A 137,023-nucleotide genomic window follows, 5' to 3' on the forward strand; every position below is an offset into this window, starting at 1 on the left:
AACAAAAGTTGATTGTAAATTAACTCTAAATTAAATTCTGATTTCCCAAACATCTAAAACATTTGTTTTAGAACCCTGACGATGACCCTTGATTTAACTATCATTAAAAACAAAACAAAAATTATAAGTTTTTGTCATGGTCTTTTTTATGTTTTAAATCTTCCTCCAGAACTTCTGACAAAAGGATGCAAGGGGACGCAGACCATTTAAACATATATTCCAAAAGTTCATTATATTAAAGAGATACTTTTCAAACTTAGCCTAAATCAATCATTATGACACCAAGAATAGTTTTGCATTTGCAAAGCACTGTTCCAAGTTCACAGACTTCTTACTGTTCAGTACTGACTTTTATGTTTATCTTGAGAATAAATGATAAACAACGTAGAGCTAGAAAAATTTCATAGATTGAAGGGAATATGCTCTAATAAGGGGATTTCATTGAAGTTATTTTATTTTTACTAAGAGTATATTTTTAAGGTTTAGAACTTCTAAAATTAGTGCTTCATAATAACTTTGCTGATCATCTCCTACGAACACGTTATTATCATTAGAGAATGCAAACATTCCTTCACTGGCTGTAGAAGGAAGGGTCAGGGACTAAAGTAAGTCAGAGTGACCATAGCAAGTTGGACATTTCACAGTATTCCACTTGTTTTTTTTTGAGGAAGATTAGCCCTGAGCTAACACCTGCCGCCAATCCTCCTCTTTTTGCTTAGGAAGATCAGCCCTGAGCTAACACCCATGCCCATCTTTCTCTACTTTATATGTGGGACGCCTGCCACAGCATGGCTTGATAAGGGGTGCCATGTCTGCACCCAGGATCCAAACCGGTGGACCCTGGGCTGGCGAAGCAGAATGTGTGCACTTAACTGCTGCACCGTGGGGCTGGCCCTAGAGTTCCACTTCTTAACCGAGACAATATTTAAGGGAACTCAGTGGTACTTATTAGCATGGGCACTCTGCTGCAGGCCTGATCCCTGGCTCAAAGCTTCTGGATAACCAATCCTTTACATAATGTTTGTGTTGCTGGATCCCTCTAGGATACAGACAGACAGAGAAAAACCCAAACATGTACACAAGAATATCCAAAACAGAAAGGTTCCAAATGAACTAGGCAAGGTTATCCTGGTTCAACAAAGGGATAAAAAATACTGCTACTACTACTACTAGTACTAGTACTACTGCTAACAACAATAACAGGAGCAGCAAGAGGTTACATGTAAAACATTTAGTACAGTAAACACTTCATATTAACTCATTTAATCCTCTAACAACCCTATCAACTAGGTACTATTATGATACTATTTGACAAATAAGGAAGCTGAGGCAGCGGTTATGTAACATGTTCAAGGTCACCTAGCTAGGAAGTAGCAGAGGGAGGAGTCAGGATCTAGATGTGGAATCCCGGTTGTTAACCACTACACCATAAACCTCTAGGTTACTCAAAAGGGTATAAATGGAAACAACTGAATACATTATCAGGTAGTATGGGGACTATGAGTAGCGGGGGGGGAGTCACTAAAACGTTGGTAAATTTTTAGTTCTTTAGACAGAGCTACCCAAAGAAACTCAGTGAATGTCAAATACCCTAACAAACTAGGACGTGGACCCACGCACCGCACTTCCAATACCGGATTCCACTCAGTAAAGCCCACAACCCTGCAATTTCCTCCAGCCACACGAAATACCTGACCACTCAATAACATAATGTACTTTCACATAAAAGCAGAACAAAAATATCAGCAGTTAATGCTCTGCATTTAATTGATATGAATAAACTGATTCAAAATTGATTTTATTTTCGTAATTGAGGAATGAACTTCAGGTTTTAAGTAACACCTTCTTTACAAAACTATGAGTCCAAATAGTAATCTTGTGGTAAAGCCTAAGAAAAGGAAATGCCATTTCAACATCAGCTTCATTAATGAAAAGATATAAGTAAACTATAAAAAAATACTTAGCTACATCATTATCTCCTTTTGCTTTTGGAAATTAAAAGAGAAATAAAGGAAATCTTTAAGAGGCAGTGAAAAAACATCTACTTGAGAAAACAAAGCCTTTCCTCTCTTCCAGCCGCCAAATGCTTCTATTCCCCTTCCTGAGGAGTGAGGGAGAAAAGAAGGAGAGAAGGTGTGAAAGGTTTAATTCCTCCTTATATCAGCTATCTGGCTCCTTACAATTGATTCACTCAAAGCCCCTGCTCTGGTTTCACGTAGGAGGGTATGTTTTACTTAACTGTTTCACTCTCTCCTTCATTCTTTGGTGCATGAGGTTTCCTTAGTTAAAGGCTGCCCACGAGGGGGCCAAAACCCGACTGCTCTCCTTCCTTAGAACCGTCTCTTCACACACGTGTGCATAAGATCACGTATTTTCCTTAGTTTGTAGAAACCAAATCAAGACTTACACACAGCCTCAGGTATGAGCAAGAAAACATAAAGATGTCACTCTTTTATCCACAGTATAATTATATGTCGATTGCTTTCTTATTTTATCTGCAAAGAAGGTATAACAGAAGCATAAAAGAAAGACTCAAAAGATACACTTACAGACTCATAAAGTTGTTTACAGGTTTGGCTGGCATCAATTTTCCCTGCAAAGGAAGCTGTTGGAACCGTAGTGTTTAATTCATGTACTATTCTGTCATCAATCGTCCTCATCACCTTGAGTAATTCCTATACATATTAAAAATAAAAGAAGAATAACCTGCATGGAAGGTTAAGTGATAAAAAGGAAGCATTTAAACAAAAAAATAAAGCTCTCGGATATTTTAAACTCTCTAAGTTAGGAATGGGGAAACCACACCAAATATACTACAACCACAGGAAAATCTTTATTACAAGAATGATAGGAGGTTATGTAATAGTAATTCCTACAATGGGCACCAACTCTGATTCCTTTGCTGAAATGTGATTACCTTAAGGACAAAGATTATTTTATTCATTTTTAAACCCTATTTGCAGGCACAGTGCTTAGCAGATAGTGTGCTCTTTCTGTCTCCAGCATACAGCCAATAAAGGGTTCTACTGAACTTGATTACCTCAAATTGGCCAAAACAATCCAGCAAAATTCTTGCTCTATTCCTTTGTCTATCATTCTAAAGTGTGGTGCTAGATAGAAAACTTCTGGAAAGCTATACAAGAAACTATTAATAGTGTTTAACTTGCAGAAATTAATCTATACCCTTTAGGCTTTTTTTTTTAGTTTTTTTCCATAATTGTGTATTATTTTTGTAACAAAAATAAGTAAAACAAAGCACACTGCTAGAAAGGGAATTAAGTCTCTTTGTGGCTTTCTTGGTCAAACAAGTAGACATTGGTTTTACCTTTTTACTTCACATTTCCCAAGGATCTCTTCCCCCTGAAAAAGGCTCCAACTCCCAAAAAACAAACCAAAAGAAAAATAGTACCAAAAGGGTGGGGGACTTAGAAGACTCTGCTGAGTGTACCCACACAGCATAGCCCCTTCTCCCCACATTTTCATTACAATACTTCTTTTCACTTGTCACTAGAGAAATGCTGGGCATCAGCTACGTTCTATCTCCAGATAACATGAATTCTAGAAAAAGTTTCTAACAGTATACCCTTCTCTTTCTTTTTCAATTGTTTCTTAAATTCTCCCTCCCTCACCTGCCCCACAAAACAAAGTATGATCACTGAAAAATCATCAAGAAAATAGAAGTATATAATACTAGGAATATACTTATTGAAAACATACAATAAGTTAACATTCAATATTAATGTGTACTAAAAGCAACTTTGCTTGATCCTCTACCTCCCTCAACATATCAACCTATTTCTTTCCTTTACCAAACTTAAATCCATGACTGAAACCTACTCCTTAATTCTTTCTTAATCCATTTGTTAAAATAAAAACTTTTATTATGATTAAAGTATTACACAATCATTCTAGAAAGATTAGAAAAAAATTTTAAAGAAAATAAAAATCATCCTTGTTAACCATTATTAATACTACAAGATGTCCCTTTAGTTTTTTCTACACATACCTAGGAATATTTTTATAAATTGAGGTACTATATAACATTTTAAAGTCCTGCTTGACGACACTGTACCATGAGCATTTTGTCCTCATTACTAAAACTGCCTTGAAGACATTTTTAATAGTTGCACAAATATTCTACCCTATGGAGGTATCACTACTCATTTGACCTCTTCCCTAATAATGAACATTTAGCTGTTTGCAATTGTAATAACCATTCAGGTCATTCAGTCTAAGCCTGCAGTCTAGATTCTGTTCTGACCAGTCTATTAATCTTTAGTAATTTAATAATTTAGTAATTTAATAGCCCTTTCCAGATCCCAACCTAAAAGTAAAACAGCTTGTTAGAAGGCTCATAATTTAGACTAATACAACACAGGCAAACATCAGGTCTAAAACCAACTTCACTATCTTAGCCTCTCTTCTTGTATCTTTCTATTTTTGTCAATAGTATTATCATTCCCTGTAAACTAGAATTCTTTTTTTTTTTTTTAAAGATTGGCCCTGAGCTAGCATCTGTTGCCAATCTTCCTTTTTTTCCCTTCTTCTTCTTCTCCCCAGTGCATAGTTGTATATTCTAGTTGTAGGTCCTTCTAGTTCTATGTGGGACACTGCCTCAGCATGGCTTGATGAGCGGTACTAGGTCCGTGCCCAGGATCTGAACCAGTGAAATCCTGGGCTGCTGAAGCGGAGGGCACAAACATAACCACTCGGCCCCTAAACTGGAACTCTTAAGGAATAATCTCAACATACTCAGCACTTTAGAGCAACCACCACTATAAATAATCTTTGTAAGTGGTAAATTCCAAATGAATGGTGACAGCACTATTTAGGGAGTCAAAAACTAGGTAAGTAGCAGACAGGAACCTTCCCTGCCAGCTTTCCCTCCTACAACTTGCCTATTAAAAAAAAAAAAACGCTCCTTTAAAATCTCTCTCTTCTTTTCCCATATCTAAATCAAACTGATCTTCTGAGGCCAAGGTTTAAATTATATCTTTTAGATGAAGCTTTCCCTGGCGGTGAGTCCTCAGCAATCTTTCTTCTTTAAACACATGCAGCAGTTATAGAGAGTACCGCAGAGTTAATTCATTTATTAACTCACTCTGTATTCAAAAAATATTTACCGGGGTGGCCCATGGCCAAGTGGTTAAGTTTGCATGCTCCACTTCAGTGGCCCAGGGTTCGCTGGTTCAGATCCTGAGTGCAGACCTACACACCACTCATCAAGCCATGCTGTGGCAGCATCCCACACAGAAGAACTAGAATGACTTATAATTAGGATATACAACTTTGCACTGGGGCTTTGGCAAGGAAAAAAAAAAAAAGAGGAAGACTGGCAACAGATGTTAGCTCAGGGCCAATCTCGAAAAAAAAAATTACCAACGTCTACTATGTGTCAGGCACCATTCTAAACACCAGGGCCACAGTGGTCAATAAAACAGAAAATGTCTGTGCTCTTACAGAGCAAAATTCTCATGGGGAAGGCAGACAATAAACAAGTACCCCAATAAACAAGATAATTTCGGTACTGAAAAGTACTACAAAAAAGAAACCAAACTGAGGTAATGGGATGAAGAGCAAACACCTAGTGGGCTGTGGCCGAGGGGCTAATACTTTAGACAGGGAAATCAAAAAAGGCCTCTCTGAGGACGCAGCATTTGAGCTGAGGCCGAATGATATGGACGAGCCAACTAAAAGAGCATCTGGGGAGATAAGTCAAAAATTATGAGGCAAGAATAAATTTTGGGGTGTTTGGAGAACTAAAAGACAGCAAGTGGGCTGGGAATGAGTAAGGGGAAAAGTGGTAATAGGTGAGGTCAGAGTAGACCACAAAATGGAGAACAGAGACCATGGAAACAATTAAATACTGGGTTTTTGTTCTAAGTTTTTTGCAGGGAAAGATTCACCCTGAGCTAACATCTGTTGCCAATCTTCCTCTTTTTTCCTCCCCAGGGATCCCGAACCTGCAAACCCCAGGCTGCCAAAGCACAGCGCGTGAACTTACCACTACACCACCAGGCCAGCCCCTAGAGCTTGTCTTTTAATATAGTAGACACTAGCCATATGAAATTATTTTAATTAAAATTAAATGCAATTTAAAATTCAGTTCCTCAGTTGCACTAGCCACATTTCAAGTGCTCAAGAGCCACATGTTGCTAGTAGCTACAACACCAGACAGCACAAATTTCCACCATCATGGAAAGTTCTATTGGACAGTGCTCAATTTGAGAAAACATAGTGGCAATCTCAAAGCTGATAATGTACTTGTTTAGGGATTGCTGAGAACTATGAGCTGTTCTTAAATGTCACAGAAAAGATACTAGAAAAGCTAAAGATAAGGGGGAAGGGGGAATGAGATTCAGGAAGGAATTTCTTTCACAATTGCAGAGGAAGAACGAAAAGAACTCTAACTACCTCATTAGGCACACATTTCTTTATAGCACAAAAAGTGCCAGAGCTCTTAAGGCAACTCCCAGAGGGTCTAGCGAAAAGCTTGGGTGACCCTCACAGACGGAAAGAAAGTGAAGGTTAATGTAGGCACAAAAGTGCTGCTGTTAAGTCACAGGCATCATTCATAAGGAATTACTGGCTGCATATCTGATGCCTAGCTCCAACGACATCCCCTCTCCCTCTCACAAATTCACCAAGAAAATATACAGAAGATGCCCCTGAGCAGACATCATACACAAAAACAGCAACACGAGCCCACAGAGATAATACAGAAATACACATAGTTCAGTGGCTGTCTGAACACTACGTCTCTGTATGGGATCTGGAACCCTAATCAGTTTCTGAATGTCAAAGTATAGCAAAAGATAACTCCCCAAATTTTATAGTGTCTCAACTTCTCCTATCTTTCATCCTCCTCAAAACAAGAAGAGATTCTGATATATCATGAATCTCTAATTTTAGCTGACCCCTTAAAATTCTTCAGGTACTTACCTTGGAATTGCATTTTATGTCTTATCTGTAATTGTGGGGTGAAAATCTCATCCTCTTGGAGGGCAATTTCACTTCCGAAGGAGTGCCCATATTTAGTCGTAAGGAAGGGTAGAGAAAACTTTCTGTTGTCCCTACAATTATACTATACTCCATTCCTAAGATTAATCCTTAGGAAAATTCCTTTTATTATTTTGGGCAGCTTTTAGGGTATTTGGGGGAGTGGTAAAAGGTCTATTATATGACAGTAAAATAGAAATGTACTTCGAAGAATGATCCAGAATGTCTTAACCTTTCCTCTCCTCACCCTCTGCCTGAAGGTACCCAGAAGTAGATCTCACTCACATGGTGCTCTTTTCAGACAGACCTGGTTCCTCGAATTCCATTTTTATAGCAATGTTCAAGCTGTGCTCCCCCCAAGCCAGAAATACAGACTTGCCTGAAACTGTCAGAGTCCTCTAACACCCAACAGCTCCAGGCACAGGAACAGAGAGCAGCTGGGCATGTTGCAAAAGGAAACATCATTGACGCTAGAAAATAGTCTATTTAGTCTGTACCTAATTACCATACAACTCAAAATCAATTGTGTATAAATGAAAAAATATTTCTAACAGAAATACCAAAACCCAAACATTCTGGGGAAGAAATACTTAGTTGATTTTGTTCAGGTGAAATATGAACTGGGTCTCAGGATGAGGAAGAAAGGATTTCAAGGGGGCAACACGTGAAAACAAGCACAGAAATGACAAAGAGCACAATGTGTTTAGGGAAAAGTAGGCCTATGTGGCTGGACAGCAGAGTTGAAATGTATGTTGGAGGTGGTGGGGCTGGGAAGAGAGAAACATGTATGAATAAGGACAGAGGTAAGAGATAAAACTAGGGAGAGGCACTTTGGGATTGGATCCTGTATGCCATGTTAAGTAGTTTAGACCTGGTCATATAAGCCTGAAATCAGATGCACGGTTCAGATTCTAAAATTTAGAAGACACCACTATGAAGCCAGAGTATTATGGAGATCAGATTGAAGAGGGGATATATTAGAGAAAGGAATGCTGCAGACAAGGAGGGCTATCGCAAAGCTAGTTGCAAAAACTATAGGGCATGAACAAAGACCACGGCAGTAGTGATGAAGCTTCCTAAAGCATCTCTGATAATTTCACCCCCTCTGCTCAAAAATGACTCCCTAATCTCACACTTGGCATTCAAGGCCTTCCATAATTTGGTTCCAATTTTTTGTATAATCCCAATGTGCCTCTGTGTAAATCCTCAATTCCAGCAATACTGATTTGCTATTTCTCCCAAATACATAAGATTTTCTGCCTATATATAGTTCCTTCTACCTAGAATTCCCTTGGTCCTGTCCACCTAAGGCCCAACTCAATTACTATCTTTTGATTTATTTCTTTCTGAATTATTATTGTATTCAAATTCTCAGTATCTTCAACACGTTTCATATCCCCGCTTACATTAAGTTCCTTGTTTTATATCCCATCCAATGGGTCTCCCCAAGCTCCTGGTACCTGGCAGGTATCTGTTATGAACTAAACTGTGTGCCAAATTCATATGCTGAAGCCCTAACCTCCAACGTGACCGTATTTGGAGATAGGGCCTTTAGGGAGGTAATTAAGGTTAAACAAGGTCATAAGGGTGGAGCCCTAATCCCATAGAACTGGTGTACTTATAAGAGAAAGAGACACCAGAGATCTCTCTCCCTCTGCATGCAGACGCCAAGTGAGGACACCCATGATGAGATGGCAATCTAGCTTTAGGTGTGTAGTAGGCTATACCATCTAGGTTTGTGTAAGTACACTTTGTAGTAGGCTATACCATCAAGGTTTGTGTGAGTACACTCTATGATGTTCATGCAATGACAAAATCGCCTAACAACACATTTCTCAGAACCTATCCTATCCTATGCGTTCAGTGACGCACGACTGTATAACAAATCAGACTGTAGAATCTAGACGGTGGGTATGAGTGTTCACTGTAAAATCTTCTCAACTTTTCTGTAATGTTTGAACATCTCCACAATAAAATTCTAAAAAATGTATCTAAATCTTTACAATAAAAAATACATGATTTCCCATTTCTCTTCCACAATATTCACTGCAGTGCTTTTCACATTTAGGGTACTTACATTAAAATGTAATGGTTTCATAGCTTTAAAAAAATATAAACTTTAATTATTTGTGAGTATGCCAATTAATCACAGTTTATAATTTTATCAAATTCGTCGAAGCCTAAATGTTATACTAAAATTTTACATTTTTACAGTGCCTTCGTTTATGTGCCTCTGAGGCAGCAGGGGCAAATGTTCTTACACTCATTTACAATGAGGTTAAATGATAGGCCAAAGCCAGCCCTGGAAAACGAGATCTTCTGATTTTTAACCCAGGATATTTTCCGTTATAAACCACAGATTTGGAAAAGTCCTAAAGAAACTATCTACAAACTTCCCCCAGGTTTCCTTAATGAGACTCATTTTATGATCTTTTTATTTACATTATCTCTGTGAATGGAATGGTTCTGCAAGACAGTTTAGCTTTTACCCCACTTACAACATCTTACCTGACCTGCCAGAAGGAAAATCAAAGTGTTCTTTAAGTACTGCTGGATGTTTTAACAGCTAAAAGAGATCTTTTGAAATTTGGTTTTAGAGATTCAAAAAATTATGGAGATAGAAGGAGTTTTAAATGTTACTTATTTTACAGATTCAAAAGTTAATTCCTGAAAGGGTTGAGTGATGAACTCAAGGTCTCAAAGCTGTTAACAGCAGAAGCAGTGCTAGAACCCAGAACATCTAACTCCCTAACCAGGGCTCTTTCTGATTAACCTTAAGGCTACCATTGCTCAATTATCTGAGCTCATGAACTCAAGCCACAGTACTAATGTGACAAGACCAAGGCCACAAATGGGCCAGTTAATCTTAAATATTCCATTTACTTTAGATTCCAAGTCTTTCTGCTATTTTAAAGTTTTTATTTGTATTTGCTGAGCACTTTGATCACATCTGAACTCGGCTGCTCTTGTGCTGATCTAATCTGAGGAGCAGCTGAAGTGGTGAAGAGGGTTGCAAGAAATGATGAAAAGACCCCACAGAAACTTCTTTGGCCAAATCTTTGTCAAATAATTCAGTTTGTTGAGGTTATCTTCAAGAATACCACTCCCTACAAAACGGCTCAAAGCAAAAAGCTTACTATAGATAGGCCAACGATATGTGAAGTAATTTTTCAAAATCTTTAGTTAAAAATACATTTGTACGGTCATGATTTCTTAACTCTTTACCTACACTGCAGCACATTTATGCCTACATTGGAGCAGATAACTTTCATAGCAACGTGGTCAAAATTCAGATCCCTGTTCTTTAATTCCTAGGGTTAAAAATTAGCCCTAGACTTCCGGTGACTGAATATATACACGACACAGCCTTTTTCTTAAATGTTACATCTTCTCGAATGATTAGGAAGACAGCAGCACCAGAGCAGGTATTAGAATTAATGACTCTTCCAAGGCTCCCAACGTTCTGTCCCACCAAAATAGTAAAACTTCTACCAAGTGTTTTGTTTTATCAAATAAATAAATTCTCCTTCACCTTCTTCTGTCCTACAAATGCTCAACTTAAAGGAGGGGAATGGCACAGCCTAGGAACTGAGTTCGGGGATGGCTAAAAGGTTGTTACAACCTCTACCCGTTGGGCCCGAGCTCGGCTCTACCACCGCAGAACCACCCAGAGTTTCCCAGTGCGGTTACTCAAGGCCTGGGCAGCGCCGGGAGAACCATGAGTCCCGCGGAGCAGCCTCTCTCCTTAAGGCCAAGCCCGCGCCCCCATGACCTCCAATGGCTCGAAGAAGGAACCTTGAGTTGCCCGCTTCTCCCGCAACTGGTTCGCACTCCCTCCCAGGTCGAAGCAAGAATATGGTGCGGGATCAAAAGGAGGGACGCGTCTGTCACATGAGGAAAACCCCATCACCTGGAACTCGGCGAACTCCTCACAGTTCACACCGCCACTGGGCGCCGCCATATTGGACAAACGCGAGGCCCCTGCCGCAAGCCAATCAGCGCGGAGCAAAGGTGTCCACGACGCCGCCTAACAAAAAATATTCCGGGGGGAATCAGCGAGCACGGGGTTTGTCTTTTCCGTGGTCCTCATCCACATCGAAGGCTGTAGCTTTGCTGTCCTTTTCACTCCTACCTCTTTAACATATTCTCCTAGAACTGGCCCTGATGAACGGATCGAAGAATGTCAGAACTTAAAAGGGATCGTTTTACTCCAATCCCATTTTCTTAGAAAAAGAGAAACAGTTTTCTGGTCGCACCGACCAGGTCGTTCGAGGAAGAAATCTAGAATAGAAGTGAGGTTTTTTTAAGCCTTTCCTCTCCATTATTTACCTCCCATCCCTGGAGCAGAGGAGCCTTTGTTCGTTAAGAATTTGGGACCGCTAAGAACTAATGAAAAGACATTTCTGGCAATGTGGGGTAAGGGTTGAATAAAGTGTTTAGGTATGGAAATAATAAAACGTTTAGTTTTATTTTTTTAAAAAGGCAAATAGCAAACAAAATAGAGACCATACCTGTGAATTTCTCAGGTAGCCTGAGAGGTACTCCCAAAGCCAATAAGAGAGAGGGCCACCGGTCGCCAGGAGCCCAATTATGTGTTTTTGATAAAGGCAAGTATTCATTGAAAACACTAGAAAAAGTGTACTGAAATACGGGTTTTTCTAGGCAGTGTGATTTCGGGGTCTACAGCTCACAAAAGTTCTACAACGAGCACATTATTTCTCTTCTATTTTAAACGGGTACTTCCTTAGATGCAGAGAACTTTGCAAACGCCCCAGATACCTAGACTCCGCAAAAGCATCCTCAAGGATGCGGTCGGGACGCCGCGCATGACAGGACAGGGCGGGGCGCGCCGCCCGCACATTCAGCTCGTCACGCACGTCCTACACGCTCGGCGCAGCGCGCAGGCCCCACCCGCACGCCCCACCCTCAGGCCCCGCAAATCACACGGGCCCCGCCTCCACGCCCCGCGAGACCGGCACGCCCCGCTCGCTCCGCCCACACGTCCCGCACGCCCCGCCCCCCAGCGTCGTGGCGTCCTTCCTACAGCAGTGCTTGATGACATTGAACGCGCTGGCACCGCTGCCATCCCCAGGTGCTGTGCTGGTCGGCGAAGTAGGTGGCCATGGGGAGCCTTCGCGGCCTGCGGCTGGCGGCAGGTGAGACGCGGGCCTGTCTAGGGGAGGGCGGGAAGCCAGCTCGGCCGCTGGGGTGGAGGAATCTTGCAGCCTCCCCGGGGCTGGTAGTTGCTCCGTTGCTTCTCTCACTCCCCTCAGGTGGCTTGGAATCCTACCCCCATGGTAGTAATAATGGGAGAGAGCGATGGCTGAGCGAGAACTGCTAAGCAGACACTGGGGCCTGGCCCAAGTTACCCTTGCACCTGGCAGTCCATCGACGCAGCTCCTGCCAACTTAACGAGCCCTTGCTGCCAGATCCCTCTCCTCCGCCCTCCTCATCCGTAGCCTGCTCTGAGCTCAGTTCTTAATGCGCTTGCCGCCCCTAGAACTCCATTCCTTGTTTTCCACCCTAATCTCTCCCCTCCGTTACTCTACTTGAGTCTTGAGTCTCCCATCCCCCAATCCCCCACCATACCCAGAGTTTATCCTTGCTCTCAAAGAAAACCTCAAGTCTAAGGTTTCTTACCCATTTAGTGTTTGCTTAGGCAAGGGGTTTTTAAGGTCTCACGGAATAATAGTAATTGTTTTCTTAAAATGGGGGGTACATTTCTTTTAACCAATTCTACAGTTAAGTGATTTGAATTTCTTGGATGGAAGTGTTATGTAAATGCGGGATCTGCAGTTTGTTTTCCTAGTAGACATTTGTGTAGTGGGTCTGTAGAGTCAGAGCTTAAGGCCCCTTTTTGGGAGCCAGTAGAGTCTTTGCTTAGTAGGGGCTGAGAAATCAGTGTTTGCTTCTTGGCCCTTTTCTAGGCACCAGGGCAAATCACTCTTTCGGTCACCTTTATGAGCTTTGATAAAGCGTTATGATTGATCTTTTATTCCTTCGTACCAAATTACTAAAAAGTTGTTAATTCAAATTTTAGAGGAAGAATCGCCCCAAACTTGGCTATTGAAATAATGTCACTGTCCATTGTAAATGTAAATAATGTAAAAAAAAAAATTATCCTTTACATGGCTTATTTTGCGTTCCAGTGGAGAACGGACTGGAAAACATGTCTCAAACTGGAGAATATTGTTTAATTTCTTTAAAACACACACCCCTTCCACAAAAAGAGATTGATTTTATTGATTTGTTCAGCTTTGTTGAACTAATTTGCGTAAAATCTATTTTATACGTCCTGTTAACTTTTCAGCAAGGTAAGTGAAAGAATCATTGCTCTGTAAAAAAGCTACAATAGACTGAAAAGGATTTGATGCCGTAGGAACTAAGACTGAGTGTGTCTAAGTAGTTCATCTTCTTCCTTGAGAATATATTTATGTGTTATAAAGATTCCAGAGGCTGTCTGCAGACTTGTGATGTTTAAAACTTCACCATCGGGCACTCACTCGGAACAGAATTCTGTGAGCAATGTAAGAACGATTTATTTTACTCCAGATAGATCCACTAAGGATGTTACATGAGCAGCTCTTCCCAAAGGATCTTCTCTGACTGTCTTGTTTTGTGAGCAACTCCAAGCGAATCTGCTCAAACTTTCACCCACTTTTGTCTATTTTATAGCTAAATACTTTGACGTACATTATCGTATTTGATTGATTATTCATAGCAGCACTCTTATCCTCGCCTTTCCATTTTACAAAGGAATAAACATAAGTCAGGGTTAAATGACTTGTCAAAGATCACTTCCGCTGTAAAATGTTAGAGCAGGAGGTGAGTCAGTGCTCTCATCTTGGAACTTGTGCTTTTTGCTTTGTCCAAGCTGCTTATTCAGGATAGATGTGTATACATATGTGTCATGCTAATTGGGTCTCTGAAGTGAAGTGGAAGAGTCATGAAATGCAGATTTACGTGTGAAATGGGAGCACACATTCATATGCAAATGAATTTTCAGGTGAGGACATTTAGCAGGCAACTTTTTTGTTGTTTTTAAAAGATTGGCACCTGAGCCAGCAACTGTTGCCAATCTTTTTTTCTCTGCTTTTTCTCCCCAAATCCCCCCTGTACATAGTTGTATATTTTAGTTGTGGACATGCCCTTCTAGTTGTGGCATGTGGGATGCCACTTCAGCATGGCCTGATGAGCGGTGCCATGTCCGCGCCCAGGATCCAAATGGTGAAACTGGGCCGCCGAAGCAGAGCGCGCGAACTTAACCACTCTGCCATGGGGCCGGCCCCTACAGGCAACCTTAACCAAAGGAATGATAGATCAAGTAGAAACATAATCTAGGCACACCTCACTCATTCAGAATATCATTTGGAATAAGATACTCTAGGTAAGTGAAATTTTAAATAGCCAAAGCTTAATCCTGTAAATGATAGCCCTTTATTTTTAATTGTTTATGTTGAAAATCTTTACTATACTCCCTTAGCAAACAGAACATAGTCTTTTATGAGCTTGAATTTGTTTATTGTTTTGTAGATGTGGCTGTAGATATAGGTTCGGGTTGTTAACTTGTGGTTCTGGGACCCCTTCACAGATGAGAGATCCTGTGAACCTCTGGAATTATATCCAAATTTTTATGACTATATACCTGTTTGGGGAAGTGAAGGTCCGCAGCTTGCATCCATTACTCAGAACTGTCTGTGCTCTTTAAGTTAAAAAGCACTGATATGATGATTTGGAACTAAATGGCTAATGACCCACACTACGTGGGTTCCACCAGGTGAAGACTGGGTCTGTTTTGTTTTTACTAAATCTGCAGCACTTACCAGTGTCCACCTCATAGTAGACAGGCAATAGATATTTTTTTCGATAATTATTTTCAATAATTATTTTTGAAAATAATTATTTTTAATAATAATTTTATTACTTTCTACAGAATAATTATTAGGTCAGAAATGGAATGGCCTTGCAAGAATGTTTCTTCACACCTTCAGAAAAGTTTAACTGCCCTAAACTCCTTTGACTTATCAGATTTTAAAATGAATTTATTATTATCATTGTTATACCAATGCAGGGGACAATGGGCAGCCTCCTTGTCAGTTTAACTCACATCCCAGAGCGTTCGAATCAGGAGATACCTTACAAGTCTTGTCGTCCAGTCCCGTAATTTTACAGATGAGGAAACCTATGGCCCAAGAAGGGAGTTAACTTGCTAAGGGTCACACAGGTACAAAGCTAGGACGTAACCAGTTATCTCCTGGCTTCCATTCTGCTTTTATTCCCACTACATTCTGCTCCTTCATTGTTTTTGCTAACCAACTCTATGAGTACATGCTCATTTTTACGGCTCCAATCTTTGGCTTTGCTTATCACTTCCTCCGGATCTTGCGAACAGGTTTTTACTGAGCATACCTGTGCGCCCTGTACACTGTGAAAAGTCTAAAATGAGTGGACTGCCACTCTTTGTAGGGCTAGAGTTTATTGCAGTAACCAAATATTGCTATATAATACACCTGGAGAGCTTTTACAAGACAGTATATATTAAGTTCTAGATTGCAGAACGGATTTTAAGTACTGTTGTGAAGTCCTCAAGCAGGTTCCTACTGGCTTCATGCACATCTCTTCCCAATTTCACAGTCATGTGTTACATTGGTGGCTTGAAATCTACCATGGTGAGGGTTATTGGCAAACACTACAAATCAAGGCGTTTCCCTGCCAACCCTCTCGCAAGAGCCAGTATACCACAGTATACCACTGGCTTTAAGAATTCAGAGCAGGGAAAAGTAGCGTAGGTTAGGATTATCTACTGAAGGCTCCATTGGAACCGAAGGGAGAGGAGAGTGGCATGAGGAAAGGCAGGGGCAGTAGTGAGTCTGGAGACGTGGGGGCTGGGAAGGGCAGTAAAGAGAAAAGGTTACCTTGGATTTTGGTGAGGAGCTAATAGGAGATAAGGTGTGGCCTTTTGAGGGTTTTGAACCAGATGAATTTGGACAAAGAGGAAGCCTTCAAGCAGAAGTCATTGAAGAATCATTTTTGGACAATTGACATGACCTCTGAATACAACATGAATAGCTGCTACATGTGAAGATGTTACAGTAATCCATGTGTGAGGTGACGATGGAAATGGCAAAAAAAGAATATATCTGGGAAGTGTTTGAAGAAATTATTAGTATGACTTTGAGACATAGAGTGAGTTAAGGAAGGACTTAAAGATTGAAGTTTTTGAGCATGGAGTACTGAAGGAGTGTTGCCCCACTATAAGAAATAAAGTTGGGAAAGGATACTGGTTTGGCAGAGAGGATGGTGCTTTATTGAGTGGTAGGTGGCATTGAGCTATAGGTGAGGATGGGACCTCTCAGTTGAAGACCTGAGGACAAAGGAGAGGTAAAGTTAGGGAAATATATGGGAGCCACTAGTGTGGAGCTGATTATTAAAACAGAATTGAGTCCTCTCAGGAGTGCGGAAGAGAGGCACTGAACCTTGGAGGCCTGACATAGTGTAGGTAATAGGCCATGGCAAAGAGGACATTAAAGATGGCAGATCGCAGAGGTCAGAGATGAAGGGAGAGAATGTGGTGGTATAATATAGGGAGGGACTCAGACCTTGTGGAAGGATGAGATCAGTAGAGTCATAGCCACAAAGATGGGAAGAGTAGAGTCAAATGAGCAAGTAATGAGGTTCTAAAAACATACTCATGACTAGAAAGAGATCACGAGTGTTGTTAGAAATCTTGTTAAAATGTTGTTAAAAAAATAAAAAAGAATCTTAAAAGGGTTCATAGCTTTTAACCTTCATATCCTTTAGCCTTTCACTACCAGGATTCTATATAAGAAAATAATCAGAAGTGCCATCAAAGATTTATGTAGAAACTGTTCAAACATTATTTGTAATAGTGAAAAATGGGAAACAACTCCAGCCATAGGGAATGTTTCAGTTCAGGTTATATCTGTGTATTGGATGTTATACAGCTATCAAAAGTTGTTTGTTTTTTTTAATTTAAAGATTGGCATCTGAGCTAACATCTGTTGCCAATCTTCTTCTTTTTCTTTTTTCTTTCTTCTTCTTCTACCCAAAGCCTCCCAGTGTATAGTTGTATATTCTAGTTGTAGGTCCTTCTGGTTGTGCTGTGTGGGACGCAGCCTCACCGTGGCTTGACGAGCAGTGCCATGTCCATTCTCAGGACCTGAACCGGCGAAATCCTGAGCCGCCAAAGTGGAGCGCGTGAGCTTAACCACTCAGCCGCAGGGCCGGTCCAAAAATATTTTTCAATGAATATCTTGGAAAAGTGTTTGACATAAGCAAGATATAGTATTATCTGATTTTGAAAAATGTATATGTTGTATATAAGCATAGGAAAAGTCTAGGAAGAAATAATCAGGTTATTATCCCTGGACGGTGTGATTATGGGTGCTTTTATTTTTCTTCATGCTTTTTTTTTAGCTTCGTTTTCTGTAATGAGCAAGTGTTACTTTTATAATTTAATTTTTCTCTTTTTAAGAGTGGGAAGACAACATCTGGCAGGAAAAGGACAGTGGAAAGGCAGGATCTAGAGGTTGTGAGATAAGTTGAGTACTCTGTCCCTCAGTGAGAGGCATCACAGATGGAGTGGTTCGCTAGTCCAGAGTGAAGGAAGGACTAGTGTGCTTCCAAGCCTCCAGGGAAGGATGAGAAAACAGATGGAGAGATAGGGAATCTGTTTCTGTCACAAAACCATTTAGGTCAACGGCTAAGGCCAAGAGAGTTTCAGGTAACCACTGTTGGAAAGTGGGCTGGAATGTTGATGGGAGGGAAAAAGATCACCAAGGAGTGGCTTCATCTCACTGAAGTTTGGCCACCAGATAAATAGAATTGCAAGACTTTTTTCCATACAGTTTCCCCTCAACGTAAAAACTGGCTGGGTTCCAAAGGTTTATTTATAAATTTGTTTTTTGAACTCTAGAAGTTTTTCCCATAGAAACAATGTTAGAAATGGTGATTAGGATTCTCGCCAGCCCACAAAAGCTCATAATGTCAATCTGTCTTGTCCATTTTTCCTCCCTAGTATTTTTCACATCTGTTAGGTCCTCTCCATAGGACCTATAGCTAAGCCTGTTTCCTTTACACAACCCACTTGAACTACAGAGTTGTGATACCACCTAAAAGGAGGTTTCCGTATTCATGTCTTCCTACTCCTGCTCCCTTTACCCCAATTCTCTCCTACCCCTGGCTTGTCCTGCATTCTGCACTCAGATTTATCTTCCAAAATCATCATTGTTAGTGTTATTTTCCTGCTCAAAACTGCTCAGCCTGTTTCCCAAGTCCTTTCTGGGGTGTGGTAGACAAAAGGATTCTCACTGTAGGGGAGCATGGATTGGCACAATACCTAGAGCCAGAGTGAGTTAGAGTGCCAGGATCATCACTTAAATTCAGAGCCCTAGAACATCAGCATGGACCTCATTAACAAGGCGCTGTGACTTGTGAGCATTGGTAGCCTGGCAGGCAGATCCAGAAGTCTGTCACATACAAGAGCATGGTAAATCAGAGTTTGAAGTCAGAAAAAATACGTCCCTTGTCAGAATAGTTGCTGACAGGAGCTATCAAGCTGTTCAGCTCTGGTCATTGAAAAAGCTCAGAGCAAGTTAATATCTCAGGTCCGTTCATTTCTTTTGTTGTGGTAAGCCAGGTTTACTTCTAATGTGCAAACTAAGTCAATGGTTCTCTATTCCCAATGAGCTCTGGGTGGGAATAAGAGCTCCAACTTCCTCAAGCAACATAATTCTCCTAAATTAATCATTCTTCTTTCTACTGGGTCTACTGAGCAGCTACAGACAATTGACATACAATTTCATCATAATTATAAAATATGGTATTGAGTAGATAGTATATGTGTGTGAACTTTGCCATCCTCAGAATAAGCATACATTTAGCTTTTTCCTGCTGAGACTTAAAGTTGACTCAGACTCGCCGTCTCCTATCCAGCAAACATATTAGGACTAGCAGTATTCTATTTCAATTCTAAAAGGATTAAATAGGCATTTGTGGGCTATCGTGAAAACTGCCTCAGTATTTAAGATTAAAAAATCTTTCCATGGGACATGAAAAAGGAATATTGTTGCCCCAGAAACAAGCGTCTTCCCCCAGCTGAGGTCAAGGTAGCTGCTGCTGCTGCTTCTGGAACACTAGGAAAAGAGAACAGTCTGACTCACAGCAGTGCGGTAGGATCAGCTCGGAGAGCTCTGGTCATTCATTGTGAGATAGTCAGACACTGGCTGTTGACCACGGAGGGGCAGCCAGCCAGCGCTGTGGAGGAGGGATGTGAAATAGAGCCTTTTCCATGGGGGATGAGGAGCAAGGCAACCGTGCAACAGTTCACACTGCATGTCATCAGTACGTAGCGTATCAGAGACTGCTTGCTCTGTAAAACCTGAAAGCTGGGCATATTTTAATATACTGCACAGGGATTCCAACTCTCAATGTTAAGAGTTACATATTATTGATATGCAGAAGTGAGAAATAAAGCAGAGCTTCCTTTCAGTAAATTAGCTGTTGAAAAACGGATTTTGAACCCAGCCAGAGACATGGGTATGTCCTGTGTCTGCTCTGCAGGTGTGCCCTGGTCATTCACGTAGCCTGTGCTCAACAGGGACTCTAGCTGGTTATGTAGGAGAGCAGAGATTCGCAAACATGGCGGCACATTAGAATCACTTAGAGAATCTTAAAAAATACTGATGCCAGAGTCCTGCTTCCAGAAGTAGGAATTTAATTGGTCTGGGATGGCCCTGTGCGTTTTTGTTTTTAAGGTAGTCTGGTGATTCCAGTATGCAAAGTTTGAAATCCACTTTTCTAGAGCACTGCTTCTCAAACTTTAGTATGCATAAACATCACTTGGAGGGCTTGTAAAAATGTTTTTCTAGGCTCCGTCCCAGGAGATTCTGAAGGTTTGAGGTGGAGTCTAAAAAATTTTTATTTCTATGAAGCTCCCAGCTGAGGCTGAATAGCACTGTTCTAGACTCTAGGGTATGTGGTTTTGGTTTCCATGTGTCTGGCACACAGTAAGTACTCATCAACTGTTGAATGAAGGTGGGTGTCTATTTGCTTCTCGAAATTTAATGTTCATATAAATCACTTGCATATCTCATTAAAAATTCCATACGTCTAGGGTAGGAGCTGAGAGTGCATTTCTAACAAGTTCCCAGGTGATGTCAACTACACGTGAGAAGAGCAAGGTGTGACAAGATACATACCACCATGTGTAATTTGCTCTTCTCACTTCCACCAGTGTACACTAGTCAGATGACCTTCACCTGCATGTCTTTGGTCTGCCCTATATTGGGCAAATTTCCTGCTGTACTCCATTCATTTCTTTTTCTATCGCATTCCAAAAGCATCATGGAGTGCAAGTGAGTGAGAGTAACATTTTTATAGAGGTAACATCAAATTCTCTCTAATTTTTTAAAATATTAAATATCAAGTAAATATAAAATGTTCATAAACTATGTATAAAGTAAAAACAATAAGATATAAATAATACCCAAGTATCCATGTTTTAAAAAATATTTTTATTTTGGAATAGTTTTAATTTACAGAAAAATTGCAAACATTGTACAGAGTCTGTATACCCCTCACCCAGTTTCCTTTAATGTTTACATCTTACATGACCACAGTACATTTGTCAAAATTAAGAAATTAACATTGGTACATTACTGTCAACTAAAGGACAGACTTTATTCTGTTCTCACCAGTTATTCTACTGATGTGCACTTTCTGTTCCTGCAGCCAATCCAAGATACCACATTGCTTTTAGTTGTCACGTCTTCTTAGTCTCTTCTGGTCTGTGATAGTTTCATATTCTTTAATATTCATGACCTTGACAGTTTTGAAGAATGCTGGTCAGATACTTTGTGGAATGTCTCTCTTTTGGGTTTGTTTGATGCTTTCTCATGATGAGACTAAGGTTATGGGTTTGGGGGAAGAAGAAATAGCACAGAGGCAAAGTTCCCTTCTCATCCCATTATATTAGATGGTACATGATACCCACATGATTTATGACTGGTAATTTTAACCTTGTCCAGTGTGTTTCTTGATGTGAAGTTACTGTTTTTCATTTCCGGTACTTGGTTCTTTGGAGGCAAGTCACTAAGTCCAAGCCACACTCAAGGGGAGAGGAATCCAGGAGAGAAGTGTTTCTACATATATTTGGGATTTTTCTGTAAGGAAGATTGGGACAAATGTCCCTCCCCCCCCATTTATTCATTCATCCAGTTATTATGTCAGTATGGACTCATATTTTGTACCTTAAGTTATCTGTTACTACATTATTTATTTTCTTATTCAAATTCTTCCAGTTTAGGCTCTATCAGATCAGCTCCTGTCTGTTTACATGCCCCCATCCTTTTGTCTTTTGAACATTTCCTTACTTTCTAGCACTACAGGATGTTCTGGACTCATCTTGTATTTTCTCTGCCCCAGCCTAGAACCAGCCATTTTTCTCCAAGGATCCCTGATTCCTTTTATTGAATAATGGTATTTAGAAACCAAGATCTGGGCACTGAGTGTGCTTGTTGCTGGTGAAGTGTCACTGATTCCAGTGGGTGGAGCTGGGAGACACGTCTACTAACCCACGTGTACACACATACTTATAATTTTGGCTATATCCATCTATCTAATATCTCTCATCTCTCTCTATATATAAGTACATACAAATTATATATATATATATATATGTATATATATATATAACATATAAAGCTAAAGGACTGCAGACTGAGTTCTCTGACTCTGATCCAGCACCAGAGAGTTCATTCTAGCCTTCCATCTTTGCTTTTGGAACTTCTTTCTCTGACAGTGAGAAACTGGCTCTCATTATCTACCATTTATTTACTTATTTGTCAACCCTAGTATACTTGTAGTTTCAGAATTGTTAAATCATGCTTCTGTAAGAAACAAATTTGCCAACTGGGGTACAGTGTTTATACATAGTTGTTTTTGTCTTTAGTCTTAACAGTTTCCAGTCAAAAGAACATTTTCCAGAGTTACTTAGGTCAGCTCCTTTTTTCCCCCACCTTGAAGGTTATGAGGCTAGGTTATGTCATACATTTCTAAAACAGTTAGATACATTTGGCACAGTCTGCATTTCATCCTGGGATTCCCTCGATGTCCTGGTTAATTTTAAAATTTGCGTATATTAAAGCTCTTTGTGATGTACAGTTTTATGGGTTCTGACAAATGCCGTGATTTTATTCTTTAAGCAAACCATTGGCAAACTTCATAGCCAGCAACATACTTGCAACACACCTGACACTGATCTTGACACAGGTTAAGAGACACTAAATTAGATAATCTGCTAAAGACCTTTCTTCTCTAGCATTCCTTGAGCCTTCATTTATCATCACTGATTCCCAGAGATTGGTCATGTCCCAGGTCACATCACTAATGGTAATATCCCAGGTCACATCACTAATGGTTATCTCCAGGAGGGTCTTGAAGGATTCTGAGGAAAAAGGCATCCCCACCCCTCCGCACTGTCCGTCACGGGGTTGGAAAGGCTTTTTATGGAAAGGAGAGGACAACAGGGCAGAAGCGGTACTTGAACCAGCCTCGCCTGGGCTGACCCCCTACAGCCTCCAGCTAGCAGTGAGACCTCTAAGGCACTGGTTTTCAAATTGTGAGCTCCCAGACCAACAGTATCAGCATCACCTGGGAAATTGTTAGAAATGCAAATTCTCAGACGCCACCCATGCTGAGTCAGAACCTCTGGAAATGGGTCTAACAATCTTTGTTACAAGTCCTCTGGGTGATTGTGATACACACTGAAGTTTGGGAACCTCTACTCTTAAGATTAACCAGCCATGTGCCAGCCAGAGCCTTGGAGGCAGCTGTGAGTCTTCATTCTGACTTCCTGCTAGGGCCCTGGGGATGCAGAACTGGCCAGCCAGGGGCAGGCTACAAGTGCAGCCAGAGGGTTAAAGGGCTGTTTTTCTTTTGGTTTGTTTTTAATTGTGATCTACCAGAGGATGGAAAATTTCTGGCTTGGATGTCTGGGGCAATATATTCTATCTCTTTGAGACAGAAAAAGAACGTCGTAATAATGATACTAAAACTTTTTTATGCTTTAATTTTTTTTTGTAATTGCAAAATGAAAACCAAAATCACATCAAATGCTTCATGTTTTTTTAAAAGATGTCAGTTCTTTAAATTGTTTTTTACATTGGTCTGTTATTTCTAATGTGTGTAATATGATCATATTGGTTTATGTTCTAATCAGCATTTATACTTTAGGGAGGTAATGATTATTGGCCAGTATGAAATTGTAGTAAGAAAAAGTTGGGAGATTTACGCTAGCCTTGAAAACTTTTAGGGTTGCAATCATAGTAGCTATGAAAACCAGCAGCCTAGCAGGCACTGAAGATGGCAGAATGGATTTGGAGCACTGCAAAACCCCCAGCCCCAGAGAATTGTTACTGTTCAACCTGTCTGGCAGTTGCCTGGAAACCCTTCCTCACAGAGCTTGTCTTTTTTTTTTTTTTTTTTCCACCTGTCTCACAGCTAATTCAGTGCAAACAGCTTCATCACCCGTGCCACCCTCCCCCCCCCGCCCCCCCACAACCCAGGGTGTGCTGCAACACACACACACAGCCTTTCAGCAAAGGCTGGCAAACTTGTTGGTGGGAGGCATTTAAGGAAGTCTCTGTCCAGTTGTTAGCTGACTACTAAGCTAACATAGAAGATAGACTCTTGTGGCAAAACACAACAAAGAGTGCAAGGGAACAAGGGAATATAGATCAGTGGAATAGAATTGAGAGTCCAGAAATCAACCCTCGTATTTATGGTCAATTGATTTTCTATATTGTGCCAAACAATTCAACAGGGGAAAGAATAGTCTTTGCAACAAATGGTGCTGGGACAACTGGATAACCACATGCAAAAGAATGAAATTCGATCCCTTCCACACAAAATATTCCAATATTAACTCAAAATGGAACACAGATCTAAATCTTAAAGCTAAAACTGTAACATTCTTAGAAGATAACATGGGAGTAAACCTTTGTGACCTTGTATATGACAGCAAAAGCTCAAACAAAAGAAAAAATGGGTAAGTTGGACTTCATCAAAATTAAAAATTTCTGTACTTAAAGGACATCATCAAAATAATGAAAAGACAACCCATGAAATGGGAGAAAATATTTGCAAATCATATATCAGATAAAGAACTTGTATACAGAATATATAAAGAACTCTTAAAACTCAATAATAAAAAGACAACCCAGTCAAGAAATGAGCGAAGGAGCTGAATGAACATTTTTCCGGGAAGATATACCAATGGCCAATAAGCACGTGAAAAGATCCTCATCATCTTTACTCAGTAGGAAAATACAAATGAAGACCACAATGAGATACCACGTCATACCCACTAGGATGCCTTTAATAAGAAAAACATAAGTGTGAGCCAAGATGTAGGGAAATTGGAACCTTCACACATTGCTGATGGAAGCCTAAAATGTTGGAGCCAGTGGGAAGCAGTCTTGCAGTTCCTCAGATGATTAAACATAGTGTTATCATATGACCCAGCAATTTCGCCTCTTCATATATATTCAAAAGAAATGAAAGTAAATGTTCACTCAAACACTTGTAAAGAGGGGGCTGGCCTTGTGGTGCAGTGGATGAGTTTGCACGCTCTGCTTCTGCGGCCTGGGGTTGGTGGGTTCGGATCTGGGGCGTGGACCTACATGGCTCATCAAGCTGTGCTGTGGTGGCATCCCATGTACAAAGTAAAGGAAGATTGGCACAGATCTTAGCTCAGGGACGGTTTTCCTCAAGCAAAAAGAGAAAGATTGGCAACAGCTGTTAGCTAAGGGCCAATCTTCCTCACACACATACAGAAAAACTTACACAGAAATGTCCCTATCACCTTTATTCATAATAGCCAAAAAGTGGAAACCACTTAAATGTCCAGCTGACTAATGTGTAAACAAAATCTGGGATAGCCATGCAGTGGAATAAAATTGGTCAATAAAAAAAATCAAGTACTGAAACATGCTACAACGTGGATGAAGCTTGAAAACATGCTAAGTGAAAGAAGCCAGTCATGAAAGGCCGCATATTGTATGATTTCATTTCTATAAAATGTCTAGAATACGCAAATCTATAGAGACAAGGTAGGTTAGTGGTTTCCTAAGGCTGGAGAGAGGAAGAAATGGGGAGTGACTGCTCGTGGATTTCGAGTGTCTTTCTGGGATGATGAAGGTCTTCTGGAATTAGTACTGCTGTGTACACAACTTTGTGAATATAGTAAAAACCACTGAATTGTACACTTTCAAGATTTTATTTTTCCTTTTTCTCCCAAAGCCCCTGGTACATAGTTGTGCATTTTTAGTTGTGGGTCCTTCTAGTTGTGGCATGTGGGATGCTACCTCAGCATGGCTTGATGAGTGGTGCCATGTCCGCGCCCAGGATTCAAACTGGCGAAACCCTGGGCCGCTGAAGCAGAGCGCGCGTGGGGCCGGCCCCGAATTGTACACTTTAAAAGGATGAATTTTTATGATATGGAATTATGTATCAATAAATGTAATTTTAAAAATCTTTAAACAAATATAAACATATGCCCATGAGAAGTCCACAGTAATATCTTTTAAATTGTTATGTTTAGTTTTTTTTTTTTTAACAGCAAGAGAAAAATAAGTGAGGAAATCATATTTCTCACCAGCTTTGGGAGGTCCACCTGTGTAACTGTGTTTTACTCCTATTCCCTCTTTTGCCTCCCCTTAGTGCTCCAAACTCTGAGGCTGTAAAGACGCCCACATAGGAATTTGGAACTTCAAAGATACAGACTATCTGTCCACTCACAAATAGATTTTAAAAACCATGTGAACTCTACTGTGAGCTTTTAACACGGAGCTGTGAGGGCACACTCTAGTTGCATTAAAGGCGGGTCCTGGGCATTCCTTTTTTTGTCACCAGAGCATCATGGTGCACCAGGACCCTAGTCATATTTCTCACTGGTGCCTTTCCAGCTGTCTTTTCTGATCCGTTCTGCCTCACAGTGCTCGCTTTCTTGCCTGTGCTGGGACCCTAGGGCTCTTCTGTGGTCTAACTCTGAATCCTATACCAGCCCTGGTTTATCTTGTACCGTGACCCTCATATTCAGAATTATCCCCTTTCTCCCACATTCATGCAAACTGTTTCTGGCTGTCTCTGCTTTGAATTCTGATCAATTATCGACTTATTAAAAATTTTCATGCTGAAGGTGAAAATTGATAACTGAAACTAAGTTTTTAAGCATACTTTTTTTTAAAGAACGAATGTATTTCCCAGCTTTTGTTCACTGACAGGGCCTGGAAACAATAACATACCCAGTAACAAGGAGCTTCCCTAAGGCATCGCTAAAAACATTTCCCGCTTAAAGGAACCAGAACCCCTGGAGGAATGTGATTCCAAATCAGGGGCAGGAAGCATTCAAAATGAGTCAGGGCATCTTGTCAGAAAGTAAGGAAGCTATCAGTGATCACACACATTGAAAGGACTCAGGAGCCAACTTAGAAGGATTCCCAGTGACTAAAAATGGCAGTATCTGAGCATCAGAAAGCAAAAAAACAATGGACTGGAGTACGTCATGTGTGTTAAAATGCAAGAGTTTCTTATGCTGCTTTTAAACAAAAGGTCACCTGTGGAAGTTGCAAGGAAACCAATTCATTAATTTGAAAACTGGCAAATAAAGGGAAAGAATCAAGCATTTATTCCACATTTCCTGTATGACTTTTACCTTAGGATAACCAAATAGTTAACGTGGAAAAGAATTCTACCATATTGCAACCCCTAATGGAACAATAGATCTAGGCTGCGATCACCAGTGTCTGCTAAAACATTAAATGAAAGGTTGATAAAGAACTTTATAAGGGATGGGTCAGACTGATAGCATCTACCGATCAATCTTAATATCACAAAAAGACAAAACCGATGTATGCCTCTTTATGTGATGCAGTAGGAAGTACACAATACCACGTCTGACATGTTGCTAAAGATTCTAACTTGAATCTGATCAAACCTCACAAAATCTGTTTACAAGAAATAGAGGAGTTAGAAAAATATGTTAACACTATCGGGATGCAATCAGCAAAATCTAAAATAAGGAAAATTCTATAAAACTAATGACCTAGTTTCTTCAATAAATAAATGACAAGAAAAAAGGAAAGGGGGTAGAAGGGACCTACAAGCACCAATCATATTCAATGTGTGCACCTATTTTCAATAAACCAACTGTAAAAAAATTATGTGCCCATTCAAGGAAATTGAGTCATAATATTATTTCATCATAACATGCTGATATCAAGGAAATATTTTTTAGTTGTATTAATGGTATTCTGGGTATGATTTTGAAAAGTTACTATTGTTTTGAGATGTATACTGAAGTATTTATGGATGAACTAACATGATGTTTGGGATTTGCTTTAAAATAATTCAGTAGTGGGGGCCGACCTGGTGATGCAGTGGTTAAGGTCGCACATTTCGCTTCGGTGGCCTGGGGTTTGCCAGTTCGGATCCCCGGTGCAGACCTACGCACTGCTCATCAAGCCATGCTGTAGCAGGTATCCCACATATAAAGTAGAGGAAGATAGGCACGGATGTTAGCTCAGGGCCAGTCTTCCTCAGAAAAAGAGGAGGATTGGCGGCAGATGTTAGCTTGGGGCTAATCTTCCTCAAAAGAAAAAAAAATTCAGTAGGGGTTAAGGGAGTAGGAGGGGCTCAGATGAAAACAATATTTATTGGCCATGTATTAATAACTGTTAAAACTGGGGGGTGAGCACATGGAGATTTGTAATACTACTCTCTGTAGGTGTTTAGAGTTTTGATTTTAAAAATTAACTACCTATGTTCTTATATATAATAATATAGTTTTATACACTTTATATATATATAGTTTCAAAATTACACATAATTCATGACTACATCTAAAGTTGATTTCTAATTGGAGAATTATGGCTTGGAAGGAACAAGGCTTTCTAGCGCCCTTTGCTAGCCACTGGAGCCCCCTCCCCAGAGTTTACCAGAATAGTATTGGTAACTTGGTATCTTGGTTTATTACTTCTGAACGATTGCTGATCTTTACCTAAACAGCTGGGTGCCATAATACATAATGCTTCTATCAACCATATTGTTATAATAAGACACAAGTGAGAGGTACTTTTGTAAAACTTACAGGTGATAAAATGTTTATGTCGTAAATTCCTAATTTCCTAATCAGCAAAATATGTATATTTTAAAACAGCACCAGGCATAGCACCTTACATATATGTATCTCACAGAGAGAGTAGTATATTCGTTTTTTAAATGAGTTAAATTTTATAAATGAAATATATACCTTACAGTCATTTCTCATTTTGAGACAACATAAAGTTTTCTTTCTCTGAAACATGTTTCTCTCTTTTCTAGGAAGTTGTTTTAGGTTATGTGAGAGAGATGCTTCCTCGTCTCTAAGGCTTACCAGAAACTCTGATTTGAAGAGAATAAATGGATTTTGCACCAAACCACAGGAAAGTCCAAAAGCTCCATCCCGTAAGTTTTTGTTAGTTTTTCTAGTTATAGACTAGGAAGCTCCCAAAGAGTTGGACAGCTTGGAATCAAAAGAACCCAAAAGAGAGGTGGGCATGGGTCTTCCCGCGTCATGTGCTATCATGTAGTTCAGGCCTTCCAGTTGTACTTATACTGGCTGGCTGTGCCCACATGTAATGTGTAGCAATGATGTCTTCATTTTCCTCATTTGTCATTTTCCTCTCTTGCCTCAAGGGTTGGACTGGAGCTTTTTGTAGGAAAATAGATGCACCAAAGTAAATAGTAGTCTAGAAAATATCTTTTAAGGAACCCCAAAGATGAAACAAATCAAGAAATTAGGTTTGGGGAAAAATATAACTAGGGCTTGGGCATTAACTTCAGCCACGTTTTGTCCTGTCCCCAACTAAAACTCTGGTTACTGTCACCACCATGGGAAGAAGGAGCATAATGGATATCCTGTAGTGTCCCAGGGACTATTTGCTTGTTGCTTCTTCATGGGAGTATGCTAGGGCAAGGCAGGTCTGGGTGAGTGGAAAGGAACCATCCTCAAAGACTAGCAAGAGCATAAAAATGTTTATCCCCTTCAACCTGGTATTTCACTTCTGGGGATCTAGCCTTATGAATAACCCCTTTATGTGTATAAAAGCTTTGAGTGTAAAGGTGTTCCCATTTTTTGTATATAATGGGAAAATGAGAAATAAATCTAAATGTCAGATAATCTGGGAATGATTAATTATGTAGGTTAGATCCACTTGATGAGATTATGTAGCTCTTGGAAATGGTGCTAATAAATACCATGTACTGGCATGGAAAATGTTTGTTGTAATGTTAATGAACAAAGCAGGATACAGAACTTCATACTTTGTGCAAGCACAAGCGTGATAGACATATGAATTATACATACATACATATGAGGATAAGACTTAGGAAATACACCAAAATTAAAATATAGTGCTTATGCTATGACAAGGGAATTAAGGCTGATTTTTCTCTTTTTCTTTTTTCACATCTATACCTTCTGAATTGTCTTTAATGGGTATATAGTACTTAAAATGAAAACAAAAAAAACTATAAAGAGAATTATGCCAAGTGCTGGAAGTGTTAAAAGGTAAAACTACAGCGTTACTATTTCTCTATTTCCAAACCTCTTTTTTTGCCTTTGGTTCTTTACGGATTTTTTTCCTAGTAACTTTCCCGTTCCTTCTGGTGTCGCCTTCTGATGAAGTGGACAGAACAGCATAAGCAAAGGTGTGGAGGTGGGAATGAGTGTGATGTGGGGGTAGCGGTCAAGGAGATGGTCTGTCTGCAGGAGAGACGTGGGCAGTGTGTGGGAGCTGGATGAAATTACCTCCAGGTGCCCTTCTCACCCTGACATTCTGTGCTTCCTGACTTTTTTTTACTCTTTATCTTCGATGACTTCCCCTTTCTTTGCAGACTCTTTCTCTTACAGTCAATGGTTGTGTACCTTTCTTGTCCATCTGCCTCCTTGGCCGCTCCACTCATTTTCCTCAGCTGCCTCTCTCCTGTCCGCTTTGCTGGGTCATACCCCAAGGCTCAGCCCTTGGCCTTCTGCTCTTCTTTCTCACCCTTACTGGCTCTCCTTTTGCACCAATGGTTGTCTCTACCTCTTGACTTATTAATGAAACCTGCTCAGGTGGCATAAATTTAGACTCAATAGGTCTAAAATGGCATTCCTGCTTTTTCCTTTCCTAACTGGTTCTTTTCACAGTTTCCTCATTTTGGTTAGCAGTACTGCTGTTGTCTCAGTCATCCAAGTTTGAGGTTCTTCATGATTCCTTCTTTGTCTTAATCAGTCTCCAAATTCTTGCAGTGATCCTCAGATTGACATTTTTGTTTCTCTTCCCACTGTTAGATCTCTGGTTCAGACCGCCTCACCTCAGCCTTGGACGACAGCCTCCTCTTTGCACTTGTTGCCCCCTCCATCCTGTCCTTCCTTTCTCTCTTCCGTCCATTGTGCAGAGTAATCTTCCTAAAACATTAACTTCTTCCTTGCTTCAACGTGTACAATGGTTCCCAAATCAGGTCTAAAAACCTTAGCCTGGCATTCAAGGTCTTTTATAATCTGATTTCACCTTACAAACTTTTGCTTAGTCTGCTGAAGTGAAACAAGCTCCTCACTGTTCACATCTGAGTTCATCCTTACCTTCATATCTTTGTTCATGGTGTTCTTTCAGATTCCAATGGCTAGGGCTTATATTGAGAAATAGTGTTTTTATTTTACCTCAGTTCTCAAAGAATTTTGGAATCTCACTTGAGAAATGAGGCATCCTAAGAATTCCATTCAAATTAAGTCTCCAATTATGTTGAGGTTTCTCCATGGTTCTGTTTAGTGAATAGCTAAAAAGCACAAATAGCACTTTTCTGTTGCTAAATTTGACAGTCATAATCTCAAATAAGATTTCGTGTTTTGTTTTTCTCATAGACGCTTACAGCCACAGAGTGCCATTACACAAACCTACGGATTGGGAGAGGAAGATCCTGGTATGGTCAGGTCGTTTCAAAAAGGAAGATGAAATCCCAGAGACTGTCTCGTGAGTGCTGAACTTAGGGTTGTAAGCAGCTTTTATTTCTCACTGATCTATTTTAGAGGGAAAGCACCTCCTCCGAGTCTAACTATTTAAACCCTTTTAATCAAATTTTAAAACAGTTTTCACTTCTCTAAATGTTTCCTCTTTGGCAAGTACATGGAATAAAAACAGTGCTGGAAACTCCATCTCTTATCATTGATGTGTTCTGTAGTGCCCAGTGAAAAGCTGTCAGGTCCCTAGAGTCAACTGATTTGCTTTCCTCTCCCAGCTACAGAAACATAACTGGTCAGTGTTTGAGTTATTAATCTGGATATATCAGTTAGGTACCAGTGACAATAACTTTATTCTATAAAATCCACTCAAGTATTCAACCATTGGCATAGAAGTATTTAAAAGCAACATCTCTTTCTGGGATCCAGGAAAGGGTGCCTCCTGTCATGGGCTTCCTTAAACCCAGCTCTGGCTTGGATCTTGGGATTTTTTCAGAGTCTGGAGATGATGAGTACAGATTCCTCTAAGCTGGGGTTTCTCAACCTCACCACTATTGTCATTTTGGGCCAGATAATTCTTTGTTCTAGGGGGTTGTCCTGTGCATTATAGGATGTTTAGCAGCATCCCTGACCTCTTTACCCCCTAGATGCCAGTAGCACTCAGTTGTGACAATCAAGAATGTCTCCAGACATTGCCAAATGTCCCTTGCGGGGCAGAGTCACCCGTAGTTGGGAACCACTGCTCCAGCCTGATGTTAAAGACCCTGCTTGGTTTACATCTTGGCCGAGAGAGTCTGAGAAATAGATGCCATCTCCCCTGTGGGGCATCATCCTCTTCAGAGACAGGGACTTGGGACAAAGCTCCTGGGCGTTCCCTTCTAGCAAGAACCTAGACCTTCTGGCTTCTGGTTTCAAGTCATGATTGAAAAAGATCTGGGTTCATTCAGGGTATCTTTTTCCAGGAAGTTAAATTTCTGTTTACAACAGCTTTAACAGAGCCCTTCTGCTTCCGCCAGTCAAATTAAATAGCACATTTTGTCCACTAAAATTATTTCAGCAGGAAAGCCCTGGTTCTTCTTAGCTTAAGTGACAGTGTACTCTCCTGGGAAATAAGAGCATGCTGGAAATAACAATGCCATCAGTTCTTGCCTGTACCCTAATTTCTTCCTGAATATCCCAGCAGAAAACAAGCTGGTAAATACCCATGGCCCTACTAGGTGCTGTCTAGACTTTGCTATGGAACACCTTCCTCAGTCTGCCTTGTAGGCGGTTCCAAGATCCCCTCAAACCCGAAGTACTACCTGATGAGTCATCTTAGAAGGCTCTTCTCTGGGCCTGGGCCACCATTTATCCTTGTGCTGGTGGTTCTGAACAAGCACTGCTGAACTTGCCCATTCTGATTGCTCTCTGTGGAATGGAGGGCAAGCTCATGGCCTTATTTAAATGCATTTTACCTTTTTAATGTTCTCTCAAATGTAAAATATTTCACTTTTCATAAGGATCACAACACTTCAGTTGGAAATGCCAATTCCCATAAAATATTGTAAACATGAGGGGTTAGTTTGTGCTTAGCAGGACCTCAGATACTCTTAATAGAGTAATTCACTGTCCTTAGCAGATGTCCCTGGTTCTTCCCCTCCTGCAGGCCCAGCTTCAGTGCCTGGAGAATGCTGACCACACTGCTGCCTCACTGGGTCCAGCTCTTGCATCACAATGTACATGCTTTCAGGGGTCTTCTCCTACCTCCTGCAGCATCCTGGACCCTGTGCCTCCTTCCAAGTATTTTTAAAGTACTTCTCTTCAATCCCCCCAATTTCAAAAGTAGTATGTTAAAAATCTGGGGGAAAAAACACTCCAAATCCCATCATCTGGAGATAATCACTTCCTATTTACACCCCTACTGAGTAGGCCAGTACTCTATCTTGGGCCCATTAGGCCTCCACATGCCCTGCCCTGAGGCTCTACCAGCCACCCAGGTAATAGAACTGCAACCCACTGCCTGTGTGAAGAAGCACCAAGGTGGGGTGGCCGTGTCTTTAGACTTGTCCTTGTTAGACCCCTTAGCTTTCACACAAGAATGATAATCCAACCCTCAACTTTCTTTTCCTTTTTTCTTTCGTTTCTTTTTTCTTTTCTTTCTTTTTTTCCTCAGGAAGATTCACCCTGAGTTAACATCTGTTGCCAGTCTTCCTCTTTGTATGTGAGCCACCACGACAGCATGGCCACTAATAGACAAGAGGTGTAGGTCTGCACCCAGGAACCAAACACAGGCCGCCAAAGCAGAGAGTGCCACACTTAACCACTAGGCCTCCGGGGCTGGCCCCCTCAACTTTCTGTTAAGGCACATGGATTCAGTGGAGAGGTTAGGAAAGGCACAATCTCAAGTTCACTGTCACTCAGTTTTAGCAAAACGTTAAAAGATAAACATTGCTGAAAGGATCTTTCTGCTCTTTCTGATACCCTCAAATCTATTTCTGGTTCAAGGCAAACAGCAAAAAGCTGGGTTTAAAGAGCATATTGTTTAACTCTCTCCCAGTTTAGTTTTCTTCTGAATTCTGCTTTTTGCTGAAACTCATGAAGCTCATTGCAGTATCTGTTGTCAGGATATTGTTCAGATAATCATTATATCACTTATCTTCTTAAGAACCCCAGGGAGAAGGAGCTACTGCTTTCACTTTTAGATTGGCTGAGAATGTGACACTTGAGAGCCAAATGGGGGCCTGCCATAGCAAGTGTGGATTAATATGCCTTTCTTCTGTTTTTTTTTTTTTTTTGCTTTGTTCCTGGCTCCAATTTGTCTTCACTCTTTCTTCTTTTTTTCCTACTTTATTCTTTTTGGTGAGGAAGATTGTCCCTGAGCTAACATCTGTGCCAATCTCCCTCCGCTTTGTATGTGGGACACTGCCACAGCATGGCTTGATGAGCATTGTGTAGGTCCACACCCAGGATCCACACCTGTGAACCCCGGGTCACTGAAGCAGAGTGCATGAACTTAACCACTATGCCACTGGGCCAGCCCCTACTCTTTCTTCTTTTTTTCCTACTTTAAATTTATACTGTCTATTGTATTTTATATACATATATGAAGTTGTGAAAATGCCCCATTCTCCCCAAAGTCATACAAGATCTCCAGGCCCCACTTCCTTTTTTATATTTAAAGGCACCACTCCACTTCTGATTTGTGGTACACAGAGCTTTATACCCTGCTGGCAACTTCAGAAAGAGAAAAGTTAACTTTCTGTCATGATCTCTTTATATTATTAGGTTTGAGATGCTCGATGCTGCAAAGAACAAGATCCGGGTGAAGATCAGCTATTTAATGATTGCCCTGACAGTGGCAGGGTGCATCCTCATGGTTATTGAAGGCAAGAAGGTGAGTGGACTTCCTCACTATCTCTGTTTGTTTTCTGCAAAGGACCTAAAGGAAATCAGAAGTTGACCCTCATGTTTATTCTCTGAGAAAAGAGGCGGCTGCTTTCTACATGAGAAATGATAATAAGACATAGTAGGGACAAACCTGGGATTTCATGCCTTGGATAAATAGCAAATGCTAACTTTGACAAGGTGAAGGACTAAATCAGTTTCATGTAAAGTTAAAAAAAGTGTTTAGGGGCCAGCCCCGTGGCTGAGTAGTTAAGTTTGCACGCTCTGCTTCGGCGGCCCAGGGTTTCACCAGGTTAAAGCACACTCAGTACATGGGCTTATTAATCCTCCCTCTGCCTTAATCCTGGTGAGAATTCTTATCACCATTCTTTACTCGAAGCTCAGCCAAACTGGGCCATATGTCTAAGGACCATAGCTCCTAAGTGGTACCTAGGAATTCAAGTCCATAAATCTTTGTTTTAGATTATTATTTAGATTATTTGGATCATTATTAATAGCTGCCATTAAGTGTGTACTCACTGTCTTCCAAATACTTCGCTGTTATCTCATTTGAACCTCACAACACTGCAAGATTGGTACTATTATTTGGACCACATCTGTAGATGAGGAAGCATAGCTCAGAAAGCTTCAGTAACTTACCCAAGGTCACACATCTCCTTAATGGCAGAACCACAGTTTGACCTTAGACGTGTCTAATTGAGGTGATGGTAAAGTTGCTCCCACTTACCAAGTGCTTATCATATGGCAGGTACTGTTAAACACACGTAATCACCACAATAACCCTAAGAATCTCAGAGGTAGGTTCTGTTGTTATCCATGTTTCATAAAAGAGGAGCCTGAAGCTTAGAGATGTTGAGTAATTTTCCCGAACTCACATAGCTAATAAGTGGCAAGATAATTTAGAGCCAAGTTTGCAAGATACTATAGTATCTTGTGATTAAAATAGTTAATTTTATATGTAGCAGCATTGGTCAAACCCTTATTTTAATACCATGTGTAATTCTGTCTATCACAACTTCCATGTGGAAAGAGATTTCTTGTATTTATTATCAAATATTAAAAAAGGTTCTTCTACAAACCCACTGGCAACTGACTTATCCCCAGTGAGTCCAGAGTAAAATAAAATGAACTTCCGGCTCTTTAGAATCTTGGAATGGAAAATACTGACCATTTAGGACCTCATGGGAGCAGGAAGGGCAAGTTTGCAGACCTGACTGAAGTTCTCTGGACAATTCTGTTCCTGCTCCACTTCAGTTTTTCTTCTGTCTCCCTCTTTGACCTCTCATGCTTAGTTCTCAGACTTGAAACCTGCAGAAGCATGTGGACAGGACATAGGGGATTCTAGAGTTCCGAGAAATCTGCATTGCTTTTGTATACTTGATTATACTAGCTGGGTTTAAATACTTCAGAAACAAATTACTCCCTGGGATTTCTGCTAGCCTCATCTAAGGGTATCCGCTGTGTACTTTAGAGAGTTCCTTTCCTGTTCTATACCATAAAATTGTATTTGTCTTTTATGGAACTATCCATTTCTAAAAAGTTGGTAAGTGCTACTGGAATGGAGAACTTTTGAACTTAATGTGATTTGGAAGAAAGAAATATAGCCATTGTATGTTTTGGCCTCACTATCAACTTTACATTCTCATTCTCTCCCCATGTGTAATTCTTTACATGTGAAATGACACAGGTATAAGAAAATACTGCCTTATAGGGTGCTGGTTTCACTTATTTGGTATACAAATTTTGAAACTGGTCTGTTTATGTAAGCTTCAGAGGATGTGACAGGCACATGGAGGGAAACAAGGGAAGAGGATGGTTGCCTCTCCCCGACTGCTATTTGTTCTCACAGGATGGAGTGGAAGGATAGGTACCGCTGGAAGTCATCAGTGGTAGTAGTTGGTAAAGTCTCAGATCCCCAGAGCTGAATGTGTTTGGTACAAGAGGAGTAAGGAGCTAGAAGGGTATGAAGGTATACCATGAGTTGGGGAAGGAGAAATGGTAGCAACAAAGAAAAGTGAGAGAAGACATTTGATACTAAAGAGAGGAAAAAGAAAAAGATGGGAATAAATTATAAGGGAAGAAGAGGCGCTAGAAGGTTTAAAGAAAGAGGCCAGAAAAGGAGAGAAGGCAGAGGTGTGGTATTTCTGTGCTTGAGTGGATGGGCTATGTCTGTGAAGCACGAGAGAAGCAGAAGGCACATGGAGGGGACTGCTGCACCCCGTGTGCAGGCAGCAGACCGTCCTGTGCCTGTACTGCTCTAGTTACCTGCTGACATCAGTGCACAGTAATGTCGTCCTCCCCAAGCCGGCTTAAATAATCACCTATTCAAATTTGTTTCACTTTAGGCTGTCAAAAGAAATGAGTCTTTAACAAGCCTGAACTTAGAAAAGAAAGCTCGTCTGAGAGAGGAAGCAGCTATGAAGGCCAAAACAGAGTAGCAGAGGTATCCATGTTGGCGGGATTTTGAAAATCCAGGAATAATGTTGCAGCAACAAGCCTGTATTAAAAAGAATGTGGTATGAGGATCCATTTCATAAAAGTATGATTTGCACAAGCTTATACCATGTCCCTATTTCTGCTCTAAGTACAAATAAAATTTCCTAAAGAAATGAATTGTCTATATTTTATGGCTTTGATTCAGATAAAGGGCAGCCTCTCAGCTTTTTGGAGAAAATGAAGAATGAAAAATGAGACAATTTATTTCAACTTAAACTCTCCTTTAGAGAGTTAGGTACCATTTCCTACTTTAATTCTCGTTACCAAAGTGATTTCTCCACAGAAGCCAAAGTGGCCTCTAGTTTTGCGTCTCTCTCTCTTCTGTATACTCATTTCTGGAGAGAGAAAGGCGGCCAGCTGAGTACACTGTCCAGGTGCATCTTGGAGAGCTAACCTCCCCAGATGCCATGGTGCTTCTCAGAGCCTTGGGAGGCAGCCAGACACGCTCTGCATCTTCGGGCATGCTGGCAGACAGAGGCTTTTAGGAGGGCAGACTTTGAAACAAAGTCCTGGCAAGGGGATGGGAGTGGTCTAGCCATGAGTTTCAGAGGACTTTGAAACCCTGGCATCGTGGAGTAGCTTGTGGCCAGCACAGTCACCTCCTCTGCTCCACGGCTTAGAATTCCCAACTGGTCCTTTTCCTTCTGCCTTTACACTAAATTTCTCAGTTATGAAAATCTGTCAAATGCATTTTCTTATTAAATGAGTGTTGAAAGATAAGCATTTGCACCTGGCACGTATCTCATTTACACTTTGGTGTGGATGCTGGTTTCTGTTTTAAGTATTTCATTTATTCTCACATGCTGCATGAGTGTTAATGGATGACAAGTCCTCATAGCCATCCCAACCTGCTAGTTCTCCCAGAGGGTTGTAACAGATTAAAAAGTAATATATGCAGCTGTTTGGGAACTTGGTTTAATACAATACCCAGGAAACTGTAAAGCACCAATCCACCTGTAGCTTCATAAACTAGCTGATGATGTTAATGATGTCTGTATACTTTAGACTAATTTGACCTTAGCTTCTTTTTAGATATCAAGTTCTTTGATTTTTATCACTTGCAAACTCATCATCAAAAAGCATTATTTCTTATACATTTCAACAGATTGGTTTTTCTTATTTTGGAACACTTGTTAAATCTTACCTAAACTAATGTTTTAAATATGGGTAAATTTTAATGTAGTCCTCTTAAAAAGAAGGAATCTTTCTGCATAGAACATTACCAATTTTAACTGCTAAAGAAGCATTTTAAAGTGTTGTATCTTGGAGATTTATTGTAATAAAAATGTTTCATTAAACCAAAGCTCACAAATGTTACCATGGAGCAAGAATTTACACAATCATTTCTCATTTTTGTCATTCTCCTACTCAGTAACTTATGGTGACTAACTCTTTATGGGTTAAATATAAATGTCTTGGCCAGAATTTCAGACCTGCCCCTCTCTAACACCACTTCTCCCAGTACCCTCACATACTAACTTCTTAGCAGTCATACCCTACTACTAATTACTCTAATATCTTACATTCCTCAGAACTTATCAAGCAAATCAGATTTAACGAGCACTACTATAAGGTACTATAAAATACAAAAGAAAGACAACACTTTTGTCCTTGTTGCTTTCAATTAAATTATTCTTGTACTGTTTTTTGCTTAATTTCTAGACTTTTTTCATGTTTATTATGTCTCTATAGGTAATGTGGGCAGAAACCATTTTCCACTTTATATTTCCTATAAGCCCTATTTGAATAAAGTTAATACGTGAAGCTATAGTTGGATACTTCTAATTTTAATCAACAAAAATAATAGTATGAGGAATTAATTCCAAAAATTTACTGAAAGCAGGCAACGAATGAATGAAGGTGTGGTGGTGGTATAATTCATTGTCATTCATAAACATTACTTGAGTCTCTTCTATATATAAAAACTGAGAATACAAAGATGCATAAAACATACTTCTTGACTCCACAGAGCACATAATTTACTGGAAACATGGCCCATGAAACCATTACAATACAAATTAGTAAATGACATTCTAGTTGTATAACAGGAGCTATAGAAAGAAGCAAGAAAACCTAACAGCTGTGATGGCTCCACAGTGGTGACTTCTGAACTGAACTTGAAGCATGGGCAGGAATTAGTAGGTCAGACACATAAGGGAAGGGAGCAGCCTCACCGTTCACACATTTAGCTTGCCTGAACATCAGGAGAGGGCACAATCTGACAAGGTAGTGAGAGGTCCTTCAGTAAAATGTCGTTCATAATGTTTTGGTTTGTTTCTGGTTGTAATCTTGATAAAACCTTAAAAATTTCAGACTCTCAGAAGAAACCTAACTGTGGCTTATTTTTCCCAATTTACAGACTTGATTACACAGACCATTTCATATCCCATCATGTAAGCTATCAAAGTGTGTGAGAGGCATCTTCTGTCTCCAGTCCACCACCGTCCCAGGCAGGCTTATGCTCTTAGTCCTCTGATCTCCCAAACCAAAAACCTAGGAGTTATTCCAAACTCCCTAGCTACCCACATTTAATCAGTCGTCTTGTTTTCTGAACCTTCTAAATATTTCTCAAATGTACTGATCCTCTAGAACAGTCATTGAGAGAAACAGAATGGGAATCTGTTCAGGGACAGACATGAGATTAATAACAGACCTCAAGATTAAAAGTCAGAAGCCCTAGGTTCTAGACTTGCTTTTCCAACTGTCTTGCTTTGTAAATTTAGGTTATAGGTATTAAAATCTTAAAACCAAGGCAATATTAAAAAGAAATACAAAACCGTGCCAAAATTAAGGGAAACCATCTTTTGAATACCTAACTTTTTTTGCCAACTTGGCTCTACTACTAGATTTCTAAAGGGTTTAGTAGTTACTCGTCCACAGTTTAATTGTTCTGTCATTTCCTAATGCTGCTGATGCAATGATGTTTTCTGTAGGATGACAAGCTGCTGAGATTACGACATCTGTATGACCTTGTAATGTCTGTACAATCTCTTTAGTCTGGAGGTTCCAAATGTAAACCAGGTTATCCTCTGAACCAGACACAATCCACTTTCCACCAGTAACTGAAAAATTGGCAAATATGCAGTATTTCTCATTCTTATGACCCGTGTATGTCTTCAGGCATCTGCCTCTGCTATAATCCCATAGTTTGAGAGTATTGTCCAAAGTTGCAATGAGAAGATATTTACCATTCGGAGAAAATTTTACAAAAGAGACTGGAGGATTATCATCATCAACAAGCATTTTTAAACACTGACCTGATGCAGCATCCCAGATTCTACAGACACCATCATAGCTACCTGACACTATCAAGGACCCGCTACAATTAAAATGAACAGCAGAAACTGGGTCAGAATGAGCAGACAAAGTCTTGAGGCACTTTCCTGTTTTCACCTCCCATATTTTCACGCTCTCATCAAAAGATCCTGAAATGATGAGGTTGGATGGTGGATTGAAATTACAGCAAAAAACATAATTACTGTGCCCCTTCAGCGTTTTCAAACATTTTCCAGATCTCACATCCCAAATCTTTAGAGTTTTATCATCTGAGGCAGAAACAAGACGACTGGAATCTGATGACCACGCAACGTCTGATATTTCCAGACTGTGACCATAAAGTGTTTTCTCATATTTTCCATCATAGGCTCCCCAAATAATAATTACTTTATCAGCCGAAGAACTTGCTAGCCATTCTCCACTAGGACTAAACTTAACTGATGATACGGCTTCCGTGTGTCCCACGAGAGTACACTTGAGGGCATAGTTTGGTTTTTCAGAGGCTTGCTGGCTCGGATTGGCTGATGGGCAGAGGGCCGACTCCGCTCCGGCATCGCCCGACTCCTTCGCCGCCATGGCTCTGAAGCTCCGAGTCAGTAGGTTGGCTAGGCGAGCGGCCCTGGACTCGGCAGCCCAGTATTTTGGATATCTGCCCAGCAAAGTGAAGATAAAAACATCGGACTCAAAAAAACTGGTCATTTAATGATTCTAACTTCCGGGTGGTCTCTAAACTACGATATACACTGACTCGGCAGCACAGGTTGGACCTCTGTCCTCGCTTCCTCCTTCGTCAACAAATACCTGAAAAATACTATTAAAAGTCTTCTGTGCGCTGTCGCAAGTCAGGCACCACTGCTGGGTATTTCGCCAACGTACAGAACTGTCCGCAGCCGCGATACAGAAAGTAGTTTTCGCCGCCCTTCCACCCACCTCGGAAATGTTTGAGAACACCGAACGGCCCTACCAGTCCGACACACTTCAGGTACTTCAGTGAATCACCGCCCTAAACAGAAGACTTCGAAAGCTAAGAGAAAACCTGCGTACCCGCCGATACTTGAGGTCCAGGCCACCGACTACTGTTGTCAGAGACCAGCAGTACCGCACAACCTCGACACCCACCAAGACAGCGGGCTGAACCGCCGAACGCATGCGCAGAGGGAGCCCCGCCCACCACCACCACTTCCGAGCCGAGGTAGCCGATGGGAGAGGCCTGTCTGCGCTTGCGCAGAAGGAGGCGCCAGGCTTTGTGTCCGGTCCTCTACACCTCTCTTCTCCACAGGCAGAGGCTGGGCGGCCTTCCTCGGCGGCTGGGTAGGTGGACAGCGCTTCTCCTAGACCTGACTGGCTAGCGTGCGAAGCAATGAGCATTTCAAAGAACATTTCCTTCTCTTTGGAAACCATGTCACGAGAAAGGACTGAATTTTTCGATGCCCCTTCTACAGGGTTAAGCCCGCTTTTGGCCCCTGAGCTGCCCAGACGGTGCGCATTTCGGAGATGGAGCTAAACAACCGTCGGTCCACGCAGCCGGCGGCGAGCCATGCCCGCTCTGCTTCGCGGGTGCCTTTGGTTTTGCTCGCTGCTACTTGTGGTGCAGAGCCTGGTGGCGTGTACGTAAGGCTGCAAATAGGCAAGGGGAGCGTGAGTCTTGTGGTGTAAGTTTTCCCTGAATGTTCCGGGAAGGATAAAGAATATGTGTTAGGGACCCTTCAAGGTCAGTGCTCGGATAGCAGGACGGGGTAGTGCCGGGGAAACGAGCAAACGTTTGTTTTAGCGCGTCCTTATAGTTTAAACTTCCAGAGAAAAATTAAGAAAGGTGTTCAGGTCTTCCTAGGCGCTTGAGACAAAAAAGGACAAAGAAGTTGGTGGAATTGAGTGAGAAATATGTAAGGTTACTCCGATTAGGCTTTAGAGAGCTTTCCCTAGTTTTAAGAATTAACCGCTGTGAAAGTATTATGTAAATGATACATGCTTTTCAGATGTAAATTACTGTAGTTAGACGATAGGTTTACTAAAAAATTGGAAGCCCCTAGTTTCTCCAATCCTGTGCTCAATAAAGACTGCCCAAGAGAGGGAGTAAGTGTTCTGTTTAAAAGGCTTTCCCGGTAGCCGGGTTGAAGTCAAGAAGCAAGTCTCTCTCATGATGTCTTCTGTCAGTCAAGACTTAAAGCGTTTGGAAACAAAAGGTTTTCTATTGTATACTTATTAGGGGTAATTGAAAGTCTTGCCTTTATAAGGCAGAACAGAATAGGTCACCTATAATAATCGACTATAGTAAAAACCTCGTTACTTTAAGACCCTACTACTATAGTTTAGAATTTAGACAGGAATTGGACAAATGCTTGTCTTAGCTAGTGCAAATTAACCGTGTAAACACAGCGAGGAGGGGTGGGAATGGGAAGGGCGTCTTTAAGAGGGTTTGGAGCATCCATTTATATACATTAAATTATGACTTCTTAGCTATTAAGGCAAGGCCACCAAGGACCCCACCCCTAACATTTTAAGAGAAAACTTTTTTCCCTCTGTAAGATGTCGTAATAGTTCAATTCTGATTAAATTGCCTCCTCCCCCTTCTTTCCTCCTCCCATTAGCCTGGATTAGTGATTTTACTGGGAAGCTTAGAAACACTGTTCTGCATCAATTGAAACTATTTCCATTTTTATTGTCATTAAAAAATAAACTTAAAAGCACTTCAGAGAACCAAGTGTAGGCTTTATTTCAAAGAATTTAAGAAAATCTGTGTTTTCCCAATAACTTTTATGCACTAAGAGAGGAAAGAAAGAAGAAACTGGAGAAGGTAAACACATGACCTAAGAGCTAGGTTGGGGTGTTGGTGCTGGAGTATATTTAGCCCACTAGAAATAGCACAAGCAATGAGGGCACACAATGAAGATGTCTTGATAGGAATATCTAGACATGATTTACCTTCAGATTTTCCCAGAGTTTGACTGAAGAAATTTCCAATATTAAAATCCATGTCTTTTTTTTTTTTTTTTTTGAGGAAGATTAGCCTTGAGCTAACTACTGCCAATGCTCCTCTTTTTTGCTGATGAAGCCTGGCCCTGAGCTACCATCCATGCCCATCTTCCTCTACTTTCTACGTGGGGCGCCTACCACAGCATGGCATGCCACGCGGTGCCATGTCCGCACCTGGGATCCAAGTTGGCAAACCCCAGGCTGCCGAGAAGCAGAACGTGTGCACTTAACCGCTGCGCCACTGGGCCAGTCCCTAAAATCCATGTCTTGATGTCTGGAATTTTTTGTTTACAAATGGCATCAGGAAATCGTGTAAAGAAAATTAAAGCTATGAACATAACTAGTTAAATCTTTATTCATTAGCCATGTTCAAATAGTAACATGTAGTCCTTATGAATTAGGACTAAGAATGTCATAGTTTACTCCTTCGGGAGGAGGGGAGCATCAGCAATTGAGGAGTGTGTAGGAGCAGGGAATCCTGATACAGGTAAAACCAAAGTGGCAGAAACTATAATTAGAGATTTGCATTTGGGGCTCTCATGCAAAGTTCCTTACAGGGTTCTGTTTTTACCAGTTTCTAATTTTGCTGAACTTAATCTTTACCAGATAGGTGATTTGGAAGTTTCCCTCCCTGTCGACATCAACTCGTTTTAAATTTCCCATAAAAGTTTTAGAACTGAGTCTCATCTATAGTTGAAAGGTTTATCCCTCTTGTCCTTCAATAGTTTGCAAATATTCTAAATAGAAAGGCTGCCACAGATGGGTCATGTGTTTCTTTTTTAATTAAAAACACTGTGTGTGACAGACCTAACCATGGCCTGGCAGTGATTCCTACATTAAGGAACGTCTTGACTGACTTCATAGCAACTTGTTACCAAATCCAGTACTCAAAAATCAAGCATAATCAAACCACATACATATCCAGTTGCTTAAGACCACTAGCAGTTTAAATATATGAGAATCTAGTTGTGCTAAATATGGTCTGGCCATATAATTTATCTAAACTGAGACATTTTTTAAAGTGAAAGGGGGTCACTAAAATAATTTAATTAATCTACACTGGAACTGCCCCAACGAGCCAGTACAGTCACTGCTGACTTCCCAAGGGGACTCCCCTCATAATCACAACTTAATTTTGGAAAATTCTACTCTTTACATGGTAGTTTACACCCCAGCCTGCCCGTATCTCTGTCAAATCCTATACTATTCTCTCCCCACCACTGTGATCTTCTGGGTTCCTATTTTCTCTGTACTCATCACTCTAAATAATGGTGGGCCCAGGTGTTTTAGATAAGGCAGTGATATATATTGGGGACACCCACCAGACTCCATTTGCTTCCTCAGGTTAAGTGGGTACATAAAGGAATTGAGTAATTTTATTCTTTGCAAAAAACATTCAAGATCATAGAAATGACCATATACTGATTTTAAAATTAGAAAAAACATAAGACTTTTTCAAACTGGCAAATGAAATAGGGGCAACAATCATCTAAGCTAGCTTTAATAAACCTGTAAACCCAACAGTTTTTGTACTATAGATGACAGTGTTAGTCTACAGGAACTAAGGCTATGTTTTGCTTTAAGAATTTGTTTTGTTCTCAGAAAGAATACCTGATCAGTGGACTCTCAAAAATGATAGAGAAGCAATCATGGAGTGAAGAAATACACCATCTTTCTATTTCTACAGATCTGTCACTTAAATTCAAGGAATGGATAAAGAAAATGTTCTCATGCAGCAATACATACAATACATAAAAATGAAAAATCCTTATCTAACAGCCTATGGCAACCACCAGCTTCTACATCACTTGGATGTAATTGGCCCCCAAAAGTTTTTTTCTTAACTTTAGAATATGTTAAAAGAGATCAATGAGCTATTCTTGGTATATATAAACACATGGGGTTGATTATAAGTTATCCTGTAAAATATACCCATTAACTTTTCTCAGACGGCATAGGTTTTTTTCGGCTTTTATGTAACAAACCTCTGCTATGACAATGTTTACTTTTGTAAACTTCGGGTCAAATTATGTCTCCTGAAAGGTAACTACATATAAAACACTTACATGCTAAGAAACTAGCTCTAAGAGTTGTTAATCCTGGTTTCAAACAGCAGCATAAAGGAAGTCCTTTGAACTTTCTTTTGAAACCGAGTACCCTTTACTAATGTCACATAGATGCATATTCCTTCAGTCATTTAGTAAGTATTTATTCAGTGTCTACTCTGTGCAAGGCACTCACTCAGGGCCTGACAGACCGCATTCAAGTACAAAGAATCATTAAAACCATTCCAAATCAAAGTGTAAGAACACTTTGAAAAATGATAGAGTGGTCAGAATGACGAGGTGAACAGAACATAACAACATACATTAAAAGGTGATCTTTTAAACTTCGGACACTCCTTGGGCCAGTACTCCTAAAGGAGGAAGTCAGCTGTGTTAAAGTCACATCCAGGGATGGCACTGCTAAGGCGGTATTCATTCCAAACCCTTTCCTTCTGTCTCAAGACCTTCTACATTTTTGTTGAATGGAAACATGCTTCTGAGTTTAGCCATTATGCTACTAAACTCAAAATCAATCACTTGCATTTTCTTTTTAACTTCTGTTGTTTTGTCAGGTCACAAAGAATTTTAGTGCCACAGAAGGGCAAAGATGTTTGGGCTGAGAGGATCTACACACCAGAATACGTAACTTCAAAGTAACGTATACCTGAGTTAGTCATTTTAAGGGTGCTGATGATGAGAGGAACAGTCAGAAAGAATGGTCCAGCAAAAAGAGAGCTGGCCCAGCTCTGGCTGCTCTAATTCTGGGGGTTGCTGGGACAGAACACCTCCACCGTGACTGCTGCTTTGTTCAAGACACACAACCTGCAGGGCTCTTGCCCACCTTTGGACAGAGAGTCTAAGAGTTGTGACCTTGGGGCAAAGTAAATTCTCAGAAGTCTTGATTTTGTGACCGATAACATAGTGACAGTTAACCACCTCAAAGGGCAGTTGGACTAAATGAGAAAAAGTGAAAGCCCTTAGTCAGGCACCTGGCACACAAGTCTCAAATAAAGACTGGTTGCCTTCATCTACCCTTTCTATCTTTTCTTCTTACCCCAAATTTCCAGATGCATTTTATATCCAGAGCAATTTGATATTTGTAAAATTAGCATATAATGATCTTAGCTTTACTTTATCACACATTCTTCTGATGCCCTGATACCCACTATTAACCTTTTTCTGACAATAATGCACGTTATAGAATATTTTCCATATTATAGCAGATTTACTGTACTAGTGCCACATCTGGCCTTCAGTTACTTTAGTAACTTGTTTTAATATATTACTTTAGAGGAGGACTGGCAGTAGTTAGCTCAGGGCTAATCTCCCTCAAAAAATAAATAAATAAATAAATAAATATCTAACTTCAGCTTTTGATGACAGAAAAAGGTAGCCAAAAACATTTCCCAACTGGGCAGATGTTTACTCTGCTTACAGAAGAAAATGGCTTTGTTAATTTCAGATGGCAAAAAATTCAGATTTGAGACTTCCATATATAGGTATACCTATCTGTGCAAATCAGCAAATTTGAATGTAGGAGGTAGAATATAATATACAAGTATGAAAAGCAAAGAATGCCCATTTCTAAAAGTGGATCCCTTTTCTTTCCTGAACGTCATACTTAGACATCACAATTTCCTATATAAAAAGTCCCAAGCCCTAAAACAGCTATAATGACTTGCCTATTAATATAAAAATGTTCACAAAACTAATCAGCAAGAAAGAAAAGAAATCCTTCAACCTGAGGATGCAATCCCAAATTGGGGGATTCAATAACTGAAATGTTTATTTAGCACTAGAGAAGTAAATTCCTAGTTGCCTGTGGGTGGCCATGTACAAGAGGATTTAGTTGACAAAGTTTGGTTTATAAAATAGACTACGTATTTCTTCTTAGGCAAAATCAGCAACAATCTGGAATAATTCAGATTTATTATGGGATAATTGTCAATGTTTATATCTGTGACAATAATGACGAAAACGACCCAGAGCCCATTCAGCTTTATCTGGCAGATGGAAGAAACAATCCTAGGGCAATAGAGTTTTCAAAAACAGTACAGCTGACAAAGGTAAGTTTAAAGCATCCTAATTACTTAGTGATAAGAACGTAACTGAAAGTGTTCCATGGAGAACTCTGTCTCCTAAATCTCACCATTCTTCCTATCGTCTTTACCTTTCCTGGTGTTTCTCAATCAAACCATATCTACCTGTTGGTCCTTCAGATACAAGGTGCTTTTATATCCCAAATGCTCTCAATGCTTTCCATCCCCCAACCAAAGTTCTCATTTCAAAGAAGGTACTCTGAAAGTTTGAAGGAGGGGAAAAAAAAGGGAAAGAAATCAAGCCACTCTCCCCCGATCAATATATAAAACTGCAGAAGAGTTTCTGTGTGTTGAAATTAACATGCTAGTGTAATGAGTAACATCTTAGTGATGGGGTATTGAATAAATTGAAAGTAAATTAGTAGAATCTACCAGGCAGAGAACTAAAAATAGGATTTACAGTTACCTCCTAAAATGTAATTTCAGTTACCAAAAGGCTGCTTTATCAGTTCCAACAGTTATGCTGGAATTTTTTAGTTTAATTCCAATTTTTATATTAAAAAAAATTTTATTGCAAAAAAAAATTTAGCTCCTATCTCATGGCTCATCAACTTGTGGGCCAAGAGCAAGATAAACTCCTCTGATTTAGACAGAAAATGGATCCCATTAGATAAATAGACTTTCCTTGTTTTAATTCATTCATTGAAACACCTGCAAATGCTAGTAAACATTCCCAATGTATGTTATGTACTAATTTGGGGAAACTACTGTGCTTTATATTTTTTCCATTCAAACTGGTTTATCAAAATGAACTGAAATTTTTTAAAATTATCCAATAGAAGGTACATAATTTAAAACATCCTAGAGAAATAACGTTACCAGTAATTTACAATTTAAAAAAACTCAGCCACAAAAAGTCAAAGCTAAAAACAAGATTTTTACTATGAATCAGTGCTTCTATTACCCTTCTGAAAGAAGTTATATTTTAATGTGATGTAAAGGCAACATTGAAAGTTTTTCTTTAAATTAACCACCTAATTTGTCCCTAAAATTACAAAGAATCAAAGTCTTTTACAGGTCAAGTGCAGTAAACTAAAATGTTCTTTCAGCACAAAGCAGCACTAGAAAAAGTAACAATTATAGATGGGAGTTGCCTAGTTTTGCAGGGACTGCTCCATCAGTAACAGACAGACATCAGACGGTACCCATCCAGAGCACAGACACAACTACAGATTAGATGTGAAGAATGCGTCACACGCTTGGCTGATAAATGTCCTTTGTCTTTGTATCTTTCTACTTTGAATGAAGTGGATTTTTTAAAGTTTAAATCAGGTCACATAAGTTGGCTGCTTAAATAACATGATGAGGTATGAAAGCTCTGAATATCCCTATCATTCAGCAGGATTTACCAGAGATGTATAATAGCTCGTCAGGGGAACTTCCAAATAGTTACACTTTGGGGTTATAATAAATTCTAGAAGAGGACAAGATTAAAGAGGTTAAAAGGGTATTCTCTGAAACAGAAGTGAGCAACTTTTCCTTCAGAATTCATTTTGAACAGCACATCAACAAAAAATCTTCTCTGATACTGTGTCCCAACATTGAGTCAAGATGGCCAACTAGCACCAAGAAGTCGTATTGAACTCAGTTGCAGTTCTCTTGGCAATTAAGCTTATTCTTTCATCCCAGTCCAAGCACAAATGTGGATCACTGAAGACAGTTCTGGAAGCGCCATTTGCAGGTACAGATTGCAGTCATCATTAAATGAGGCAGAAGGTAGAAACTGCTTTTATTTATGGGAGGGAGTTGACTGGGCAGTACTAATAGGAGATGAAATGAAATGATTAGGGAACAATGAGGTTATAAGGAAAGATCACTGCCCTTATTTGGGTTAAACAAGTCATGTTGAAAAGATGGTTATTTGTTTAAGATAAGGATGCTACATTAAAGGGATCATATATGCAGCATGACTACATTAGAATCAAGCTGCACTGGACGAAGAAAATAATTCCCTAAGTAACCTTTAAAAGTACGTGTGATCTGCCAGTCAGGGGAAAAGCACCTAGGGTGAACTTTCAATTTAATGAGGACCTTGATCAGGACCACAAAGCCTGAAACATTGTTTTAATGCAGAAACACAGCCTCTAGTCACACTGGTTGAGTTTGTGAAAATTGGAGGAGTTTTTTTTGCTGTTTTTCACTTTTTTATTGAATTAAAAGATATGGTTTCAATTACTAAGGATTCTAAATCTTCATACCAGCATTAGAGTTGAACCACTTCCAAATCCTAAGACACGTAAGACCAAAGAGAAGCAGTAGCCATACAAATTAATATGTGCCCCTCTCCTTTCTGCTCTAAGAGAATCTTCAAACCAGTATCACATTTAAGAGTCAGTGTTAATTCTTCAGCATTCCTGACAACTAGAAAGCACATTCATTGAAGGCTGAAGGTGAGGGAGCAGATGGTTTAACTTTAGTATCTGTGAAGAATGGCGCCAATAAAAGAGAGAGAACCTCCAATCTCAGTAAGGATTAATGCAAATTTGGCTAGAAAAAGCCACCAGGTAATCCAAGGGTTCACTGTGGAAGAACTCATGAAAAGTACTCTGAAGTATACACAACAAGTCTAAACATCTCCCTTGTTGCAAGAGTTGTGTGAAATTCAAGATAAAGGTTTAGTCTCATCTTTTAATGTCAGTGTTTTTCCCCACTTTAAAGGGAATAAGGAGGAGTCCTCTTTCTTCCCCCACAAAAAAAGGGAGCCACATTAATATGTGTATATTCCCATGACTCTTATAATATATAAGTGCAGATCTCCAAAAGCCTAGGGATTTTCCATAAGAGAGTGGGCCGTTCTGGTTACCCTTTTATTAGAAGGGTATTCCACCACAGAGAGCCAGAGGTTTTCCAGAGGTGTATAAGAGAGCAGGTGCGCAAGGCAAGCAAATGAGCGCAAACAGTATTATGGAAAACATTTGAGAAGTTAGCTCCATGAGGACTGTGGGCTCCACAAGAGGACTTGACTGGGTAGCCTTGTCTGACACAGGAACATGAAAGCAGAGTATTGCTTCAAAGCTGGAAACCTTCCATAGGAGCCTCACACTGCTGGAAGATGTACTGCTGCTGGCTAAGGTCAACCTGGGGTGCGATGCTGCTGTCCTCATCCTCGGTCCCGAAGTAATGCTCAATAAGATCAAAGGCCTTCTGGTAGATCTCCTGGTTTTCATGACTCTGTAAGAATTCAATTTTATCCAGACCTAGAATGAAGAATAAAGGAAAATCTGTTATATATCTGTTGGGAGTTCCAGTGAAACTATATTTTGCCATGTCTCTTTCCTTGATGTAAAGGAAGATTGCTCTTCTCTAACTTATATCTTGTAAGTATTTTGTAATAGCAAAGAAAGTACTGCTGGGATTACTTCTGAATATTAGCATTACAAACTGACACCTTAAACACATAGGCAAGCAACAACCAGTCCCCAGAAGCAGCAATTTCTGTTAACAGTCACCACATCATCCAGTGCCTAAGGTCAGTAGCTCCCATTGGACAGTATCTATGGCCTAATTAATTCTTGGCTCTGGTTCTATCTACCTAGGTTCTGAGCTATCCAATATCATTTCAACAAATGTGTAATATCCTTAAATCAGCCAGAATCAATTTCTATTGTTGAAGAAGTTTGACTAGAACAATTTAGCCAACACATCCCTTTTATTAAGTTTAAGCTTATCTGAGCTAGGCTTTCTTTTACTTGCAGCCATACGCACTCTAACTGATACAGCAATAGCAAAAATAAGTGTTAACATGCTCAAAAGAGAAAAAACCACATATTCCTCTATATATCCATATTAAAATATACATACATCAAATAGTTAACAACAGTTATCTCTGTGGAGAAAGAACTCTGGGTAGAGGAACATTTTTCTTTTTTATACATTTCAAAATTTCTTACTAAGCAGGTATAGCTTTTGTCATCAGGTTTTCTCATCAGGTTTTAAAAAAATGTTAAAAACATTTTTGAAAACAATTCTGCATTATCTGATAAATTTGAAGATGAACATATATTTTGATACCTGATTCCAATCTTAGGAATAAACAAACCCCAGAGCAGTAGTTTTCACCCTTGGCTATGCATTAAAATCACTTAAGGACCTTAAACAGTAAAAGTACACTGATAAACCAATGATTAAAATTAAAGTTAAGACTGAGATTGGAAGAATGAGGAAACCAAAAGGCAGACAGTGACTCCTCAAGATGAAACTCTTAAAAACCTTTAGAGTCAGGAACATAGGAATTGGGGGATGCAATTAAAAATAAAAATTCTGACTCTTGCAAGGGAAAAGCAGTAGAGTCAAACATCGTCTAAAGTAGACATGGATGTTCTTGAGGCTCAGGTGGACTAGTAAGAATACAAGACTATCCACAAGGGCAAGCAGAGTCAGAGGACTGGGAAGATCCTAAGAGCCCAGTGTAAAAATGGCTAAATTGAAGGGTACTCGCTTCTCTTCACACCTACAATGCATAATCTTTTCCAATTCTGCATACTAAACATTATTATTCATAAGAGAACAAGTTTTTCATATGAGTTTGCTAATGACAGATGTGGACAGGCCAGAAAAGCAAGGAGAAAAAGAAAAAAATAATTTCAGGACAGCTATTAAATACTCTATCTTACCATAAGCTTCTTCAATCAAAGCACAGTAAGGGTTAATGCCAGTGCCGTTCCTTTTGGCTTCTTGTTCTCCAAGCCTCAGGATATTTTCCAAGCCATTTAGGGCAACCTGTACAATCTTAGAGTCCATGACTGTGAGGAGATCACAGAGTGGCTTGATACAGCCTAGTTCTACGAGGTACCTAAATTAATACAAAGAACAATTTAGTCAAACAAAGCTTTTGAGTTCATAAAACTCATGAAATTGGTGGAAGGGTCTGTGGAGATAAAAATAGGCACTCATCCAACCATACAAGCTGTACCTTACTACAAAAAAAAAATTTAAAAAGGCTACAAATAAATTAAACAAAACCAGTTCTCTGGAACCACCTTCATTCTGACCTCCCTCCATAATCAGTGGACTCCAAGAAACTGGAATACTTTCTTACTTTAATATGAGCAACTCATTGAAACGTTATACTTTTGATTGGTTAATTTCATCTTTGTTTCTATAGATAACCAAACCTCAGAAACAGGCCACACGTGGTGCTAAACCCAGCACAGGCCCAAAAGATCAATCCTATTTTGTACAGAGAACTCTTAAAACTCAAGGTAAGAAAACAAACAACTCAATTTAAAAATGGACAAAAGATCTGAACATATACCTCACCAAAGACATAGCACATGAAAAGATGCTCAACATCATAACATTATGTCATTAGGGGACTGCAAATTAAAACAACAATGATGCCACTACATACCTATTAAAATGGCTAAAATCCAAAACACTGACAATACCAAATGCTGGCAAGGATGTGCAGCAAAAGGAACCCTCACCTTTTGCAGGCAGGAATGCAAAATAGGACAACCACTTTGAAAAACAACCTGATGATTTTTTAAAAAGCTTTCTATATGATCCAGCAATCACACTGGTAGACATTTACCCAATTTAGATGAAAACTTATGTCCACACAAAAACTTGTACATGAATACTTACAGCAGCTTTATTCATAACTGCCAAAATCTGGAAGCAACGAAGATGTTCCTCAACAGAAGAATGGATAAATAAACTATAGTACAGGCTAAATAGGTCAAGATTGTGGCACAGGCAGATCCTGAACTTATCTCCTCCCTGGACACAACAAATATACAGCTAAATATGGAACAAATCCCTCTGAAAGGAACCTGAGAACTAGCTGAAGAACTGACCCCTAATCAAGGATACAGGGTTACATCCAGATGGGCAGGAGAGGCAGAGACAGGCTCTTGCTAAAAACTCCACCACTGGTGCAGCGACCCACAATGGGAAGGGATCCCAATCAATCAATCAGTCAGTAAACAAACAAACAAAGCATCTCCCTGAGGCACAAAGGATTTGTACCGCCACACCAAGTACCCCAACCCTTGAATCCTGCACCAAAAAGAGGAGCCCCCAAAACATCTGGCTTTGAAAATCAACAGGGCTTACATTCAAGAGAAAACTGGGCAATAGGGAACAAAAATTCTGCTCTTAAAGGGCTTGTGCACAGAACCACTCACCCCAGGACCCAGCACAAAAAGCAGCTATTTGAAAAGAGCCTAGACCACATGTGAAGGAGATTCACTTGCTAATCTTAAAGCACCTGCCAGAAGGGCAGAAATCTGCTGGGACTCTCCCCGAGGAAGGAACGCTAGAGGACGCCATTTTTACAGGCTTCCTCTACCTTACTGGTGTTGGCACTGGCAGACATCATTTTTGCACTCTCACTCAAACCTGCTACAGATGTTCACCAATCTCGGGAAAAGAATGGATGAATACAGTGACATCTTGAATACAGAGAAAGAAAATATAAGAAATTTTCAAACAGAAGTTATAGAGCTGAAGAATATAATAACCAAAATGAAAAATACACTAGAGGGGTTCAATAGCAGACTGATTGAAGCTGACAAGTGAGTCAGCGAGCTGGAAGACAAAGCAACAAAACTCACCCAGACAAAACAGGAAAAAGAAAAAGGAATTTAAAAAATAATAATAACTTGAGGGACCTTTGGGACAACATCAAGCAGAATAACATTCACATTATAGGAGTCCCAGAAGAAGAGAGAGAGAAAAAGGGCCACTCAGAAATAATGGCTGAAGGGGCTGGCCCTGTTGCCAAGTGGTTAAGTTCGCGCGCTCTGCTGCAGGCAGCCCAGTGCTTCGTTGGTTCAAATCCTGGGCGCGGACATGGCAGTGCTCATCAAACCATACTGAGGCAGCGTCCCACATGCCACAACTAGAAGGACCCACAACGAAGAATATACAACTATGTACCGGGGGGCTTTGGGGTGAAAAAGGAAAAAATAAAATCTTTAAAAAAAAAAAAAAAGAAATAATGGCTGAAAACCTCCCTAATCCAGGGAAGGAAACAGAGATATAAGTCCAGGAAGCCCAGAGAGTTCCAAGTAAGATAAACCTAAAGAGATCTACACCAAGACACATTATAATTAAAATGGTAAAAATTCAAGAGAAACAGAGAATCTTGGGGCTGGCCTCATGGCGTAGTGGTTAAGTCTGGCATGCTCCACTTCAGTGGTTTGGGTTCACAGGTTTGGATCCCAGGTGCAGACCTATACCACTTATCGAGCCATGCTGTGTCAGCGACTCACATACAAAACAGCAGAAGACTGGCACAGATGTTAGCTCAGAGCTGATCTTCCTCAAGCAAAAACAGAAGATTAGCAATAGGTATCAACTCGGAGCAAATCGTCTTCACAAAAGAGAAAAAAAAAAAAAAGAAAAAGATAAAGAGAACCTTAAAAACAGCAAGAGAAAAACAACTTATTACTTACAAGGGAAATTCCATAGGCTAGCAGCAGACTTTTCAGCAGAAACTTTGAAAGCCAGAAGAGAGTGACTTATTCAAACTGCTAAAAGGAAAAAACTTCCAACCAAGAATTCTCTACCCAGCGAGGTTATCATTCAGAATTGAAGAGAGATTAGGAGTTTTCCAGATTAGTTTTTCCCAGCAAAAGCTAAAGGAGTTCATCACTACAAAACTGGCCTTACAAAAAATGTTAAAGGAATTTCTCTAAACTGAAAAGAAATGGCACTAATTAACAGCAAGAAAATATACGGAAGTAAAAATCTCAGTGGAAAAGGTAAATATGTAGTAAAGGTAGTGGATCAATCACTTATAAAGCAAGTATGAAGGTTAAAAGATAGAAATAGTAAAATTAAAACTACAATAATTAGTTTAGGGATACATAAAACAAAAAGAAGTAAAATATGATATCAAAACTGTAACACGGGCCAGCACCAGCAGTCTAGTGGTTAAGTTTGGCATGTTCCATTTCAGTGGCCCAGGTTTATTTCCTGGGCACAGACCTACACCACTCATCTGTCAGTGGCCATGCTGTGGTGGCAGCCTTCATACAAAAAGAGGAAGATTAGCAGCAGATGTTAGCTCAGGGAAATCTTCCTCAGCAAAAAAAAAAAAAAAAATTAAAAATTTAAAAAAATAAATAAAATATGGGGGAGGGGAGAAAAATGTACAGATTTGGACTTTGTTAAAATCTAAGTTTCTATCAACTTAAAACGGATTGGTATATACATAGGAAGTCATATATGAACCTCACAGTAACCAAAAACCAAAAACTTACAATAAATACACAAAAGAAAATGAAAAAGGAATCTAAACATAACACTAAAGAAAGCCATCAAACCACAAGGGAAGAGACAAAGACAAGAAAGGAACAGAGAGGAACTACAACAACCAGAGAACAATAAACAAAATGGCAACAATCCCATACCTATCAATAATTACCTTAAATGTAAATGAACTAAACTCTCCATTCAAAAGACATAGAATGGCTGAATGGATAAAAAAGAAAGCCCATCTATATGCTGCCTACAAAAGACTCATTTCAGAAGTAAGGACACATACAGACTGAAAGTGAAGGGATGTAGAAAGATATTCTATGCTAACGAAAATGAAAAGAAAGCTAGTGCAGCTATACTCATAATAGACAAAATAGAGTTTACCACAAAGAAGGGTATTACGTAATGATAAAGGGGTCAATACAGCAAGAAGACATAATATTTATAAATATATGTGCACTCAACATAGAAGCACCAAGATATATAAAGGAAATATTAATGGACCTAAAAGGAGAAATTGACATCAGTACGTTAATAGGAGGGGACCTTTAAAACCCCACTTACATCAATGGACAGATCATCCAGAGAGAAAATTAATAAAGAAACACTGGCCTTAAAGCACATTAGACCAGATGGACTTAACAGATTATACAGAACATTCTATCCCAAAGCTAGAGAATACACATTCTTCTCAAGTGCACATGGAACATTCTCCAGGAGAGATCACGTTAGGCCACAAAATAAGCCTCAGTAAATTCAAAGAAGACTGAAATCCTATCAAGCATCTTATCCAACCACAATGCTATGAAACCACAAAAATGTGAAGATTAAACAAGATGCTACTGAACAACCAATAGGTCACAGAAGAAATCAAAAAATACCAAGAGACAAACAAAAACAGAAATACAACATACTAAAATCTTTGGGATGCAGCAAAAGCAGTTCCTAAGAGACAAGTTCACAGCAATACAGGCCTACTTCAAGAAACAAGAAAAATCTCAAATAAACAATCTAGCTTTACACCTCAAGGAGCTAGAAAAAGAAGAACAAATGAAGCTCAAAGTCAGCAGAAGGAAGGAAATAATAAAGATCAGAGTGGAAATGAACAAAATAGGGACTAAAAAGACATAGAAAAGATCAAAATGACAAGAAATAACAAGTGGTGGTGAGGATGTGGAGAAAAAGGAACTCTCAGACACCACTGATGGGAATGTAAAATGGTGCGGCCACTATGGAAAATAGTATGAAGATTCCTGGAAAAACTAAGAATAGAACTACCATATGATCTAGCTATTCTGCTTTTGGATATTTAACTGAAGAACACAAAACACTAATTCAAAAAGACAGATGCACCCCTAAGTTCACTGCAGCATTATTTACAGTAGCCAAGAAGTGGAAACAACCTAAGTGTCCATCAATGGATGAATACATAAAGAAGATGTGGGGTTTGTGTGTGTGCATGTATATATACACAATGGAATACTACTTAGCCATAAAAAGGAATGAAATTTTGCCATTTGAGACAACATGGATGGACCTTGAGAGTACTGTGCTAAGTGAAATAAGTCAAAGACAATTACTGCATGATTTCACTTATGTGGACTCTAAAAACACAAAACAAACAAAACAAAAATAAAACTAACTCATAAATACAGAGAACAGATTGTGAATTAAATAGGTGACTTACACGTCTGCACGTAAACTTCACTGGCCTATACAGGCGAGACTATTGAATACTAACTGGTATTTCAGTGACTTGTTGAGAATCTCAAAATTGTCCTCAAACTTGATCCTGGTCCGCTCTTGATGTGATCTTTTCTCCCCACTAGAAATCTTGGCTCAGTGACCTCTGATCCTTACATTGCTTTTAAAAAATTCATTTAGTTTTCTAATACTGCCTAGTTGCAGAATCTTGCATTATGAAAAGCAGCGTACTGAAAACTTGACTGAGGATTAAAAACAAATTTTAAGGTGACTAGAAAGCTTCTAGAACTTTTATATAATTGGTTAAATGAATAAACACAAACTATACAATTACTGACTAAAACTGTCTTATAAAAAAACTCTACCCAAAAATGTGCTAATAAGTAAATCTGGAGCTTTGAAGATGTGAGTATTTTGGCACAATTCATTTAATGAGTTCTGCATTCCCAATTCTAGCCCTTTAAACTATTTTAATATAGATTACTATAACTGACAAGCAAACGACCACTTTCTTTCCAAGAACATACAGCATTAAAAGCTCTGCTTTCAGGTCAATGGTGCCATGAGTGAGACAGCAGATACTATTATTCCTTAAATACCTTACAAGATCAGAGGAATCGAGGGTGATATTTTCTCATACAACCACTCATCTTTGGAATGGTATTTCACTACTGATGCAAGTTTCTCCAAAGACAACAATTAGTACCTAAAAGCAAAACAAAGGACTAGGGGACCTGAGCTATGCAAGAGCTAGGAAGCTATAATAGTCTGAGACAAGCATTACAATGAAGGAATATTTCCCTGGGAGAAGTTTGAAGACGTGAAAAGATGACTGGAAAACAAGCATGACGGTATTGTTTAAAGTCTAGGAGTGGCTCCTATGGGTGGTATATTTCGAACATCTGGATACAATGATCACTGGTCATCAATGCTAGCTGACTCTTATGGCAAAAAATGCCTCTATTAAGAAAATTTTCTGGGTAAGGAAATTTATTCCACAAGAATACATTATCTGGAACAGTGAATTATATTTCTGAAATTATATTAATGTCTCAAACCTGAAACAGCTGATTTGAGCTGAGAGAGCTGATATGATTGGTAATTTTACATTCAAGAGTTCCTTTAAGAAGGAGAAATTTGGGGCCGGCCCCATGGCCGAGTGGTTAAGTTCACACGCTCTGCTGCGGTGGCCCAGGGTTTTGCCGGTTTGGATCCTGGGCACAGACATGGCACTGCTTATCGGGCCATGCTGAGGCAGCATCCCACATGCCACAATTAGAAGGACCCAGAACTAAAAAACAATATACAACTAAGTACCAGGGGGCTTTGGGAAGAAAAAGGAAAAATAAAATCTTTAGGAAAAATAAAAAGGACAAATTTGAGGAAGAAATCCAGACACTCTAAAACAGAGGAAAGTGACTTTTGAGAATGAAGTGACAGTCAGATTTTCTTTAAATGAGCAACAAAATCACTGTGTCTAAAACCATCTCCCTCAAACAGGAGGTTGCTTCCTCTGTGTCCTAATTTTTATCAACAGCACCACCATTTTCCCCAGTCATCTTTGACTCTTCCCTTTCCTTTACTACCTACAGCCTGCCACCAAACCCTACAAATCCTTCTTTCCAATATCCAGACCTATACCTCATGCTACAACAATTATCTTAATCCTGGCCATCACTATACTAAATTACCACAATAGCATCTTAATTGTTCTCTTTCCTCTCCTCAAAACACTATCTTCTTCATATCACTCACTCTCAAGGTTAAAGATACTCCAGGTCTTCCCAATATCCAAGACTAAGACCTTTATCCCAGTTTTCAAAGTCCATCAATTACTTAATTCTTCATCCTTGCAAAGGAAGAACCTATAGCAAGATTGATTTGCCTGTTCCAATAACATTACTGTGTACATTCCCTCACACTCCTCCTGATGCTATTCTCTCCTCCACAATTGCCAAATCTCTATCCACATGGCAAGTTTCATCTCTTTCATGAAACCTTCTCTAATTCCAGGCAACATTCTTGATCTCACATTCTTAAGAACCAGTGCATGTATGAGCATTTGTTTATATTTAACCTAAAATTATGAGTATTTCCTAAGTAATTCTAACTTGTTCTTGCATCTAAATCTTGTCTCCTCAACAAGAATATGCAGAAGCCACAGAGATGTCTTTTATCAGTGATAAAGTCAGTTTATTTTCTGTTATTTGGACTGCAATATCTTTGTAATTATCTTTCAAGATAATTTTTCATCTGGTTAAAAAGAAACTGCTAAGGGGTTGAAAATTAACTTCATTATTATAAATAGCTACGCTGAATTTTAAAAGGAGATAGTAGTCATTCTACTCTTCTATAGCAGAGCAAAATACCCCTAAATACTTTCTGATGAAAGATACCACAGTATTTTAGAAATGTTTATAAAATATGTATGTGTACAGCTTTTAAATTAAGATAATATACTTGGTATACAATGTAGAGCCAAGTAATAATTATAAATCTGAGTTTGAAAATAAAACTTGACTATTAACTGTTCAAATAACTTCTATATTACTGCCATCTGGTGGCTGGATAAATTAGAATCACAGTACCCGAGAACCAGAATCTTGGAGGTTGAAAATGACCTAATCTATGCTTCTAAAGATCACTTGAAGTCTTCCTTGAATAACCTGCCCTTGAATAACCAGTAGCAAAATAGCTACTGTATACGTTAATCTATTTAAATTGTATTATTTCAGGTACATATTTCTTATCCTCTGTACCTGATCAATTTCTGAAATGTTCGGACGGACTATTTCACCTTTTCATTTTTAAATTCCCAACAGAGCACTAAAAATTAGCATCGGTTGAGCGCCTACATTTAACCTGCAAAGCAACAATATGAGAAGTAGCTATGTTTTCCAGATATTACATATGAAGAAGAGGTTAACGTTTTAACACTCATTCGTAACTACCTTCTCATCTGAATTCCCCATAAAAAAGTTATGGCAGAGTCTAGGTTTCCTTTTTCTCTTCAACAGCACTCCTTTTTTTCTATCTGAAATACTGGATGTCCATAATTTAGCATTTAATTATATGATGTTCCTTTGAGGAATTGATTCCTATCCACATTTATGCCTTTTCTAGCCACTAAGATTATAAGCTGCTATCCAAGGGTCCATTTAAGTCTCAAGCTAATACAGATCTCTCCCTTTACCGAATATCAAGTACTTTAGGAGACCCTTGTCTCTACTGAACTTGGCACTTTATTCCAAGCTATACCTCTCTTTAAAGTCTGGCCCAATTCTACCATTAAAACATCTAAACTAGAACTAGCAAGGGTTAGCTATTAAATCTGGACTCTAAGGATTCTACAAATAACCTTCTAGACTATCCAAGATGTTCTGACCAGGCAGCTCCAGAGTAGGCTGAAGTCACTTCTATAAATAGTTCTATTGCCTCAAAACTCAATTCTGCCTTACTACATCCCAGAATTATTTTCAGTAAGAAGGAATGGGAGAGGTATGAGGAATTAAATATATATTTGAGTCTAATTATGAAACTGAGTAGAATCTTCCAAGAGGCTAGAATTGAGCATTCTTAATTGTAGACGGAGTAATTTTCCCTTTAATTTATAAGATACTACACCTGGCTAGTACTTACTTAATCTGTTCAGCTGATCCTCCAGAAGTTGCATTTGTGATGGCCCAAGCTGCTTCCTTCCTTGTCCGAAACTCAGCAGTTTGTAATATACTAATGAGGGCTGGAAAAATGTTGGCATCTATCACAGTCTGAAATTAAAGGAAAAATTACATGGGAAGGGAAATTACAAGACTTGTAAAAATGTTCATGATACTAATTCTAACTTTTCAGCTAGCTTCACCCCTGCCCCTATTAAAAATAAACCGAAAGGTTAAAAATAGAAATACCTTATGACCCAGCCATCCCACTACTGGGTATCTATCCTAAGAACCTGAAATCAGCAATTCCAAAAGTCCCATGCACCCCTATGTTCATCACAGCATTATTCACAATAGCCAAGACATGGAACCAACCTAAGTGCCCAGCAACTGATGACTGGATAAAGAAGATATGGTGTATATATACAATGGAATACTACTCAGCCATAAAAAAGGACCAAGTCATCCCATTCACAACAACATGGATGGACCTTGAGGGTATTGAGTGAAATAAGCCAGACAGAGAAAGACCAACTCTGTATGACTCCACTCATAGGTGGTAGTTAACATATAGACAAAGAGAACTGATCGGTGGTTACTAGGGGAAGGGGGGGTGGGAGGAGGGCACCAGGGGTGAAGTGGTGTACCTACAACATGAGTAATAATAATGTACAACTGTAGTTTCACAAGGTTGTTAATTTTCATAATCTTAATTTAAAAAAAAAAAAAACCAAAAGGAGGTAAGTCTTCATTATCCCTAACTTTCTGGCTATACTTGGTCTCACTGATAACACCTTCCCTGGAGTCTGTGACTTTATAATCTCCTAGTTTTCTCCCTGAGTTGTTTGCTCTTCTATTGTCTTCTCTGGCTCCACCCATAATAACAAATTGTAAAAGTTCAATTCTCTGTTCCTCTGCTGTTTCTTCTCTCATAGCATCCACTCTGACATGAGTGTAGTTAACTCTGCAGTCCTCATTTCTCACTGGAGCCTTAGCCCAAGGTAGCCCACAGCTTACTTTAGATCTCTACTCACCTCCAACATATCACCTGCCCTCTCTACCAGGTCTCCTTTTCAAGTCCCTCTAGTTCACAAAGGCTCTTTTTGTATTTATTTATTTATTCTAAATTCAGTCACCAAGTCTCCTTTACATTCTCAATTTAAAACACCCTGAGTCCATCTCTTCTTTTCCTTTAGCACTATCGCCATCCTATTCTAAGCCACTACCTACCACCCAGATTACCAGCAGAGCCATTAGTTGGACAGAGTACTTTTACTCACTCCTTCTCATACACTAACTAAAGTGGTCTTCCTCAAATTACTTTCTTCACGTTTCTCCTTAGCTCAAAAACCTAAAAAGGGTTCATATCAAGAAAATGAGAGGTTCTACGTGATAGCCTGGTGGTAGTGGGCAATCGACTGCAGCTGAAGTCACCTCGTATGCATGCTGTAAACTGCAATAGCTATCAATCTCAGTCCCTGACAGCACTCTTGGGATGACTAACCATGGCTTCCTGGTCAAAAACTTTTCTATTGCACCAATGAAGGAAGTCAGCAAAGTTTAGCAGAAAGACACTTCATCTTGGTCCTGTCATTTAATAGAGATGCCCTTGAGCAAATTATCTTATTTCTTTGAGCCTCAATTTCATCTTTAAAGGAGAATGTTGGTTTAGACGACCTCTATGATTCCATCAGCTCAAAGCCTCATAAGCCTGTGTTATATCTTCTCCAATCTGTTGTCCCAGCCTTTCTCAAGGCCTATGTGGAACCATGTGGCTCAATGCTAGTCATCCACCTTGAGTTACCCTCCCACTGAAAGGCAGATAACCAGTTGTAGAAAAATGCGTCCCCAAAAGGTTCATGAAAAATTGAAGCAATCCAATACTTGAGTCCACTAGAAAATAAATATTTTGCTTGGTAAGAGTAAAACTAATCTGTTTAGCATAAAGTCCATCAAAACATTTCAAAAATATTAAGACGCTACTTTTCAGATCTTGGCAAATGATCAAATATTAAAGGTGAAGTGAAAAACCAAGGCCTAAGTACAAGTTTCGAAAGACTTAACTTCTATAAAGTAGGATAAAAAAAAAAGTGAGAAGTAGACTAAAAAAGACAACATTGGAAGTTACTGGTCTCTAAGGCAATAATGAAAAATATATATATTTTAAAGGCTGACTGAAAAAACCTTATCAATAAAAATATAGGAAAAAAGACAGGTGCTATGAGATTACCTGGATCTGTGCCCTATTTCCAGCTGTGATATTAGATATTGTCCAACATGCTTCCTTTTTGATAGATTCCTTTGGACTACTCAGCAAATGCAATAAACTCTGCAGAGCTGAGCAATTCAAAATTACCTAAAAAGGAAAAGTTTGAAAATTTTACTTATTATACTGATCCAAATCTTTAACTAAAAGACTTTATTTTAGGCAAAAATAAAGGCCAAGAAATAACTTAATGTCGCCCCTTGAAATTTTAGAAGTAACTGTATATATGTAAGAAAGTATTCACTACTAAAAATTAGTTTCTAAGATTATCAAAGCAGTTTCATTGTAGACATTCATAACTGTTAAAACTGTACTTAATAAGAAACACTAATGTATTAATTATTCATCTTCCTATCCTTACAGCATATTAAAATGTCTTCTGATGGGTAAATATACCAAGTGGTCAGAAGTTCAGAAGTGGTCTCAGATTTTTAAGTCCTCTGATAACTCTCTACCTGATAGTCAGTGAACCAATACATACTTAATGAAGTACAACAGGTGCTTTATAGGATACAAAGATAAGAAGGATATGCCCCTAGCTACCAAACAACTTATAAAGATGAGGGAGATCATACAAATACACATGAAGAAGGTGATCTACTCTAAGAGAAACTAAACCATAAAGTTATAATGATTAAAATAGTATGTGGCAGGCTCAAGATTCAGTCACTGAACAATAGAATAGGCATCTAGCCCAGAAGCAAATGCAGGTATTTATGAAGAATTTACTTGGGAAGGAGTAGTCAGACTTCACAGAGGGTAGCAGAATGCCTTGAAACACAGGATTTCATAAGAAAAGAAAAAGGAGGATACTGCAGAGAGAGAGGCTCAAAATTAGAAAACGATGAGACAGGCTACCACAAAGTAGCAAACGAAGACAAGAAGAGACCAGCGAGGCTATTAAGGAAGGGTTCTGTACCCAAAAAATTAACAGTAAACTAGAAAGAAGAATGAGACTAAAATCTTGAAGTACAAATTCCATAGAGTCTTTGGAGGTTCTATCTCCTAGGCATTAAAGAAGCTCACTGTTTCTAAGTGAAAAATAAATAATGTGAACAAGGGTGCTTTAGGGAAGAGTAAGGTGTTATTGGGGAGAATAAACTGAGAGGGGTAAACACTTGGGAGAGTAGGAAGATAAATTAGGTCTGTACAGCAGCAACTCTTGTGTGTGAGAAAACAGGGGCCAAAATAAGAAAATTAGACACGAATCTGGTAACAACAGGAATCAAGAAGACCCGGTGACTTGCTATAGAGACACCAGATATGATAGCAAAGTTTCAAGTGTGGGTGAATAGTGGTATCATTAATTGCAATGGGAAAAATCAAGACTTACAACTTGCTTCGTGGGGGAAGAAGATAAACTGAGAGAGAGAGAAATGTGAGTTACACAAGCAGAAGTATCTAACAAGCTAGTGGAGACATGGGAGAGAAGTCAGAATTAGATATACATATTCAGAACTTACTCCATTCAATAAATATTTTTTGAGTCCCTATACACTGTGCCAGGAACTATGAGACTACAGAGGCACAAAAATGAAGAAGATTGGCACAGTTCCCCCTCTAGAAGTTTACAATCTAGTAATTAAGACAGTTACAATACAGTGTGATAAGTGCTAAGACAGATGAAACAAAAGAAGGAACATCTAACATAAGAGCCTGGGAGCAAATAAGGCTTCTCAGAGAAAATAATGTTAATACCAAGACCTAAAGAATGAGAAGACAGTGGAAGAGTGTGAGGTAGTGGTCAGAGCAGAGGTGGGGGTAGGGGCATACGTTCCATGCATGTGTCAAAGCTCAGAGTTTAGTGTGGTCATAGCTAATTCAAGGAATAAGCCTGGCAAGAGCAGAGAGTATGGTATGGAAAGGGGGAGATAGCAACTTTCTTTGAATAGCAAATACACTGATACAGTTTAAAAATTCAGAAAGTATAAAGGACTATACAGTTAAAAGCCTCCTTTCCACTCCTGTACCCCAGCCACCCAGTTCTCCAGAGACAAACAATGATATTAGTTTCCTCTGTATCCTTCCAGAGAAGTTTTATGCAAATATAATCAAACATACATATTGTTTTCTTTTCCTCTCCTTCCCACTCTCCTTTTTACACACTATTCTGCCCCTTGTTTTTCCTTTAAAAAAATATAACCTAGAAATCTTTCCATATGAGTGCCTAAGAGCTTCTTCATTCTGTTGCATGGCATTCCATTATATAGATGCCGAACTTTTCTTAAACACCATCCAGGGACAAGAGACGGCCATAAAAAGATTATAAGTAGGACAATGACATATTCAAATTTACATCTTACAAGGATCCTTTTGGTGATATGGCAATGGTACAGGAAATGTCTCAACTAAGCGCTACAAGAGATGAGATGGAATAGCAGGACTTAGTGACTGATGAGAGAGGTGGAGGAGAGAAGACGCAAACTGATGTCCAGGTTTTTGGCTTGGGCAACTGTTGGTGCCATTCACTGAGATAGGAAACATAAATAAGCAAAGGCCCAATATACAAAGGAAAACAATGAGTTCCCTTGTGGACAGAATAAATTTAAATATTAGAGTTGGAAGACATCTCAGAAAACAAACCCAATCTCCTTAATTTTAGAAATTAAGAAAGTGAAGACATTAAGTGTCTTGCTGAAAAGTCACAGCTGGTTAAGAAAGAGCTAAGGCTAAAACCTAATTCTAAATCCAGGTGCACAAAGGTGAAAGCTGAAGTTATAAATAAGATCAATGAATGAGGCTAAACAATTATCTCCTGGAGGATGCCCACAAACAGGAAAAACAGGAAAAGGAGCTTGCTAAGTAGAAATATATGGTCACTGAGGCAGGAGACCCAAAATATGTCAATACCACAGAAGCCTAAGAAAAATTTAAAGACAACACCAATGCATCTGAGAGATCAAGAAGAAAAATGACTAGAACAATCCACTGTGAGTGATATATCTTGATATAGAAGTTGAATGGAGTAGGGAGTGACATTAGGAACTAGGAGGGAAGAATCCTCACACAGGCGACTTACCATGTACAAAAAGGAGGAAGCTATCAGAGAAGATGAGATGAAGATGACAGAGATAGAGAAAGAATGCTACTGAGAGCTTCTGATGCTCACAAGAACCATTTCAAGTAGAAGGAATAATGGGAAATAAACTCGCCTGATCAAAGGATAAGTTTTATCACAGGGGAATCCAAAATTGCTACAAGCAACAGGTCAAGACAGAAATAGTGAAGGTATTGAAAGTACAGTCATAGCCCACATAACAGTGTTTCAGTCAATGACAGATTGTATATACAACAGTGGTCCCATAAGATCAGTACCATTTAGCCTAGGTATGTAGTAGGCTAGGTTTGTAAGTACACTCTATGATGTTCTCATAATGACGAAATTGTCTCATGACACATTTCTCAGAACATATCGCTGTCGTTAAGTGATGCATGACTGTAGTTGCCTAAGCCAATATTTTTAACAAACGTTAATGAAACAGTGTCAATTCTCCCCAATAATATGGAATTAAATACTATAATAGAAACATAATCATGGGGTTCAATGTACTGTTTTTGAAAGAAAAAACAGTTACTACTTATTCATACCTGTGTCTGAATATCATCCCCTGTGACAATGTTTCCCACAGCCCGCAGAGCAGGAGAAACCACTTTATAATCATTATGCCTGCAACCATAAAAAGAAATGTTACATCCAACAGTGCTTTCCTTAGTTACTCTTCCTTAGGGCTTAAATCAAAACCTAATAATGTAACAGGATCTTAGAGTAGGAAGGTACCTATAGTGGTATTAAGGGACCCCTATTGCGATGATGGAATGTTTGGTGTCCCCTAGAAGGGTTGTCTTTCCCTTTATTAGTATTTTTGGAAAAAAACTACAAATCTTTCCTAATAATCTTTCTCAGGTATTCCATCTCCTGGATTGCAAGTTTTCCCTCTCATTCTTTAATACAGGTTTCATTTCCTCTTCACTTGATCTCTATGGTTACTGAGATAATGGAGAGCAAGAGTTAACATTTATACAGTACTTTTAACTTTCATAAACTGTGTAATTTTCAGAGATGAAAATAAGTCAACAGTTGAAATAACCTGAAAATGAAAGACAGGCTTCACACTTCATACAGTGAATTCTTTCTACTAAACCTCAGCTGACTTACTAGTCAAAGAAAAACCCTCCACAAACTCTTTATATATTTGAAGACAGATATTAAGTCTTGATTTCAAGCAAAATAAGTTAATATACTTTAACTTTCCTTAAAAATCCTATTTTCTCCCCCGTTTAATAAGATTGATCACTCTTCCCAAAACTGTGCCAATTCCTTCACATTTATTTTGAGATCTGAGAACTAAGAAGAAATGGGTAAAATATATAGTAATCTAGTGACTAAAGAGTACAAAAGATTACTTCCCACATTTCGAATACTGTTAATTCTGACTCCTGCAGCATGTTATTGCTTTTAATTCACAATAGCATTATGCTGCTCATCTGCATGCAATCTGTGGCTAGCTATAACCCTGGAGTTTCGTGTTCTGTACAGTATACTTATCTAATCATCCATTCCACGTGTCACATTTGGGGCAATGTCTCATTGTATCTACTTTGTACCTACTTTAAATTTTCTGTGGCTTGTAGTTGCACCATTTCTCCATTAGGTTATCACTCTAATTTTTTTCTTCTAAAGTACTATCTAAAAACTTGATTAACACAGTCTCAAATTATTTATGCCATCAGTAAATCTTCCACTCCATAAATCAAAGATCACATAGAGATAGAGGAAAATAAAATTCAAGTCTGATACCAGTCTAGTCTACCTCTAAAAGAGACAGAAAGACAAGGAATGACTATTTTTAGTGGCAATATGCTTTTTGCTATCCAGTGATTGGTCTCAAGTCATTAAGTATAAGCTAGAATAACATGGATCAGTTTTCCAAATGTTTCCATTCAAGGACTGCTAACAGCAGAAGGGTGAGAGGTTCTTTATAAGCCGCAAAACAAAGAGATTTGACATCAACGTAAAAAAGTAACAAAAGACAGCAACCCAAAGCACAATAAATCAGTATAATGTATTAACTCATATTTGAGTATCAGCAACTAGAAAACTAATATAGAGACAAAACAGCAAACACATTTTCTTAAAGATAACTTACATCAGCAGCTCCACAAGTCTCCTACACACTCCTGCATCAATGACTGCTTGAATTTTATCATTAGGTCCATCAGACAGATATGAGAGAGCCCAGCAGGCATCAGCAAGTACATCAGTGTCACTGACAAACAGCAACCAGGAAAGCACATTCAGACAGGGGGAAACCTGTAAAGACAAGATGATATGATTATGAGACACAATAGAATAAAAGTCAGAAGTGAGGTAGGAAACTCCAGAAAGCAACCAGGCACAGCCTAGGTGACTTTTGGGGGGATTAACACTTCTAGAGATGAAGTAGCAAGTGGCCAAGGGGCATTGCCATCTTTGGGAATGCTATCAGCGGCCTTGCAGTTTACTTTAATGAGGCAGTCATAGCCTGAGGAAAATAATTTGAGAGAGTGAAGTCTAATATATACCAATTCTCAGAGTGAGATTCCTTGTCAAAACACACTTTGTAGATTAAAGAGGTAAAGGAACTTTCACAAGTGCTAAAGCTACAAAATTCTGTATTTTAGATATTTTCTTATGAACAAAAAATGCTAGGTTTTAAGATTAATTCAGAGCTCTTTATAGGCAGTGAAAATTTATCCCAAATTAAAAGAAAACCAAACAACGAAAAGTCCTATTTCTCTGAAAACAGATAAAATTCTAACACATTTTAAATTTTATCAAAAATTATCATCTCTCTTTTCACATTAATTTGGTGGCTACACTCTTTTAATTCTTCCTTTTCTGCCAATTTCCCACAAGCATAATCTTTACCTTTGCAAATTCTGGAGGTGGACTTTTCCCTCTACAGAGATTAGACAAAGCCCATACTGCATTCCGAGTCATGGTCAGGCGGTTCTGCTTTGAAAATAACCTACAAGCATGAGGATACAACGGTAAACCACAGAATAAACATTAATTCTCTGATGGCATAAGAAAAACATTAAACCATTTAATGCTATTGATAAACAGAGGTCTTCAGATAGCTTTTCTCCAGAACAATAAAGTTTATTAATTCAAACACAACTAATTCAGAATTTTGGCACTGGAATAAGGATGCATGAAGAAACGATCTGAACAAGTTACCAAGAAAGTATCTATAATGAAAAATAACACTAGGAAATCCAAAATGATTTCCAAAAATGCACTGCTTTCTAAGGAACTTCCCATATTTTCTTAATAAAAAAAAACAAAACAGAAACTTACTGCAAAAGAGGGGGAAGAATGTTGCAGTCTAAGACATAGTCCCTGCACATGGTACTATCTCCAGCAATGTTGCCAAGAGCCCAGACTGCCTGTGAAAGAATTATTCATTAATGACAGGTTGTATAGTTTAACTCTCTCATAACTCTTTCAAAAAAGATGCCAACATATCACAACTCTTTATAAAATTATACAGTAGTTAATCAACATACTATACACGGACATTAACTACTATTAACACTCCTAAGTTGACTCATCAGAAAGTCAAATGAAATAGTTGTGGGATTAGGGGAAGAGGATCAGTAATATTATGAAGATCAATAATATTATAAAGTGTACTGTAAACAATAATGGCAGTAAGCTTATTAAAGGGAGGAATCAGTTCTTATACATATTCTTTACCTAAGGGGACCCCATCCCTAAGTAATATTCCATACAGCCCTTGGTACAGAGCAGAGATTCAAACGGCTTACTCAGCTGATTAAAAATGTATTTTAAGCTTGCTTACAAAAGAAAACAGTGAACAAAGAATTTAAGAGCCATCAAAATGCAGATAATTCTATTAAACTTTTGCGGGTGATAGATATATTAATTATCTTGACTGTGATGATGTTTTCATGAGTATATGCATATGTCAAAACTCTCAAATTGTACACTTTAAATATATGCAATTTATTATAAGTCAACCATACCTCAAAGTTGTAGAAGATCATACTCACTCGGCAGTAATTTATATTTACACATTTGTGTTTGCAGTAATAAAAAATTCATGTTTTCTAAGTCTTTTACTGCAAAAAAGTGGCAAAGACCTGCTACTTCAATAACACTAGAGATCCATACAAGAAAAAGCAGAGCAACTGCTTATGTGGTCTAAAAAGTACATCTATAGGAGTTAAGGAATTTCAGAGTTGGAAGGGAAAAATGGTTTTATGTTTCTAGGACAAATTATGCCTATATTCATTATGAAATATTCTGTTTTGGTTAAGGATTGTCATGGCCAAGTGGTGAAACTGAGGTCCTAAATCTAGGACCACAGAGAAAAATTGTATTCTTTCATCTGCTTCTCTTTATCTGTTTCATTTTTTACCTGCTCCTGGACATCTTCAAACTCTGAGCTGAGCAACTCTATGAAGATAGGCACAGCTCCCGCCTGAATCACAATCCGGGTCTGAAGAGAATTTCCTGAAGCAATATTTGTCAGTACCCAAGCTGATTCAAACTATAAAGATAAAAATAATTTCATTATCTTATTAGAATTTAAAAGCTTGTTTACTTTTAACTATAAGGTTTTCTGTACATGAAGAAAAGAATCTGAGATCATTATTTGCATATAATCTAATACATTAATTTTAAAAGAAGGATTCCCAGAAGAAATACCTCAGCCTAAAGGAATAGTCAGGGTGCCTAAAATTTCAGATCAAAGTAGAGTTAACATGAGACCAAAGCAATGACAGCGCTTCATATGCTGATATGGAATGATCTCCTAAGAAATGAAGGGAAAAAAAAGCAAAACAGTGTATATTAATATGGTATCAATACCATATTTTCTAAAAGAGTTAAGAAGGACTACATGCATTAATTTACTTATTGCACAGAATATCTCACAAGAAACTATACATATCTGTTACCCACATGGAGAAGTCAGGGAACAAGAATGGAAAGGAAAGACACTTTCATTGTAAAGCTTATGTACATTTTGGCCTTAAACCACGTATATTATCTAATAAAAAATTAAATAATTTCTATAGGATTGGCAAAAGTAAAATGAGGAGTGCATGTTAGTATAAAATGTACAAAATATAAGCAGAGTGAAAAAGGCAAAAGATATTTTAAATGATAAATAGGCTAAAGAGAGTTAACAGGCATACAATTATTAACAGAAACGGCAACTTCTGAGCATAAGAGCTTCCAATAAATGAGAACACTCCAAATCAAGGCACAAAGGTAAGTCTTTCTTTTTCTTTTTTCATGAGGAAGATTCGCCCTGAGCTAACACCCACTGCCAATCCTTTTTCATTTGAGTAAGATTAGCCCTGAGCTAACATCTGTGCAATCTTCCTCTACGTTGCATGTGGGATGCCTCCAGAGCATGGCTGATGAGTGCAGTAGATCCACACGCAACCAGGATCCAAACCCGTGAACCCAGGCACCAAAGCGGACCGCACAGAACTTTAACCACTCAGACACGGGGCTGGCTCCAAGGTAAGACTTTTTTAAAAAGAGCATTCTTAAAGGTTGATAAATTGATCAACAGAAAGTATGAAGGAAATTATGGTCAACAAAAATACAGCATATTACTAATTTTACTATCTCTACAATAACTTGACTCTCTAGCCTAATACAGAGAAATCTAAGCATGAACTCTTACAATTCTATTTAGTTAACAGTTCTTAAACTTTAGTTTTGTTTCCTTCTCCCATTCTGTCTTCTATTTATCGTTTAATGAAGCACATAAGCAGAAAACAAAATTCAGTGGTATGCTCCTTAAATGAGAGACCAATAAAAAGTGATCAAAAGATGGAGCTGTGACTCTTCTAAGCTTTTCAGTCAAGAGAAAGGCAGCTGTCAAAAGGAAAACTAAATCATCATTCATTGGGGGTGGGGGAAATGGAAAAAAATGGGAAGATAATCTGATTAGCACAGTTCAAAGCCATATGAACGACAGCAAATTCATAGCAGAAGACACCTAAAGAAGCCAATGTTCAAAAAAACCTATAAATGTGACATACACAAGTGAGACAAAATGGTTTGGTAGCCTAGCTGGACGGTGATACCAGGCAGCATGGAGGCCCAGACTAGGAACACCACAGTTAAAGGAAACATATTTTCTGACTGGTAACTTTTTGTTGTAAGAGAAGTACAAGAGACTTTTAAACAGTGAATATCACATATCACCTCTGTAATTAAATCACTACTAAAACCAATGCTCAAACCTTTCAGTCAGTCTGAATTGAAACTTTACACTTGTACAGTAATTTATATTTTCAAAGCATTTTTCACATATTCTCAGGTGTTCCTCACAACAACCCAGAAGTCTGGCTTTTTTAGTTTATGAATGAGGAAACTATAAGAAAAAGATTCAAAAATCTGACCAATGAGTTCCATCACAGGACTAGATTATGGCCTCCTAATCTAGCAGGCTAATCCCAGCCAGTTTCCTCTCCGAAACATACCTGGTAACATTGACAAAAATCTTTCAATTGCTTGCAGTTTTGCTAACTACGGCGAGAAATTTCAAATAATGATATGCCAGATTATTTAGTGACTGCTAAAAAGAAAACACACTTCAGCTAAAATGTAGTTTCTTTTGCTTACTAGAAAAACTAATTAGTAAAACAAAGGCATATGATATGAGTACAAAAGCAAACTTTCCTACCAGAAGGCAGGCTCAAAATTCAACAGAGTAACCAGATACAGTAGAGACCAAGTCAAAGAAATGAAAACTATGAGGAAAAGTAATGTGTAAAGGATGAGTACGATCAGCATACACACTAATCCATATCAAGGAGAAAACAGATTGCAGTGAAATTTTGATGCAAAAGACACGGTAATAATAACCTCAGTATAGGTTATATTAAAGACTTATCTTTAATGAGACAGAAGAAGAAATTATAATATTAATTGCTGCCAGAGTTCGAAGTGCTATCTGTCTGATAAGGTTTAGCACTAAACATCTCACAAGAAATGCAAGGGAATTCCAGATGCTACCGAAGTAAATAAAATAGAAAGATGGAGAATAAGTGAACAATAGCCTGAACATGGATGGAAGAAAATTGGAAATCAGAACATCTCAGCAAAAGAAGAATGTACCAGACTTAGTTTATTTACTAAGAAGTACACAGTGAGGATAACCCCTGAAAGCAAAGAAGATTCAAGGTCTCTCTTGGTTAAGAATAGAAATCAGAAAGTAGTTTTGCCATTACTGGGGACAGAAACAGATGAATAACTATAACCAGGAGGCCACTGAAAACTCAATCATATTCATGCATTAATAAGGCATTAAAACACATACACACACACTCTCGTGTGGTGATTACTTTGATGTTTACCTTGTAAAAAACTTACCACACTATATCTATGCAATGTTCTATAATACCATGTGTGTATGTGTGTGATATGTATGTATGTATGAGAGAGGAGGAGGAAGGAGAGAGGGAGAGGAAATTCCTCCCATGAGTATAGGCCTCTGTTAAAGTGTTGGGAGAAACAACTTTCAAATGTGTTTAATATGTAAGTATATTTTTTAAAAGCTGGTTGTACTTTGAACTACGAAACTTCTCTTTCACTGGGTCTTTTTTTTTTAATGTTTGGGCCTTGGGTCCCAGATTAGAATTTAACACAAAAGAGAGTTGTGAAACAGGAAAGGCCAGAATTGATAGCAAAAACAACTGCATAAAGTTATGACAGAGATGGCCAGAAAAAGTAATTTAAGTAAGTAACCATGCGACTCAATAAAAAAATCAGTAAGTTGAAAAAATCTAAGAAATAGTATTACCTAAAGTAATAAATAGTAGCCAATGTAACTATAATCTCTGCTTCCTCTTTGTTGTTTTAAACTACTATATTCTTAGTGTTCCAAGATGGCATCATGCAAGGATACAAGCTGTCAAGCAGCTGTGAATGCTTATAAACTGTAATGCCACTAATATTTTTCACTGTCCAGGACTTGCTAAATAAGCCTACAACTGAAATCTGAAGGGCACACTGAAGTTTTCCGATTTCTCTCTTCCCTTTCTCAGTCTCTACCTTCTGGTGCTCAGTTCCTAAAATAAGGAAAATGAGAATTCAAAGCTGAAGTACTTCTGACCTCCTATCAAGTTTCCCACTCCAGGTTGAGGTACGCCTGGTTCCCTTTCTCCATTTGGATCAGGACTCTGATGCTGGCCACTTTGCCGGGTCCACTCTGGTTCCTAGCAAATGCCAGGCTCACCTGGAGAGCAAGTGAAAAGAGAGGCTCACATCAGAAAAATAAACCCAGATATCAAACTCTGCAGAGAATGGTGCCTGAGTCATCTAAGCAACCTTTCAAGAAAGGGAGAGGGATCAACGAGGATGGGAAAAGACGGAGGAGGAGGAAGCCTTACTGCAGTTTATCGACACATTAAGCTCTAGAGGGGCCAAGAAAGGAGGAATGGGGAAACTAAACAAATTTAATTCAAATTTACAACTTTAAGAGAAGGATCTGTCTAATGATTGGAACTAAAAGGCAATTTACTTATTTCTAGCTATTTTTATAAGCTTCTATAAGAAGTTTTGGGAATGCAACATCTCAGTACTACATAAGACAGTAAAGGATGCTGGGCCTGGACTCAAAAAACCAAATAAAGTGGGGACAGGAACTATACCATAAGGCAGACCAAGCTAACGTCAAGACATCAAGTATGTCTGAGGCCTACATGTCACTGAGCTTGAGAATGCTCTTAGCTAAATTGCATTGTTCACTTCTAAAATCCTAGATTCCACCCATGTTCCTCTCATTTGAGGGGAAGCGAGTATGTGGGTAGCACTCACCAAAGTAGGCATTTTTATGTCCCTGGTTTGAGATACCTCACTGATCTGGGGATAAGGAAAGCCAAAAAAGAAGTGAAGAGACCGTTCCCTAGGATTCACAGTTCTTTACAGAATGAAGGGATTAAGATTGTCCACAGGATTTATTAGTGAGTTTAACTATTATGACCATATATTACTCTCTTTCTGGAAGAGAAATGGCAAAAGCCCCATTCCAAAGATACACTTCAAATTTCTAGTAAGCAGGTAGGAGTATCAGGGACAACTTGCATCCTAGTGCTCTCCAAGAAGACAAAGGAAGGAGTACCCTCCAAGCTTCCCAGAGCATGTCTAATCATTTGAGCATGAAGCCTCGTGGCTCTAAGGTCTCCCTCAATATACTTGCTTCTCCTGCTTCTGGGCTGGTCAAGGTTACCTGTTAATCACTAGAGAAAAAAAACACTACATTGTGCTTAAATGTACATAGAAGAAAAGCTGGGGAAGATGCCCTTTAGATAATAAACAGATTGGTTATTTTTCAGTCTTTGGACAGCTAAGGTGAAAAGCATGAGGTGCTCACTTCCAGAGGAATCACTTCTCAATCATTCAGCCTAATTATTAGTTTGCATGAGGGTGGAATCTGAGAATTTACATAGAAAGAAATTAGAGATTTCTGAAGGCTTTCATCTTCATGTGTGTTAAGATACAGGTTCTAAGATTACAGAATCAAAAATGATGTAGAATTTACATGTGTGAGCCAGGAGAGGACACTGTCTGAGAGAATATACTGTTCTCTTTAGGGAGTACTAAAGAATGCAGAGATGCGGAAAGACTATTTCTCTGATTTTTTTCATTTTAGGCCTAGGAGGTTATATCATCTTTCTTTAATGCATTAAGTAAGACTGGACCTCTGCAACTACCTATTAAAAACTGCTAGATCTATGAGTAAATTCAGTGTCTCTGAACTACTCTCATGTCAGAGACAGGAGAGAAACATTTTTACATGAACAAAACAATAATTTTCCCTACCTCCCTTGTCCTATAAAGCTTTTCAAATGATAAACTGCAGTAAGGCTCTTCATTTGGTCCCTCTGGTTCTCTTGGCAGGTTGCTTTGGGGCTCAGGCTCTGTTCTCTGCAGTGTTGGTTGTCTGGATTTCCTTTTTTCGGAAAAAAGGCTCTCTTTCCTTGTTCTCTAGGTGTACCTGATTATTTTTCAGGTGTCTGGTGATCCTGGCCTTAGATGGGGACCAGAATTACAATCCAGGAGGCAGCTAGCAAAACAGAATCTTAATTCAAATGAACTTGGGAATTAGTAAATGTCAAACTGGAGAAGAGAAACTGATGGGACATTGAAGTACTCTACCTTTTCTGGATTTCTTGTTTTTCCTCTGGAAGGAACTCATCACCGCAACAAAGAGAGTAAAAGGAGGAGAAAGATGGGGTGGGAGGAAAGGAGAGAAAATATCAAGACAAAGCATCAAGTCTTATGAATTATTTACAATGCTCTGGACAGTAAGGAACCTGGGGACAGGGGCTGTCATTTACCAACACACCCCAATCCCTACAGCCTTACACCAAAGCAAAAGCAAATGAGGGGGTGAGAATGATCTTTATGATTCCCTTGCTATTTGCAAATACTGACTTGGAATGATCACCCCATTTTGTGATCTACTTGGCACCTAACCCATTTTTATGGTTGCAGAGTCTCTCTAAAGGGCCTGAGCCCTTTAGATTAGATCCTACAAGTGAGAATTTAGGTATCACAGGTATCTGTAACAGAATAATATAGAAATTGATTCAGTTGATTACTCCAAGGAAGTCTAGTTACTGAAAAATTACCAGTTTACTAAAAATCCAACTTTATTCAGGAAAACAACAGTATTTTAAAATTCTGAAAATTATCCAATCCAGAATTTCTTATTGGAAATTTTAGAATTTCTTCTTGGAACCCCTATATAATACAGTATTGATAGACAATATTAACATAGCAGAAAGCATACAGATTCCTGACAAAGCTCTCACCTTGTCAGCTCTTCTGGAGACAGGGGAGGATTAATAGGAGCAGGTTTGGGGATTCCTGAGTCTCTGATCTAGCCCATGTTACACAGCCCTGAGAAAGCCAACAAGTATAATCTAAAAAATCCTTCAAAACCAAATTTTGCGTAGCCCACGCTTGGGTCCTATCTATAACGGCTCCTCTACGGCAAACAATTCCCTATTAGATAAGTATTAACCACAATCATCATAAAATAATCTTTTACGTAACTAAAAATGACAAAAATTCTAAAAAGTAAAACCAAGGGCTTGGATGTTAACAAAGCTATCAAAGCAGCTTGCAATGTGGTTCTCAGGAACACCATTATAAAATTAACCCTTCACACAGATTAAAATAAGTAACAAATCTATGTACAACATGTAAGTTTCAAAGGGAATTAAGATACGAGGCAAGAAATGAAAACAGTTCATACCTGGAGTGTACAATTCTCTTTTCGTTTGAGGAACTCCACAAACCTGGCCACTACTCCTGGTGTGCTGATGACTTCATCAATAGGAGGATTAGGTTCTGTCTCCCCATAAAATAAAAGAAGAAAAACAATCCTTTGATTTCAATGCAAGCACTTTACAGCTCAAAAGTACTTCATACTATCCCTCCCTCCATTTTAGCATCTCTTTCACGTTGGAAATCTTAAAAAGAAAGAAAATGTAAAATTGAGTTCAGTCTCACTCAGACTAGGGTAGTTTGAAAAGTTTCCCAGTAAGGTAAGTTTTAACATGGAAATAATGGACAAAATTCTTAAAAATTAAGATTACTGCCTCTACTATTTTACAAAATTTAGGAAGTAGGGGAAAAAACATCCAAAGACAAGCATTGTTATTATTTTTGTATACTTCCTTCTAGCCCATTTTCTCTGTAGGCATTTTGAGTCTGTCTGTTTTGTTTAACATAAACTGCCTTAAGAAACTGGATTAGGAGATTCTGAGTGTGCTTGTAAGATTTAATTTTACAGCTGTAGTGATAAGCAGAAGCCAGTAAGAATTCACTAACGATGACTTACCAAATTAATCTCATTATCTTTTATGACAAGAGTATCTTATAAATGAAGTCATTCAATGGAAACTTGTTGGGTGAATAGATAAGAAACATCCTAAACAATCAGCATGGCAATTTCAGCAAGAGATCTGACAAAGTTTTTGATGACAATCATGAAACAACGGAAGAAAAATGGCAGTCGGATTACAGTACTACTAGGAATTCTTAGCCAAGTCAATGGCCTTACTGAAAGAGCTGACTAACGGTCCAATGTTAATTTGGAGAGCTCTAGTGACATTACTTTCTCTGATTCAACATTTTAATCAACCATTCAGACAAAACACAGCAAATTAATATGATGATTACAATAAAGATGAAGTATGGTACATTATGGAAACAACATACGGAAAGAACAATAAGCCAAAGTTAGCAATAAAACAACAGGGATAAAGCAAAATTCATCAACTGAACTACTACTATAGGGTTTTAAGTATTTACTATTGACGTTTTAATATGGTTCAGGGTTCCAAAGTTTTTTTTTTTTGGAGGAAGATTAGTCCTGAGCTAACATCTGCTGCCAATCCTCCTCTTTTTGCTGAGGAAGACTGGCCCCGAGCTAACATCCGTGCCCATCTTCCTCTACTTTATGTGTGGGACGCCTACCCACAGCATGGCTTGCCAAGCGGTGCCATGTCTGCACCCGGGATCCAAGCCAGCGAACCCCAGGCTGCTGAAGCGGAACGTGCGCACTTAACTGCTGTGCCACCGGGCCGGCCCCCAGAGTTCTTTTTACTTGCCCAGGATGACAAGAAGCACCATTCTACCCTAGTTATACAAAAAAGTAAGGTGACACTGCTCACCAAGAAACTCATACTTAAATTTCAGTCATAAACTGCTAACATTAAAATCAATAATCATTGCTCTTTCAAGTGATATTTTAAAAGTTTTTCTTAAAAAAGAGTGGAGCTTCTTAATTTGAATTAACATGAAATACTGACTACTGTTCTTATCACTTTAAGGTCTTTTATAAGACATCTCAGAAACGAAAATTATGCTGCTCTCTGGTCCTGGTAAGACTGCATAAATAAGGAAATTCAAAAGTTAGCCATGGCTCATAATTATATATATGTCTCTATGTGTCCTTTTATTCTATTTATAGATATACTCCAAAGCAAGTTATATGTGGTGTGGGAAAAACAAAAGATTATGGGAAAGTAACATTTTGAAAATAAATGAAAAGATATACCTAACATATTCAGAACTCACCTTTTGAAAGCAGTTTTCTGAATTTCTGTGTTGCTGAAAGCTGTTGCTCTGGGATATTGGAAAATATCATTTCAATCATGTCAGAAGTAATAACACCACCCTGGGATCATAAATAAAAAGCAAAAATAATAAAATTTTAACTTTTATTCAAAGGAAAACAAAAACAGTATAAATTGTGGCCAAGTCATTAAGTTAATCATATTAATCTAGAAGAGTTACACAAAGGTAGGACAATCTTTACATGTAGAAATGTATGAGACGATTAATAACGTGATGAAGCCAACTTCTTTGCCTATCATTAAAAAGCTCACAACAGTGAGAAAGCAATCTTAGCAGTAAATACTAAGACAAGGTGTTTATTATTCTTCCTCTCCTTGCTCACCACATGGCTCACTGTTCCTTGTCATTCAGATTAAATTTTAAATTCTAAGAGAAGGATTTCATGACTTCAAAATCTTAAGCAGCCACTCTATCTCTATCATATCACTCTATTTAAATCCTGTGCCCAGTCCTTTTCACTATCAGATATTTTTCTTGGTTATTTCCTTACTGCCCACGTTCCCCCAGTATACTGTAAGCTACTTGAAAGTCAAAGACTGTCTATCTCACCACTCTATCACTGATGGCTGGCATACAGTTCATGCTCAACAAATACCTACTGAATGAGTACAGAATAGTCTTGTACAAATCACAGATTCTAGCCGTCACCAAATTCAACAGCTGACTCAAATTTATTTAAAATTCCTATTTTCTTGCCTTATTAAAACTTTTAAGTTTCCCACTATTTTCTGGCTTTATTAGAACTTTTCTATTTCCTACTACAACCCATCTACAGTATTAGTTGTTAACTTTCTTCTCAGGATCATTTGTCATAATGAAAAAAAGTTCTTATTTCATGAAGGGTTACAGTCAACAAGATGAACTGAGAAGAAAGCTGCACTGAGTTGTAAACACTAGATGGTTAGTAAGTAATATGCAACATTTAAGAACATTCATGGGGAGAATGAAGCATTCTGCTATTAAGAGTCAGAAAAGTAACCTCTTTGAAACTTACAAGACTGATTCCTGAATAAACAAAGGTACCTATATGATTCTGTTATGAATATGTTTGCAAATATTTATATACTTCTGTTTTCTTCCCTCTTTTATCTCCTTATGACATAACATTAAGATGTACTGACTTTACAGTCATAGTACTGAAGTATTGTTAACCTTACATCATAGTATTTAATTTACAAGATATCAAGGAGAGGAACCAACATTACCCAAGGACTTTGCATCCTCTTCTGGGGAAAAGGTTAGTGCATTTTCAGTTGCATGCAGGACAGTTATACCATGTTACATGGATGTATGACTTTACTGTCTTTATTTGAAACTCAGTATGGTTTAACGGTTGTGTATGGATGCCAACTTGACAAGGAGTGAACTAGGATGATAAATTTTATGTCAACTTGCTTAGGTGTACAGTACCCAGTTGTTTAGACAAACATCAGTCTAGATGTCACTATGAAAGTACTTTTTTTATATCTGATTAAGATTTAAATCAGGACACTTGAGTAAAGAAGACTACCCTCCAAAATGTGAGTGGGCCTCATTTAATCAGTTGAGCAAAGACTGAGATTTCCTGAAGAAGAAATTCAGCCTCAAAACTGCAACATTAATTCTTACCTGAATTTCCAGGCTCCTGGCTTGCTCTATGGACTTTGGACCTACCAGCTCAACAACTGCATGAGCCAATTCCTTCAAATCAATCAATCAATATCTCTCTCTCTCTTGTTGGTTCTGTTTCCTCTGTAGAACCCTGACTAATACAGTCCACAAAATGCTTCATATTCATTTAACATCCACTTGAAAAAAAAATGGACAGCTCAACTTTGTGAAGGGCCTAGAAGAAATCACCCCAAATGGTAATATTGGCTACAATGTCTACATAGATTCCAAAGGAATTTAAACAGCTCTCCTAATTCCAAAAGAAAACTAGTCCATAAAAACTGGAGATCTATGAAGTGAAAAAAGAAACATCTATAAAATCCTGTGCACAATATGCCACTATTTGCCCAAAAAAAGTGTGGGGCGTGAAGGGTTGGGGGAGAGGGGAATTTTTCTCAAAAAGAGTAAATAAGAATCTAGTAACAGTGGTTGCCACTGGAAAGAAACTGGGTGAGTGAGATAGAAGAAAGACATATTTCTTTTTTTTGAAAACCATGTATATATATATGATCTAGTAACACATTACATAATTGATTACAATAAACTGGAAATCTAGACAGGTGTGATCCATATAAAGCGTATTAAATAAGTAATTTTTACCTGTTTATCCAACCTCAAGAAAGGTACAATATAGGTTATAATAGAAAGATTTTAAATCATATAAACATGTCCAATTTTATAACTGAAATGAATAACAAATTAGGATTTCCTTTAATGTACCCTTTGTTACTCAACTTTTAAAGAATCCATTTATTTTATAATTATCCTTGTCTAAGTTTTAATCGCTGAATTAATCTTCAAAATTTAGTTAATTCTGTTTAACTGCATGTTATTAAAAATATAATAAACATGTAATGAACCATTAGATTAAGTATATGGCTTCTTTTGAAAAATGAAATGCCAAGTACTTTTTGTAACCATCTAACCTCTATTTTAAACCCAAAAAAAAACAGATCTAAACCTCAGATCTTCAGCAGAAAAACACTAAAAAGAGTTTCTTCCATTATCTTACTCACTGGTGCCATCTCCATGTTATTAATCTGAGCCTCATGGAAACCTCCATCTGACATAACTTCTTCTTCTGTTTCTTCTTCTGCTGTAGCAACATTTCTTCGTTTGAATAACTGAAAAATAAAAGACTATTACTAAAGTAATGCTAACACAAGGGAGTTCAATATCCAAACACTAAGCACTCCACTTAAAAGGCAATAAGAATGGAGCTTTCTAAAAATCATTTTAAAAATTCTAAACTTTTTCAATTTTACGCTGACTTCGATCTTTCCTGACGAGGACCTATTTCAGAATTCTTCAGTCTTATAATCTGATGCAGTTAACTATCAAAACATGCTATTACCAACACTTGATACAAGGTAAAACTTACTAAGAGAGGCCTGACACTGCACAATATATCAAAAAGGTAAGGTTGGAAAAACGAGCTGGGGCATGTTTGGCCATTTCCCTTTTCCCTCTATGCCAAGTAAGTGATAGGACAGTATTACCAATACATCAGGGGGAATGAATATAAAAATGACTTCACGATGACTTAATACTCCCTCCTAACCATCAAGGGTAGTGAATTCAAGCTTCTTGACCTTCCCAACCTGTCCAGCAACCAGTGACGACAAATGACTACTGTTTGAACACTACCTTTAAAGCATCCATTAATTTGTGCATGCAAAGGAGAATAGTTCTCTCCAAAGGCAGCAACTAAGGTGGCTTGCATTATATCCTTAAGAGTCCTGGGCAGTACGCTTATTCATCAAGCCATGATAGAGTAAAAGTTACTTATCCTCTCAGCCTGTGCAACTAAAAAACCAGACAAAATCCATGAAATAACGGGTTTCAGCCATCAGACAAGCAGTTGCACGGACAGTGACCCTTCAGAAAAGAAAAGAAACAAGATTAGCCCTATGATTGATTCAGATTATTGTCTGGACAGAGTTTCCAGGCTGCAGTACAAGGAAGATGAACCCAAACAGGGCCTTCAGGCTCCCTCAGCTAAGGAGACAGAATTCAGAACTGAGGAGGCCAAGACACGTAGAATCCAGAAGGAAGAGTACTGAAGAGGAGAGATCAACACATAAAGAACGCCACAAATCTGCAGAAGATTCCCCTTGAGTCTTTAGCTAGTACTGATCATGACTGCCGTGTGAGGAAAAGATCCAAAGCTGGGAAAGGAACCACCTTCAAAGAGCATGCAGAACAATTCTGGAGGTCACACAGGTCAAGGGATAGTTCATGTTTCAACCAGTGGGAACAGAAAAGACTTCCTAATCTATGTGACACTGAGTAGAATACTCATGGGTATTGACTCAATAATGAGGCTAAATTAGCCCTAGATTAGAAGCTGTTCTGGTCCAGCCCTATGAAACATAAAAGCAAACTGGTTCCACTTAACTACATCCATTGACAAAGTCAGGATTATACATATTAAAAGAATATGAAATTATATTTATTAAAAGAATATGAAAAACTCCAACACCAAATGAGGTAAAATTCACAATGCCTGGCATTCAATCGATAACTACCAAGCATACAAAAGAAGTAGGAAAAGACTATCCATGAGGAAGAAAAAAACTATCATATTAATCAAAACCACCTGAAAATGACAAAGATGGCAAACTGGACAAGGACATTAAAATAGCTGTTATAAATATATTCCACATATTCGAAAAGCAGAAGAAAGTATAACCATGAGAAGGACAGATAGGAAGATATGACCAAAAAAAGCAAATCAAAGACCTAGAAATGAAACATACAATTTTTCAAATGAAAAGTACACTGGATGGAATTAACAGCAGATTAGATATTGTAGATTAGTGAATTTAAGGACATACACAGCAACAGAAACACTCCAAAATAAGACAGAGAAAAAAGGCTGAAAAAATATGTACGAAACATAAGTCAGCTATGGGACATCAAGTGGCCTAATATACACACATTGAAGCCCCAAGGTTGGGGTGGGGGAACATATCTGGAAAATTAATGGCCGAAAATTTTCCAAACTTGTGAAAAATACAAACCCACAAATCCAAAATTTCAAAGAATCTCAAGAAGAGATATGAAGAAAACATGAAAGCACATCATAATCAAACTGCTTAAAATCAAGAATGAAAAGATAATCTTAAAGCAGCCTGAGGAAAAAAGACTTTTTCAATGCAGGAAAACAAAAGATAAGAACGACGGCAGACTTGCTGCTGAAAACAATGAAAGACAGAAGAATATGGATCAAACATATTTAAAGTATCAAAAGAAAAAGACTGGGGGCAGGCCCCATGGCAGAGTGGTTAAGTTCCCATGCTCTGCTTCAGCGGCTCAGGGTTTTGCCAGTTCGGATCCTGGGCACGGACACGGCACCGCTCATCAGGCCATGTTGAGGTGGCATCCCACATGCCACAACTAGAAGGACCCACAACTAAAATATACAACTATGTACAGGGGGGATTTGGGGAGAAAAAGCAATTAAAAAAAAAGAAGATTGGCAACAGTTGTTAGCTCAGGTGCCAATCTTAAAAAAAAGAAAAAGACTGCTAACAACAAAGGTGAAACAGACTTTTTTCAAACATATGCAAGCTGAAAGAATTCATTACCAGCAGATCAGCTCTGTAAGAAAATGTTAAATGACATTATTCAGACATAAGGAAAATGACACCAGATGAAATATAAGAGCTACAGAAAAGAATGACGAGCACCAGAAATGGTAAAAATGTGGTGGAATCAGGGCCGGCTCCATGCCTGCTGTGGCGGTCCAGGGTTCGGATCCTGGGCGCGGACATGGCACCGCTTGTCAGGCCACATTGAGGCCCCGTCCCACATCCCACAACTGGAGGGACCTGCGACTAAGATATACAACTATATACAGGGGGGATTTGGGGAGATAAAGCGGGGGGGGGGGGGGGGGGGGAAGGAAAAAAAAAGATTGGCAACAGTTGTTAGCCCAGGTGCCAATCTTAAAAAAAAAAAAAAAACGTGGTGGAATCTTTCTAAAACTTTCTCATTAAAAAAAGAATGTCTTTAAAAGACAGTTGACCACTTAACACCCATAGCATGGCTATAATCAAAAAGACAGATAATAAAAAGTGTTGGCATGGATGTGGAGAAATTGAAACCCTCATACATTGCTGGTGGGAATATAAAATGGTGAAGCCTTCTTAGAAAACAGCTTGGCAGTTTCTCAAAATATTAAACAGAGTTACTATATAATCCAGCAAATTCCACTCCTAATATATTTTTAGGGGGTATATACTCAAGAGAAATGAAAACATATGTCCATACAAAATTTGTACATGAATCTTCATAGCAGCTTTATTCACAGTAGTCAAAAAGTGAAACAATCCAAATGTCCATCAACTGAATGAATAAACAAAAAGTGGTATACCCACACAACGGAATACTACTTAATAAAAGGGTTCAATGAAGCACAGGCATACCTTGCTTTATTGCACTTCACAGATATTGCATTTTTTTCTTCTACAGATACTGCTCCACCAGCAAAAGCATTGTCTTGCTGAAGGCTTAGATGATAATTTGCATTAATTAGCATTAAAGTATTTTCTAATTAATTTATATACATTATCTTTTTAGACATAATACTGCACACTTAATAGACTACAATACAGTGTAAACATAACTTTTATATGCACTGGGAAACCAGAAAATTTGTGTGATTCACTTTATTGCAGTGGTCTAGAACTAAATCCACAATATCTCCAAAGTATGCCTATACCATGTTACAACATGGATGAACTATGACAACATTCTGCTGTGCAGAAGCCAATCACAAAAGACCATATATTGTACGATTCTAATTATATGAAATGTCCAGGAATAGGCAAATCTAGAGAGACAGAAAGTAGCTTAGGGATGGCAGGTGGGGAGAGACAAGAAATGGAGTGTGACAGCTAATGGGCAGTGATGAAAACAATCATAAATTGATTGTGGTGAAGGTTGTACAACTCTGAGAATATACTAAAATCCTTTGAACTGTAAACTTTGCATAGGTGACTGTATGGTATGTCAACTATATCTCAATAAAGTTGTTAAAAAAAGATAACTGACAATTTAAAACAAAAGTAGTAAGAATAGATTGGGGGTTTAATAATGCACATGCAGAAGTAAAAACCATGAATCATGAAGTGGTATAATATCAGTTGAAGGTAGACTATAAGTTAAAGATATAAACCCTAAAGGAAACACTAAACATATATATACACCTCTAATAAAATATATGCTGCCTGTGTAAAACACAATTTAAACATAAAAACACAAATATGTTAAAAGGAAAAAGGAAAAAGATTGCTAATTAACAATGCAAGTTAACAGAAAGCTGGAACAGTGATACTAATGTCAGACAAAGTTGATTTCAGAGAAATAATATTATGAGAAATGAAGGTAATTTCATAATGATAAAGAGATCAATTAGCCAAGAAGACATGAATTCTAAACAGTTATGCACCTATTTAACTGGGAACAGAAGGGAACTTCCTTGAACTCATAAAGGAAATATATGAAAAATCTACAATCAACATCATAATTAATAAAAGATTGATTACTTTTTGCCTAAAATTAGGAGTAAGATAGCTATGTGCAATTTCACCATTTCTATTCAACATTGCATGGTAAGGTGCTAGTCAGTGCAATCAGGCAAGTAAAAGAAAGAAAAGGCATCCAGATTGGAAAGGAAAAAGTAAAAATGTCTTTACCTATAGTCAACATGATTATCTATGTAGAAAGCCCAATGGAATCTACAAAAAAGCTACTAGAAGTAATAAATGAGTTTAGCAAGCTTTAAGATGAGCTACAAAATAAAATTTTATACAAAAACAAACTATGTCTAAATACTAACAATGAACAATTGAAAACTGAAATTTAAAAGATACCATTTACAACAGCATCAAAACCTATGAAATACTTAGGGGGAAATCTGACCAAAAAAAATGTGCAAGACCTATACACCAAAAACTACAAATCACTGAGAGAAATTAAAGACCTAAATAAATGGAGAGAATACAACCATGCTTATGAGTCACAAGACTCATTATTGTTAAGATATCAATTCTCCCCAAGCTGATCTACCAATCTAATACAATCAATTTCCCAGCAGGCTTTCATGTACAAATTGACAAGCTGATTCTAAAGTTCATATAAAAATGAAAAGGACCTATAAGAGCCAAAACAATTTTGTAAAGGAAGAACAACGTTAGAGGGCTAACACTACCTAATTTCAAGACTCATTATAAAACTGTAGTAGTCAAAGACAGTGTGGTATATAAGATGGACAAACAGACCAATGGAATAGAGTAGAGCTCAGAAGCCAACTCACACAGATATGGTGAAGTGATTGTAAAAGGTTCCAAAGCAATTCAATGAGGGAAACCAACCTTTTCACTAAATGGCATCTGAACAACTGGATAGCCATACGCAAAAAAAGCCCTCTTTTCCCCCTTACTTCACACTATATACAAAAATTAAATGCAAATGATCACAGACCTAAATTTAAGCCAGAACAATAAAACTTCCTAGAGAAAATCTTAAGTGATCTTGGATTTGGCAAAGATCTTAAATTTGACACACAAAAACACAAGCCACAAAAAAAAAAAAAGAAAAAAATTGACACATGGAACTCCAAAATAAAAAACTTTTGCTCTTCAAAAATCACTCCTGAAAATGAAAAGGCTAGCCACTGACTGGGAGAAAATATTTACATAACATATGTATCCAGCAGACAAACAACTCAATCAAAAAACAAGGAACACATAGCAGACTTCACTAAAGTAGATATACAGATGGCAAATAAGCATATGAAAAGATGCTCTGAACTTTAGTCAAGAGGGAAATGCAAATTAAAACCACAGTAGCATCCTACTACATCTTAGAATAGGTAAAATGAAAAAGACCGACCATACCGAATGTTGATAAGGATGCGGAGCAACTAAAACTCTCATATAGTGCTGATGGGAGGATAAAATAGTACAACTCACTTTGGCAAACAGTTGACAGCTTCTTAAGTATATAGCTTCTTTACCTACTATAGCATCTTTTACCTACTGTAGCTTCTTTACCTACTATACAACCCTATAGATATATCCCAGAGAAAAGGAAATACATGTCCATACAAAGATCTGTCCATGAATGTTCATAGCAGCTATATTTGCAATCATCAAAAACTAGAAACAATCCAAACTGCCATCAACAGGTGAATGGACAAACCAATTGTGGTTTATCCATACAACAGAATACTACTCAACAACAAAAGAGAATGAACTACTGATACATACAACATAAATGAATCTCAAAATGATTTAAGTTGATTAAAAGAAGTCAGACAAAAAAGAATACACATTGTATGATTCCATCTATGCAAACTAACTAGTGGTCACAGAAAACATCAGAAGTTGCTTGGAGGCAGGGGGATAGGAATGGGGAAAAGGTATTAACCAAGGTGTACGAGGAAAGTTTTGGGAAAGATAAATATGTTCATTATCTTAATTACGGTAATGGTTTCATAGATATACACATATGTCAAAACATCAAATTTTACACTTAATTGTACGTACACTAGACAGTCATAAAGTTTTTTAAAAAAGACTCAGAAAAGAGTAACAGCTGAAATAAACTGAAATACATCTACTATGTTAATCATTATGAGTTCCTAATAATATTAAAACATACAAGTGAGCCAACCCTGATGGCCTAATGTTTAAACTTCGGTGCACTCTGCTTTGGCGGCCCAGGTTCAGTTTCCGGGCACAGAACCACACCACTCGTCTGTCAGTAGCCATGCTCTGGTGGCGGCTCAGTTCTCTAGTTCTAGAAGAACTAGAAGGCCTTATAACTAGAATATATAACTGTGTGCTGGGGGTTTGGGGAGGAAAATGGGGGGCAAAAAAAAAAAAGAAGAATGGCAACAGATGTTAGCTCAGGCAGAATCCTTCCCAGCAAAAAAAAAATAAAACATACACTTTACTGTTCCCTTTTGAGGATGTTAAGGAACAAACTCATATTTTGAAAATAAATAAAGGGAGAGAATCAAGTATTTCTCTTTCCTATATGATTAGTAGTTTAGGAAAACCAAAAGTTTGTTGAAGAAAAGCTCTTCTTTAGAGCTAATAAAAAGCAGAAGGAATGATAGAATGATCACTGCAACTCCTAGTAAAGTAATGGATCTAGGCAACGACCATCAGAGGCTGCTAAACCTTGAGGTGAAAAACTGATGGATGCTGACTAGATGCTTGATATTAAGCAACTGTTAACTTTTTTCAAGTACAACACTACTACTCTGGTTTAAGCTTTATGTTTTAGAGATACACACTGAAGGATTTATAAATAATTTGACGTCTGGGATTTGCTTCAAAGTAATCCAGGGCATTATTTTACTTTTGTCTAAAGGACATCCTTAACATTCCTTTAGAGCACGTCTGGTGGCAATGAACGCTTTCAGTTTTTGTATCCCTGAACACATCTTTATTTCACCATTGCTTCTGAAAAATATTTTTGCCAGGTACAGATTCCAAAGTTGACAGTTTCTTTCTTTGAGTACTTTAAAGATGTTTTCCACTGTCCTCTGGTTTGTATTATACACTGCCAACGAGAAACTTGACATCACCTTTCTCTTTGCTCCTCTGCAAGTAACATGTCTGTTTTCTCTGTGTGTTTCTAAGACTTTCTCTTTACAGTAGGTTTTAGGTAGTTTGGTTGTAACGTGCCACAGTGTACTTTTCTTCATGTTTTTTATGGCTGGGATTCACTGAGTGTCTTGGACAAGCAGGTTTATAGTTTTTGATACTTAAGAAAAGTTTTTAGCCAATATTTCTTTAAATATTTTTTTCTCTTCCATCCTCTCTCCTCTCCTTCAGGGACCGAAACTGTCGATGTATTAGGTTTCTTATAAGTTGTCCCATAGTTCACTGATGTCTTCTCTTGTGTGTGTGTGTGTGTGCGCGTGTGTGTGTATTCTTTTACCTCTTTTTCATTTTCGATAGTTTCTATTTCTATCCCTTGAAGTTCATTAATCTTTTCTCCTGCAGTTTCTAATTTGCCACTGATCCACGTATTTTTCTTCTCAGACATCATTGTTTTCATCTCTAGAAGTTCAATTTGAGTCTTTTTTATGTCCTCCATGATGCAGGGTCAGTGAGCCGAGGAGTCGAAAGAAAAGATTTCTTGGACTCTCAAGATCTGGAAGTAGTGCTCTTTTATTTAGAGACTAGTGTGGAATAGCACGGGGACAGGACCCATGGGCAGTCAGAGCTGCTGCTGCCGGCATGGGGACAGGACCCATGGGCAGTCAGGCTGCTGCGTGGGGACAGGACCCACGGGCAGAAGGAGCTGCTGCTGCCCCCGCTACTGCTGCAAACATGGGTGGAGAGTAAAGCTAAATTTAAGGCATAGGTATGTGAGCCATCTCTTTACAAGACAAAGGAAAGAACATGTAAAAAAGTTAAAATGGTATCAGTGCAGGTGGGGTCTGGCCATTAGATGGTCCCACAACTTTTAGATAAGAATCAAATCGGATTAAGTAAAGGCCAGAAGCCACCACCCTAAATCAGTTACATGAGGTTGCCAGACAGTAACCAACTTAAGTTCTTGCCTTCCCCATTAAGAGTTTCCAGAGATAAGGCCATCCCCCCTTCCTCCTGGCACAGAGAGGGAGGCATCTTTACAGACGGAGGTTTCCCTTACAAACGTAAATGTTTCCCAACAAAGGGCAAGCAAACTCCAGTCCTCGGAGCCTGCTTCTCATCTGCGGTTTTAAAATTAACCAGCCTAAAAATCCTCATCACTCCATGTCTCTACTTAACTTTTTGAACATATGGGACCTAATTACAATACTGTTTTAATCTGATTCTCTGCTAATTCGAGTATCTTGGTCAGTTTCGATTGACTATTCTCCTTATTAATGATCATGTTCTCCCACTTCTTTGTATACCCAGTAATCTTTGTTTGGATGCCAGACTGTCAATTTGACTCTCCTGGGTACTGGATATTCTTGTATTCCCATAAATTTTCTTGGGTGGTGATCTAGTATGCAGCTAAATTACATGGAAACAGTTTGATCCTCTTGGATCTTGCTTTTATGATTTGTTAGGTACGTCTGGAAGAGTACTAAGTCTACGGCTAATTAATCTCCACTACTGAGACAAGATGCTCCTGAACACTCTACCTAAAGCCCCATTAATTATGAGTTTTTCCAGCCTGGCTAGGGGAACAGGCACTATTTTCAGCTCTGTGTAAGTGCCAGGCACTGTTTCCTCTAATCCTTTTAGATGATATTTAGAGAACCTCTAGCCTTGTGTAGCTTCCTCAAACACATGTGCTGATCAGTACTCTGCTGAAAATCCAAAGAAACCCTCTGAAGATCTCCAGGGTTCTCTCTATATTATATACTCAGGTCTCTCCTTTCTGGTATTCCATCCTATGAACTCTATTTGCTTTGGTCTCCCTGGATTCTAAGCTCTGTCTTAAATCAGGGAAGTTGTGGGCTCTACCTTAGTTCCCTCTCCCTGTGCTGCAACTTGGAAACTCTCTCAGGTAGTAAGCTGAGGCAATCATGGGGTTCGCTTCATTTGTTTCCCATCTCTAGAGATCAGTGTCCTTCACTGCTTAATGTCCAGCTTCTTCAACTGTTGTTTCATTTATTTTGTCTGTTTATTCTTGGTTGTTTGAGGAAGGAGGGTAAATCTCAGCTCTCCCACTCCACTTTGGCTGGAAGCAGAAGTCCTCAAAGTACCCTTTCTGATACCCAAAGTATCCCACTTTTGGCTAACGGGAGATTATTCAAACCATCATCTCCTGAGTCTTTTCAACACAATTTCAGTGGTCTTAGACAACTCCCTTGCTTTATGTTATAAAACAAAAATTATGTGTTCATCTTTTTTTCCTTTTTTTCTCTTTTTTTTCCTCAATATTTCCTTTCTTTTCTTTTCTTTTTTTTAGTGAGGAAGATGGGCCCTGAGCTAACATCTGCTGCCAGTCTTCCTCTTTTTTCTTTCTTTCTCCCCAAAGCCCCAATACATAGTTGTATATCCTAGCTGTAAGTCATTCTAGTTCTTCTATGTGGGATGCCACCACAGCATGGCCTCATGAGAGTGGTACTATATCCACTCCCAGGATCCAAACCAGCAAACACCAGGCTGCAGAAGTGGAGCACACAAACTTAACCATGCGGCCACGGGGCCGGCCCCTATGTGTTCAAGCTGAATATTCCCTATCTTTAACTGAGAATCAGTTATTTTTCCCAGGAGCATTGTTTTTTCAAGAGAAAAATTCTAATGACCGCAATCTCAGAGTGCCAGGAGTACTGACTGCTACAAGGTATTTCACTATTTCTAGGCCTTTTTAGGACAGAGCTGGGTGTGTATGCATGTGTGTATATATGTGTGTGTTTAAAGAAAATACATCATGAATCCCTAGTGATATTAACAATTCAAATTTATGTAATTCTTTGATTTCATATTTCTCTATTTCCTTAAGCTAAAAGATCCAGGTTCCTAATACTAACATAAACACTTATTTGCTGTATTCATATACAAATACATACAGTTTCAGAATATCTATCAATCCTATATGACTACTAAAAGGAGCTGAAGATTTGTTTACACTTTTTTGTCCTTAAGATATATCCCAAAAGGGATTATTAACCATATTGCCATATTTTAAATGGTATTAAAATAATTCCTCTCTGTGTGGTTTAGCCACAAGCATGACACAAAGTCAGGGCCATTTAATTCCTTTTGTTTATTTTTAAAAATTTCTTCCCTCGTTCTGATTTAATTTTGTTTTACAATTATTTAAAACATTACATGACTCCAAAATAAAACCTAATCACTAAAATTATACCTGTTGCTAATGCAAAATTTATATCCACAGGCAGTGTCTTTAATGTGGTATGGCAGGATGCTGTTAGTGATCTTTAATTACTATAGATGATGAAAAATACAATTACTGATGAACAAGTAGAATTTGAAATTAAAAAAACAATACCATTTACATCACAAGGATCAGGACAAGAAGAGAGGAGAAATTCCCAGCAAAAGGAAGTCCGAACAACTACAGCTAAAAAGCCCGTCCGCTGGATAAATAATACCAACAGGAGAAAGAGGACAAAAAACGTAGGGTGGAAGTCTCCAGAGGGAAAAAAATGGAACTGATAAATTATCTGAGAAGTTTAACCAATTAGAAAATCAGACAAAATAATTTAGAAGAGCTATAGGAGAGAAGAAGACAGCCAGGAATTCAAAGAAAGCCAAATAGGTAAAAAATAAGACAATTAGCTCCAGGGAAAACAAAGTATAAGAAAGGAAACGTAACCACAGTATACTATTCAGCTCCAGCAATGAATAATATTTACACATTACAATATAACTACACTATGAGGATGGATATAAGGGAAAGAGTGGTATAAGAGCTTAAATCTTCCCCTACACTGCTGGTTTGGTTTCAAGTATTTCAGCACTACAGTTATGCATCACTTTAACAACCGAAAAAGTTCTGAAAAATGTCATTAGGCGATTTTGTCATTGCGCAAACATGACAGAGTGTACTGAAGGGAAACAAAATTTGTCACCCCAAAATGTGTGTCTTTAAGTTGAGGATAATTCTAGGCTGATTATTTTTAAGAAACAAAGACTCAGAAAGTTTTTCCTGCTACCTCCTCCTAACTGCCTAAAAGAATTCAGATAAAAGATCTGTCTCAGGAAGCAAGCTATCACCTTAGCATTATATGAAGTAGGTGGTAGACAAGGAGGAACGCAGAAAAGCCTGTTTGTTGGGCTCCCCTCTGTGTTCTTCTGTTTCTGTGTGGCCAAACACTTGCTTTCCCAATGTTTGCTCCTTTTCGCCTACCTGTGAACTGCCTTCCTTTCCTTTGAAGTCCCTGACTCTCCCCACCCTCTGGTGGGTATTTAGCTGAGGATAATATTTAATGTGAGAGCTTCAGCCATTTTGGCAAGTTACTCAGTTTTCCTGGGTTTCTCCCATGTATACATGTAATTAAACTTTTGTTTTTCTCCTGTTAATCTGTCTCATTTCAATTTAATTCTTAGACCAGCCAGAAGAACCTAGAAGGGTAGAGGAAAATTTCTTCCTCCTCTACTATACTTACACAAACCTAGATGGCATAGCCTACTACAAACCTAGGCTATATGGTACTGATCTTATGGGACCACCATTGCATATGCAGTTCATCACTGACCAAAACGTCGTTAGGTGTCACAACACTGTATTTAACTTTTTCAACTATGTGCATATATCACTCAAGAGGAAAAACCAGGTTTCAAAAAAGAAAAAAACTGCCAAAACAATCATGATTTATGTACCTTATTTATAGACTACATGTTGCCTGAACTTGCTAACAAAGTAAATCAATGGGAAAAGTTGGCTGTCCACAACATTATCAACTTGCTCACTTCACAAGCTATTTCTTGTAACTAAAAACATCAAGCAAGCCTCCATTCTTCATCACTATGGTTTTTACAAACTTTTTGGCAGCACTATGTTACCTGCTCACATGTTTAGCAAGGTTCTGCTTAAGAGTAAACATAAAATGTTCATCTTCTAGTACAGGCTCAATCAGAATGAGATCAACTAGGAAAATTTTTTGCCAAAAACAAATTTTAATTTGGTCTGTGGGTGCCAAATGGACAGAGGTCATTTATACAGTGCTGCCTAGATAAGAGACATTAAGTGCTAGTCTGCTAAAAGGATAGCCCTAAAAGATGCAGTTATCTTTTGTGTACTTGGCAGCATCAACTCCTGTACTACCCTCAAATCTAGCTGTTCAGCTGGCCTAAGCCTGTGACTTTTCCAGATAGATGACAAAGCAACTGTGGTAAAATAAACAAGACCTAAACAAATCTATATTTCACTGATGTTTACTATTTTACCAAGTAGGCATGAAACAAGTACTGCTGTGATATTAAGAAGCTTGATTACTTTTACCAGTTTTCACTATGTAAAATGGCACATATGAACTGACAAAATTAAGATTTTAAATAGAGCAATATTCCAAAAACTTATCACAGCAACTTATTAAAAGCCCAAGCACAACTTCCGATCTCATACAATGAAGATGATAGAATTTCAACTCCAAACGTATCAGATATGTGGGGCCATACTTGCCACTTGATATATGAAGGATATAGAGCATTTGCCTTCAAGCAAGTAAATGAATATAAAAAATTTATATAAATTTTACCATGGAGTCTAATTACATGAAATCACCCATTGACAAAAAGAAGCAGAGTAAAATGAACACTGTTAATGGCCAAGTGCCATCGCTACATCTTCAAAAGGCTTTATGCCAAATATGATGTGTAGGTTGGTAGTTAGATTCAGACCCATACCTGTGCTCTTGCGGGTATACACACATATTCATATTTACATATGTGAATATAACTACATAACAATGCTGTTGTGATTTCTGAAATTTACCCCCAAAATAGAAGCTAATGTATTAAAAGCTCATCCAAAGAAAAGGTTCCACTTCAAATAAGACACAGGGATGAATAAAGCAGCAACAAGACACCAAGAGAAACTCATCCTTTTATGAATAAGTGGTCACTTTCAAAGATGATAAAGTAGAATGTCAAGAACTCATAACTTAATTTGCTGCATTTAATATAAACTCTATTACAACAGTACAAACTCTATTTGCCAAAAAATATCATAACAGTAACAATAAGTGTTTGATTCAAACATCTACAGTCATTTTAACAAATAAAACACTGAGGTTGTACTCTTGGACTTCAACTAACTGGATTATTGTGCAGTGCTACTCAAATGAACAGGGTATGCTGAGAAGAGTTCACTACAACTCCAAAATATTTATGACAGATTACCTTATTTCTCAGGTATGAAGGATTCTGATTCATTCATTTGCCTTTTATGGAGCTTTTGTAGTGTGGGGGTCAAATGGTCCCTGCAAGTTCAAAAGTCACTCCTTTGCAAAAAAAAGTCACCTAAACGTTACGTCTTTAAATTCTTTGTCAAAAGTGATGGACCATTTGCCCTAAGTAGTTTTAGAGGAAGATAAAGTGAGGGTGAGTCCCAGATTCTTCTTCAGACGTTCTCAGGTTAAAGATGATCAAAAATCAATGTCATTAATATCCTTATGAATAATACATAATTAAATTAGGGGTGAAAAGACATATTCCTTGAGATTTTGCTTTAAAATACTACATAATAAAGAAACGTAAAGCTAGACAGACATATATGAAGTATGGCAAATTATTGATGACTACTGAATTAAAAAGAAGGGTTTATGAGGTTCACCATCTATTCTTTATTCTTGTACATGTTTACAAATTTTCAAATTAAAGTTAAAAGCAATGTTTTGTTGGTCACTTGAGAATTTATTAACAAACATGCAGATAAAATCTCAAAGATGTTACAACTTTAGAAAAATAAAATACACTAAAAACAAACAGGCCAACATACTAAACAGTGGTTATATTTGGAACGTGGGAACCTGAGAGATTTCTTCACTCTTGTATTCCACTTTTCATTACCCCATCTCCCTCACTCCCAAAAGTTGATTTTATATTGGTGGGGGGAGAACACACATATATATATTATATATATTAAACATTGTTAACATTAAAATAAAAGAAGGTGATTTCAGGATTAAAATGGAACATTAAGTCCTTTAAAAGAAATGCTAAGGGTAAAGGACTCACCTGCTCTTCTCTTTTCTGCTTGCGTAACTGCAGTCCTTCTTCCTCTCTCCTTCTGCGCATCTCATCAGGATTCAAGGACTTATTTTTGTAACTTTTCAGGCGAAAGTTCTCTTTTCCTGGGGTACTCATGATTTCTACAAAAATAAAAGGTGGGGAGGTAACAGATAAGCCTAGCTTACTGTAAAGGGCTCTGTTATTCTAATAGCTCAGCCTTTTAAATATGTATATGCCCAGACCTACCCCACAGGGACACCAGAAATGGCGACTTTTTTTAATACCTTTATTAAAGTGTTCAAAAAAAACAATTCAATGGTTTTTAGCATATTTGCCGCTATGTGCAACCATCAGCACAGTCAATTTTTTAACATTTTCATCACCTTGTCAAAAAGAAACCCTGTGCCATTTAGCTATCACTCCAATTCTGGATATTTCATATGAATAGAATCATTATGTGTGATCTTTTGTGCCTAGCTTCTTCCACTTGGTGTAATACAGGTTTCCCTCGCTATCCAAAAGTTCGCTTTACACCACTTAGCTTTTACGAAAACTTAAAAGTAGTACCTGTTTTCGCTAACCGCGAGAAAGCCAAAAAGGATTTTCGCTTTTACGAAACAATGAGAAAAGCAAAAATAGCATTCAGTGTTTATTCTGCAGTGAGCCGTTACACAGAGTCAAGCGTACTGTCATATTTGAAGCCTTCCACATCAGCCACAGCAGATGATGAACCTCAACCTTTGACATTGAAGCAGGCAACACAGAAGGTGTAGCTGTTAGGGACATGCCTGCCCTGATGGGTTCAGACGACAATGAGATCTTAATAGATGACCCTCCTCCTTTCTCTCCTACACCCCAGTCTCCTATATCTCCCACAACTCGGCCTAACACACCATCATCACCACCACCACCTCAGCCCAGTGTGCTGTCTTCCTGATCCCGGTAAGTGAAACTACACTGTACATAAACCATTTCTACTTCACATAGGCTGTGTATTTATCATATCATTCCTCCTTTTACTATATGCTAGTGTTATTTTAGGTTTTATGTGTTATTTGGTATAGTTAAGGTTATTTTTTGGGTATAGAAACACTCAAAAGTTTTTCCCAGATGTCAGCATCCTGGCGCAGTGAGTTCTGTTTGTTTCTCTTCTCTAAGTTAAAACTAAACGGACATCCATTAAGCAACAGAGGATTCCCTACCCAACACAACAGGATGCCTGAGAGATCCACTCAGCTATACATCTGAAGGTGGGTCGAGCGGATCCCCAGGAAGCAGTGGAACCAAATGAGTGGACCCCTACCCCTCACCGTCCCTGGCGGCAGTGATCCAGACCAAGGATCCTCACAAAGTGGCCAACACAACTGTGAGTAGAGGCAAGGGCAGGCAGACCTGCACACCAACACTTTCAGAGTGGTAGCCCAGCCCACAGGAGCATCCAGCTACTGAGGTGGCCCCACCTACACAAACACTCCCCACTGAGTGGTGGCGGCTCAGGGGCACATATGTATGGTGACAGATTAACTAGACTACAAGGGGTGAGCATGATGCAGTCTATACAGAAAGTGATATATAATAATGCACACCCAAAATTATACAATGTTACAAACCAATATGACCTCAATAAAATAATTAAATTTAAAAAAGATTTTTCCCATAGAAATTAATGGTAACTGCTTTTTTGCTTTATATCATTTCGGCTTATTAAAAGTTTCATACGGGGCCAGCCCAGTAGCACAGCAGTTAAGGTCACACATTCTCCTTTGGCAGCCCAGAGTTCACCGGTTTGGATCCCAGGTGTGGACCTATGCACCGCTTGTCAAGTCATGCTGTGGCATGTATCCCAAATAAAATGGAGGAAGATGGGCACAAATGTTAGCTCAGGGCCAGTCTTCCTCAGCAAAAAGAGGACGCTTGGCAGCAGTTAGCTCAGGGCTAATCTTCCTCAAAAGAAAAAAAGTTTCACAGGACTCCTCTACTTTCAGATAGCAAGAGAAACCTGTATCCATGTTGCAGCATATATCAGTACTTTATCCCTTTTTATGGCTGAATAATATTCCCTGGTACAGATATACCTCATATTTATCCACTCATCAGCAGATGGACCTTTGGGTTCTTTCCACTTTTTTGGCTATTATAAATAATGCTTCTATAAACATTTGTGAACAAGTTTTTGTGCAGACATACGTTTTCATCTCTTTTGGGTGTAGATCTAGGAGTGGGTCACATGGTAACTCTGTTTAATCATTTGAGAAACTGCCAAACTATTTTTCTAAAGTGGCTGCATCATTTTACATTCCCACCAGCAGTGTAAAAGGGTTGCCAATTCCTCCACATCCTTGCCAACACCCGACATCACAACTTTTCTGTTCTAGTCCTCCTAGTGTGCTAGATGTCTTTTCACCTATTTATTTGCCAACTGTTTATCCTCCGTAAAAAAATGTCTATTCAAATTCTTTGCCCATTTTTAAATTGCGTTGTCTTTTTAAGATTGAGTTGTAAGACTTCTTTATACATTCTAAACAGAAGTCCTTATCAGATATATGATTTGTTAATATTTTCTTCCATTCTAAAGGTTGTCTTTTCATTTCCTTGATCGTGTCCTTTGAAGTACAAAGTTTTTAATTTTAATGAAGTCCAGATTAATCTATTTTTTCTTTTGTTGCTCATGCTTTTAGTGTCGTACTTTTAGGGATTCTTAACCCTAAGTTTCCTTCTAAGAGTTTTAAAGTTTTAACTCTTACATTTAAGTCTGTCACCCATTTTGAGTTAATTTTTGTATACAGTATGAGGTAAGGGTCCAACTTCATTCCTTAGCATCTAGCTATCCATCCATATGGTGAAAAAACTATTCTTTCTCCATTGAATGGTCTTGAAACCCTTGATGAAAATCAGTTGACCATATATAATTTTATTTCCTGCTTATCAATTCTATTCCATTGATCTGTATGTGTATCCTTGTGCCAATTTCACACAATCTTACTTTTTTTTTTTTTTAAAGATTTTCTATTTCCTTTTTCTCCCAAAGCCCCCTGGTACACAGTTGTGGATCTTTAGTTGTGGGTCCTTCTAGTTGTGGCATGTGGGATGCCGCCCCAGCATGGCTTGACGAGCAGTGCCATGTCCGCGCCCAGGATTCCAAGTGGTGAAATCCTGGGCCGCTGAAGCAGAGTACGCAACATTAACCACTCGGCCATGGGGCCGGCCCCTTGATTACCATTTTTGTAGTAAGTTTTGAAATCAGGAAGTGTGAGTACTCCCATTTTATTCTTTTTTCAAGATTGTTTTAGCTCTTCTGGATACTTTGCAATTCCATATGCATTTTAGAATCAGTTTGTGAATTTCTACAAAGTAGTCAGCTGGGATTCTGATATGGACTGCATTGAATCTGTAGATCAATTTGGGGAGTAATGCCATCTTAACAATGTTAAATCTTCTAATCCATGAAGACAGGAGGCTTTTCTATTTACTTACACGTTCTTTAATTTCTTTCAACAGTGTTTAGTAGTTTTCAGAGTGCCTTACACTTCTTTTGTTAAATTTATTCCTAAGTATTTTAATCTTTTTGATGTTATTATAAACGGAATTTTCTTAATTTCACTTTCAGACTGTTCATGACAAGTCTATAGAAATACGACATTTTTATATACTGATTTTGCGTCCTGCAACTTTGCTGATCTTGCTTATTAGTGCTAATTTTTTTTAGTGGATTCTTCAGGATTTTCTATATACAAGATCATGTCACCTGTCAGAGATAGTTTTTGCCTCTTTCTTTCCAATCTTGATGCCTTTTCTTTTTCTTGCATAATTTCCATGCCTACAACCTCCAATACAATGTCAAATAGAAGTGGAGAGAGCAGATAGTATTGCCTTATTCTTGATCGTAGGGGAAAGCGTGCAGTCTTTCACCAGTAAGTAGAATGTTACCTTTGGATTTTTCATAGATGTCCTTTATCATGTTAAGAAGTTCCTTTCTACTCCTAGTTTTTTTAGTGTTTTTATCACTAAACGGTGTTGGATTTTGTCAAATGTTTTTTCTGCATCTATTGCAAGGACAATGTGACTTTTGTTTTTTATTTTACTGATTATTACATTAATTGGTTTGTGAACTTTACACCACCCTTGCATTTCTGAAATAAATGACACTTAGTGTATAAATCTTTATATATGCTGTTGAAGTTGCTCTGCTAGTACTTTGTTGAGGATTCTTGTGTTCATATTCACAAGAGATATTGGTCTGTAGTCTTCTTGTGGTATCTTTGGCATCAGGGTAATACTTGCTTCATAAAATAAGTTGGGAAGTGTTGCTCCTCTCAAGTTTTTTGAGGAGTTTGTGAAGAATTAGTATTAATTCTTCTTTAAATGCTTGGTAGAATTTAGCAGTGAAGCCATATGCGCCTCAGCTTTTCCTCCTGGGTAGTTTTATGATTAACTCAATCGCTTCACTTGTTAGAGGTCTATTCAGATTGTCTGTTTCTTCTTAAGTCAGTTTCAGTAGTTCCAGTCTTTTCTAAAAACCGGTCCATTTTTTCTAAGCTATGTAATTTACTGGCATACAGTTGTTTACAGTATTTCTTTATAGTCCTTTTAATTTTTGTAAGGTCAGTAATACTCTTCCCTCTTTCATTTCTGATTCTAGTAATTTGAGTCTTCTTTCTTCCTAAGTCAATCTAGCTAAAGATTTACCAGTTTTGTTGATCTTTTCAAAGAACCAGTTTTTGGTTTCCTTAATTTTCTCATATTGTTTTTCTATTCTCTAGTTCATCAATTTCTAAACTAATCTTTATTTCCTTCCTTCTTGCTCTAGGTTCACTTCGCTCTTTTTTATCCAGTGACTTAAGGCAGAAGGTTAGGTTACTGATTTGAGATCTTTCTTCTTTCTTAACAAAGGCATTTATTGCTAGAAGTTTCCTTCTAAGTACTGCTTTACTTATATCCCATAAATTTTCTGAGGTGGTAACTTCGTTTTCGTTTATCTCAAAGTATTTTCTGATTTCCCTTTTAATTTCTTCTTTGACCCACCAGTTATTTATGAGTATGTTCTTTAATTTCCACATATTTGTGAGTTCCCCAAATTTCTTTCCATTGTTGATTTCTAATTTTTTTCCTTGGTGGTCAGGGAATATCCTTTGTATTATTTCAATACTTTTACATGTATTAAGGCTTGTTTTGTGGCCTAGCATATAGTCTATACTGGAAAATGTGCCATGTGCACTTGACTGAGAAAAATATATATTCTGCTGTTGCTGGGTAGTAGTGTGTTCTATAAATGTCTGCTGGGTATAGATGGTTTACAGTGTTGTTTCCTTGCTGACCTCATGTCTACTTGTTCTGTCCGCTACTGAAAGTGGGATATTGAAGTCTCCCAACCATTACTATTGAATCCTCTATTTCTCCCCTCATTTCTGTCAGTTTTTGCTTCATGTATTTTGACGCTATTAGATACATGTATAACTGTTTTGTCTTTCTATTGGATTGACCCTTTCATCATTATAAAATGTCCCTCTTTATCTCTAGTAATATTTTTTGTTTTAAAATCTATTTTTTCTGATATTAGTAGTCATTCCAGCTTTCCTGTGGTTGTTGTTTGCATGATATACATTTTCCCATCCTTACACTTTCAATGTATTTGTATCTTTAAACTTAAAAGTCTGTCTCTTGTAGAGAGCATATAGTTGGATCCAGTCTGATAATCTCTGCCTTCTTCATTAGATTGTTTAATCAATTCATATTTAATGTTATTATTGATAAAGTTGGATTTATGACTGCCTTTTCATTTTTTGTTTTCTGTGTGTCAAGTCTTTTTCATTCCTTTATTACTCTTATACTGCTTTCTTTTGCATTAAGTGAATATTTTCTAATGAAGCACTTAAATTTCTTTAGTGACTTTTCCCCCTTAGTGGTTGCTAGGGATTACCATATACACTTTAACATCCTAATCTGATTCAGACTTATACTAGCTTAATTCTAGGAAGACATAAAAATGTTATGCTATATAATTCTATTCTCTTTTCTTCCATTTTATGATATTGTTATACATATTACATTTATTAATGTTACAAACCCAACAACACACTTTTATAATTATTATTTTATCATCTATAATCATTTCCTTAGCTTAACACAGCTTTGTTCCCACTTACCTCTTTTGTGCTGTTATTGGAAGATACACGACAAATATATTACATTTCTATAATATAGGCCCAAGAATACATTATATATGTATTATTTTACACAGTTGCTTTTAAAATCAGTTTTGAGAAAAAAATAGGTGGTTATACTCTTCTAAAACTACATAATTACCTTTACTGGTGCTCTTTGTTCATGAAGAGTCTAATTACCATCTGAGGCCCCTTGCTTTCAGCCTAAAGAACTTCCTTTAGCATTCTTGCAAGGTAGGTCTACTAGTAACAAATTCTCTCAGCTTTGGTTTATCTGGGAAAGTGTTTATTTCACCTTCATTTTTAAGAGATAGCTTTGCTGGATATATAGGATTCTTGGGTGACAATACTTGTCTTTGAGTACTTTGCATATATTATTCCACTGCCTTCTGGCCTCTGTTTCTGCTAAGTCAGCTGTTATTGTTATCAGGGTTCCCTTTTAAGTAACTCCTTGTTTTTCTCAGTGCTCTGAAAATTTTCTCCTTGTCTTTGACTTTCAGTATTTTTACAATGTTGTGCTCATTTGTGGATTTTCTTGCATTAATCCTTTCTGAAGTTCTTTGGACTCCCTGGATGTACAGGTCAGTGTTTTTCAATAAATTTGAGATGCTTTCAGCCACTATTTCCTCAAGTGATTTTTCTGCTCCTTTTTCTCTTCCCTCTTCTTCTGGTACTCTCATTATGTGTACTGTGGTACACTTCACACTGCCTTACATTTCTCTGAGGCTCTTCAATTTTCTTCATTTTTTTCTCACCCTTCCTTGAATTTCTATCGATCTATTGGCAAGTTCACTAATTTTTTCTGCTACCAGTCCAACTCTACTATTGAGCTGCTCTAATTAATTTTTCATCAGTTGTTAACTTTTCAATTCCAGAATTTCCATTCGGCTTTTCTTTAGAATTTCTGTCTCTGTACTGATAGTCTCTATTTGATGTGAGTTGTTATCACACCTTCCTCTACTTCTTTAATCAAGGTTTCCTTTGATTCCCTGAACTACATATTTATAATGGCTACTTCAAAGTCTATTTCTGTTAAATCCAACATCTGGTTACTCTCACAGGCAGTTTCTGTTGTCTGCTTTTTCGAGTATATTAGCCACACTTTCCTGGGTTTTGTTTTGGCTTTTTGTGGGTTTTTTCATGTCTCATAGCTTTTTATTGGAAACTCAATATTTTATATAATAGTTTGTGGCAACTCTGGATACTGGTTCGCACCCCCTGCCTCCCAACCCCAGGTTTTCTACTCCTACTTGCTTATTCGTTTAGAAATGTGCTGCATTATTTTAAAGAAGTCTATCCTGCCCCTCCCCCCAGCAGTGTTAAGCCTCTGATGTTGGTCCTCAGGTGGGCAGAGCCTGGATATGCCCACAGTCACCCTGCCATGACACTAGTTTGGCAGGGCTTTCTTTCCCGGACTAATCCTATCTGTTAATCTCCACTAATTGCCAGCTGATTGCTCTACTGTTTTCAACAACAGCCTCAGGCATAAACTGCTCCACAGCAGAATTCAATCAAATTCAGGTTCCTCTGAAGGAGTAGTTCCAGAGTCAATGTTTGACACTCCCTCTGACCCCAGGAAGGCTCCTTCCAGCTATCTCGTATCCCAATTCTCTCCTGCAAACTAGCTAGCCTGCAGTTTAGCCTATACCTTTTCGAATCTATAAATCTCCTCCCAACTGCCTTTCACTACAGCTTGTCTCCACTGCTTTTGAGAGTATCCTTAGGTTTGAACTTCTCCAGCTCCTCGGCAAAGTCAGTTCCCTCAAGGAAGAGATTAGTAGCTATCTGTTTTATGACCTGTTTCTCCCCAATACACCCAAGGAAAATCTCTGAACCAGGGCTCTCAAGCTGGGCGTGTGGACACCAGCACAATTCTCTGAGTGACACTCCCTTTCATCACTCAGTCCCTGACAGAGTATTTGGTTGGGAGTGGGCAGTAGCCTGAGGACTTCTCAGCTTGTCTCTCCTAATGTGGAACCACCAACTTATAAGTCAGGGAAACGGTGATCTGTTCCCTAGGACTCTCAGCAGCTCTGCGACCAAGATAGAGCCTCTGTTCCACAAGTGGGAACTGGATAGGTGGTAGTTCCCTACTCTCCACCACATTCACCCAGAACTTAGCCTCAGCAGCAGGCAGCTAGGGGAAGGATGAGAAATCCTGATGTCTTGCTCCTCCCAGAAAGAAAAGTTTCCCTCCGACTAGAAGCTCTTCATTTATTGTATGCCCTAGGACCATTTCCAGAGACTTTAAATAGCTGTTTGTTAATAATTTTCCCCAGTTTTACTAGGGAACAAGTCTTCAGAGCTCCTTATACTGTCACGTGGGAAGTCACAGGAATAGTCATTTTTAAGATGATTTTAATGCAAGCCTGGACTGAGAATCACTGATTTATAATGTGCTGTGTCACATCACCTATTTTACCTGGATCTCTTAACAAACCTATAGCACAAGCATTATTCTGATCCTTTACGAGTAAGGATTCAGTAGGCTCACAGAGATTAAGTGACTTGGCCAGGGTTACACACTTAATACCAGATAGACCAAGGATATGAACCTAGGTCTCCTGATTATAAACCTATTGGTCTATCATTACAGACTGAATTGTACGCCCCCCCCCACCCCTGCCCCGCATTCATGTACTGAAGCCCTAACCCCCAATGTGACTGTACTTGGGTATAGGACTTTTAAGGAGGTAATTAAGGTTAAATGAGGTCATAAAGGTGAGGCACTAATCCAACAGGAAGAGATAAAAGAGATGGCTCACTCTCTCTCTGCATGTGCAGAGAAAAGGCCATGTGAGGACAGAGTGAGAAGGTGGTTGCCCACAAGTCAGAAAGAGGCCTCACCAGAAACCAACCCTGCTGGCACCTTGATTTTGGACTACTAGTCTCCAGAACAACAAGAAAATGAATTTCTGTTGTTTAAGCCACCCACTCTGTGGTACCATTTTATGGCAGCCCAAGCAGACTAATACATATACCCAGTGGTATTTTTTCAGATTGGGCTTTATTAGACTGAAAGGTGGGTGCAATGCAGATGAGAATTTGCAAATAATTCTGCATAATATTTAATGGTGCTGAGAAATGATACAGAGAAAAGAGCTGGATTACTGAAGCAGGTATTTTGGCTCTGAAATATAACAATATAGCATAATAACAGCAGTATTGCAATGAAGATCCAAATTCAAGAATCAAAAGTTTTAGGCTGAAAAAGGAAAGACTACAGTAACAGGGCAAGACCTGGATAAAGTTTAACAAGACCATAAACCAATTAGACTTAAGTAACTGGAAGCCTATATTCAACATGGAACTGGAAGAGCAAGCAACTAAGGAAAGGCAATGTTGGGAACACACATACACATATACACAGAAAGAGAATAAATCAGAAAGCAAATGAAGTAAAAGGTAAACTGAAAAACTGGGGAATGTGGATGAAGGGTAAACAGGTGGTCTTTAAACACTTCTTAAAACTTCTGTAAGCATAAAATTATTTCAAAAGTAAAAGAAATATATATGAGAAAATCTAAAAGGGAAGAAATGTTCACACAAAAATTAACTATTCACTTGCCTCTTTTTATTAAAGTGACATAAGAAGCAAGTCCAGAGAAGATGTCTGGCCTTGAAACACTGTTTTCAAATTTACTTCTTAAAAAAATGATGTAGTGATGACACTAAACTTTTGTGAGTCTTGTTTTCCTTATTTGCACAATGGAGATAATACCTTATAAGGTGACGAGAAGTAACATACGAAGGCATACTTCCACTGTCCAGCCCGTATATAGCTCACATCTGATATTTGTGTAATGAAGAAATGGCTATAAATAGCTCTAAAGGTTCAAAAAAAGATCTCTTCTGACTAAAGTGATCGGGGATGGCTTCACAGAGAAGATGGTGTTTCAGCTAGGTTGTCAGGGATAGACAGGATTTTAGCAGTTGAGGTTGAAAGAGAAAGACCCACAAAACAGAGAGAAGAGTACAAAATAAAGGCATAGACATTAGAAAGCACAACTGATGAGGACCAGCAGCAAGTCCTGTTTAATCAGAGCAACTCTTCTTCAAAAGGAGTAGGTAGACGAGAGAAATGCCAGTCTCTTGGTTTTCTTGTTCTTTCTTGCTTTTTTTGTTAAATTGTGGTATCCAAGAACTCACAAATGACTCTAACACCCAAACTAACAATTTCTACCATTCATACAATGTACCTGTGCCTTTGAAATATTCTTCCCGTTTAAATTACAAAAAGGCTCACAATTTCAAAAAGGACCCAAACAATATGAAAAGGTACAAACAAAAAAATGAAAGTGTACCTAAAGGTCACAAACAATGCTGTAACCAAAATCCTCTTTCATGTTTTTGCACATATTTTGCCATTATATCCATGAATTAATTCTAAACAGTAGAACCTCAAGGTCAGAAGCATGTATATTTAAAAATCTGATGTTGTCCAAGTGCCCTCTAAAATACTGCACCAATGTACCAGCGAATACGACTGTGCCAGTTCCCCACCACCACCATCACTAACCCAGCACTGATTCAAACTTTTCCATAGTTGACAATATGATACATAAAAAAAAGGTTCTCATGAAAACTACTTTCACAATACTACTAAGAAGTTCTATGTTTTTTTCACTTTCATAAGTCTTTCAGAAGCTTCGTGACCTGATGGCATCATCATTCTGATGCCTAATGGAATGTGTGCTGTGTATGCCTGTGTTTTAAAATTTGTTTTAATTTCTAATACAGTAAATATTAACAGATACAAAACAATAACATAAACAAAAGTTATTTGGGGTCCTCAATAAGTTAAGAGTTTAAAGAAGTTCTGAGACCAAAAAATTGGAGAACCCTTGATCCAGATATTCTTTTCTATCTTGATAAGGGAAAAAAATCCCTTTGATATTCAGACAGCATTCAATTCAAAAATTAAGGAAACTCAACATCTTTACAACACTGTGTCTTCTTGGTCAAGAATTAAATATGTATTTCTATTTATCTTTTTTGTTATAATGATAAGTGTAAAGTTTCCTTCCATTATATTCTAATTGGCTACTGTCCATATAGAGGAAAATTACTCATTACTATATATTAATTTTTTTAAGCCAGCCACTGAACTAAATCAGCTACTGAATTATGTTCTGATACTTTCAGTTGATACTCTTGATCTTTGATATCCATAAAAAATTATCATTTGGGGGGACTTCATCAGACTAAAAAGCTTCTGCAAGGCAAAGGAAACCAGGAACAAAAAACAGACAACCCACCAACTGGGAGAAAATATTTGCAGATCATATACCCAAGAAGGGGCTAATCTCCAAAATATATAAAGAACTCACAAAACTCAACAAAAATACAAACCCAAACAAAAAATGGGCAGAGGATATAAAGACATTTTTCCAAATTAGACACAGATGGCCAACAGGCACATGAAAAGATGTTCACTATCACTAATTATTAGGGAAATGCAAATCAAAACTGCACTGAGATATCACCTTACACCCATTAGAATGGTTATAATTACCAAGACAAAAAATAACAAATGTGGGAGAGGATGTGGAGAAAAGGGAACCCTCATACACTGCTGGTGGGAACGCAAACTAGTACAGCCACTATGGAAAACAGTATGGATATTTCTCAAAAATTAAAAATAGAAATACCATATGACCCATAAATATGACTACTGGGTATTTATCCAAAGAACCTGAAATCAACAATTCAAAGAGACTTATGCACCCATATGTTCACTGCAGCATTATTCACAAAAGCCAAGTTGTGGAAGCCACCCAAGTGCCCATCGACTAATGAATGAACGGGTAAAGAAGCTGTGGTATATATACAATGACTACAACTCAGCCACAAAAAAAGACAAAATAGTTCCATTTGCAAAAACATGGATGGACCTTGAGGGTATTGTGCTAAGCAAAATAAGCCACACAGAGAAAGACAAATACCTCATCACTTCTCTCATGTGTGGAAGATAAACAAACACGTGGACAAAAAGAACAGATTAGTTGTACCAGAGGGGAAGGAGGTTGGGCAGTGGGCATAAGGGATAAAGGTGCACGTATATATGGTGACTGATAAATAATAATGTACAACCGAAATTTCACAATATTATAAAATATGACCTCAATAAAATAATTTTTTTAAATTATCATTTTTGTCTTCTCCATTCTAATGTTTGTATCCCATTTCACTTCCCTTCTTAAAATATTAACTACTACTTCTGCAACAACGTTAAGCAAGAAAGGTTAGAGTTGGCATTTTTATCTCATTTCTGATTTTGATTTATGTCTAGAGTTGTGCCAGTAAACATGACACTGGGATTTTTTTTTTAAAGGTCAGGTTTATTGAGGTATAACTTACCATTTAAGTAAACACCACCACCAATTAAAATAGAGAACATTTTCTTCACTATAAAAAGTTCTGTCAAGTCCCTTTCTAGTAAATCCACTCCCTGCAATCCCAGGCAACTGATTTATCTTCTGTCCCCACAGTTTTTCATTTCCCAGAATGTCAAATAAGTGAAACTATACAGTATGTACCCTTTGGAGTATGGCTTCTTTCACTATTAACTAATCTGAGATTCGTCCATGTTGTGGTATCTATAAATAAATCATTCCTTTTACTGCTGCATTGTATTCCACCGTATTCCGCCATTTATCTATTCACCAGTTGATAGACACTTGGGTTGTCTGCAGTTTTGGGTGATTATAAATAAGCCACTATAAACATTCACATATGGTTTTTGTGTGGACAAGCATTTTCATTTTTCTTGGGTAATAATCTAGGAGTAAGACTGCTGGATCATATGATAAGTATATATTTAACTTTATAAGAAATTGTCAAACTGTTTTCCAAAATGGCTGTAAAATCATGCATTCCTATCAGCAATGCATGAGAGTTCCAGTTGAGTTGCAGTATTGTTTTGAGATACTTTTTTAAAAAATCACATCTAAGTACCACCCATCCATACCTATTTTACTGTAGTTTTTAAAACCTGAAATGTATGTTGAATTACATCAAATGCCCTTTTGGCAGTTATTAAAATAGCCACTGTTTATCTCCCTTGACCTATTAAATATGGTGAGATACTAACAGATTTCTTAATATTGAATGATTCTTGATTCTCTGAATAAACTTGGTCATGGTGTATCATCCTTTTTAATTCTATCTGTTAATATTTTCTCAAAAATTTCTATACTGGTATCCATAAATGAGATTAATTATTTAATATAATACCCTCCTACCCTCCCTCTTTAGGGGGAGACAGGTCAATTTGTCACATTGAGAGCTTTCTGAAAAACACATGGCTATGATTCCAATTACACGACATTCTAGGAGATAGAAAACCATGGAGATAGTTAAAAGATCAGTGGTTGCAAGGGGTTTGAGGGATAGGAGGGATGAATAGCAGAGCACAGGATTTTTAGGGCAGTGAAACTATTCTGTAAGATACCATAATGGTTGATACATGACATTATACATTTGTCAAAACACAGAGAATGTACAACAGGAAGAATGAACCCTAATGTAAACTATGGACTTTGGGTGATAATGATGTGGTGGTTCATTTATAACAAACGTACCACTCTGATGCAAATGCTGATGGTGGGGGGTATTGTGCATGTGGGGGTAGGGGTACAGAGGAACTCTGTCTTACCATCCAATTTTGCTGTGAACCTAATACTGCTCTAAAAAGTAAAGTCTGTATTTAAAAAAATCTTAAAGATTTCTTCACCAGTATTCATAAATGAGACTGGCTGGTTTCCTCTCTTTCGGGGAGGAACAGGGGATTATATTTGTCATGTGGGAGAGCTCAACTGTCCTTCAAAGAGTTTGATGAATAGGTCTGAGGGGCACACCAGGTCTCTAGTGTTTTGCTTTTTCTTTTAAAGATTCCCAAGTGAATTCTGATATGCATCTGCAATTGAAAATCACTATAGTGAAGCAAAAGTTTTACTGGAAAATAATGCAAAATACAGCTGAAATGTAGGCTTAAGTTGAAGAGAGCTTTCATAACAAAGAAATGAAGTAAAATCTATAGAGGTTTATGAAAAGAGGAATAACAAAATAACAGTATGAGAAAATTATATTATTCTAAGCCGATATTTTTAAGCTATTATTACCTCAGCGATTAATTAAACAATTTAAGTTATTGTCAATAACTTTTCAAAGTGCCCTCTCAGGAACCAGAGGCCTTTAAAATTAAAGCCATCATGTGAAATTTTCCTCTTGTGTTCTAGGGAAATAAAGCCAAAAAAAGCAATAAAGTTAAAAACAAGACACAAAACTGGTGGTAAAACAGAAATGCACTCTACTCTTCCAAAATGAGAGCTCCCACTTTCTCCTTCATGTTCATTTAATTAACAAATTTTGCTCATTATTCCATCCAAAGTGTTCGATTTTATCTGTTTCTGTCTCTTCTCACTGCCACCAGTCTGGTCCAGGTCCTTGTCATCCTACAGCTAGATAACTGCAACAGCTCTAAACCACCCTTCCTTAACCTCAGACTCTGCTCTTCAATTCATCCCTCACATGGCTCTCAGATTAATCTCAACACCTTTTTCACTGAATTACTTCAATGCCTAAGGACCATGAGTCTTTATCACTTCTTAGATCAAATTTGAACTTTTCTGTCCTACAAGATCCCTCGGCATTGATTCATTCAACACTCTCTTGATTCTCCATCAACCTATACCAAAGCACACTGAGTACAGATCTTTTCATATTTTTATTATATTCAGAATAGTATATATTCACTGTGCTGAGTCAATCCACCCTGTCAGTAAATCCCAAACACCTTAAAATTCTGAACATTTAATATTCACCATACTCTTTGTGGAACACCTAAAATGCTACAATACTTAATTCCATCATATAAATTGAACCTAATTTTATTAGAAAACATGCACTTAATATTAAAAAACCAAAACTATGATGGGGCCAGCCTGGTGGTGCAGTGGTTAAGTTCGCATGTTCCGCGTCATCAGCCCAGCATTCACCAGTTCAGATTTGAGGTGCAGACCTATCCACCACTTGTCAAGCCATGCTGTGGCAGGCATCCTACATATAAAGCAGAGGAAGACAGGCACAGAAGTTAGCTCAGGGCCAGTCTTCCTCAGCAAAAAAGAGGACGATTGGCAGATGTCAGCTCAGGGCTAATCTTCCTCAAAAAAAAAAAAAAAAAATCATGAGAAAGTACAAATACAAAATAAGTTACGGATTTATAAATTTAAGCATAAATGAATTTAAGTATAAAAAACTTTTCAGTTCATTTGTGAATATTAATTATTCATCTGTTATCAACTTCTAGTCAAATGACAGCAGGTCCTTTTAAAAGGTTTTAATAAAAATCAGGGAAGAAAAATAAAACTGATAACATCCCACTCATTTTTTTCCTGTAAGATAATTAAAGAGTACCTTTATTTTAGTGACAACATTCTAGATTCAACGAGGGCAAAGTTTGAAAAACCCTGCAATAAGCCTCTCCCCTGAGAAGTCAGTGCTGCAGACATGATTCACAGGTGCTCATCTCTGGTTACACCTTGTAGCTCTAACCCCATTAATCTAATAGAAATTTCTATTTTCTTTCATGTCCCAGTTTTAGACCTTCTTCTACTGAGAAGTTTTCTCTAACCTTTGATCCTAAATTCTGACCTCACTTTCCAGTATCTATGGGTTGCCAACCTGCAAGGTTCCCCAAAGACATTCTCAATATCCAAACATTTAAAGGAAAATATTTACCAAATAGGAATTCACACCCTAGGGTTGAGTAATTTCACTTCTGGAATGTACCCAAAGTAAATAAAATGAGCAGTATGTATAAGAATGTTCACTGCAGTGCAACTGTTACAGTGAAAAATTATAAACATAAAAAATCCCAAATGAGGGCTTGGTTATGGGAAACGATCATAATATACTGAGAAGTGAGGAACACAGAACACTAATATATGCAAAATCTGTGTTCTAGAAACAAAAACCCAACTTATTCTCTACACTTTTAAAAATATTTCATAACTTAAATTAGAATACAAAAAGTAGAGTCGAGGGGCCAGCCAGTGGCAGGGTGGTTAAGTTCAGTGCATTCCCCCTCAGTGGTCTGGGTTTGCAGGTTCAGATTCCGGGCCTCGACCTATACTCCTCATCAGCTATGCTGTGGCAGCAACCTACATATAAAGTAGAGGAAGACTGGTAACAGCTGTTAGCTCAGAGCCAATCTTCCTCAGGGAAAAAAAAATTAAGAGTTGAAAGCATATATTTACCACAATGAAGCTTCCCAGACTATCCAAATATCTAAAACATTGAATTATTTACTTTTGGCTAGACTTTTACCAACTCAACATGTTGTTTCATCAAAGTTCTGACTGAATACTATAGGTCTTTATGAAACAGACAAATTACTTCTTCCCTGATAGTTGGATGGTTTTTAGATAAATCTTTCCCAAAAATGGCAGAAAGGGTTCCTTCATGGTAAAAAATAAATAAAATTGCACATTTGCCTGTATCTGATTCATATTCATTACTGAATTTAACAAGTTCTGTAATATATCTATTACATGTACACTTAAAGGGGTTTCACATTTCAAATTAAGAATTAGGACATACAAAATGAACTTTTCTACCCAAAACGTACTAACAACTCAAAGCTCAGAAATTTTAATCTTCAATACTAAGCACAGTACTGAGTATACAGCAGTCACTCAAATGCTGTGGAAGGAATGAACAGACCAGAAAATAGTTTATGTAAAGAAATAAAATGGCAGATTTGGTAATTAATCCATACTAAAACTATAACTTTTTTTTAAAAAAAGAATGAACCACAAGAAAAGAAAGAACAGGAAAGAAGAGAATCACAGATGATAAATGACATGTCAAAACCTTTTTAGAAGCTGTAAAACAGATGGTCCAAAGGTATTTTACTAGTAAAGTGGAGAACTCTGAAGCCTAAGCATCTGCAAAGAAGCTGATGCACAATGCCCACAAGGAGGCTTCACAGACAGGAGGCCCACGGCATCCCCAAAGGTAGAATGGGACTAAAAACCACCAGCTTAGTTGAAAGTCTACATGAGAGCTAGCACACCTTGATTTCCTCCCCGACTGTGCACAGCCAGGCAACCATCCCTCCCTAGTGCCTCCAGATGCTGAGAGGATTACTCTGAACTAACTAGGGGACTCCACTAAAGGTGAGGATAGGGGTGAAGTGCTATACAGAAAACAGGATTACATCAACACAATTAACAGTGAGAACTCCAGCTCCTTTCTCAAAAGGTAGCAGCCAAGTGTATATCCTCCAGGGAAGAGACTGGAGGCTCTTTCTCAAGGAAACTGACCAGCCCAAGAGAAAAGACCTGTAAGTGCCCCCTTCCCCTATAACTGACCACTGGCTATCCTACCCACCCTGCAACATGTCACATCTTAGACCTTCCAATTCAGTTTTTTACACTTCACTCTTAAATATAAATGGACAGTCATAAGATTACCATACATATGGAAAAGCCCCTATACAGAAAGAGTGCAAGGAAAACAAAGGAACCTAGAAGAAACAGAGCAATGAGGGGAACAAGAGAAAACTTAAAAAAAAACCTATCATTACTATCCTCAGAAGGATTATCATCTATGAAACAAGAGAAAGATACTGTAACATAAAAATGAGCTCTAAGAAATTTAAAATATAGATAGAAATTAAAAATTCAATAGAAAAGGGGGCCACCACCCATGGCCAAGTGTTGGTGCTCTGCTTCAGTGGCCCAGGGTTTCGCCAGTTGGGATCCTGGGTGCAGACCTACCACCGTTCATCAAGCTATGCTGAGGCAGTGTCCTACATGCTGCAACTAGAAGGACCCACAACTAAAATATACAACTATGTACTGAGGGGCTTTGGAGAGAAGAAGGAAAAATAATTTTTTTTTTTTTAAATGAGAAATATCTTTTTAAAAAATTCAGTAGAAAGGTTGTAACATAACACTGAGGAAATCTCTCAGGAAACAGAACAAAAAGACTAAGCAATGGAAAATAGAGAAAAGAAGAAAATTAAAAGAACAACCTAAGAGTTCCAATACCCCAATAACACAAATTCCAAAGAGAGAAAAAAATTGATGAGGAAAAGATCATCAAAGAAACAATGCATCAAATTTAGAACATCCATTCAATGAAAGACAACATGGACAAAATTAACAGAAAGATGACAGGCTTAGAGAAAATATTTTCCAAGCCTAAAATCAACAGACCATTCAAATCTAACCTCCACAAGGAACTTCTGCAAACCAAAAAAAGATAGGAAACCCAAAGGAAAGAGAGACAAGGACAAAATAGACAATTATCAAAAGGGGAAACATGAATGGATCCAAGAGATGCTCAAACTCATCAGTAATCAGAGAATGTAAACTGAAACAATGAGATACCACTTCATACCCATCAGAGTGGCAAAAATTAGAAAGTTGGATAAAACCAAGTACTGGTAAAGATGTGGGCAAACAAGAACCCTCCTGCATTGCTAGCCCTAAAAACTAGTTCTCCTATTCAACGACCCAAGAATCCCACTCCTGGGTATATATCCCAGACAACTTCTCACACAGGTCCATAAGGATGTACAAGCAAGACTATATTTACCACAGTGTACTTGTGATGCCAGAAAGGCAACCCAGGTGTCAATCAGGGAATGAAAAGTAAAATGTGGCAGATACACATTATGGAATTCTACATCATATACAACTATATGTACACACAACAAAACAGAAAGGTCTCCAAAACAATGCTGAGTAAAAAAAGGGAAGAAACAGGACAAGGTCTATAACACAATACATTAAACACATACACACCCCACTACACAGTTCACAATGATTCATATATAATCAAGGAATCTATCAACCACAATGGAGTGAGTGCCTGCTGGAAAGGCTAATGGAAGGAGGGCTCAGAAATAAAAAAGAAAAATTTAAAGGACCTTGTCAGATATGGTGTGATGATAGTGTGTCAAGAACTGAGAAGCATAATTAACTCTAAAACTCTTTTTACTTGAAGTCCAAAAAATAATAATAAATTCCCAGAACTAAAGGACATGAATTCCAGCTTGGAAGGGTACATGGAACACCCTTAAATGAAAAAAGACCTACATCTAGGTACATCATTATGGAATTTCAGGAGTTAAAAATAATATCCTAAAAGCTTCTAGGGATTGGAATAAAGATGGGGAAGGCCACACACAAATAAAGAATCAGAATGGGTTTGGATTTCAAACGCAACATTGAAATGCAGAAAAAAAAATAGAGCTGTGACTTCCAAACTTTTTAAGCCTACAATTTTATACCCAGCCAAATTACTGATGAAATGTTAAGATAGAATAAAGATTTGTTTTAATCACGCAAGATCTCAGAAAGTTTTCACTTCGTAGGTACCCTTTCTCAGGAAGCTAAGAAAACATGGAAAACAGGAGATCCAATACAGGAGAAAGGCAAAGAGAATTTTAAGGGTGACATAAAGTCCCAGGATAACAGCTGTGAAATAGGCCTAGAAAGTAACCAGTCCAGACTGCATTAAAAGAACAAAGTTCCAGGACAGCTATCTCAGGAAATGAAGGAGGAAAAAGGGATTAACTCCTGGAAAAACAAAAACTGGTTAAGAAATGATGTCATACTACACTACATGGTTCAGCTGTGAATATTTACACAGTTATAATATTGTAAACACACTGAATATTGACTTAATAAACGTGTGATAAGGGAGGAAGGGAGAGGCAGTATGCATATGTAGAGTCAATAGATAATGCCTAAAATTGCTGTTATCAGGAAACAGCAATAGAAGCAAGTTATTTATAAATATGAAAGAGGAAACAGCTAAAAGAGAGAAAATGGTAGCCTCTAAAGTGCAGAGGCTGGGACAGGAGACAGTTATTTTTCAGATATTATTCTAATTTAAAAATTGTACTTTTTAATGGCAATAAAGCAAGAAACTTCAACAGCCAGCCTTTCAGCTTTTAGTAAATTAGTTTCACAGTATCATTTCATGATGCTAAACGAACTACCTTTGTTCTGCTGGAGAGACTGAACTGCAAACAGACAAAATCAAGCTTGAATGATGTGAACATAGTACAAACAGCCCTGTGTTTGAATCCCAGCTCCTCCACATACTCTGTGAAGTAGGGCAAATTACCTAACCACCCCGCACTTGTAACCACCTCCTCAAAGTGGTTTTGCAAGGATAATTAAGTGAAAGCACCTGATGTATTGCTTGACCCATCAATAAATCTAAGTACCTTCTGCTTGTCTTTCTGTTTCCTAGCTACAAACCCCCCTTCTGACCCCAAGCTGCCTTGTTGGTCAGAGTACAGAGACTCATGGACAACTCAGCACATATCCCTCCTCATGCTGGAAAATCAATGATGATGAGCAAGCAGACTTATTTTGCATATGAAGGGCAGCATTATTCTTGTTATGTGAAGGAGATTATCCACATTCTGGATTATTGCCTGCTTTCAAGAACTGTCCCAGTTAGTCTACTATAGTAGGTCAAAACCATTTTATCACTTAGGTCTGCTTTGTAGGGTCATAACATCTTAAACAAAAACACACAAACAAAACTACGTTTCCATCAGTCTTCATCCCTGCCGTCTCACTGCAGAACCTCAAAATATTCTAATGGAGGCCCTATCTTTCCCCTACCCCCCATTGGCCTGGGGCCACCTCCTGCTTACTGCAGCAAGAATAGAGTGAAATCAGCCCCAATCAGCTAATTGAATTGTTTACCCGTTTCCAACGTTTTCTTCCATTATGGCTGAATTCATAATACTCTGCAAAGTACAGAGATCTCAAAACAAAGAGGAGCAATAGGGAATTCTCTTTATCACTAGATCAGTCATCTTTATTTGCATAACCAAAAGTCTTAATTGATTTTATACAATGTATTCATACATACTTCTAAAAACAACCTGACAAACTTAAACACACATCATAAATCAAGACTATATCAATAATTCAGCACAATGCCAAAACACTGGAGATAAAATAAGATATAATCTCTACTCCCAAATGAAAGGGAAAAGGTAAAACCAAAATCAAGAGCAACAGAGAACAAAGAAAATAGTCCAGGAAACAAGTGACAGCAATTCCAGACACTCTGGTATAATTTATAACATAGTTGAGGCTAAGGAAAATTACAAAAGTTGGACACAGCTCTGAGCCTCCTGACAGCCAAAGTGTAAAGAGAAACAGGATGGCTTACAGAACGCAAATGATCTAATAAAAGCAGTCATTCATTTTTCGTTTTTAAAGATCGGCACCTGAGCTAACAACTGTTGCCAATTTTTTTTCCTGCTTTTTCTCCCCAAATTCCCCCAGTACATAGTTGTATATTTAAGTTGTGGGTCCTTCTAGTTGTGGCATGTGGGATGCCGCCTCAGCATGGCCTGATGAGCGGTGCCACGTCCGCACCCAGGACCTGAACCAGCGAAACCCTGGGCCACTGAAGCGGAGCGCGTGAACTTAACCACTCAGCCATGGGGCCGGCCCCTGTTTTTCTTTTTCAAAAAAAAGCAAAGAAAGAAAAGAAAAAGGCCATCACTAGGGTCTTAAAAAGAATCTGTCTCTAAAGTTTCTACTCTATAAAGGTCAATAAATCTTTAAGAAATAGTGTCTTGGATAGCAATGAAGACTTTTTTCATGTGCCTTTTCTTAAGTACCAAATCTAGATAAAAGTTAAGGTGCATAATATTAAATCATAGTTCTGTGAAGAAACTTCTATGAGGATCTAAACTAACATAATGCAGTATACTAACTTCAGGTGAGGCATTTATTTCTGTCATTTAGTTTATTCTGGGTTCTTATAAAAGTACGTTGTTTCTCTACTAGATTGTAAACTCCTCAAGGCTTATGCTGTCTGATTCCATTTGAACTTCCTTTGCTATTTAGTAGAGTACTTTACAATATCTGCTCAATTATGACTGATAAAATGTCATGCAGTCAGTGTTTATATTTATCAGTCTTCCCCACTACGCTATAAATTCCACGAGGACAGAAACAGTGTCTTGACAGTGTCCGCATCCCCAGTCTCAGGGCACAAGATCACTCCATAAGTATTCACTGAACGGGCGCAGTAAAGAAAGAAACGAGTCAAGAGGTATGAAAGGAGAGGAGAAATCACTCTCAAAATGGCAGTGACTTTGGGTTCTCAGGCTTGTTCCAACAAGGGCTGAAGACCTTACTAAGTTACTTAACTTCTCTGACCTTCAAAGTTTTCAACTGTAGAACAGAAAAAACTACCATCTACTTCAGAGTTACTGTATTAAATATTTTAAGATACGTAAAGTATTTAGCACAATATCTTGAACGGAGCTCAATAAATGGGAATTCCTTTACTTTCTCTCATGTCCTCCATCTTAAAATCACATATTACTTATAAAACAGTGCCTTTCAAGAATAAATTACTTCAGTAAAAATATAGATTTCACAGTCACTTTCATTTCTTCAATCTAAAATGAAGGGGGACTAACTTGCGGATTACTTTCAAAATATTACAAATACAAGAACAAGTTAAGGAAAAATAATGTCCAGAATGAGCCTTGAAGCAACAAGAGGGGGGTAAAAAACCACTGACTCATCTACTGCTAAGAAATAGCAGTTTTCAAGAAACCGTCTATTAAAAGAAAAAAAAGGATTGAAAAACTTAGTAATATTATTTAATAATGCTTTAGAAAAAACACTTCGAAATCGTTTATTCTGAATTTAAACCTTAAAAGTCAATTATTTTGAAATCTTTCACTTAAAAGTGGAACATTAAATACTCCCATTCAACCTAAAACATTCATGCCGCCTTCCCCGACTCCAGTCATCCTCCAGTTTTCTCCTCCCATTTCGAGCTTCATCTAATACTTCGCTGCTCCCTCGCATCGCCACTTACACACGCTGGGAGCAGACGAAGTTCTGTCATTCCTATAATTACCACACCCGTCAGCCGCTTCGGGCCCGGGTTGTTATGACATCTGTAAACTGCAGTCGTCCGTCTCCACCCCACCCCCCAGCCACCGGCTCCGACTCCGGCCGTAACTTGTGAATTCCCGAGGTGGTCCCTTCCCGCCTCGGTCAGGATTCGTCCAGGCCTCCCGCCCCCCTACCCCGCCCCGCTCTGCCCGGCCCCGATCACGGCGCTCCGTGCTGCCCACCCCCGCCCGCCCGCCCGCCCGCTCGCTCGGTCGCGCCGGGCCGCGGCGCAGGCTCCGCGCTCGCCGCCTCTCCGCCCCGCTGCCTCGGCGCCCCGCAGTCCCCGGCGCCGCTTCCAACCCCGCCGCCGCCCCGCCCCGCCGCCACCGGCGCTCCCGATGGCCCTTGCACAAGCGCTCCCCGCCCCCACCCTCCCGTCCGCGGGCCGCGCGGCCGTTAGGACAGCCGGGCCCGTGACGCACGGACGCGCCGTGGGCGCCCCGGCCCAGGTACCCGAGCTCAAACGCCGCCGGCGCCCGCCCTCGCCCCGGGGCCTCTCCCGGGTCCCGCCGAGGACTGCCGGAGCCGCCGGAGGGAGGGGGAGGGGCCGGGCCGCGGGGCCCCCGCACTCACCCGACTCAAGGCAACCGATCCCGGTGCCACTGCTGGAGGCAGCCGCTGGCTCGCTCGCCTGCCCGCCGTAGCCCTCCCGCGCGCAGCCTCGAAGAGCGGCCCCGCGCCTCAGCGGTGCTCAGCAGGCCTCGCTCTCCGCCGCCGCGCACCCAGCAGTGAGACCCAGCTCAGCCGGCGTTCGCAGGGCGCCTGCGCGCGGGGGCCGGCCCGAGCGCCTGCGCGCGCCCTCCGCCGTCCTGCTGCAGAGGCTGCCGGGAAGCGTAGTCTTCCAATCGTGTTTCTCTGGAAGCCTTGCGGTTAGCCTGATTCAGTGAAGAGTTGGGGGTCAGAGAGAAGGTTTCGCCGAGAAGGAGGTTTGCAGTCAAAGGCAAAGGTCGGAGAATCATGGTGGAGTGACACTGAAACGGTACTTCTTAGGTTAAATTGCAAAGTTATATCTACAAACCTGTCTTCGAAGCTTTTCCAGGGCCGACGGGTGCTCGCTCACCTCCGTCTGTAGCGAGCCTCTGTCGTGGTTGGTACCTCAGCCACGTTTGCTGAATGAATGATGAAATGAATGAAGGCTGAGGGAGCGTTGCGAAAGTGTTAAAAGTCACCGCCTCACGTCTAAGGCATTCACATGCGGCGCGTTTGAGGAAGCTTCTGGGAATTCCTTTTTTTAGTTTTCTCCCATCCCGTTTGCCTGATAATGTATGAAGAGTATCAAAAATCACTAAGAAGTTAAATGAAACGCAAATACTTGCTTTACTCTCACTAAATACTCTCCAACGAAAACTTGGGGCAAAATAATTGTTACTGCTAAATTTTATGGAATTCTCTTTGGGGAATTGTTATTGAGCAGTGACTTCAAAAGAAGCTTGAAGCCAGCCACGCAGAGGCCTCAGAATAGACAGTCTCACAAGTGACATGGTCTGTCAAATCGATGTAAAACAGCGGCCGGGAAGCAAGGCGAAAGAGATGAGTTAGAATAAAACATTTAAAAATGTGGGAGAAAGGACCACACTGCCTGAATCCTAGGCTATGCAGTGTTTGTTTGTCCTGGATCTCTCTCTGCTCCATCAGTATTCTCCACTGATGGGATGTTTACTAGGATCAGAGTCGAGTTTGAGCAAAGCGGCTGGAAAAAGGGAAGGTGTGCTAAGGGAGAGACTTAGGGGCAAGTATGCCTGACCACAACTAAACTGAGAACAGACCACTTTATTCCAATCAGGAACTGAAATTATTCAGAGTTGGACTCTGTTTATTCGCAGTATAGTCTTTGTGGAAGCTAGTTTATTTCCTGTTTACCCTTAGTCCTAGCTAGGGTGTCCCTTGAGAGTCCCAACCAAAAGTCTGGGGTATTTACTGGGGCCTCTCCCCCTTGGCCCGGCCTCCTCAGCATCATGAGACAACCAAAAGCTCTGCTCGGTTTTTCAGCCACTGCTTTGGGAATTACCAATCACCTCAGGTGGAAAAGTGATGGCACTCGTCAGGCTCGCCTCTCATGGCTTCCCTTTTCTTCCAGATCTTGGATCCACGAATTCTCATTGCTGTGGTACCTCCCTAACGCCTTGATGTTTTTTATATTTTGTCCAGTTGTTCTCAGTGGTGGTAGGAACAGTAGGTCATTGCTGAAGAATTCCTGTATATATATGTTACTTTTACAAAAATGTTATTATACCGCACATGGTGTTTTATTAGCTAATATCTGACTAGATCTTTTTGCATTTTGAGAAATTTAAAAATTACAGAACGATAGTTTTCCTATTACAAACAATGCTGCTATGAACATCCTTGTACATATCTTCACGTGTGTAGGGGAACTGCTAGATCCTAGGACATTGCATCTTTAATTTTACTAGATGTGGTAGGCAGATTTCTGAGACGGCCCCCATGATCTTTGCCCCCTGGTGTTGCCCTGTATAATCCCTACCCCTCGAGTCAGTAGAATATGGCAAAGATGATGGTATGTCACTCTTTTTGCTACATTTCAATGTATGTCTCTATCTTAGCAGCCCAGAGCTAGACACTCTGCTGCTGGCCTTGAAGAAGCGAGCTGTCACTTTGTGAACTGTCTACGGAGAGGGCCACATGGCAGGGAACTTCAGATGGCTTCAAGGACCTGAGTGCAGCGTCCATCTGACAGCCAGGAGGCCCCTCAGCCCTACAACCACAAGGAAATGAATTCTGCCAACAATGTGAGAGAGCTTGGAAGCAGACCAGGTGAGAAGACAGCCTGACTTTTCCTTGATTGCAGCTTTATGAGACCCTGAGCAGAGAAACCAGCTAAGCTGTGCCTGGACTCCTGACCCACAGAAACTGTGAGATAATAAATGTGTTTTAAGCTGCTAGGTTTCTGGTAATTTGTTACATAGCAATAGAAAACTAATATATTAGATATTGCTGAATTATTTCACAAAGTGGTTGTACCAGTTTATACTCCACAAGCAATGTATAAGTCTCTTTGCTAAACATCCTTGCTAACATTTGGAAATGTCTGACTTTTTTATTTTTGCCAATACAATGGGTATGAAAATAAATAATAATATATAATAATTATACATATATATTCTGTTGTATTTCTTTTCTGTTGCATAAATGCTGTTACTTAAAATAGCAATAGGACTAGTTAAAAGCAGGAACAAGTGGGGCCGGCCTGGTGACATAGTGGTTAAGTTTACGCACTCCGCTTCAGAAGCCCGGGGTTCACAGGTTCACATCCTGGGCAAGGATGTACACACCACTCATCAAGCCATGCTGAGGCAGTGTCCCACATACAAAATAGAGGGAAATTGGCACTGATATTAACTCAGGAACAATCTTCCTCAAGCAAGAGGAGAAAGATTGGCAACAGATGTTAGCTCAGGGCAATCTTCCTCAGCAAAAAAAAAAAAAAAAAGTGGCAACTAGTAGTAGTTAATAGAAGGATTATTAATTATCATTAATTAAGCAAATAATAGCTGTGAGAAAAATGTAACTATTTTTATAACAGAATATTTTTATGTTTCTTTCTGTCTCTGGTACAGCAATTTAACTTTTTTTAACTTTATTGCATATTTAAATTTTGTAGACTATATTATTCTATATTCTTAAGATATATAAATGTAAGAATTTGTTAAAGGAGAATGTAAATACAATAGAAGTAATTAAATAGATATTACCTATATTAAATAAAAAATAACAATGATATGTTTCTTTCTGTCCTATGATACAGTGGGATATTTTTACTCTTTCCGTTTCCTTTTCCATTAATACTTCTCTGAACTTCCTGGAACCTTTAGGACATCTGTCTTGTCTTTTACATAACAGTAAAACTGAATATAGTCAAATATAAAATTAATGTTGACTTGCAGCTCTGTTCTTCTGCCTGCGTTGCATTGATTGCTGCTGTTGAGGTAAATGACACCAAGCTAAATATTCTCTCCACAAAAGCGTTTGAGCATAGAAAACTTAGGATTTTATTTGCTAGCACAGCACGTTTCTAAACTTGTAGGAATTCATTTCCAGCTCTCCAAATGTCTACCCTCTTTATTTCTACAGTCTTGTTTTGGTAAACCAGCTATTTGTCAGTCACGTCCTTTGCATCTATAAATTAACCGTATAGGCTCTCCATATCTAAAATGCCCATTCTTTTCAAAACACTCTGAAGCACATTGTACGTCATCTTAAGTTGGAACTCTCTTCACCAAGGAAAATGGTTTTAAATCACAGAGGTAATTTGAACTTGTGAAATTGAGGTTAGATTCCAAATAAGTTTACAGTTTTAGTAAAGAAATTCAGAAAGTTCTGTTTAACTTGCTTGGCTTTTTCTAGGGACTTTTTTTTAAAGTTCTGAAACAGTCTTATTTCAAAAAATTAGTCTTTTTTTTTTTTTTTTTGTCTCTTGGAGTTTTTGTACACAACCTAAGTATAACATTGAATAACTCAGGTGCAGTTGGTGCATCCTTTTCTAGACTCCTATGGTCTCTTCAAGGATTATCAGACGGTTTTGGAGAACCAGCATGTTTGTTTCTTTCACTGTAATCCTCACCATTCTCGTCCTCGACATATTTCCAAATTGGAGCAGGACATTCTTCTTGTTCTACGCTTTGAAAATATGATTTTATGGCAGGCCAACATTTTAACATCTTTTCTCTGCCTGGCAATGATAGCCATCTTATTGGCACATGTTTTAGGAAGCTACCTTCTTCCATTTCTGTAAAGTCAAAAACTTCATTAAATGCTTCTGCACATTTTGAGGAAACTGAAATGACCAAATACTTTCATTATGAAAACCTCCATATTCACAAGTAAGCAAACCACACCCCTCTTTTAGCTTGGGCATAAGGTGCTGTGTATAAGGTGTTTAGCAGATGAGATAGTTTCATTTTCTTTGGTAAGAAGTTTAGAGACTAAATAGAATTTGTTAAAATTAGCATTTGCACAGAAAGCAAATAAATGAGCCAAGTCTGCTTTGTCTTTGGACAAGATACAACACCATTTGTTTTATGTGTTTGTGGTTTCATTAAAATCTTGATACACATCATGAAGACTTTTTGAAACTCCATTTTTCAAGTCAAATTACCTTAAGAGCTAGGAGAAACATTTTTTTGAATCAGGAAATGTAACTTTACTCAGTTCAATAGAGCAATCAAAGGCACAATACAATAATGCACGTCGGTTCATGTGATATGCCCAAGGTAATTCAGCAGCCACTATTTTCAACTGAGTGTTGGGTCTTTTGGGGAAACTAAAAAACTTTTGATTGATTTTGAAATACTTGTCTATCTCATCCCAAACATATAAGATACAGTCTCCATATGTGCTTTCACATCCTCTTCTCCACGATACCCAATCCCAAATTCTCTGCATATTGTGCAATATGCTCTGTTTTTCTTATTTACCTTTCTAATCCAGTTATATTGTCCTTCTATCTGTCATTAACATTACAGTCATTTAGCTTTCTTTTGCAGTGATGTCTGGGTCATGCTGCTGTTGGTATTATAATCATTCTCATTTTCATTATCTCCACTCATATAATCCACAGGCAAAGCCAAAGATGGACTGCCAATGCTTATGATTACAACACTTCTTAAATTGCACACTTAAGTCATATTCCTCAGAATCACATAACAATGGATGATCATTATTGCGAACTGCAATTCATGGCTACCAATATCAGTGGGCAGGGGAGAAAACAATGATAGTGACTATAGAAGTCAAATAATCTATACTATATCCATTTGACACTAAAAGCAGTGTTGCTTTCAGCCTCCACTTTTATTTATTTATTTGTTTATTTTTTATTACGGTAACATCAGTTTATAACATTATATAAATTTCGGGTGCACATCATTATATTTCGATTTCTGCATAGATTACATCATGTTCACCAACCAAAGACTAATTATAATCCATCACCACACACATGTGCCTTCCTCCCTCCCTCCTTCCCCTCTGGTAACCACAAATCCAATCTTTGTCTCTATGTGATTGTTCGTTGATTTTATCTTCTACTTATGAGTGAGATCATACAGTATTTGACTTTCTTCCTCTGTTTTATGTCACTTAGCATAATACCCTCAAGGTCCATCCATGTTGTCACAAATGGCTGGATTTCGTCGTTTCTTATGGCTGCGTAGTAGTCCATCGTGTATAAATACCACATCTTCTCTATCCATTCGTCCCTTGATGGGCACCTAGGTTGCTTCCAAGTCTTTGCTATTGTGAATAATGCTGCAATGAACATAGGGGTGCATGTATCTTTACGCATTCATGTTTTCATTTTCTTTGAATAAATACCCAGCAGTGGAATAGCTGGATCATATGGTAGGTCTCTTCTTAATTTTCTGAGGAAACTCCATACTGCTTTCCATAGTGGGTACACCAGCAGTGTATGAGGGTTCCCTTCTCTCCATATCCTCTCCAATACTTGTTGTTTCCTGTCTTGTCAATTATAGCCATTCTGACAGGAATGAGGTGATATCTCATTGTAGTTTTGGTTTGCATTTCCCTGATAGTTGATGATGTTGAACATCTTTTCATGAGCCTGTTGGCCATCTGTATATCTTCTTTGGAGAAATGTCTGTTCAGATCTTTTGCTCAGTTTTAATTGGGTTGTTAGGTTTTTTTGGTTGAGATCTATGAGTTTTTATATATTTGGTTATTAACCCCTTATCAGATACATAGTTTGCAAATATCTTCTCCCAATTGTTAGGTTGTCTTTTCCTTTTGTTGATGGTTTCCTTTGCTGTACTTTCCTTTTTAGTTTGATGTAGTCCCATTTGTTCATTTTTTTCTGTTGTTTCCCTTGCCCGGTCAGACATGGTATTTGAAAATATGCTGCTAAGATCAGTGTCAAAGAGTGTACTGCCTATGCTTTCTTCTAGATGTTTCATGGTTTCAGGTCTTACATTCAAGTCTTCAATCCATTTTGAGTTAATTTTTGTGTATGGTGTAAGATAATGGTCTACTTTCATTCTTTTGCATGTGGCTGTCCAGTTTTCCCAACACCATTTATTGAAGAGACTCTCCTTTCTCCATCGTATACTCTTTGCTCCCTTGTCGAAAATTAGCTGTCCATAGATGTTTTGGTTTATTTCTGGGCTCTCAATTCTGTTCCATTGATCTGTGTGTCTGTTTTTGTGCCAGTACCATGCTGTTTTGGTTACTATAGCTTTGTAGTATATTTTAAAATCAGGGAGTGTGATACCCCCAGCTTCATTCTTATCACTCAGGGTTCCTCTGGCTATTCAAGGTCTTTTGTTGTTCCATATAAATTTTAGGATTCTTTGTTCTATTTCTGTGACAAATGTTGTTGGAACTTTGATAGGGATTGCATTGTATCTGTAGCTTGCTTTAGGAAGTATGGACATTTGAACTATGTTAATTCTTCCAATCCAAGAGCACAGACTATCTTTCCATTTCTTTGTGTCTTCTTCTATTTCTTTCAATAATATTTTATAGTTTTCAGTGTACAGATCTTTCACCTCTTTGGTTAAGTGTTCTCCTAGGTATTTTATTCTTTTTGTTGCAATTGTAAATGGGATTGTATTGTTAATTTCTCTTCCTGCTACTTTGTTGTAATTGGCAACAAAGGCAATTGATTTTTGTATGTTGATTTTGTATCCTGCAACATTACCGTGTTCATTTATTATGTCTAAAAGTTCTTTGGTGGATACTTTAGAGTTTTCTATGTATAAAATCATGTCATCTGCAAATAGTGACAATTTCAGTTCTTCCATTCCAATTTGGATCCCTTTTATTTCTTTTTCTTGCCTGACTGTTCTGGCTTGGACTTCCAATACTACGTTAAATAAGAGTGGTGAAAGTGGGCATCCTTGTCTGGTTCCTGTTCTTAGAGGCATAACTTTCAGTTTTTCTCTGTTGAGTATGATAGTAGCTGTGGGTTTGTCATATATGGGCTTTATTATGTTGAGGTACTTTCCTTCTATACCCATTTTATTCAGAGCTTTTATCATAAGTGGATGTTTTATCTTGTCAAATGCTTTCTCTGCATCTATTGAGATGACCATGTGATTTTTATTCTTCATTTGGTTGATGTGGTATATCACATTGATTGATTGTGGATCTTCAACCATCCTTGCATCCCTGGAATAAGTCCCACTTGATCATGGTATATGATCTTTTTAATGTATTGTTGCATTCGATTTTCTGGTATTTTTTTGAGGATTTTGCATCAATGTTCATCAATGATATTGGCCTGTAATTTTCTTTTTTTTGTTGTCCTTGTCTGGTTTTGGTATTAGGGTAATTGTGGCCTCGTAGAATGAGTTAGGAAGCTTCCCCTCCTCTTAATTTTTTGGAAGAGTTTGAGACGGGTAGGTATTAAGTCTTTTTTGGATGTTTGGTAGAATTTACCAGGAAAGCCGTCTGGTCCTGAACTTTTATTTTTGGGGAGATTTTTGATTACTGTTTTGATCTCCTTACTGGTGATGGGTCTATTCAAATTCTCTATTTCTTCTTGATTCAGTTTTAGACAGTTGTATGATTCTAAGAATTTATCCATTTCTTCTAGATTATCCAACTTGTTGGAGTATAGTTTTTCATAGTATTTTCTTATAATCTTTTGTATTTCTGAGGTGTCCATTGTAATTTCTCCTCTTTCATTTCTGATTTTATTTATTTGAGCCTTCTCTCTTTTTTTCTTGGTGAGTCTAGCTAAAGATTTATCAGTTTTGTTCATCTTTTCAAAGAACCAGCTCTTTGTTTCATTGATTTTTTTCTGTTGTTTTTTTAGTCTCTATTTCATTTACTCCTGCTCTGATTTTTACTATTTCCTTCCTTCTACTGATTTTGGGCTTTGTTTGTTATTCTTTTTCCATTCCTTTAGGTGCACTGTTAGATTGTTTATTTCAGATTTTTCTCATTTGTTGAGATAGACCTGTATTACTATAAACTTCCAACTTAGAACCACTTTTGCTGTATCCTATAAATTTCGGCATGTCATATTTTCATCTTCATTTCTCTCCAGGTATTTTTTGATTTCTCCTTTGATTTCTTCATTGGCCCAGTTGTTGTTCAGAAGCATTTTGTTTAATCTCCACCTATTTGTGGCTTTTCTGATTTCCTTCCTGTAGTTGATTTCCAGTTTTATACTGTTGTGGTCAGAAAAGATGCTTGCTATTATTTTAATATCCTTAAATTTATTGAGACTTGTCTTGTGGCCTAATATGTGACCAGTCCTGGAGAATGTTCCATGTGCATTTGAAAAGAATGTGTATTCTGCAGTTTTTGGATAGAATGTTCTGTATATATCTACTAAGTCCCTCTGATTTAAGGTGTCATTTAAGGTCAATGTTTCCTTATTGCTATTCTGTTTGAATGATCTATCCATTGATGTAAGTGGAATGTTAAAGTCCCCTACTATTATCATGTTACTGTCTATTTCTCCTTTTGTGTCTGTTAATAATTGCTTTATATATTTAGGTGCTCCTATGTTAGGTACATACATATTTATAACTGTTATATCCTCTTGTTGGATTGTTCCTTTTATCATTATGTAGTGCCCTTCTTTGTCTTTTGTTACAGTTTTTATTTTAAAGTCTATGTTGTCTGATATAAGCATTGCTACCCCAGCTTTCTTTGCATTGCCATTTGCATGGAATATCTTTTTCCACCCCTTCACTTTCAGTTTGTGAGTGTCTTTAGGTCTGAAGTGTGTTTCTTGTATGCAGCATATATGGTCTTGTTTGTTTATCCAGTCAGCCACCCCATGCCTTTTGCTTAGATCATTTAGTCTATTGACATTTAGAGTAGCTATTGATAAGTATGTACTTATTGCCATTTCGTTACTTTTTTTTTCTGGGTATTTCAGTAGTTCTTCTCTGTTCCTTTCTTCTTCTCTTGCTCTCCTCCCTTGTGGTTTGATGGCTCTCTTTAATATTATGTTTGGGTTCGTTTCTCTTAATTTTTTGTGTATTTATTTTAGGTTTCTGGTTTGTGATTACTATGAGGTTCATATATAATAACATGCATATATAGCAATGTATATTAAGTTGATAGCCTCTTTAGTTTGACCTCTTTATAAGAGCTCTACTCTTTTACTCCCCTCCTCCCACATTTTATTTTTTTGATATCATACCTAACCTCTTTTTGTGTGTGTGTCTGTTACCCCCTTATCATGGAAATATGTTATTTCAGTACTTTTATCTTTTGACCTTCATATTAGCTTCATAGGTGGTTGATCTGCTACCTTTAGTATATTTTTGCCTTTGCCAGTGATTTTGTTGCTTTTTTTTTTTTTGGATAATTTTCTTATCCCTATTTGTAGTCTTCTTTTTCCCACTTAAATAAGTCCCATTAGCATTTCTTGTAAGACTGGCTTCTTGCCAATAAACTAATTTTTGCTTGTCTGGGAAACTCTTTCTCTCTCCTTCCATTCTGAATGATAACCTTGCCAGGCAGAGTATTCTTGGCTGTAGGTTTTTCCCTTTCAGCACCTTAAATATAATGTGCCCCACCCTTCTGGCCTGTAAGGATTCTGCTGAGAAGTCAGCTGATAGCCTTATAGGGTTTCCTTTGTATGTGAACTTGTTGCCTTTCTTTTGCAGCTTTTAGGATTCTCTCTTTATCTTTAATTCTTGACATTTTAATTATAATGTGTCTTGGTGTGGGCCTCTTTGGGGTTATCTTGTTTGGTGCTCTCTGTGCTTCCTCTTCCTGGATGTCTGTATTCTTCCTTAGGTTAGGAAAGTTTTCAGCTATTATTCTCCAAATAGATTTACTGCCCCTTTGTCTCTCTCTTCTCCTTCTGGGACACCTATTATATGAATGTTAGTGTACTTGATGTTGTCCCAGAGTTCCCTTAGACTGTCCTCATTCTTTTAAATTCTTTTTTGTGTTCAGCTTGAGTGATTTCCTCTAGTCTTTTGTCCAGCTCACTGATCTGTTCTTCTGTCTCATCTACTCTGCTGTTGAGTCCCTCTAGTGAATTTTTCATTTCCATAATTGTATTCTTCATTGCTGATTGGTTCTTTTTTATATTTTCTAATTCTTTGTTGAAGTTATCCATTCTTCTCTATTCTGAGTTCATCCATTTGTCTCCCAAGATCAGAGAACATCCTTATGACTTTTTGTTTGAACTCTTTGTCAGGTAGATTATTTCTGTTTCATTTAGTTCTTTTTCTGGGGTTTTGTCCTGTTCCCTTACTTGGAACATATTCCTCTGCCTCCTCATTTTGCCTCTTTCTCTGTGCTCATATCTATGTGTTAGGTAGGTCAGCTATGTCTCCCAATCTTGGAGAGGTGGCCTTATATAAGAGATGCCTTATGAGTCGGCCCCTATTTTTTGGGCTGTCATATGGGTTTTGTACTTTTCCCTCAACCTTCCATATCCATCACAAAAGACAGGGATTTTTTTTGTATGTCCTGGGACGGTTTCCCAGGATGAGGGAATTTGGGTGCTAAAGCCTGGAAGGTCAGGTAAATCAGGACAATTGGTCACTCTTCCCCACCTTTACTGGCCAGATGTATCCCCTTCATCTGGCCAGTACAACCATTCCCCTACCTGCCATGAGTGCTGGCTGATAACTCTTGCTGCCTCCTTCTCTGAAGAATTGCAGGCCCAGCAGGAACCAGCTTGCTAGAAGGCTCTCACTCCCACCCTCAAGGACAGACCTAGGCCAATAACTGATAGCAGTTCAAAAGACCAACCTTTGCTAAAGTATTTGACTTACTCTAACAGTACAATTTGTGCTGTAGAGCTTTCCCTTAGAATCAGACTGAAGCTAGTCTTCAAATAAGACCACACTCTGGCTAGCTTTCCCCCTGCCCTATGCCATCTCCCATATTCCCAAGAGTACTCCCCCAATAAGTCACTTGAATAAGAATCCCCATCTCAGGCTCTGCTTCTAGGGAACCTGGCCTAGGACGGGATCCAAGTTTATTGTTTTTCATTTCCTTGACCAGTTGTCCAAGACCATCTATTGAGATTGGTTCTCCATCATTCATATATATACACACACTCAGTGCTCTATCTTGAGAAAAGTATGCATACAGATAGTCACATAATACTCAGAAAATAAAAAGAACCAGTGAGAAAAAATGCAAATATCAAATACTCAGTTTTGACTTGAACAAGGAAACTTGAATAAGAAATCACTTGTATTCTTTATTATAGAAATTCTGACTTTTAAGTGGTACTTAGCTTCTAAATGCAGATATTTACTGGGAAATTTTAAATGTGCCATAAAAATATTGACACCATAAGACCTGCAGTGTGAAAAGGTAAATCACAAATATTGCAGAATATTTATATATATTTATATAATTTATATAGTATATATATAGATGAGATGTATCTCAGACATATTTATAAATTTATATGTACATTTTATGTATATTCAATACCTATATAGCGATACATGTATATTTAATATGTATATATTCGAGATACATATAAATATATTCAAGATACATACATTCTCAAGTTTCCATCTTGGCACAGGTCTGTTTTGGAGCTTTCTATTCTATTCAGTTGGTCTGTTTGTCCATCCCTGCACCAATATTACATCCTGATTACTGTGGTTCTATAATAAGTCATGATATGTTGTAGGTCAAGTCACCTCAACCTTCTTTTTCTTTAAAATTGCCTTGGCTCTTCTTGGGCCTTTATATTTAATATAAATTTTATAGTTTCTACATCAAGTTCTATGAAGACAATCTGTAATGAGTTTCATTGAAATTGCATTGAATTGATTAAGATTAATTTTTGGAGAATAGACATCTCTATAATATTGAGTCTTCCTCTCAATAAAGAGTTAGTATCTCTCTCCATTTATTTAGATCTTCTTTAATGCCTTTCAGTGAAGTTTTTAATTTTTTTCATGAAGTTTTTATACATCTTTTGTTAAATTTATTTCTACTTACCTTATTTTTTTGCTGTTGCTATTGTTAATGGTATAAAAAATGGTCCTTACATTTACTGTTTCTTGTGCATAGGAATGAAATTGATTTATGTATAACTTCTATTTAGAACCTTGCAGAATGCTTTTATTAATTCTAATAATCTCCATATTTTCTTGGATTTTCTATAGACAATCATATTTCCTGTGATTAATGACATTTTTTCCCACCATTTTTAGTGTTTGTTTGTTCTTCTTTACTGTGTTTGCCAGGAGCTCTAATTCATTGCTGAAGATAAGTGGTGATGGGAAGCATCCATTGTCTCATTCCTGATTTTGAGGGCAATCATTCTAATGTTTTACCATGAAAGAGGAAGCTTGCTTTAGGTTTTTGATAGATATCTTTTTATGAATTGTCAAATGAGTTTTCTATATTTATTGAAATGAGCATACCCTTTAATATATTTATATGATGAGTTACATTAATAGATTTTCTAAAGTTAAATTATCCTTGCATTTCTGAGATAAACCCAATTTGACCATGATTTATCTATTTATACAGAGGTGAATTATACTTGTTAATATTTGGATTAGGATTTGTGCATCTATATAAATGAATCAGTCTGTATATTTCCTGTTATAGTGTTGTCTATTTTTGGTATCAAAGTTAAACTATCCGTGAAAAATTTGTTGGGGAGTGTTCTCTCTACTTGTGTTCTCTAGAAAATTTTACATAAGATTGGAATTATCTGTTCTTTCAAGATTTGATAGAACTCACTAGTAAAATCATCTTAGCCTGTTGTATTTGTTTACTTACTAGGTAAAATTTTAATTACTGATTAAACTTATTTAATGGATATTAGAAAACTCAAGATTTCTAGTTCTTCAGTCAGTTTTGGTAAGTTATATTTTTCTAAGAAAATCTATATTTTGTCAATTTTCAATTAGCACAAAATTGTTTCTAGTATTATCTTATTATCGTTAGATCTCTAATGTATCTTATTTACAGCCACTTTTTTTATTTTTTTATTTATTTTATTTTTTTATTATTTTTTTTTTATTAATGTTATGATAGATTACAACCTTGTGAGATTTCAGTTGTACATTTTTGTTAGTCATGTTGTGGGTACACCACTTCCCCCTCCGTACCCTCCCCCCACCCCACCTTTTCCCTGGTAACCACCAATCAGATCTCCTTCTCAATATACTAATTTCCACCTATGAGTGGAGTCATATAGAGTTCGTCTTTCTCTGACTGACTTATTTCGCTTAACATAATGCCCTCGAGGTCCATCCACGTTGTTGTGAATGGGCCAATTTCGTCTTTTTTTATGGCTGAGTAGTATTCCATTGTGTATATATACCACATCTTCTTTATCCAATCATCAGTTTCTGGGCATGTAGGCTGGTTCCACGTCTTGGCTATTGTAAATAATGCTGCGATGAACATAGGGGTGCAACGGACTCTTGAGATATCTGATATCAGGTTCTTAGGATAGATACCCAGTAATGGGATGGCTGGGTCATAGGGTATTTCTATTTTTAACTTTTTGAGAAATCTCCATACTGTTTTCCATAGTGGCTGTACCAGTTTGCATTCCCACCAACAGTGTATGAGGGTTCCTCTTTCTCCACAACCTCTCCAACATTTGTCGTTCTTGGTTTTGGATGTTTTTGCCAATCTAACAGGGGTAAGGTGATATCTTAGTGTAGTTTTGATTTGCATTTCCCTGATGATTAGCGATGATGAACATCTTTTCATATGTCTATTGGCCATATTCATATCTTCTTTTGAGAAATGTCTGTTCATGTCCTCTGCCCATTTTTTGATCGGGTTGTTTGTTTTTTTGTTGTTAAGCAGTGTGAGTTCTTTGTATATTATGGAGATTAACCCTTTGTCGGATAAGTGGCTTGTAAATATTTTTTCCCAATTAGTGAGCTGTTTTTTTGTTTCAATCCTGTTTTCCCTTGCCTTGAAGAAGCTCTTTAGTCTGATGAAGTCCCATTTGTTTATTCTTTCTATTGTTTCCCTCAACTGAGGAGTTACAGTGTCCGAAAAGATTCTTTTGAAACTGATGTCAAAGAGTGTACTGCCTATATTCTCTTCCAATAGACTTATTGTCTCAGGTCTAATCTTTAGGTCTTTGATCCATTTTGAGTTTATTTTGGTGTGTGGTGAAAAAGAATGGTCAATTTTCAATCTTTTGCATGTGGCTGTCCAGTTTTCCCAGCACCATTTGTTGAAGAGACTTTCTTTTCTCCATTGTAGGCCCTCAGCTCCTTTGTCGAAGATTAGCTGTCCATAGATGTGTGGTTTTATCTCTGGGCTTTCAATGCTGTTCCATTGATCTGTGGACCTGTTTTTGTACCAGTACCATGCTGTTTTGATCACTGTAGCTTTGTAGTATGTTTTGAAATCGGGGATTGTGATTCCGCCGGCTTTGTTTTTCTTGCTCAAGATTGCTTTAGCAATTCGTGGTCTTTTGTTCCCCCATATGAATTTTAGGATTGTTTGTTCAATTTCTGTGAAGAATGTTCTGGGGATTCTGATTGGGATAGCATTGAATCTGTATATTGCTTTAGGTAGTATGGACATTTTAACTATGTTTATTCTTCCAATCCATGTGCAAGGAATGTTTTTCCATCTCTTTATGTCATCGCCTATTTCTTTCAAGAAAGTCTTGTAGTTTTCATTGTATAGATCCTTCACTTCCTTGGTTAAGTTTATCCCAAGGTATTTTATTCTTTTCGTTGTGATTGTGAATGGGATAGAGTTCTTGAGTTCTTTTTCTGTTAGTTTATTGTTAGTGTATAGAAATGCTACTGATTTATGCACGTTAATTTTATACCCTGCTACTTTGCTGTAGTTGTTGATTATTTCTAATAGTTTTTCTGTGGATTCTTTGGGGTTTTCTATGTATAAGATCATGTCGTCTGCAAACAACGAGAGTTTTACTTCTTCGTTACCTATTTGGATTCCTTTTATTTCTTTTTCCTGCCGAATTGCTCTGGCCAGCACCTCCAGTACTACGTTGAATAGGAGTGGTGAAAGTGGACACCCTTGTCTTGTTCCTGTCCTCAGAGGGATGGCTTTCAGCTTTTGTCCATTGAGTATGATGTTGGCTGTGGGTCTATCATATATGGCCTTTATTATGTTGAGGTACTTTCCTTCTATACCCATTTTACTGAGGGTTTTTATCATAAATGGGTGTTGGATCTTGTCGAATGCTTTCTCTGCATCTATTGAGATGATCATGTGGTTTTTGTTTTTCATTTTGTTGATGTAGTGTATCACGTTGATTGACTTGCAGATGTTGAACCATCCCTGTGTCCCTGGTATAAATCCCACTTGATCATGGTGTATAATCTTTTTGATGTATTGCTGTAATCGGTTTGCCAAAATTTTGTTGAGGATTTTTGCATCTATGTTCATCAGTGATATCGGCCTGTAGTTCTCCTTCTTTGTGTTGTCCTTGTCAGGTTTGGGGATCAGCGTGATGTTGGCTTCATAGAATGTGTTAGGGAGTTCTCCATCTTTCTCAATTTTCTGGAACAGTTTGAGGAGAATAGGTATTAAGTCTTCTTTGAATGTTTGGTAGAATTCTCCAGAGAAGCCGTCTGGTCCTAGACTCTTGTTTTTGGGGAGGTTTTTGATTACCGTTTCTATTTCCTTACTTGTGATTGGTCTATTCAGATTCTCCATTTCTTCCTGATTCAGTTTGGGGAGATTGTAGGAGTCTAGGAATTTGTCCATTTCTTCCAGGTTGTTCAATTTGTTGGCATATAGTTTTTCATAGTATTCTCTTATGATCTCTTGTATTTCATTGGTATCTGTTGTGATTTCTCCTCTGTCATTCCTGATTTTATTAATTTGCGCTTTCTCTCTTCTTTTCTTGGTGAGTCTGGCTAGGGGTTTGTCAATTTTGTTAATTCTTTCGAAGAACCAACTCTTTGTTTCATTGATCCTTTCTATTGTCTTTTTTGTTTCAATATCGTTTATTTCTGCTCTTATTTTTATTATTTCCCTCCTTCTACTGACTCTGGGCTTTGTTTGTTCTTCTTTTTCTAGTTCTGTTAGGTGTCGTTTGAGGTTGCTTACGTGAGCTTTTTCTTGTTTAGTGAGGTGAGCCTGTATTGCGATGAATTTCCCTCTTAGGACTGCTTTTGCTGCATCCCAAATGATTTGGTATGTCGTGTTCTCATTTTCATTTGTCTCCAGATAATATTTGATTTCTTCTTTAATTTCTTCAATGATCCATAGTTTGTTGAGAAGCGTGTTGTTTAGTCTCCACATTTTTGCACCTTTCTCTGCTTTTTTCTTGTAGTTGATT

General features: G+C 38.2%; 4 protein-coding genes and 1 long non-coding RNA gene across 6 annotated transcripts in view; 1 reads left to right on the forward strand and 4 right to left on the reverse strand.

Moving 5' to 3' along the window:
- The window catches only part of MIX23 (mitochondrial matrix import factor 23), a 22,035-nt gene extending 11,059 nt beyond the window's left edge, over nucleotides 1-10,976 (reverse strand). The window contains exons 1-3 of one of the 2 annotated variants that reach the window (XM_046659879.1): nucleotides 10,910-10,956; nucleotides 7,379-7,436; nucleotides 2,550-2,675 (exon numbers count right to left, since the gene is read on the reverse strand). In XM_046659879.1, coding sequence (XP_046515835.1) covers nucleotides 2,550-2,660 — 111 coding nt within the window. In that variant the 5' untranslated portion in view covers nucleotides 2,661-2,675; nucleotides 7,379-7,436; nucleotides 10,910-10,956. Of the gene's footprint in view, nucleotides 1-2,549; nucleotides 2,676-7,378; nucleotides 7,437-10,909 lie in introns of both variants that reach the window. The other variant, XM_046659878.1, reaches the window with a different exon arrangement.
- A 1,022-nt stretch (nucleotides 10,977-11,998) lies between these two features.
- Nucleotides 11,999-37,057, forward strand: FAM162A (family with sequence similarity 162 member A). Its single transcript, XM_046658821.1, has 5 exons — nucleotides 11,999-12,155; nucleotides 28,402-28,524; nucleotides 30,965-31,073; nucleotides 34,325-34,433; nucleotides 36,790-37,057. Exons 1-5 carry the CDS (start codon nucleotides 12,122-12,124, stop codon nucleotides 36,880-36,882), a joined length of 468 nt encoding a protein of 155 aa, XP_046514777.1. The 5' UTR covers nucleotides 11,999-12,121; the 3' UTR covers nucleotides 36,883-37,057.
- Nucleotides 37,058-38,711: 1,654 nt separating this feature from the next.
- On the reverse strand, nucleotides 38,712-41,356 carry WDR5B (WD repeat domain 5B). Its single transcript, XM_046658820.1, has one exon. The coding sequence runs from the start codon at nucleotides 40,913-40,915 to the stop codon at nucleotides 39,800-39,802; it is 1,116 nt and encodes a 371-aa protein (XP_046514776.1). The 5' UTR covers nucleotides 40,916-41,356; the 3' UTR covers nucleotides 38,712-39,799.
- Nucleotides 41,357-48,195: 6,839 nt separating this feature from the next.
- On the reverse strand, nucleotides 48,196-120,515 carry KPNA1 (karyopherin subunit alpha 1). The gene is made up of 14 exons (XM_046657706.1): nucleotides 120,370-120,515; nucleotides 96,675-96,808; nucleotides 82,017-82,124; nucleotides 79,291-79,390; nucleotides 77,462-77,556; nucleotides 70,592-70,723; nucleotides 69,508-69,596; nucleotides 69,076-69,175; nucleotides 68,315-68,478; nucleotides 66,756-66,834; nucleotides 63,132-63,257; nucleotides 60,885-61,012; nucleotides 51,947-52,125; nucleotides 48,196-50,530 (listed from the first exon to the last, which is right to left on the reverse strand). The coding sequence occupies exons 2-14, from the start codon at nucleotides 96,801-96,803 to the stop codon at nucleotides 50,343-50,345; spliced, it is 1,617 nt and encodes a 538-aa protein (XP_046513662.1). The 5' UTR covers nucleotides 96,804-96,808; nucleotides 120,370-120,515; the 3' UTR covers nucleotides 48,196-50,342.
- On the reverse strand, nucleotides 74,312-77,447 carry LOC124237752 (uncharacterized). Its single transcript, XR_006888112.1, has 3 exons — nucleotides 76,357-77,447; nucleotides 76,021-76,228; nucleotides 74,312-74,434 (listed from the first exon to the last, which is right to left on the reverse strand). It is a non-coding gene; the product is annotated as an uncharacterized LOC124237752 (long non-coding RNA).
- Nucleotides 120,516-137,023: the final 16,508 nt, after the last annotated feature.

The sequence above is a fragment of the Equus quagga genome, chromosome 4 (genome assembly GCF_021613505.1).
Source record: "Equus quagga isolate Etosha38 chromosome 4, UCLA_HA_Equagga_1.0, whole genome shotgun sequence".
NCBI lineage: Eukaryota > Metazoa > Chordata > Mammalia > Perissodactyla > Equidae > Equus > Equus quagga.

Bases quoted from the DNA above. Each gene is read 5' to 3' on its own strand.
- WDR5B (XM_046658820.1), bottom strand. From the start codon at position 40,915: ATGACCAGTTTTTTTGAGTCCGATGTTTTTATCTTCACTTTGCTGGGC.
- FAM162A (XM_046658821.1), top strand. From the start codon at position 12,122: ATGGGGAGCCTTCGCGGCCTGCGGCTGGCGGCAG. The intron at 12,156-28,401 runs GTGAGACGCGGG...TCTCTTTTCTAG, and splicing joins CGGCCTGCGGCTGGCGGCAG to GAAGTTGTTTTAGGTTATGT. The intron at 34,434-36,789 runs GTGAGTGGACTT...GTTTCACTTTAG, and splicing joins TGGTTATTGAAGGCAAGAAG to GCTGTCAAAAGAAATGAGTC.
- KPNA1 (XM_046657706.1), bottom strand. From the start codon at position 96,803: ATGAGTACCCCAGGAAAAGAGAACTTTCGCCTGAAAAGTTACAAAAAT. The intron at 69,176-69,507 runs GTAAGTTTCTGT...TCATGCTTGTAG, and splicing joins ATTCTTCCCCCTCTTTTGCA to GTTATTTTCAAAGCAGAACC. The intron at 68,479-69,075 runs GTAAAGATTATG...TTGTCTTTACAG, and splicing joins CACCTCCAGAATTTGCAAAG to GTTTCCCCCTGTCTGAATGT.